Genomic DNA, 142,439 nt, shown 5'->3' on the forward strand with positions numbered 1-142,439 from the left:
TGAATGGTTCATCCGACCAACCCAATGTGCTGCCATATTGCTCTGCTGTCATTGTGTTTGGTTTTCAGTTCACCTTAGAGTTACCGGTTTCCTTGAAAAAAGGGAAGTAGATCTTCAGTTGTGTGTTCCTTCAGAAAAGAACTGAAGGTTGACATGTGTCCTTGAGAGTAGATGTGGAGGACATGGACAGATAATGTAATGCCTTGGAAGGGCAGATGATCTGGTGGGGAAAAAAAACACTATTTCAATGTATTGAGAAGAAAAATGAAATAAAAGGGGGTGGAAATATCGATGCCTCGAGTAGTTGTTCTCCCCACAATAATCACATTGATGAGAATTAAAAAACAGATTCCACTTTGATAAAACATGATTTAAACATTTGTCTCTTGAATAACTAGACCTGCCTTTTGTTTAATGCTGGCAGTCACTTAGTGCTCATTATATTGCAGAGGTCTGATATGTCCAAGGTTTTTCACTGAAGCATGTCTTCCAGAGCATGAATAGGGAAAATAAGAATGGTGCACTTTATTTACATTAGTCTACGATTTGAAAGGTTTGAAAAAAGCATCCCCCCCCCCCCCCACACACACACACACCCCTCCCCTCTGCTCCTCCGGGCTTGTATCGTTCTCCCCTCGCAGCCTCCCACCTCCCTCTTATTTCACGAAAATAGTTCACCTGTTTCTGAAAACATTTTAGGTGAGAAATAAGCTATGCAGTTGCTGAATCTGTCTTTATTTTAGATCGACGGTCAGTTTAAAAGATTATCGAGAGCTTGCAGCGGCGCCGTCTCTCGAAACTCACCGGGCTGCGACGGCATGCACGGCTTCTTACATAGACAATGAATGGGAACATCCCCTCCAGGTATGAACTCAGGCAGCACGCCGTTTAGCCCTGCTCCATACCTGAACTGCTCAGGGCAACAAGCGTCTTGTCCGCTCCTAGTTTCAAACGCGGAAGTGAGTCGGGACTAGACGTGAGCAGGAGAGCGAAGATTGGATCGGAACATTTAGCCAATAGTAGCCATGCGGACCGGATGGCTACTATTGGCTAAAGATTGGCTCAAGTGAAAAATCGTAGACTAGAGCTTTAAGTAGTAGGAGTACACATATGGTGTCCGACCACTTTGCATTGACTGCTTTATAACTTCCACTGGATTTAGATTAATTCACTTTCACAACATGTTCAACTAATCAAAAATGAATTGGAACAACACTAAGAACCGGGCACAACTTTTAGATGCAATATGTGATGACACGCTGCAGACACGCGCGCTACAGAGGGTGTGTGCGTGCGTGCGTGTGTGGGAGAGAGAGAGAGAGAGAGAGAGAGAGAGAGAGAGAGAGAGAGAGAGAGAGAGAGAGAGAGAGAGATGGGGGGCTGAGAGAGAGAGAGAGCTCCAATTTTCTTCAGATTCAAAATGTCCACCTCCGTCCTCCGTACGTGTCGAATTACAGAGCTGATGGAGAAACACGCGGGTTTAACAGCATCTTCACATTAAAACGGAAAGGCTTTTCTTCTTCTTCTACTTCTCCTTCTTCTACTTCTCCTTCTTCGTCTTCTTCTTCTTCTTCTCTACTTTTCTCTGCGGATCAGACACGTCCGTCCTCCCGCTGCAGCATGAGCGCTGAGTGCAGCGGCTACTACAGCGGAGACGGCGCGTTTGTGGACGGATTCTCGTGCCCCAGACCGGGCAACGCCGTGGCTGCCGTCTACTGCTGCGGATTTAATGATGTCAAGTATTGCTGTGATGATCCCAACAGTTTTTTCCCCTATGAGTACGGATACATGTGGTGGCTGAGGTGAGGAAGTTGACAGAAAAGTGTTTCTTATTCTTCTCATCCTGTTGTACAGAATTTGTTCTTAAATGTTTTACTTTAAAAAAAAAAAAAATTTAATATTCGAAATCCTTAAATATTCTAAAGACGTTGTTGTCTATACTGTTATATCCTGTCATTATCAACAGATGAGTTTATCACTGTGTGTGTTAGGGTTCCAGAGCGTCCTCAGTTTGTCTTTATGCCTGTGTGTGTGTGTGTGTGTGTGTGTGTGTGTGTGTGTGTGTGTGTGTGTGTGTGTGTGTGTGTGTGTGTGTGTGTGCGCGTGTGCGTGTGTGTGCGTGTCGCGCGTGTGTCCTGCCAGGGCGTCGCAGAGCTACTTCCTTCCCTGCCATTGCACTTTCCACTAATTGCCATCATCCACCTCTCCTGTATTTAAACCTGCTCCTGCTCTCCACTTAGTTCCACTTCTCCATTTTGTGTCTTCTCGACTGCCAGATTCTCCGCCTTTTCCCATGTTTGCTACATCCACCCACACTGCTCTCCACTCACCTGCATCACTCCCTCCTGTCTCCGTTCCTGTTCCACTGTCCTGGTCTTGAGCCTCCCCCATTCACTTGGATTTCCCCCCCATGCCCTCCTGCAGGGAATGAGATCAGTGTTTTGGACCCTTGGTAGCAGACCAAAGTCGGTGGAACGAGGAGGCATTACACAGTTTTTGTTAAGGGCTTTAATGAACATTTGAAGGATGATTTGGCTCAACCTATTAACCTTAAATCTAATTTTCCGAGCTACCCGTTTGGATAACGAGCTCCATACTTGTTCCTGTCAGGCCCTGTCCTAAGTCTTTCACTCTGCCGCTCCGAGCTCTGTGATCCAGGAGCCGAGGACAACTTTACGGATGGGGAGCTCGGGGGTCCAGTCATTCATGGTTGTACCATGCCTTCCACCATGTCCTTATACATGAGTGAGATGAGTGGAAGACAGCCTTTAACACTGCTCTCAGGCATTTTGAATACCTTTGGGCCCCCGCTGTCTTCCAGACACGTAAATCGTAAATGCGCTTCCTGAATCTTGTGTGTGTTTATCTTGACGATATTCTGATTTTTGTCCAGGAACAAGCAGAAACATGTCTTCCACATGAGACAGGTCCTGGAGCCTGCTGGAAAACAAATTGTTCGCCATCTCTCCTGTATTTAAACCTGGTCCTACTCTCCACTCGTCGCAACTTTGTTCCGCTTCTTCATGTCGTACACGCTGCAGCCAAATCATCCTGTCCAGTCTCCATCCGCCTTTACTTGTTTTCCACACTGCTCTCCATGATTTCCCTGTCACTGCTAGCCCCGGACCTCCACCGCTTTTAAGCTGATGCTTAACAGCACGCACGTTTGTGTGTGTGTGTGTGTGTGTGTGAACATTGTTAAGTACCCATAAATGTGGGTGGCTGCTAAACCCTGACTCTCTTCTCTCTTTGACACAAAATCTTTTCCCAAAGCTAATTACATCAGCTCCTGAAGTGCTTTGTACTTGTATCGATCCCTCTTGTATATATTTCTATTTCATATACTACATTTTTTATTAAATGATCTCCCTGTGCTGCTGCAGCACCTGCATTTCTCTTCCAAGGATCAATAAAGGCCTATCTTAAACCAGTTAGGGCTTACATATTTCAATTAAGTTATTTATTTGTGGATTAAAACCCTTTCCCGTTGTCCTCTCTCCTCATCTTCTCCTCCTCTCTTCTTTCCTCATCTTCACCTCCTCTCCTCTCTCCTCATCTTCACCTCCTCTCCACCTCCTCTCCTCTCATCATCTTCTCCTCCTCTCTTCTTTCCTCATCTTCACCTCCTCTCCTCTCTCCTCATCTTCACCTCCTCTCCACCTCCTCTCCTCTCTCATCATCTTCTCCTCCTCTCCTCTTTCCTCATCTTCACCTCCTCTCCTCTCTCCTCATCTTCACCTCCTCTCCTCTCTCCTCATCTTCACCTCCTCTCCTCTCTCCTCATCTTCACCTCCTCTCCTCTCTCCTGGTCCCCTACTCTCTTCTCCTCAGTATTGGCGCTCTGGTTGGTCTATCCATTGCAGCTGTGGTCCTCCTTGCCTTCCTCATCACCGTATGTGTCCTCTGCTACCTCTTCATTTCCACCAAACCCAGTCGTCTTGACAACGGCCTACCCCTCAGAGCACCAGGTTAGTGTGTAGGTTCTTTTACAATGAATATCACAGGGATAATATTGCCAGGGAGTTGAGTAATAATGCCATTTTAAATGTTCTTTCTGAATGAGTTTGACTCCGAGAAAATTGCAAATGTAAATGTCAGATTTTAAATTACCTGTCTGGCTCAACAACTGTCTTTGGTACGTGCACATAGGTGGTGTGTGCGATTTTGAACTTTGTGCAATTTCCATTGTGCTTTAGGAGATTCCATTGAGGGTTCCGGTCAGGTGAGAGCAAGCTGTGTCTCTGGCCCGCAGGGATTCAGAAAGCACTTCATGAGCAGGAAGCTGGACTGCGATAACCAGCCACCAGACCCCGAGCTCCTGTTTCAGAGGTGTTTCACAGCTACAGCCACTGGCCTTAAAGTGGAAAATCCTTCTTAGGTCGCAGCAAGGTTTTTTGTTAAAGACTAAACCAGGGATCAAGAGAGTCATCAAATCCGAAGGCAGGCTGCACTGCCTGGGGGACAGATAGGGCGCTGGGAGGAGCAGTAACTGACATAATGAGGTCCAACTTAAGTTGTAACCTTTTGTTGAATTTCTTCACACACTAAATTTCTATCCTCCTTGTGGCTGCGTAAGTAAACGTACTGTGCTGCAGTAATCAAAAGTGTATGGACAATAATTAATCATCAACCATCTTCTTGGAAGGGACTGTTTATAAGTGGACATAAGAAAGCCAAATATTTGCTGAATCACCTAGTGCTACTGGGCATTTTTATGATCGAGTTTACACTCAGGGCTTACAGTTACGTGGGTGTCTAAAGATGCAACATATTGCAGGAAAAAGAGCCTGGACACCGACAGAGTCTGGTGTAGTATGGTGCTGTAGACTTGTAGCTGTGACATTTTGCTCAGGGACTGAAGGATTTGTGGGACAGATGTGTGATGAGACCAGAAACATAACAGTGCTGGTTATTCTTCCACATGTCTAAAACTCACGACCCATATTTACATCCATCTACAACAGTCAGAGCTGATTACCTTAATAATGGCCAGTTACAGTCAGACATGTGAAAGATGAACTTTTGGGGCACATTTGCTTTTAATTGGGGCAAACAGGAAATTAGCAGAGGCACAAATGTCCCCGGCTGGGATCAAACTGGGGATGTTGCAGTTTTGTGGTATGCGTCTTTGCCATTCGGCCATCAGGTCGTCAGTTATAGCAAATGGTTCTACACTGAGATTCTCTCTGTAATGGTGCTTTTAAGATCATCTGAGTCCCTACAAGGAATTCGGTTGGGAGAATAATAAACAACACATGAACTGAATCTTATTTAAATTGGCATTACACCTGCATGAATATGACTGGACGTCACTAGTCAGCTGCTAGTAGGGCCGGGAGATATGAAGAAACAGACAATATCTATCACAATATTAATATATTGGCCAGCCCTAGCTGATAGTCACTCATGACATTTTAATTACTCATTGATTGTGAAGCATGAATCAATCAGCTGATACCAATGGACTAATGCAATCATTACAGGGTAGAAAGTGGCTTTTTCACTGGTGGCCAATAGAGCTGTCAATGTTCCTCCATAAAACTATTCAAATTTCATTCCAGATTTTTTTTCAATATTGTTGTTGTTTTACTTATTGTCCACTAGAGGGCGTTCCAAAAACATTACCAATAAATAATGTCTTGAGTAGCTAGTAAGCTAGAAAAGTGCTATATACATTTAAAAAAAAAAATCAATATTAATTTCAGCATTCGACCAATACAGATTTTTTTTTACTATTCGAATCATATTCGATTCCCGAAGTTCATCCCAACAGCCCTAGTGGTGAAAGATAATATATCTGCTATTTAGCGTGATGTTTAAATTTCTATGTAGCTAAAAAAAAGAAGCACAACAGACCCACCAGTACATACTGGTATACTTTACAAATGTATGAAGCTAGAAGGACAAACATGAAGCTTTGTGACCACAGTGTAACTGAACTGGGATTCCAAACTGACCAATTTAAAGGAAACTTTTGATTACTAGTTCACATCCAAACGCATCTCGTAGTAAATGGCAGTATGGCGCTGCAAAAGTGTCATCAAATGTTACACTTTCAGCTTCTGTCTGACTTTTGACTGCTTTACAGTGTCAATGTATATGAAAAGGCATACATAAAAGATCTCAAGGCTGCACTTCTGTGGACACCATGCTCTGTATACTGGATTATCGGTTTGTTGTCAAAATCTTCAAGTGCCCTTGTAAGATGGTAGCTTACGTATTTATGAATCCATGCACGTGTCATGTCTTGTGTTCGTGAATACATCTTTCACGCTTGTGTAATTGTCGCGGAAAAATCGGAAACCGACACATTTTTGAATGTCAACACGTCTTGTTCTTTTTATTCTGTTATTTATTATTATTATTTTTTTTTACAAAATGTCAAATGCCAAATGGAGGAATTGAATTGAGTTTTGATCAAACTAAAGGTTGTAATTCATGCAGTAAATGTCAGCAGGAAGCTGTGCACATGAATAACTGTAGCATACATGTAGATTCTAATGAATGTAAGAAGAAAACAACACCGCAGGTTTCTGTTTATTTTCATAGGATACGGAACGTTTGATGGCATTGTTTATCAAACGCATTCCATGAATGTATATAGCGCTTTATTCCCACAGTGCTTGAAAGAGCATAAATACATCCTAAAGACACAACCTGATTATTATGCAGTGATGCTGCCATTTCACTGATTTACTTAACATACTGTCCACATTGAACATGCTAATGGCTATTAAATCGTAAAACATGTGATAATCGTGCCTTTTTTATTCATTTATCTGAAGGTTTTCTGCTGAGCAAGTCTGGTAATGAATGCCTTCTCTGCCTCGCTTTCCCTTTATTCTAAAGCCACTTTGTTGGTTGAAATGGAAGAGATGTGAAAGATCTGTGAGACTTGACTGAGTAGCTTTTGGCAGAGTGTCAAAGCCTGAAACTGCAGAATGAAGAGAAGATTCAGTGAAAAGGATGACGGTGACAACAAAACTGCTCCCTGTGATGATTACACAATGGTGTGAGCCATTACTGGGGATCATGGAAACCAAACATCTGGGTATCCAGTCACTTTTTTGTGGCGTGCCTGGATCAGATATTATGTCATTCAACAAGCTATTCACATTCCCTTTTATATGTTTCACTCTGGCTTGAAAGAATACACCTACAGCTTGGAACCACTTTGTAGTGTGGGCAGGAGCTAAACGTGTGAGGGATTAAACAGATGGTGAATGCAGATATATTCAGACAGAGTACGGGAACCTTAAAGTATGTTGTTTTAACAGCAAAAATCAGCATATTCACCTTTAATACAGACACGTCGCGTAGCCCACCCCCTTAATTACGAGTTCTAGTCATGTTAGCGCCCAAGGCATGTTATTCAGCTCCAGGTTTGAAAATTAGCAAAGTGGTCCTCATTGCACACTAATCTGGCCATCATGTGTGAGTTGTATTCTTCAAATAGACACATAGAATCTCAATAAGCAAATTGCGTCAAGCTAGGTGGAGGTGTTTAATGTTAATGTGTGCGAGGCGTTGTTGAGAACCAACGCATTAACCCTGTGAGACCCAGATATAGAAAAACCTTAAAAAAAAAAAGTTATTTTACCTTTCAGATGTTGTTGTAGGAGGCCTTTGATGCAGAAATTAAAGAGTTTAAAAAAAAATGTTTATGTATGATTTTAGAGAATAATAATAATAAATATTATTGCAAAATTGGGATTAGATGGGAGCAGAATTCCTGTATTTGTGCTCACGTTGTCTGAACAACAATTCAGAACAACTAACGGTTCATTTGCAAGGTTGATTGCTTACTACACTAAAATATATTTTACTTACTTGAATCTGATGAATCCAGTCCAATGAAACAGAGAGATGTTGTTGAGAGGTGTGAGTTCATGGCCATAAAGCGGGACTTATAAACAAATGTATGATCCAATAGCATTGTGAGACTGAACAATAGAACCCAATGACTATGTATATGTGGTAAAAAACAAAATAAAATATACCAGATTGTTTTTTAGGATGGCTAAAGGTAACGTTGTAATTTTACAACAAGGGGTGTTACAGGGTTAAAGCTCATTATAGACGTACGTCATGATGACGGGGCTGGGAGAAGACCGCTTCACCGTCACCTGGTTTGGTTCTGCTTCATTTGCGATATGAAAACGCGAAAACAACATTTTATCGTTATGATTTCCTTCAGGATTGAAGGTTAAGATCAAATATCATGGATGAAATGCTGACATGCTGACAAAATAAACAGAAAAAAATGTCATTATAAAGTTCAAATTAGACTCTGTTAAGATATGATATAACAGGATCAAATGCACACACTGGCATATAATTATTTGTTTCAAGAAAAAGAAACAGATTCTGGCTAGAACACACTTAAAACCTCATTCAGCTGAGTGTTCAACGTATGCATCTCTAAAGTGAATGGTCTACTGCGAATCCATTCTGATTCAATGTGATGGGCTGAATGGGGTAATTATGCATGCATCATACACCATTTAAGAAATAATGACCTTGAAGGCTTCACTGCCATTCTTACGGCTGAATAACTAAATAGAAAACTGGGGACTTAAAATAAACTATTAGAAGTAAGATTTTTTTTTTTACAGGGGGCTCATAAACCATACAGAATATAACACCATCTTTCCTTAAACCCGTACTCCAGGGGAGGGGGTCCTGCATCCAGCTGATTTCTTTAGCTGTACCGATCGGAGTAGATCGAGGAGGTCAGACAGGTATGTCCATTTTACATTTTCATAGGTCATCAGAGGCACCTTAAATTCATACATTTAGCTACAGTATAAGTAAAAAAACAGCTACAGTATTGACTCTTGCCTTATGCTTTCAGCTCTTCTGAAGTCAATTTCCTTCCTCCAACGGGCAGAGATTTGATGACGGTTGAATGTGCTTTGATAATATATCCGAACAAGGCCACCTGGAATTATGTCAGTGCTTATCAACCTTCCCTCCTCTCAGCGGAGAGGTGCAGGTTGCTACGTGGTAAGAAAAAAAGACGAATCCAGTAAGCAATGAAAAGCCTGCGATTTTATCTGGGTGATCTTCTATCACTCCCCCCTCACATACACATACATTCATACAGCCTGTAGACTCTGGAGTGCTTATGGTTCTCATGTGACTACAGTGACACTATCTGGCCTCCGATCACTGATGCACCAATTAATCCGAGGGCTTTCTATGTCCTTATTGCTGAACTTTCAATTACTGGCAGTGATTTCAGAGTCAACTGTGAAAACCACAAGTGCCTTATGTTACACACAATAAAGGTAGGAAAATAAAAACAACATGTCTGCTTCAGCACCAGAAACAAGGAATGCAAAGGAGAGAATGGTTGACAAACCTAATAAAGTTACTCATTAACATCGCTGTCTTAAGGGAATGTTACAGGAAGGGTGGTATTATTGCCAGTCCAGCAACCTTTGCCCAGCAAGTCGCCTTTTATTTTCAGAAGGAGCTGAACAGCAGTTCAACGTGAGGTCTAGGTGACCAGGACACTGCTCTGTCAACTATCCTATTTATACAGGTAAGTCATTTATATTACATTTATGGCATTCAGCTTTTGTCCAAAGCGACTTACAATAAGTACATTTGTCAAAAGAAAGAAACTACAACATATCATTGACAATAAAGTAAGAGCTAAAAAATAGAGACAAGTGTTAGGTCGTCTGAGTAAAGTAGTAGCTGTTCAGCAAACATACCTTAAGAACAACAGTGATCAAAGTGCTATAGGTAAGAACATAGAAGTGTTTGATTTCAGCGATGGTGGTACCAGCCGGCCAGCTGAAGTAGAGGAGCGAAGTGCTCGCTTCAGGGCGTGAGGTTTGACCAGTGTTTGGAGGTAGATGGTGCCGTTCCATTAATGGCCTTGAAGGCCAGTGCCATCGTCTTGAATTGGATGCGTGCTGCAACAATTTTAGACTTTTTCTTTTTCTTGTGTGTGTGTGTGTGTGTGTGTGTGGTATGACATTAGTGTGCCTCTGTGTTGTAGGTTACACTGGGCCTGTTGTTGTCACATGACTAAGACACTTCTACTGTGTTCTGACGTCACCAGATACATTTTTATCTTTCCGCCTCAAATTCACTTCCTTAAGCCAAACTATACAGTGTGGATATGCTGTTTCTGCTCTCTGGATTAAGGCTTTTTATCTATATGTGTGTTGATGCTATGTCTTTTTTATGCCTCAAGGCAGGTGTTTATTGGATGCTTGAAGACCCCTGTTAGCTCATCCATTACAGCTTCATCAGCTTTTACACTTGTTGCTGATATTTCACGGTTATGACTAATCAAAACAGAGGCTAATAATCATTTATGATGATGACAGTGATGGTATATCACATGTGGGATGGCCAAACTGTGATATTTTGAAAAAAAAGGTAGAACTACACTGTATAAATATTATCCAGTTTGACACAGAAACCAATGTTTTGCCTTTTCTACTTTTTTCTGTTATCATCTAAATATCAGACTTGCAGTAGAAACCTATATAAGTATTCAGCAATTTTCTGCTGGTTTTAACTGTCCTGTTTTACTTATATTTGTATTGACCAATAACATCATAATATTTCAAGTGGGCACATATGTCATGCAGTGCATTGTGTTTAAAAGAAATGAATTCATTTCAATTAAATTGAAGAGCAGTATATAAGATATAAGATACAGAAATACTTTTTTGTAATATGTGGACAGACCAAGAAACTATCAAACTCTTTAAAAGAGTTGTGTAATTATTTTGGTGGAAAATCTATTTTATATGGCTCAAAGGGTTCTCTGGTTTTCTGGTTTTATAATCATTATTTTGGAATTAAATGGAACTGAACATTAAAAAAAGAAACGAAACAGGAAGAACAAGGAGAATAAAGAGCCGTTTGCATCTGTATCTACGTAACACATCTCCAATTTGTCTTGTCAGATCTGAGCGGCTGTTGAGCATTCAGATGAATTTAAGATTATTGATAGTCGGAGGACATTGGTTAACATTTTATTGGTTATGAAATATAAAACATAAATCTGCAGGCCTCAGAATGTTTCATCTTTAAAGAAGGGATTCCCATTATTACAATATCATATGTACAATGAAAGGGTTACTGGTCACTCTGATTGTTCGTCCTCCATGACTGCGTAAACCTTCCTAATGCAACATTGCCTCATTATTGTCTGTAAAAATGCATTTTATGTTTAAATCACGATGGAATCCAGTGACGGCTTCTTGGACTGTCTTGACCTTAAATGCTTAATTGGACCTCATGATCCTCACTTATCACTTTTTTTTGGATTATTCCTCAGGACGCAGAGATGGGCCAGTGGAGCTGCATCCTCTTTGGAGTGTATTTTCTTTGTGGAGCTTTTATCGGAGAGACGCTCCAGGCGTTTGTAGCTGATGTTGGGGGACACAACGGTGCCCAGAGACATCTTCTGATGGAAGAAGAAGATCCCATCGACAGTAACAATTCCACAATTGAAAGTAAGCAACACACTTTGCCTCCATATAACTATTTACAGCCAGGTGTGTTTGAGGGACTTTGAACTCTGTAACACTTCTTTTACAGGAAACAATTTGTCTCCATAGCTAGATGCAATAACCTTTTTTTTACTGCTTTGTTCCCAGGGGCAGTTGTTCCTGATGAGAGCCCCAAGTCACTAAACTGGTCCTATATGGCCGCAGGACTGGGCACAGTCCTCACCATTTCACTCCTAATCGTGATGACTGTCAAGTTTCGTCTCTTCCATCGCTTCCTGGCCAGCTACAGACACTCCCTGCTCCAAGAGGCCGACGGGGTCAGCCAGTACGGCCAGGACGAGCGGCCCTTCCCCAGCGAGGTGCTGGGTAGAATGGGAGGGAACGCAGGAGTGCTGGATGACGACGACGACGGCTTCATTGAGGATAACTACATCCAGGCCAGTGAGAAAGACAGGGCGGAGAGAGAGAGCGTCGACAAGGAGGAAGAGGAGGAGTTGGAGGAAGACAGCGACGATGATCTTCACTTCACTATAGCGTGATTAGATAGAGAGGGACTCCAAAAACGAACTCATAAAATGAATGTTAGAGGAGATTTTGATTGACAGTTGACAGTAAATCAATGATTCTGAGACTTTCTGGCTTGTGACTCCTTAAAATGAATCACTGTCTACTTGCAACCTCAACAGTTTAAAGACAGAGGCAACACATTTGTGAATCAGAATTTTGGATTTTCTTTTTTCCTGTTCCAATTAATTATCTTAAAAGCCTCTAATATCACCTTGAGAGTCACAGATTTTGAACTGCTGAAAGTGCACAATATAGATGAATGATAAATGTGAATACTGAATGAGCCACACACTTATCATGCAATAATGATCGGACTTGTGTCCAAAATCAGCAAATTGAAATAGAGTTTTTAAAACGTGTTACTGGTTGTGTTTGAGTTCATTTGAGTACTGTATAGTTGTTGTATCTCATGCTTAGGAAAACAAATTCATTGAATGAAAGAGTAGATCACAATGGATTACTTTATCTCCTGAAACTTTATTGGACTGAAGCAGGCAACCTTTTGACTGTACTGGATCATTAGACATCACATTTCACTCAAAATATATATTATATACATATTGTGTATATATCTTGGAAGTTACTATTTGTGCCCTGATGATACATGTTGACACCCTTGACTAAGTTAAGTATTCACATTCAAGTTAAATGGTTGGTTGATTATATTTTGTGGAAATAAACAGAACAGTGATGTTTTGATTTGAGGTGAAAATTACTTGAAACGTCCTTTGGAAGGCAGGAACCTGAGTGTATTCATGTACAAAGTGCATTTGTATGTAGTCATGTCAAAATAACTTGATTCGAAACATACTTTATGAAATAATTATTTACAATTCAAAATGTATTATTCATTCATTCTCACCTTGGTCTGTGAGTCCGTGGTAGAGAACAGTGATACAGAACAATGATACAGTTATCCAATACAATTATTCATATTTTATTTAAGGGAAATGTTGTTGGGAGTTCAAACAAGTGAAATGATGGTGCTCTTTGGTCGGGAATCCAAAATATAGAATAGGAAGAAACGTCCAAGGCACTCATTCTGGGAAAAAAAGTTCACAAACCATAAATCAAATTTCATAGAAAACAGAGCTGGTATGTGTTCGGATGACCTGCTTTATCTGATTGAAGGCTATTTAACTGTTGTAAGCCTTCCTTCTAAAAGTGATGTTTTGAGTCAATCTGGTTTTCAAACATAATTGCTCAGATGTAACCTTGTTCTTTTACAAACTACTGGGAAGTATTCTTTTTATGACGTCCAGTAGTCACTGAAACAGGAAAGATGCCTCAACAGCTGTGGAGTTCAAGACCACGGCTACTGGTGCTCTCCTAAATTCATCTCTTTGTTTGACTTTTTGTACATCTGCTAGAAAAATCCATACCAATCTCTCCTTTGACATGCTCTTTGATCCTTTTTCCACGTCGGGATTTTGCTCATTTAGTCATTTCAGATAAGGCTGGTCCTGCTGGACGATGTCTCTCTCCTGGTCTGGCTCATCTGTCCCCCTGAGACACTGAACACCCTGACAGGTCGACCCCCCAACCTCCTCGCCCTGCTCATTCTCATCATCCTCCTCCTCCTCAGTTCCCTCCTCCGTCTAAGGTAGATGACCACGCTGTAGCCCACTACCGCCAGAGCCATGCCGGCCCCGGCAGCCATCAGCACCAGGCTACACACCAACATCTCCTTGCTGTCGTGACCCTCGCTGCCCATCGTGGCCACGCAGAGAAGGACCGTCCCACAGAGCATCACTGCCAGCCCCACAGCCAACATCAGTGCCGGGTCGGCCCTCCCGCCACTCTTTAGCTGGTCGATCCGACGCCAGCTGCGCACACAGTTCATGTCCTGTACGGCGGAGCTGAGAAGCTGCTTGAGCAGAACGGCCAGGGCTAAGAGGCAGAGGGTGGTGCCCACGGCGAGGCGCCACTCCCCAGACAGGCTGGTGGTGGTGGAGAGGAGGCCCACGCCGGCGAGGCCCAGCCCCAGGATGAGGCCCACGGAGGCGCAGTAGCACAACAGGGAGCGGCGTGGCTCTCTGAACCACCACAGTTCCACTTGATCTTCCAGGACATGCCGCTGCATTGCGGTGGGGTCCAGGTAGAGACCCGGAGGGTCGCGGACGGCGCGGTGGGGCTGGTGGAAGGTCTGCATGTCAGGTCACGGCTCAGTCAGCCCACAACCAGACTGACAACGAGAAAGAGTGCAAACACCCTTCGCCTCATCTCAGCTTCTGTAAAAATAGTTACTCACTTGGTGGTAGATGAGTGTCATCGATCTGCATCCTGTCACACGGAGTCAAAGCATTGCAATAGTCCTAAAGATACTAGTTGTTTGGACTTAAATAATCCAGCTTCAAGGAGTGTTTTCTGAGATTCAGGTTGCTCACGCTGCTCCCTCCGCTTCTTCTCGGAGTAAATGGATGAAGTATCCTGACTCCACGCTGGAGACCTCAGCCACGGTGTCACACTCACTGTAAGTGGAGAAGTGATGGTGTTGACATCCTGGCCGAGGCGTCGTGTATGTAGCCTGTCCACATGTCTACTCACGAACACCACAGTGACTGTACTAGTGTCACAGATTGCTAATCCGTGACCTCTTCACATTCTCCCAGTGCCAGGCAGAACAGAGGACCCCCACCCCCCATCACACGGGGTCACCATCTTGTCTGGTGAAGTGGAAGAAGACGGGGCACAATAGCCGTGTTGGATCATGGTTTGGAGCTTGGCGACATTGTCCTCCATTCCCTACACACAGACAATGGGCTGACCGGCAAACACAATAAGTGTGCTGCAGGAGGCGGGTGCTGGTGTGTGTGTGAGCCGGGGTGTTGCGTTGCTGCTGTGAGGGGGGCTGGATGATGTCAGCGTGTAGTGATAATGGCGTTTCTGTGATCCCAACGATAGCGTCATTCACACATTTTGCTGAGCCTGTTAAGATAGGCCACGGTGAATGAGATGCTCACTGACACGGGCCTCCTGATCTTCCACTAGAGAAGAATACACCTTCTGAAAGTACTTCAAAACATTTAGCCTTGAACTTAAAAAGCTACTTCTACATTTTGGGAAATACATTTTTGGGCTTTGTGAAGGAGAGTAAGGTGAGAATATTGATCCAGCATATTGTTGTGCTTTTAAAGGCAGTTATAATAATGGATTGGATTTGTATGGCGCTTTTTTCCAGGGGACTCAAAGCGCTCTGACAGGGTACCAGGTTCCATTCATTCACACACAGTCATACCGGTGGTGGTAAACTACCACAGTAGCCACAGCTGCCCTGGGGCAGACTGACGGAAGCGTGGCTGCCATTCAGCGCCTACGGCCCCTCCGACCACCACCTCACACACAGCAGTCATACACATTCACACGAGGCAAGCTGGGTGAAGTGTCTTGCCCAAGGACACAACGACCATGACACAGTGACAGGGCGGGGATCGAACCGCCGACCCTCCAAACATTGGCCAACCCGCTCTACCAACTGAGCCACAGTCGCCCCTTGCCAGTTATGTAACTCGCTTATTTCCTGGCAATCACCATAAACCTCCAGGAAGTCAGGAGCCATTTTGACTACAAAAATCTAGTAGGCCAATACATTACAGTCAAATCACAGATGATTGGCAGCACACCCCTACACTAATTACCACATGGTATTTCCCAGAACATTTAAATGGCTGCTCGATACACTGGGGATGTCTTTTAACTTGAACAAAGCACACAACAAGGGTGAGTGACCTGCATGAAAACACACAGTATGTTACCGCACAATCAGATCAGGCAACAATTAAAACTACATTCAGCCAATAAACTTTTTGTTTTATACACATCACATTATGTTGAGGTGAGCAGAGAGACAGCGTAGGAAGCCCTACTTTGAAAACCACACAGATCAGAGTGTAAAAAAATCGGTGGCACAATAACAAGTGGGCTGAAACACTTAACAACATGAGCTACTCGAATACATTTTAGTATGTCTACCAGGCATGCAGTTGATAACTTAACATGCTATGACAGGTAAGCTGTTGCTAAGCTACGGTAAGCTTCTGCAATTAGCTAAGGCGCTTGACATAATACCGCATAGCTTTCTGATTTATCCACATCATAAGAAGTTAAAGACTGTCCGTTCTTGAGCTTAAACTTTGATAAATGCAGTTGGCCTTAAGCTGACATTTTGTACAGAAAATCTTAGGCTTGAATGTCCCAGTTTCCCCATTCTTCTTCTTCTTTGTTTTTTTTGGTTTGGCAGCTTATAAAAAAAAATGTAATTCTGGGTTTTTTACCCTGTTTGTTCATTTTTCCGTCGTTTGCTTGCAGACCGAAGTTAAGGAGGAATCCATACACCATACAAAGAAAATGGAGAGCAATCCATTTGTCCCCCTCCAGTGTGAGCAGGACTTAAATGTGCGCCGTCTCTATACAGTTGTCTGAGATACAATATCCACAAGACACGCATCATAAATACAAATAATAAACATCAACTGTTCAAGTTTGTGCTTTATTTCTTTTGCTGAGAATACCTTCTGAGTGAGTGTGTGTTGCAACCGTCATTAAATGCCTCACGTGTGACTAGAAGATGTTTATCCAAATGTTTACATTATCGTGAGGAAAAGAGGGGGAAACAAAATAATTACAAATGAGGGAATGGAAGGATACACACTTCATTTGAATGTGCTTTTGTGCCCCTTTAGAAATATGATTTCTTATTTTTTTTTGACCAGAGTACTGAGAGATGGTTGGCTTGGTGGATGCTGCTAAAATCTATTTTTTTTTAAAGCACAGATTCCCTTTATATGACAGAAAATTCCAGTATGTGGATCCAAAGGAGTTGCCCATGTGACCCAATAGTCAAATTCAACCACAAGGTGGCTGCATAGGACATATTTTCGTAGCCATTAATACCATGCAGTCACTCCAATAGTCAGAAGCCAGAACATGTTTCTTTTAATTGCTCTTATTGATTATGGTTTGTCTACATAAGTGTTAATTTGCTCCACCATCAGTTCCTAGGCAATGTTAGCACAGAGCAGCTGGTAAGTTCAGCTGTTAGCCTCGTGGACGTGTGCTGCGTTCTGGGAGGGACTCCAGAATGGTTCTGGTAAAACTACATGTAGATAATTGAACAGATGTGTGAAATGTTTGAACAGTGAGATGTTTTTGCACTAATTGTTACTATAAAATAGTATATTGTCCAAACATTTGGACTATTTATTAAACAAAAAACAGAATATATCTGAATAGAGATATAATAGAAAAATATACTGAATAGAGCCACATCAACAGTCAAACATTTAAATGTTCTGTTGTTGACCATTTTAAATGGGACAGGCAAAATGTGCTTTTCTTCATAAATGCAACTTGTTCAATTGACTGTAATGCTACCTCAACAGTACATTTACATACAATCTGTATCCCTGTGTAAAATCTAAGATTGTTGCCAAAATGAACCTGTAGAGGGCAGCAGCATCTAAGTTTGGACTGAGATGCCTGTCCAATAATACTGTATAAGGTTGTAGTGGAAGTAGTACTCCAATCTAAAGATATATTTGATATAAAATGTTAACAAATACAGCTGTATTAACATCTAGTTGGCTAGGCTTGAAGCATAAATATGGAGATACCAAAGTGAACTACAAGTAACTATTTGCATTTCACCTACAACTGTGATGTCATAATGTCTTGTAATAATAATAATAATAATGTATGGTCAGATAGTTCCCAGCCCAGAGCATAAGTGGCTGTTTTTGGGCACCAAAGACCTTCAAAATCCTAAGGATAGTTCTCCTACATGCTTGGCACATGATTGTTTACAGTTGGTTGCCATCTGCAACCTCACCACTAGATCCTGCCAGATCTCACACAATGGAGCTTTTTAAAGGACAATTCCCCCATAGCATCCATTCAAGTTTTTACACATTTCGTTTAGAACTGTGTGTGAAGGAAGGACATACTTGTAGACTCAAAAAAAGTGATTGTGGATTATGGTTGGGATTAAAAAAGGGGGGGGGGGCTGTAGTGTTGAAGTGAAACGGCCGACTCCACAAACCTGCAGGCGTACGCTCTTCGCTGTCTGATAAATCAGTGGCGAAGAATGTGCCAGAGAGAGATTTGTGTGAACAGTTTCTCATTCTGGCCCGACACCGCAGCAGCTGATTTCACCGACGGGGGCAACATCAACCACAGAGGGTGAACTAATTTCACGCTTGCAGACTGCTGGGTTAGACAAACAGGTCTTGTGTCCAGAGCGTCGCCCTCAACCAGCTGGTGAACGGTGGGAGGCACGAAACGTGGCTCTCATCTCTCAAAAGCAGCTGTTGAGGTGTTCTTGGGCAAGGCACAAAAGCCTAATTGCTTCAGTGCTCGGAGGCCATCGGTGGATATCTAACTGAACCATAAAAGCTGCATGCTGCCAGCTTCCGCAGCTGTATGTATGCAGGGAACAGCTGGGGGAACAGTATGCACGCTCAGCAAATGTTCCCTAAAGATGAATTAAATAAGAAATGTGGCCCAGAGTAGAAGTCACACTATTAGCTGAAAGGCGGCCTGCATGTGAGAGGAACTGCTGGTTTCCAGGATTGATGTGACTGTATATGAGGATGGTGGAGGCATCGCTTGTTTCCTTGGGGGGAAATGTGGTTCATCATCTGCACTTGCTGCCGTGACAAATGGAAAGAATCCACTGACAATCTTTGAAGGCCCACATGGATAGATGGACCCACCAAGCAAGGACAAATCTTGAATCTTGAGTTTTAGTACTAATTAGTACTATAAATGCAGGTTGACTCACAGTATTGAGGGTTATCTCAACAATTGGACGCCATGAAAACTGATACATTCATGTTCCCCTTGAGTCCCTTTGACTGTCACCTGAGTGACATCAAGTCAAAAATGTAATTTGTTAAAACATAACATCCTTATGCTTAAAAGCAAATGTTACATGATAAGCTAAGATGAACAACGTGTTTCCTGCTAAGTTGTCACCGCGAGCACGTTAGCATGCACAGAGGCCAGAGCAGGCAAAGCACCACGGCCGATGTCGAGCATGCAAAAATCTGCTCTGAAGTATTTTCTTTAGCATTTGCATATTTCAGTTGATCGATGGTCTCTTTCGCTCCGATACACCCCGCCTCCTGCTTAATCCTCGGTGTGCTAAAAGCATTTTCATGACTCACTCCTCACAGCAAATTGACTGTAAATTCAATTAAGTCCACGTTATCTCTGATGGGTGAAACTCAGATCTGCAACTAAAACCAAAAAAACACCTCTTTTGCTGGATCAATGATCCGTCGCTTTCATTTTTCACTTGAGCAAGGCAGATGGGGTATGATTGATAACACGTACTGTAATTTACAAGCGCTAATTGTGTTTTACAGTGCAAAACCTATATGTGAGCTATTACTTTGAGCAGCTGGGTCTGTGCATGTTCAGTAATGAGCGTTGATGTGTCGCATGATGGGGGATCATCAACCCTATGGAGATAGACATTTCGACTAAAAACTCATTATATTGTGATTTTGTTTGTCTGACAACTTGCAGTACTGAGGGTTTTATCTCAGAGAGATGTGGGGATTTTCAGAATATTAAGCAGCTGTGTGTACGTTGGGATATTTTCCTCTATAGCTTAACACCCCGGTCACAGCTCAGAATCAGACACGTTGGCTTATATTTCTAACACACTGATTTTCAGACAATAATTCCTGATTTGAACACCTGTTCGACATCCACTGTTTTCTTTTTTTTCATTCACTCTGCACCTTCTGCCTCGTTCTTGCTGGATGGTTGCAACCATGACAACAGGCCCCCAACTATCTATTCTCCTCTCAGTGACATGACGTTGGCAGTGAATAGGATACAATGTGCAAATATGTGCACACGTGTGTCTGCTTGTCTATTTACTATATGTCGGGGTTAGGAGGAGGATTATGTCATCCTTCAGTTTATCTCCATTAAAATGACTGATTTTGCCGTCAGCAATGGTCGTGGCCTAGATTTGAAAGACAGCCTCGTTTGCTCTGGCTGAGAGCCAGTGGACCTTGTAAATACTACTGATGCACTTTTATCTGCAGACGAGTATTACCTCATTGTGTTTAGTAAGAGCAATACCGCTGCAGTTTGGTTCAACAGTTCCAGGGGGCCTTTTTCCTGTTGCTGCTGCAACTGAGAAACCGTGTAGCCTGCGGTTCACCTTTGTATAATTTGCATATAGATGAGAATCGCGTGGCATTATTGCAGTTGGGGTACATTAATAACGTGGTTGTTGAACAGGATATGGTACTGTACAAGAGACTTGCATGCTGGACTGGATGCTGAAACAGGTGGAGCCCAGAGCGCCGGTTTCTGCTTCACTGAAGCCATATTGTTCTGTGGATTTCACCCTCTGCTCTCCATCAGCCATACATTCTTTTTTTATCCCTGTTTACATTCATGAAGGCGTAAAGAATTGTTTGTCTGTGGATCCACTGCCACATCCCTCAGTGGACTTCTAGCTAGCTCTTCAAAATTGCTCCCAAAGTGAACACAAAAACACCGCAGGGACACCAAATTGGTTGACCTCCCCTGATCCTTCTCTCCTCCTGCGAGTCCCCGCTGTACCACTATTACCTGTCTGCCACGATTCAAAATTGATTTCACCTGCTCAGTGGGTGTGACATGGACGACCCAAAGACCCCACTTTGTCCACAATCACAGACTCGCAGACTTTGATGTGCGTTCCGGTCCCTCAGGGTTTAGGGCTGTCCCACTGTCAAATTGTCAGGTCCATGAGAGCTCGTGGACTTTTTGAGCCCTTTTTAAGACCACTTTCCGTAAGTCGGAATCGATGCAGACTTTGCCAGAGGGAATTACCAGTTCACAGCATTGCCACGTGAAACACGGGGTCACCAGGGGAAGCCCGGAGGAATTGTAAAAAAAGTAAACAAAGAGGACGGCACATGTGTGGAATATTAGATTTACGCAGAAAATTTAAGATTTAGGATTTAAAATGGAACAGAAACACTTTTAAGCTACACACCTGGTTTATACATCAACCATTAATTTAAACCTAGCTTATTGAAGCCGTTTTAAATAAAACAAGTGAATAAATTATTTGACAATTACGTCTCGTCTGGGATGATAAAAGCCTGGAAGAAGTTCAGATCAGGCTGTAAAAAATGTTAAATAAAAACCCACGCTTTTAGATAACATGCTGCTGTCCCGTTTGTATTGTACTCACTCCCATATGAGCCTAGCCTACAGATTCCCACACAGTTGTACTTTATTGATTAGTATTGGTAGCCTAGCACAATGATTGTTTTGGATAACGTCTTACTTATTTCTCTCGACCCAGCTCCCAGCAGTCAATTGCGTTGCCTGTGATTTCTCCTGCTGTTAGCCATGTGTCTCTGTACCGGCGGCTGCACAAGAGAACAGCTAGCACTACTTGTTGTTTCCTTGCTGTTCAAAAGGGACTAAATGCCTGACAATATTACCTTTTGTAGTGGTAAGTTGAGTGTTTGTCAGGTCGTGACCTTTCTTTAGGTCCTGAGTCGAGTAGTGGTGCTCTTTGACTTACTCCGATGTTATGTATTGATAGTCCCTTTCTCCTCTTTTCTGTTTCTGCATGCAGGGAAAGTTCAGCACCTGAACGATAACATAGCATGCACATTCCTAGCCTTGTTGGAGGAATAACACTCTCCTCTCTCGGTAGATGGAGCGGAGCCTTGGGCCCCATACATCTCCATGGCTACTGACTTGCTGATTGACTGTTCGGCCTGTGACCTGGATTATTATGTGCAACGTGACCGCTGATTGGCTATGCCCATGTATGCAGTTAGCAGATATCATATCTGTACATTCAGCAACTATACTCCTCGAAAAGCTGCTACTCCAGAACTGATTACTGTGTAATCACTTGTTATTGCTGCTACTCGGTTCTCCTTGAATTCAAGGTTTACCTTCAACCTTTGGTTCTTCAGTCTCTGGTTGATCTACTCACTATTGTTATATCCATACCTGTGGTCAAGGAAAACCTGCCTGTGTGGCTTGGATAGGGATAGGAGGATGGCTAGCTTAATAATGAATGTTTTCATCATCTGAGTGTTATTAATAACAGCTGATTCAGGTCTGAAAGGCACTCTTTGGTGGGTGCACGACAATGATCTATAGGCTACATAATCCTTGGTTTCTCTTTGATGGTATTTTGTATGCTGCTTCACTGTCACAGAGCTGAGCCATTGTCAATGTCATTAGAAACACCTGTGATAATGACATCGGAATATTGCCCACCTCTCTCGGCTACATTCCCCCCCCTATGGCCCTAATACGCCGTTTTATACTTGTATATTGTATATACTTATACATATACTTTAACTTCATGTGTGAGTCCCATTCCCAGTATTTCATATGCAATGTGTTAATTGTAGTTTGCATAATTTAATTTCTTTGTTTGTTTTGTTGTCTTCTTATTTGGAGCTTGAAATCAACAGAAAAAATAGCTGTTGTCGTAGCACTGTGAAAAACTTCAGACCACCTCAAAAACACTGTAAATATGAATACTACGACTAATACTATTCTATGCTCTCCTCCTGTCCGCCCCGCCCCACGCGCTGTCGTCACGCTCCGGGCAGCCAATGAGGCGGAGGGACGGAGGGAGGCGGAGGGGAAGGGGTTGGGGGAGCGTCTCACGGCGGAGAGAGAGGCAGGCGGTAGCGACGCAGCGTTACAACAAGAGCGGCTCTCGGGCTTTGTTTTGTGGATGTGAATGAGCTCCGTCACCTCCTTCAGAAATGTGGACGGATATAAGGACGTTGGTGCTTTTTCATTCGTTAGTCCTGGGGCTTAATTTCTCAGAAGGTCAGTGTTTCCCCCCCGTGTTATTGTCACATATAAACCGTGGTGTGTGTGTGTGAGTGATGGGGATGGAGGTGAGGGATGAGAAGCGCTGCCGGTACGTCTGCGTTTAATACGAGCTGGAAAACACACACAAAAAAACCTCCGCAAATCATTGTTGTTTTTTTCTTTTGTTTAATGAAAGCATGAAAACCCTTTGATGTGAATGTGTGAGAGCTCGAGCGCTGAATGGGTCGCCGCGTGCATGTGTCCCCCGTCTGCGAGCGTCCATACTGCATCAGAGGTAGTATCTAGTTGGAGTAGCCCACACTGAATCTTTGTCTTTACGTTGTGGGGAATGACGTCCGGCTGCAGACACGGGGGGGGGGGGGCTCTTCCCCCCCTCCTCTTCTGCTGTTACCGTCTTTCCCCCCAAAACAGCCTTTAATTATCTCGCTAAAGTAGACCAATAACTGAAAGAACAAGACGCTCCCAGCGCCTCGTTGACCCGAATGAATGCTGAATATTAATTAGGCATTCATTCGCGATTGACAGTTGAACTACACACACAAGCGGTTTACTACTCGCTCTTATATCTCCCCCCTTGTTTTGTTTTCCTCCTTTCCAGCGACGGACGAGTGTGAGGACGGACAGTTTCAGTGCCACAACAAAAGGTGTATCCCGACCATTTGGAGGTGCGACGACGATGACGACTGCTCAGACAACAGTGACGAAGAAAACTGTCGTAAGTGTTCAAATCCGTTGACCCAGACTTGTGTTGATCGGGGCTAAACGCCTCTTACAATAATATAAAAATAGAACCAGAATAATTAAAAACAAAATGCAACTCCTCTCTTCCCAACGCCACCCACCCAGAACATTTAACTGTGTGGAAATATCCAGTAAAACATCCTTTTCTATTCTTATGGTCTTATAGTCTGTTGAATATATGTTTTTTCCCCCTCCTCCATGAAAATGTTCTAATAAAACTTATTTGATTAATATCATTAATCTCATTAAGAGACAATTCCTGGAACTGCTCCCATCGGCTATCCATTAGAGCTCGCCTTAATGGTCTCTTCATGACTGGAATGTGTATCGAAGCTGAAGCTCATAATGTTAACCGCCATGAACCAGAAAATGCACACACATCTCCCCTGGGTCTCTGCCCTCTCATAATTTTGTATTATTTTTATGGTAGATTTGCTATCCTATTAGCTTTTTACGATCGTCATTGTGCTGGACTGTGTCTTATTTGTGGAGAGATGTGAAAGATTTCCGAGTTACCAAACGGGCACGTTTGTGTGTGTGTGTGTGTGTGTGTGTGTGTGTGCCTCAGGCCCAGAGTATGTACAGGTGATTTCATCCTTGCTGCTGCTATATATAGAAACCACTACAACAAGCATGTTTTTTTTTTAATGAGGGTTGATTTGGTGAAAAAAAAAAAAAAATTCCAATTATCTTCAAATAGGAAGCTGTCCATCTGAGAGACAGCTTGCGTGGTGCGTCGGTCTGCACGGCACAAATGCTCCGACGGGTATCTTGGATGTGTTGTTCTGTGCGGAAATAATAGAATTCCAGTTTCCTTTTCTCCTTGCGAGCCAGTGGCCTATATTTCCGGAGGAACGCTTGGGCTGAAACCAGTGAAGTTGTGCCAAAGCTGAATCCAAGCCCCGCAATGTTTCGCCATGAAACAATGTTCGGTTGCGTCGAGGTTAATTGTGGCTCAGGAGGAATTCCTGCACCTCCCTTCAACACGATGCATACATGCCCTGTATTTCAGCCCATAGCCCTCTCTCTCTGTCTTCTGTCTCTTTCTCCCACATACTCCCCCACACACAGACCTGTTGTATACAGGCACCTCGTGTTCCTCTGCACGTCAGTCTGGAGGTGTTGCCATTGTTACCGTCTCTGAGGCCAGCAGGACGAGTCCTCGGGCATGCCAAAGAAAGCTTCTCAAACATTCATGGGTTACTGCCTCACACACACACACTGATGTTTGGAGGAAAACAGCTTTACTGTATTTCCTTTATGAATAGGAAATTATCAGCGGTTTCATTACCCCCTGTGTGTTTTCCCATCAGAGACACTTCTGTCACATTTATGGTCTGAGTGAAATCACTTCTCCTGAAAGGCTTTTAAGCTTTTATCAACCCAACATTTGCTTATAATGACAGTCAGGCGTTACTTGCCATTATGTTGTAGAGTGGCCTTCACTCCTTCCTCCCTTCCTTGTGTGATGTGCTGTGTCGGCGCAGCCTCATCGGCCTGTCCACTCAGAGTCAGATTTGTCTCTGCACTGGGTTCCTTTTGTAACGTCCGACCTGATTGGCTAAGCTTAGTAGTTGTGTGACTTTTACGGTGTTTGATTTGGAGAAGCGGTTCTCCGGCACATTGTGCAGCTCTGGCAATATTGAATGTAATACTATTGAAGACACTCTCAGGGGTTCCTTCGTTTTCTAATTCCACATCTGAGGTGGCTAAAAGACGGGGACAGTCAACATATGCTGCACAGGGGGAGAGCGTGGTAAGGATTTAGGGTAAGGATTTAGCTGGGAAGCAAATCCTGTGCAGGAATAATAGTTCCTTGTTGATGATGACGTTTAATGTAATTATTGAAAAAATATTAAGTTTCTAAATGGTTGAATGGATGTTCTCACTTTTTATTCCACTTGCATTCACAATATGTCATTTCATTTGACAACACAACGCCGAGCCCAGGAATCTCAGTGACTGAATGTGCGCAACAGACCGTGGTTATGAAATATGCAGGAAGAAACCTTTGCCGCAGCTCCTTATTTGTCATGCCGGTGTCACATCATTTCCAACCTAACTGGTGCTTGTAGTTGAACCTTGCAGAACAGGTGTACTATCTTAAAACGCTGTTACCGCCTGTACCCTTTTATGCATCACGATCCTCCTCCACCCTGTTCCTGTTAACCCCATCCCCCACCAGTCCCCACCAGTCCCATACTGCAACCCATCACCATCCCCCACCATCCAAACTCTATTCCCCACTGACCAAGTCACCCGCTGCGTGCACCCATACATTCATACATGCATAATTGCACTCATTAGTATATGCATGTGTAAAAGTATGGATCACACATGAGTGTTGATGCCTACATAAACACAAATGAATACATACCAATGCACCTTTTCTGACAAAGAATTGAAAAGTTCAATATACACAAGCCGCAGTAGAAACTGTATGTTTTGTTTACTGGTTGCATAACATTTCTGAGGAGGATGAGATGCGAAGCCACCCTGCGTCTCGCCTCGTCTGGAGTCGACAACGGTGGCTGCAAAAAAAAAGAAAAAGAATTGTGCCTTGAATTCTCCAAGTCAGATTTGTGCCAACTCTGACACGGAGCCGCCGTCTAATCCTCGCCCTGATTATAGCAGCATATCAGCTGGTTTCCATCTTTCTCTGTTGCCTTCAAAGTCCAGCGCATCCGCTTGACTTTCTTCTTATCCTTGAATGTGATAACGATCCATTTCATCCGTGTTCATGAATTTAACATCGATACCTGCAGGGAGGCATTTTCTCATCGCCACGGAGAGCTCAAAGTATTCTTTTATTTTCCTCCGAGATGCAGAGTCAGCAACAAACCGCGTGCCCCCCCCACCCCCACCTTTTGTGTTCTTTTTCCTAATAAATCCACACAACTCCTTCAGAGGGAACAATTCATTTTTGAAACTGCTGGTGCTCCTCCACACCTCCTGTAAGCATTGTTAATGTCTTTATTCCAAAGCCTTTCAATGGATGCATCCGCCAACACTCCCAAGTTAAGTTTTAGCAATGCAAAAAGTGTCCCTGCAGCCTTGCTTAATGCTTTATTCAACACTGTTTAACTCTCAGCTGCGTTCTGCTCAGCTTACGTCCGACACCAGTTGAGGACAAATTAAAACCATGAGTATGAATCTGGTGTGCAGGTATCTTTTATTTATATAGTCTTAAGAACATGGTCTGTTATTCAGATGTCTCTCTACTATGTCTGTAAATATATCCTATTATCTAAAATGGGTTTTGGATTCCAGCCATCTGGATGGAGCTCATGTCAGGCCCACTGAAAGGCACCACAGCTCTTTTGCGTGCTTTTCCCATCTCTTTACAAGAGTCACAATTGCTCAGTGGCTTTAACTTTTGAAATCCAAGCGTTTTCTTTAAAAAGGTTCAGGTATTGCTTTGGATACAATGGCGGATCACTGAGAAACTAGTTATTCAACAGTGACTGAAAGCAAGTGTGCCGCACATTATGGGATTTGCTTTTGTGTAGCTTATCCTCTGCGTTTGATTTTTTTTTTCCCATCTCCTTTTTCAAAAAGAAAAAAGGGCTTGCTCGTCTTGTAATATCTTCATTTCTGTTTAAAATATTTGGAAGCAATTTGGCCCCATTACCATCTAATATAACAACCAGCTCTCTATCCGACCTCCCCTGCAACTGCAGTAGAATCCAACAGAAATCAGAGTGAAATATGCTGCATTCAACACCCACCAGCTCTACTTTTTACATCCTGGCTCTGTTTCTCCTTGCTGTTTATTGGATGCTTCCCAGCCAGGCTAGTTGACCACAATATTTTATAAAATGTGATTTGGCCAACTTCTGAGATCTACTTGTCAATGCAGAATAATAATACAGTAACCCGGGAGGTGTTGTGTTCTTGACTTATCAGTGTTGAAAACATGTCTTGGTTAGGGCGCACGTGTCTCCCCCCCCTACAGCCGTTGCCTCTGCTTGTCTGTGTTTGACAGCGTAGAAGTGAGGCGTTGTTGACGATCTGGAAAAACAAAGACAGTGGGATAAAAACAAGTGAAGTTGCAGTGATGGAAAGTGGGCAAAGAAATCATTCTGCCCTGCAGGGCGAGTCGGAGAGGTTGTTTGTGTTCCTATCAGATTCTCTCTATAATCTCCACAGCTGTTGACAGCCGTACACAGCGTGGAAAGGATTATGCCTTTATCTCTCTATGCAGCGAGGCAGGTTTTCTATTTGGTCTATGGTCAATTTATGCTCCGTAAACTCCCTAGCAGTTAACAGAAACGTGATGGAGTAATTAGTGTGACACATTTGAATACTCTGGATAAAGCAAAAATAGTTTAAATTACCAAATGGGTGAGTAATTCACCTTTAACCTATTATCTGTTGTTTTAAAAATGTTTTCATTCAAGCAAGAAACTCAGAAAGTCTCTTCATGGATATCAAAGAGTCATTAAATATAAACTACAGGGGTGAGAGGAATCCCGAATACTGCAAACATTGCTTCAGACGAGATTTAAAAACATTGCAGTATATATTTTGTATTGCGATATAACGTAAAAATATTGCAGAACATTGCCTGCTGTCAACTTTTAAGATGCTACTGACTGGAACACATCGTTCCCCCTTTTTTAACAAGTCTGTATGGTTCTAAGAAATTTAAGACATCTGTCTAAACTGACTAAACAAGCCAAAATTCACATCCACTAGGAAATCCATTCAGGGTGTGCTATCACTTAAAAAACATACTGTATATGCCCAGATACCCCCTCCCAATTAAGCAGTAGATGCTTGTCCAATAGTTTTAAATCAGCTCCCATTCTCATTGCCAGACGGTGACAACATGATCTCCTTGGAGGTGCTGAGTGCATTTGTTGGCATCAGGTGTCTTAAGACTCTTTGGGCTCTGCTCTGATACGGCCCACGTCTTGTCCCATTCCACATGTAACTGTAATGTGTGTTTGTTTGCTTGGTCGCCCTACTGGCCCACTGCCCCGTGCATGTGTCTCTCAAAGCCAGCTTGCCCAAAGTGATCATTAAGAAGTCTGCAATTGAGCTATTATCTCAGATTAGAGCAAAGATGCTGAGAGCGAGAGGATGAGCCAGAGAGAGGGAGAGAGGCTGGGAGGGGGAGGGTGGATTAATGTGGGGATATAAAACATCACTCAGCCTCAACCTCTTGCCCTTACTCACCATGTATTTATCCCCCATTCCATTTGGTTTTTAGTGCTCAACACCTAAAATAAAGTTTTATTTGCATCGTTTTTAAAAATGCAGATTTTTCTCTTGGGACAGTCTTTGCAATGTGAGTTGCTCCTTGAAAAATGCTGTTTCAGCTCAGCTGATTCATTGAAATATTGCCATATTAAAACATCAGCATAAACTGTAAATCTGTGCAACACTAGTTTTTAAACGGAATAATCTTGCATGCGGATCCTGGTCTTAAAATCTTATTTTATTATTATTTTTTTTCCTCGACTGACCGTTGTGCTTGTTTTATTTGAATCATATTGTTTAATAGCTACCGTGAACCCAAGAGGTTTCAAAGGAAGATTTTGTGTCACATGAATGGATCACTTGTATTTCCTGTTTATGTTCTTTCCTTGCATATTTATTTTCTGTCAATTAACGCTGCAAAATGTGTCCACTCAAGAAAAACAACGGTGCTTAAAACACTTGAAAATGTCAAGTAAAAAAATACAATGTGGACGGCAGGCAGATAATTCATTCAGATATTCACAGCACCTGGCAGTTGTTGTAAATTGTCCAAGCACCTGGTAAAATGTGCTTTTTAATGGGTCGAGGATTTGAAAAACTGCCAATTAATTTGCATGAAAATGTCTCAGATGAAGTGATGCTGTGGCACATGGCTGTAGTTTTTTTTTATTATAACGGTTACTCCGAGTGGCAGCGAGACGAACCCAGGTGAGCTTGAAAATCGATAACACACATGCTGGATGTTTGAGGGAAGCTGCCTGCTCTGTGAACCCAGGCCTTGGGGCCACAGGCACACACACCTTTCATCCAGAATCACTGTCAGAATAAAAAAAAAATAGACCCTCAAGGAAGGATGCTGGCACGCATTGCAGGAACTGTGGCCCTTTTGCAACGTGTGATTCATTTTTGTGAAAAATGTCACGTGACTCAGCAGGCATGCTTGTGAATCTTCTCTGATGCCTCTGGGGAGCGTTGGAGTTGGCTGTGTGTGGCTGTGGGTCTCAGTTTATTTAGATTTATCTGTTTATGGATGAGTACACACACTCATCACAGACCTACAGAGGACATTATGCCACTCTGAAGTCAAGCCAGAGTAACGGTAGTGGATTGGAATGATGAGCAAATGGCTGTGACACAGCAACCGAAGCCCTCGCTCTCTCTCTTTATTGATGATTCAGTGTAGCTGGATGAGTTATGACCGTCACTTCCACTCGTAGAAGTAGCAACGATCGCCTCCTCACACTCACCCCATTACATCAGCACCATCGCAATGTTTAAGCTCTGCACGCAGGCTGTCACTGCCTTGAATTCATTCCACCTGTCTGCATGTCTCCGCCATCATTGCAGCCCCTCGGACTAATTGTGAGTGGCAGGAAATTCACTTGCATTCCGGTGCCAGACGGGAATAAATTACTACTAAACTACTGATGCAGTTGCAGCAAAATAATAGATAATGAAATTATTTTAATTACACAAAGGAGTAAATGCTAGAATGATTGCTTATTTTAGTCAGTATAATGTCCAGAAATTGTAAGAAAAATAAATAATCATCCAAATGTTACAAGTTCTGCTCACATGTGTAATTATTGTGGTTTACAGTTCTTAAAGTGAAAATATGTTGAATACCAAAACCTGTCATGGTGTGAAAATACTGAAAAACAAAGTAAATATCTTGCTGTACCAGAGATAATAGTGTGATAATCATGGCAGTATTCATTTTCACCATGTGACCAAGCCCTAGTTATGGTCTATTTAAGTCGGGTCAGAATAGCTCCCCGTTAGACATGACCTCTGCGTCATTTCATTGTAACCCCAATTAAATCTAATATCCTTGCAATGTGTCATAACCGGAGTGATGACCGTGGCTTTCCCTGATGCGGCCCATTGCTGCGTGACGGGACATGAAGTTAATAGGGATTTAATTTGGTCAAACATTATCTGAACAATGATAACAAATAGGAATCAGTCATTTACTCAGAGGTAGATTTTCAAGTATGAGAAGCCTTGAAGCCTATCTCTACAAAACGAGTCACCCAATTAGTGGAAGAGATTTTTTTCAATGGATGATCAAACATGTCGTTGTGTATATACTAAAGGGAGTGATTTATATCGGTCTTTGTGTGTGCAAAAACCTGAACTGCCAAAATCTCCCTGAATCCCGTCTCCAGGACTTAAAAATTATGTGAAAAGTCATTTCACATTTAAACTTTATTCACACTATAACATGGAACTTTTAATAGACTTCCGCTGTACCTTCAAGAAAAAAGCAGATGTCATGTCAGCTGTGCCTGTTTTTTTAATTTAGAAAGCTTATATTTAAATCAAAGATTATATAAGAGTTTAATGCTTTTAAGATTCAGTCCGACTGTGTGTACGTCAAGGTTGCAGCTCAGTTATTGGGCAGAAGTTTGTTTGAAAGTGGTAGGAAATACAATGCTGATAGAAAGGCAGAGTGAAATGTTGGCAGATGGTTTCTCTGGGTCGTCCCTGACCTCGTGTGCTGTGGGAAGGCATATTGTGATCAAAGCTCAGCGGCTAAGCTCTGCCTGGAGATAGATATGCTTTAAATGCATAGCCATCGGCCACTCGCATGCACACGCACAAATATGTATGCACACAGTCACTCACACACACACACACACACACACACACACACACACACACACACACACACACACAGGGTCCACACTGAAACACACTCATGGGATAGCTTGATGTAGACACACACACAACAGAGTGTTATTGGTTTGTGTGCACCTATGAAAGTGAAAGTGATCTAATCTTTCGTGACAAGGATCACCAGACAAAGAAGAATAAGAGCGATGAAGGGTGGAGAAAAACAAATATGGAGGAAGAGGAGGCGTTGTAAAGGCGAGAAGGTGGTGTTGTGAGGGGGGCAGGGATGAAGAGTGCTGCAGTGTCATTGATTTTTGAGTTGGTTGTTGTGATGCAGATCAGATGGAAGGCTAGTAAATAAGAAGTTGAGGATGTGTTTTCCATCTTATGCCGCATCCAGATGCTATCACGTACTGGGGGAGGGTTTCATTTGTCTACAGCAAGACAAATGAAACTCTTACTCCAGAGGACAGAAGTGAAATCAATGTCTTTGAATGAAGACGGAGACAGCATCTTCATGGGAGGCACCAAGTCGCTGCAGAACATCTGCTCGTCCAATCAGACGTCTGCTGGGAACACCTGGAATACGTGCAGCGCTCCTGCTGTACTTACAATGCTGTTTAACTATCAATTAAAAAGGTAGCAACCAGGCTGTCCTTTAATACGCTGTATACGCTATGTTCTACCTCCCCCAATATTAAGACTCCCGAACCTGCTCTAAAATCGAATGGGTTTTTCTCTCCTATTGACCTTCCATGATCTATTACTTCTATTTCTACTCCTGCATACAGAAACGTACCGCGGCCTACTTTGGATCACGACACCACATGTATTATTACACGGTAGAAATGGCAGCGAAATTGCCCCAGAAAAAGCTTAATTAAATGTAGCAGGAAGCTGATATTGCAACCGAAAGCTGCAACAAATTTCACACTGCATTTTGTAAAAAAAAAGAGAAAGCCATGATCTGGACATTAATGTGCAAGTTTGCATTCGTTTTATTCCAAGGGCTTGTAAAATTGGCTTTGTCAACAAATTCCAGTGGTTTATCTGAAATCTTTATCCTCTGGTAATGTTATTCTGCCTAATCTCACTTTCCTCTAACTTTTAAAGTCAAGGATTGCTTTGCCAGTCTAACCAGTACGGTGTTAAATCTGATTTGTGCTATTTTGGACTTCAGGAATGTAGATAAATGCTGCTGTTATATCCATCATCCTATTAAGGTTCAAGTAAGATTTTATGAAACAGTCGATGGATCGCTTCACTTTCACCTAATTTGTTCAAGTGAGGCCAACTGAAATGCTGCATCTCCAATGTGTAACGAATGGACCGTGCTTTTAACGGGGCCATCCGAGCTGTACATGCATGAGAGAAACCCAGTAAAGAGTGCAGTCGGTGTCACAAAGAGTGCATTTGTTCACACTGATGTATGCAGCACAAATGTACAGATCTGTGTGTTTTGACATTAATGTGTGGTGGTTGGATTTCCCTCATGGAGTATTTACAACTGACCTCACACACCCGTCTGACCCTCGGGGCTACAAGGTGCATCCACAGTCCACTGATGAAGTATTCATCTAAGGCATTACTAGCAGCAGCTTTTGGGATGTACCCGCCCTGTGAAGTAGCTCCGCTTTGTGCTACTTTGCTAACATTCAGCAGCTCTGGCGGTAAGAAGGAAGCCTTTAGTCACGGTCTGAGTAATCTGTTTCTGTCGTGGGTGGCCGCCAGACTCTTTCATTGGACAGCGGGCCCACACTCGAGGATTTCAGCCCTCACAGAGTCCATCAATAGTTGTCTGTGACTATTGTGGGAGAGAAGAAGAAAAAAACATATAACAGAGAAACAGAAGGTCTGCTCGCACATGTGCAGAAGTGCGTGAACGTGAGTGTGATGTGTTTGCATGTAACTCGGTTCTGTTTTTAAAAGGCAGGCAGCAGTTGGGACTCAAATCTGTCTTAATTACGCTGCCGCCTCGCTATAGGGGCAGATTTTCTCAAACAAGAAATTTGACCTCAGGCAGTATTACAGTTATGATAATTTCCGTCTGCAGTGGGAAATGTAAAATCCAGCTCTTGAGTGCCTCCTTGCAGTAATTTGAATGCTGTAGTCTTGAGGCCAGTTTGCGTCTTTCTGAAGAGTCAGTCTGCAGCTGAGGCGTTGTGTTCCATGTTCTTGGAGTCAAGTCTTTGCTACTCAAAGACGGAGAGGGAACACAGGAGAGAAGCAAGGGATGTGGCTCATTATTGCAGGGTAAAAGGCTAATCTCCCATTTCCCATTACAGTCCCACAGTTAGTAGACGGACACTATTATCCAGTGTGGCACATAGACAGGAGTGACTGTGCTGGAGGCTCTCCTAAATGCATTCGAATGCCTGTGACTTAGAGTGGCAAGGGATCTTTAAGCATTTGCTCTCAATTCCAGACCTATTGTAAACTCCAGATGGGTAATGGAAGAGTGCTCGAAGGCAATGAGAATACATGTCAATATTTCTGCAGGCTTTTAAAAAGTATTCTGTTTTCCTGGTTGTGCTCCCGCTTTTTCAATGATGCATCGATTTCCACAGATCCATTACTGGCCCAGTAACACTTGGGAGATATAGGATTATATATGTGTTGAACATCTGGCTAGAATGTGTCTCATTTTCACCTTCACTTTTTTTTTTAGCCATGCTAGAGGTGTGGCTCGAGGGATTACAACCACTGGAATGTGATTAAGTAATTAGCAAATGATGGCTTGCTCACCCAAGATGGTGATCATTATGGCTGTGCGATCATTAGCATGTAAGCAGGGTCATTGTGAGCATGTTGGCATGCTGATGAGTGTATTCAGCACAAAGCAACACTCAATTCTCCACAATAAAAGGCTCTGCCCAGACCGGAGATCGGGAACAGCACCTTTCTCGCTGCGCTTTGAACAAAATGATTTGTAATGGGTAACATTTTCGCTATATCATCTTAAAATAACAGACCCACCGGCTCGTTCATTGTTGCAGGCTTTATGGATTGTGTCAGTCAGGTCTGATAATGTGTGATGACATTTGGTCCCGCAGTCGTAATTACTTTTGACCGATGGATAATAAGAGTGCCTCCTGTGTGCAGCTATATTGAAATTGAGAAGAGGGGGGACGTCACTTTGGGATTCTCCTCATTAACTTCCATTCATCTGATCGCTAAGCGGCGCCGACTCATTTCTGAGTCATACTCATTTTCAAATTGCGGTAAAAGAAGATTAAAGACCTTTTTTTTTTTGCATAGATACACGTCACAATGTATTTTGTTAACCCTAGAAAGGAAGAAGTCAAGATGCTTTATAGTCCATCTTTTATAGTGCCTGTTCATATTGCACTTAATTGATCAGTGAACTTGTGTTGTAATGTTTAAACTCGCATGTCCTCCCTTGAGATTGTCGATGAAGCTTTGAAAGTTCTCTTCTTCTATTCTGTGAACCGTCAGATTTTAGTTTAAAGTTGGATGTTCGTAACTTCAAAACGAATGAAGTGTACAGCCGCCGATAGCCTTCATGTTAAAGATGTGGTTCAGATTGGAGATTTGAGCTTTGGGTGGAAGTCTCTTCCCAAATGTTTTTCTTCCTTCCTCTGAACCTCCAGCTGTGCCAGCGGAGCTGCTTAGCAGCTGACATATAAAAGTATGAAAGTACTTTTGCTGAATTACTGTAGGTTTAAAGTGGTGAGAACAATTTGAACAAAACAAGGCATTGAGGAGCTGTCAAACTTCCCGAATCATTAAAGGTAAAAAAAAAAAACGGGGAGTTTGATCAATGCGTCTCTGGGGAAAAGGACTACCGCTGTGAATGTGATGGTAAAGGCAAGACCACGAGACTCAGAAGGGTGCCACCTCTGCAGAGGGTGAAAGTGACCGTTCCCCAGGACCTCGGTTTGAGCTCTGCAGCGTTGACAGCAGACTGTGGTGTTTCAGGCCAGGCAGAAGGAGCATCTGGCTGCTGTGTGGATTTTGAGTCATTTCCACTGGAGCGTGCAGGAGAGGCTCTGGAGGGAAGAGCAGCAGTGAAAGTGTCAGCTGTTTGGCTGAGAGACCTGTCCTCCGAACTGTGTCTCCTTGTTTTCCACACCACTGTATTAACAAAACTGTGGGGCAGGTGACAGATTGCACCATCTGCTTTTTTTTTCAATTGGGAGGCTAACAATATGGCACTTCATTACATTTATTTGAGAAATCGTCATTATCTAGAAACTTCGATAATGCTTTTCATTCCTTTTCCAATGGCTTTTGTCATAATCGTGCCTTTATCAAAATTAAGCTTTCAACTTTATCTTACCACAAGACGTCCGTCCATCTGTCTGTCTGACATTTCCCATTTTTCTGCTCATTTTCTGATCGAAGTAGTTTTTAGGGTTGCACTTCCTCCAACAGGGAAATAGGGCACATAATCTGACCTCTGCCACTGATTTAGAACAGCAGTAGCGGCTGGTTCCTGCAAACGCCCACTGTTAAATCTGTGCCCGCTTCTGCAACTTCCCGCCATAATTAGATTCCTTTGCCAAAATGTTTTTTTTTCTCAGTGAAATGCTCAGAATTTGCTTGGTTCTTTTGTCATAGCTGCTGTTCCTACAGAACAATTACAGAAACATTGCCTTTGTTTAGGCAGGACATACACGTCACTGGTGCAACATCAGGTGATTCTCGGCTGAAAAACAAATCCCTGTCACCGTGTGAAACAAGGCGGTTGATAGAAGGTGTATCCCTGCGGTTCCTACTTCCTACCTGCTGTTCTCCTGCCGACTGGTTGGTTGTGCCGTTTACTCCCCCCCCCTCCTCTGAGGATCCTGTCACCCGTTTCTGGAGGCGTTTCTTTTTAAGCTCTTCCTCAGTGATATGTGTCTGCTTGACTCTGTTTTGACACACCTGAAGTTTGATTGTGCTCCCCGCTGAATCATTAGCAGGCTGCTGGAATTCATGCAGGGAAACACCCCAGAGAACGGGACCCGCACCGCCAAATATTACTGCATGTAACCACTTGTACAACAATTGTTTTAACCTCACAATGAGATGTAAAATTCCTGGCTGAATCTAGGTTAGACTTTCCAGCAGAACTGATAATTACATAGAATTGGGTGACATTACAGCAGGGTTGCATCACTGATGCTGCTTCAGTTGAACCACATAGCAGCTGTAAAGGAGGTACAGTCAGAGGTGTAAAGAGTACTGAAATACCATACTCAAGTATTGGTAGGAGTACTTCAATAAAAATGGCTCAAGTACAAAGTAGCTCAATTAAAAACCCACATTGATTTTTACAATAAATCTTGACATGGTTCCCTTGCATACAGTATACATCTCATGTAATGAACTGAAAAAGGCAGAGAGCTACATAGAAGAACATATACAGATACTTGAATGAGAAGCATTTAGTAGTACATTTTAGTTCCTGACACATTATTCCTGGCAAATACCTTCATTTTAGCAGTAGAATACTGTTGTTGGAGTACCGCTGCCTCAGTGGGTCCATGGCTTGTCTCAATTCTTACATACCGATCGTAATTGTTCATAAAAATGCTATAAATTGTTCTCAAGGGCACTATGGAAACTATATGGATGTGCACATTTTGCTGATGATGCCTCCTTGTTCATACGGAAACCATTCTACAGCATGATAGAAGTGGAAACATCCAAGTTACAGCAGGCTAATGTGTGTCATATAGCATTTCTCCATGGTGGCTATTAAAAATGATAAGCTGTGAAGTTATGCAAGTTTTTTTTTTTTTCCTAGCCAATGTGGGTCAGTTTATTATCTGACTGCACTCCTCTCATGCAGCAGCCTATCATGAGTCACAGCGACCTACAAGATGTCCAGAGTGTTTCAACATCAACCAAACACGTCATTGAGCTAAACGGGGTTTGACTGCTCTCTCCTCGAGCAGTGAATAACTGCTCGAACTTAAAACGGGTCCAACTTCAGTCATCTCCAAGCACTGTAACTGTATAATCCTTCACATTTCAGTAACGTAAAGCTAGAGTGTTGTACTTTTACAGTATAAGTGAACGTCCATTACGTTGAAGGCCTCTCCAAACGAGTTCCCACGATGCTGATTTAAGCCTACTGATGCCAGGGAAAGGTCTGTATTTATCACTATAGTGGAGTTCTGCTGTCTGTGGTGACATTTGCCGTGCTGAGAACAGTAGAAGATGATTGTTCTCAGAACGAATAGTTTATTAACGTATCCACAAAAAATGGCATAACACAAGCGGTACAACCTTGGCTTGTGCAATCACTTACACTTCTACAAATCGGTAACACGGTATGTTATGTCATGTTAGTCTACCTGTATTTCCCATTACCTTGACAGGGAGGGTGGAGGGCCCATAGCAGCAGCAGTCAGGAGTATGGCAGAAGCTAAAGTGTCATAAGCAAGTTGAACGTGTTTGTGTGATTCAAATTTAAATTAAAATAGGGAAATTTTGAATTACTCTCACTGCCAGTACACAGTATTCTGTTGTCATCATTTTCGATCTACACTTGTAGAAATCCCGTTCCTGCTGAAACTGGAACCCAGCGTAGGCAAAAAATGTTGCTGCGTACACAATCCTGAGGTTTCACCAGCCATACATTCTCTTTCACCCTCCACCAAACTTACTTGAACTGCTGTGTTCAGCTTGTTTATGTAGAGTCTTCTGTAGTTTTGTATAATGGAGCAGTGTGTCCAAGTGAAGATGCCAGGCTGCTGTAGGGTGAAAAAACGTTGACATATGGCTGTACATCAACATTATTTTGCTTCTCTAAACAGCAAACGCAGAGGGAAAAAAAGTAGCAGAAGGTCAGACATGGATATGTCTGCATATTTGCTAGAACAGTCGATAGAACAGTTGGATGCTTTTTTTTTGCTCTGTGTGAGCGCACAGAGCAAAGAATAAAAAATAAGTTTGATACATTTTCTGATATGAATGCCGATGTGGCTCGGCTGTGTTTTCACGGATGCCGGTGTACAAAAACCTGTACCGCTGTCTGATATTGCTCTGTCATACTTCAGGCATCAGGTAAATCTCTTGGGGTTCAGCCAAGCTGAACCAAACCGTCTTCAGTACAAATCACTGTGGCTGAGGCTGCCTTGAAAGACCTAAGGAGCTCTGCTAGCTTACGCTGTCCAGTCTCCTCCGTGGTCAGTGGCTGTTTGTGCCAATGTGACCTCACACAGGGTGAGAAAATATGTCTTTTAGTAGACTGAGAGCTATAATTAGCAGAGTGTGTGTCTTGGGTCAGCACACAAGGTCAGAAGAAATGCTGGCCAGTGAACAGCACTAAGAAGCCTGAATGCACACCTGATGGCAGGCTTTCTGCGTCACGTTTGTTGCATATTCCAGACAGGGTTGCTGATTTAACGCTGTTTGATATGAAACCAGGTAATGACAGTTGATAAGATTAATTCGAAGATCAAGGGCCAATAACGAAAGTCATGATCCAGCCACATTCGCAAAACACCTTTTGGAGAAGAAAAAACACAAGAATTTGCTTCGTTATAAAAAAAAATTACAGCCCAAATTGGATTTGCCCTAGAAGGACAAAGCAGTCCGATACCACATCTACCTAACTTCACCGAAAGAGACAGGCAGATTTTCTTTAACAACAACTGTCGCTCTGTGTTGCTAGATCAATACTCTATCAACCAGTGCCGCGTTACAGCTCAGTCCCCATTGCCTTTTTGTCTTCCTGTTAGTTTCAGAGGATCACCGCTCTCCACACAGGCCTGAATGACAGGAGACGATACTTTGTGGTTTCCAGATAAAGTGATGGAATCAATCATTCACCTACTCCTCCTGTAGGTATAATATTCCATGCATGCATCTGCCACTTCCAGCAAAAGCAATTTCCAGACCCCGGTTGTCCCAAGTCGTGTTGATGCCATGCTGCATTTTCTATGCTACCATGCTATCCCATTAATTATGGAAGTCTTTAGTCATTTGCATGCCAGTTTAAGCCAACAGGATACATTATGTTTTCCTGCTTCAACAACACTCCCTACTTCACTCCGAGCTAATGAGGCCATTTGTCTTCTAATGCCCAAGAGAATGTGCTTATCACTGCATTACCTATTAAGCTTCTCATGGCATCCAAATGGAAAGAGCTATTGTAAATATCCTCCATGGTAACAGAAGAGGAAAGCTACTTGAAGGGTTTGGGGATTGTGTGTGTGTCGATGTCTGCTGCACTTGTGTGAGTGAGCTCAGTTCAGCAAAATATAGATCCAGGAGACTGACCTTTCCATATCAGATAATCATAATGTAAACCCATAATGTAGCCTATGTACGTCTACCATGCGCTTCAGAATGAATTGCGTTTAAGAAAGATGAAAAGGATTAGAAGCGGTGACGCGTCGACGGCATCTTCCCCAGAGGAGAAAGCTCCAGGTGGGCTTGCCGGAGCGTGGAGGCTCCTTCCCTCTGCACCTCCTCCAGGAGACATAACATGGCTGGGTGAACTCCCCGTGTGCAGGGCCATCTTTCTGTCTGTGTCGCATCCCGTTTGCAATGCTCACGTTAGGTGACTGTCGCAACGCTGAATGGCTGTGTTTTCTTTGATATTTCTCAGAAGCTCCAGAGCCGTGCGTAAAAGCCGGCTGCAGATTTGACACAGTCTGTGTGTGTGTGTGGGTGTGTGTGGGTGTGAGTGTGTTGGTTTACATCTGCAGTGCACGTCATGGAGATTAACGTTGAGTAAGTGCTATCCCTGCCATCTACAGTAATATTGCCTGTTTTTATTCAGCGTCACACTTTCCATTAGGATTCCATGAAGCAATTATTACCGCGTGTGTCACCGTCCATCCTCGCTGCTATTACTCACTTCTGCTATTTCCTGGCTTTCTATCCAAAGGCTTGCCTTCTTCTCATTCTCCTGTCACTTCCCTCTTCATTGTCCTGTCACCCCCCCACCCCCCCCACGGGCCGAACATTTTTAAAACCTCTCCTAATTAAAACAGAAAGTCATTCCAAGCAGATGGCACAAGCTGGCCTGGGTAATTATTGTCAAGTGAACCATGGCCCCTGTAGACCTCGACTGAAATGAGTAGCAGGCTCCGTTGGATTGGGGTAAGAAGATTCTGAGAGAGATGTGGGCACTCTGACCTTCAGGGGCCACGTACCGGAAGGACATTGGGTTTTCAAGGTGTTCGTACAGAAGACTTTATTTGATCACATGGTGGTTTTTAAGCAGCATATACTGCATCACTTTAGAGTCTCAATTCTGCCTTCATCTTTCTTTTTAAGAAGAATATTAATGTGTTATATATTCCAGGATTTGTAGAATAATTTGAATCAAATTACTCCGTTTCATTTCAACATGGTTTTAAGCCTCGGGGTTGTGTGTGTTTTTGTCTTATAGTGCCACGCCTACTTGCATGAGTGCCAACTCGCTTTTGAAGATATGCATTCCTTAAAAGCGAATGGATGATTGTTGGTGTGTGTGTTTTCTTTTCTTTTTTTCTTTTTTTTTTAAATGTGAGCGCACCACTAATGAGTTTATACGCTTGAGGGAGGTGTTTGTTAAAAGGTTGTCACAATCCTCTCTGGCCCATAATCATCCGTCTTCACCTTTTTAACAGACGCTCCCATTCCCGTTCTCTAATGAGGACACAAGTGGCACTTAAGCTGCACTCCGGAAAAAACCTTTTTATGCCATCTCAGAAAAACAACAATCTAAAATGTGTTTATGTTCTTCGGTGACAAACTTTCGAGGCTCTGGGTTTAGAGAAGGGAGAGGCCTGAAGGAACAAAGGGGGTGTTTGTCTCAGTAGCTTAATGGGGTCAGGTCATTACATTTAGCAGAAACGGCGAGGGAGGGATGTTAATTTAAATCTTTTTGAAGTGAAATGAAACGAGGGTCACCGATTTGCGCTCACAGACTCAAACGATATTTACGGCGTAAACACACGTCCTATTAGAGCGACTCTATTAGACGTTTCATCATTTCTCTTCATAGTGTCAACAAGCGGAGGACGAGCCGTTATCGGTTTGACTTTGGCACTCTGACACGGGAGATTATTAAGAACGGGGCAATTAAACAAGATTTAGACTTTTGAGACGAGCAGTTTCTAATATGAGTGCTTTTCAGTGGCAGGCTTTGCTGAAATGAATAAAAAAGAATTACAACCGCATCGTAACGCATAAGTGGCCCATACTGTAAATGTGAGAGTTAAATTTCAGCTGGGTTTTATGTGCGTTGAACGACGACCAGAGGAAAGACGGAAGGGAGATACGAGGCCTTCACCACTCAAAATCCCACTTTCCTTCCTGACTATTTTTTACAGGTTTACTCTTTGATTGACTCGCTGAAATGAGCCGTCATAACTTGAGATGAGTGATGAGTTTCTATGTGTCGATAGAAATATCACATGCTCATAGAGGTAGTACAGGTAAGACAATCAAGTTGCAATCATGTGCAATTGATTGCAGAATTGAGAGACATATTTTTAAAACTATGGTTTTAGCAGCCTGTTGTAACAGCTGAACCCAAGTCTCTTTCTGTCAAAGTTATAACGTCTTGCTCTTCTATCATTAGTACTTACTATTAGTTTATACGGAATGACTTGCATGCACTTTTAAGGTTCTGTCGTTGTATACAGCTTGCATTTGTAATTCAAACGGACTCTTTGTTGCCGTTTGATACCGAGGTCGAGCAAGAGTTGGAAAAGTGAGGGAAGGGTTGGATTAGTGTGAACACGGCAAAGACAGACTTGAAAAATCACCGCCTGCTCTTTTTTTTCTTACAGCCCCTCAGCTGGGCTTAAGCTCCCTGCACATCTTTAAACGCTGTATCTAATTTACAGCGTCGGAGCTGAGATGGGGCGAGTTTAGGAACTTTTGTGGCTGCGTTGCAAACACCAGCCCACAGAGCTGAGCTCAGGGCCTTTTAGCCAATCAGTTATTAGACCGTACCGCAGACACACATGAGGAAATTGAGTGGCTCTGACCTCTGTCTGCTTCTGGCTCACTGGCCGAGCTGACAGCCGAGTTCCTGCAGAGTTAATTTGTGTGTGTGTGTGTGTGTGTGTGTTTCTCTTTGAACACGGTGGGTTAGCATGATTCCAGTAGCAGCCGTGATGAGCTCTGGGCTGCGACGTGAAAGTTTTCAACACTCTCGGTTTCCGTCTTACTGCTTAAACCGGCTCTTTTTCCGGGCGTGTGTTTTTTCTTCATTTCCAATTCTCTGCACTCATGACATGTTGATCAGCCCGTGGCTTTGCTGGCGTGTAGCTTTCTGTAGTAAACAGGTTTGGGAGGTAAAAAGGCTTTTAACCTCCTTGAGCTTGCGGTGCTCATCAACTGGCATCCATTTTGCTGCTCTGTGATGGAAAAACCTGAAGGAGAGATTAGACTTTTGGAGCAGATGAAGGGAAGGGAAGGGGGAGGGGGGGGGGGGGGGCAGCAATGAATAAGAGTCAAGAAAATGGGGAAAGTGGAGATAATTAATGAGAATGCTGCTGAGGAGTAATGTGAGGCGATGAGCCTGATCTCCTCCTGATGAGAGGGATGATTGCTGGGATTCGGATGATGTGAGCAGAATGGCCGCGCTCGCACACTGTTATATTGTCTCCGCTCTTCCTACTCTAACTGTTGTTCCCCGTCTGTGTTTCTCTCTTTCTCTGAGCAGCCAGGAAGACGTGTGCCCCCGCAGAGTTCGCCTGCTTGAATGGCCAGTGCGTCCCGGGACGGTGGCGATGCGACGGGGAGCCGGAGTGTCCCGACGGCTCCGATGAGGCCGAGGAGACCTGCAGTAAGTGGAACCATTCGGCTGCTCATGTCAAGGACGTCTTTTAAAGGATGCTTCCAGTCTGCTTCAAGTTTTGCAGTTGTGTTATGCTCTCTGCAAAGTAGCTACTACAACGACGTCTATTGGGGCAAGAAACACGAGCAGTTGTAAACAAGCCAAAGGGTTTTTTCCTACATTATTCAAAGTGGCGGTTCCTAAAATGAGGGGCATGGCTGGCACCAGAGCTTGTGAGGTGTCAGTAAGGGGTTGTTACATGTTAGGAAAAGCATGATTCTCCAACGTAAGATCATTTTTATTGTTTCAGTCTTTTGTCTATACTGCATAGGTCTATTTCCTCATCTCCTCATGTTAGAATGTCACAAGTAAAGCACTAGATAGTTTTATTTGGAGGTTAAAATGAAAAGGAGCTGTAAATTCAATAAGTAACTGCACAGTTAGTAGTGAGGTTCAAGATGCACTGGTATACATTGGGAAAGATATTTAAAACAGATGGTTTAGATAATAATCATACTTCTCCCCTTCACTTTTTCTTTCTAATACATCTGGCTGAATCCTGCATGATTGCCAGTCTTGTCTTGTGTGTCGTCTTTCCCATCTGGCGTCTTTTTAGCTATGTCACTGTTACCAAAGGCGTTGCAACCAACTTCATGTTCTCATTTATGGAAATCATGCACAAAACTATAAAAAATATGAACCACGTTGTATGAAACTGGAATCTCTCTGTCTCTGAATCGGTGTTTTCATCCCAACGGGAGCATCTGAGCGGCACAGTGGGATGTACAGTCGATCACGTTTGTTTTGTGTCAGTTTGCGTGTTTCATCTGGAGTACGTTTAATTGAATGCAACTCTAGAACCTGTATTCAGGTTGCTACTGTCCTCCCTGTTATATCAGCTCCAGGAGCCGTTCAGCCGCCTCGTCTTCTTCCTCTCGCCCACACACTTCAATACTCAATGCTGTCTGGTGGAGAGTGCATAGAAAGGCCTCGATTACGTCTCTGCCAAGCTGTAAGAGCCGAGGAGCGCTGGCTGGCTCACTTATTGTCCGTGCCAGTCTACCCGCCCCCACGCAGGCCGTGATGGGGGTTAGTGGGGGTGAGCTGACGTCCAAGTGTGGGTGGCTCCAACCAATTATTAATTATTTTCTTGCTTTTTTATATATATATATATATATATATATATATATATATATATACTATGTTCATTTTCTTTTCTGCCATGCTGCTTGCTTCTCTTTCGAGGGGTTTCAGATATAAGGTGGAGCTAAAAGTACTGCACTGATAAATAAAATGTCTTGCTCTCGAAATGTGTTGAACAGACATTACAGCCAGATCTTCATCAGGAAAATGTTATCCTCCCTGCTGATGCACATTATGTCCAATAAATCAATACAATGCTGGCTCTATTTGTTTTTAGGTGTGGTGAGATCTGCAGATACAGTATGAAGAACCAGAAGTACAAAAAAAAGCAGCACTTTAACATTTACACATTAAATGCCAATTAAACAAAAGAATTGTGACTTGCCAAAGCCTGGCAGCAATAAATATTTTTGATTTTGTTCTGAGACCTCGAGAAACACATCTTTGAAATATTGCTAAATACTATTAATATTTAATACTACTAATAATCTTTATTTATACAGCACTTATCCAGCAAAAAAGTCACAAAATGAGGAGGAGGAGGAATAATAACAAAAAGTATGATAAAACGGATCAGAAGACGTTTTTGGCAAAATGCATGCTGGGATACAGGACTTGTCTGCCCACACAGGTTCACACAGTCAACTCCGAAAGCTGATTCATTCAACTGTTACAACCAGGAGACCTTAAGAGGAGAACTCTCCAAGAATGACTTAAACACAGGATGGTGGACGTTGGTGAACGATATCGGTGATGTTGTGTAACCTGTTTGAGATGAGATTTTTCTTCTACCCACAATTAACATGCTTTGATCTTTAAACTCTTTTTTTTTCCAAACGTTATAGTGGGAGGGGATTTAATTGCGCGAAACGGTATGGGAAACGAATCAAGGAAAAAACTGAACAAATCAATCTTTCCTTCTTGTTTTGGTCCATTTTTATTGGCTGTGGATGTGTGGGTCTGTCGGATGAATAATGTAGCAGACGAGCAAAGCTTCTGATGTCACCCCCAGAAAGTTGAGTGCGAGGAGGCAGACATAAAGGGACCTCTGAAGGATAACAAGTTTATATTGGAAATCCAATTAAAGATAAATGAAGGAAAGATTCATCTCTTGGCTGCAGAATAAAGAGCTGTAGATCTGGGCCGAGAAGAAAGCCATTTATATGGAAATCCCTTATGTATTAACTTGATGTAAAACTTCTGAACACTGAGAATCTGTTTTTTCTGTAAAACAAATAAATAATAATAATATTAGGGATATATTTTTATGATGATGCAGCTTTAAAGTATATTTTTAGTCGTAGAGGGATATATATTCTCTTTTACTGTGCTGTTGGCAAAATGGAAACATTCATGTCCTCCTCCTCCTTCCTCCCAAAAGTCAAACGATACCAGTTCTCCTCACCGCGGTGCAGCCCTCCTCATTATGTGTTCCAGACGAGGAGCGTCAGATCCAGGCTGTATCCCGATGAGAGGGACTGCTAGTGAGATCCACTTCAGCACAGCGATCCTTCTGTTCGAGTGGATCCAACTGTGCCATAATGACACTTAAGACAAAAGAGACTTGAGGATGGACTTTGTGCAAATATGTATGCAGTAGCAACCAACGTACTCGTGGAGGGCTCTCTTATTGACTTGCTTCACCTGCTTGTGCCAGCCTCTTAGTGAGATTACAAAGCCGTAATGAGAACTGTACATCTGTCAGGGAAAACCTCTGGATCCGCTATATTTTTCTGATTAGACTGAAGAAGCAGAAAACGGACATTTAGCGTATCCAGTCTAAAATGCCATCAGCATTTTGCTTAACACCCAAATCCCATGCAACACTTCAAAGTTTCATATCAATTAAACTTTGCCAGAGTGGGGATAGTTTTACTGTCTTAACAGTGGAGGGAAAAGGCAGAATTTCACATGGTCTTTAACGTGATAGAGATATAGAAATGTGCCATTATGTAAAGAGCGGGGGCCAGGGACTGCACGAGTGGGTTTACAGTACACGGGTTAATTGCGTATAGCACAGCATGCACCTTAATGCATCATGCTCCAGTTATGCTATAGCCTGATAACGCTGCGCTCTCACATGCAGACAAGCGCTCATCTTGATTTTTCATACAATTCGCCCCCCAACTCCTCTGTACTTTCTGTCTGCTTCGGTTCCACATGTGCACAAGCACCCACACATACACACAGGTACTGCACAAACCGTCTCTGCTAAGGCGTCGTGGACTCGCTGCTGCAGACATCTGTGCCACGATCGTTCTGGCTCACTGAGTGGATTCCCAATTACACGCTGGAGTAGCGTTACACTGCTTTATTAAGAATTCAAATTCGGGCCACACTGAGCGAACCCTGAAAAATGAATGACTCTTTGGAGAAGCATGTGAAGCTCCAGAGCTCATGGTTTTTGCATTAGATTAATGTGTAATCATGGAAGTGGGCCACTGCAGACAGCTGTGCAGCAGCTTCTCCGCTCCCTAGCCATCGCGGGGGACATTTTTGTGTGCTCTTCGTCCCCCTTTTTAAGGATTTAACAATAGAGTGCAGGGGTGGACTAAATTGCTCAAGTTCAGCTCCGTTCTGCGCATCAGTCTGCTTTTCAATTCATTTCTAGAAGTTGACAGGCATGAGGGAACTTCAGTGTTTTCCATCTTTCTCAAGGAGCCTTTCATTATGTGAGGACAGAACCCTGAACTGGTGCACAAAATGTGGGAAAAATATAGATTTCTTTTACTTTCGCGCTTTAAATGTTTTAGCGGTATGTGTAGTGTATTATAGATATTTTTTCTCAAAGGGGTTTTGTTAAATTTCCTCCAATGAACCTCTTTGTTGATCTTTTTCTGGGGGAGCTTTTTATTGACTCTGTAATGGAGAAGTCTTTTTCTTTCACTCTTCTGTCTCCTCCGTGTGGATCGTTGAAATTGTTTACAAAAGTAGGTTTGCCTTCAAAATCTGGATCTTTTGCAAGTTACTATGTTGGTAAAACTCACTCTATTATTGATAAATCTTTCGTCCAGCGTGGTTCTGACAGTTAGAGTTATTTTCTTTTTCACACAAATCTTAATTTAATAATTATTAAGAGGAAACTGTTGCCCTTCACCTGCACCCGAGGTTCAGTTTGGTGTTCTGCCTCAGAAAAAATAGTTGTCTATTAAGTTGAAAATAAAATTTCAGCATTTGATGATTCTTTTTCTCTGTGTGCCGATTTCCAATGTGTTTTGGAGAAGCTAGCATTTAAAATGTTTTGCAATAATCCCAAAAGTTGAATCCTCACATTTGAGAGCGAGAACAAAATAATGTTGTCATAGTTGATGATGTATTGTCTACTAATAGTTGATTGGTCGATATCGATCGCAGCATGTGACCTCATGAAAATGAAATCCTAAATAATAAATATGAATTAAAAAGAAGAAAAGCTCAGTGCTTAATTCTGTCTATTAACAGCAAGAGAGGTGGGTTAAAATCCACTAACTTGGCTATACTATGTGAATGATGGTGAGCGCTGTGATAAACTGGCAACCGGTCCAGCCTGTACCCATTGCCCAGAGTCCGCTGGTGTGTGAAACCAAAAGAAACCTGCCAATATTAGTCTGGCTTTATTCAGCTGTCACATCCGGAGGAGCTCAGGTGCAGGACACGATATTAAGTGGAGATGCATGCCACACTGCATTACTTGCTCAAGCACTTGGCTGAAAATAACAATTTCCCATCTTGTGGCTTGCAAGCAGCTAGTGTTCTCCGTTGTAGCAGATCTATAATTTAGAAGAGAGGACATGACCATGTTAACTCTGTTTAATGAAGCAGGGAATCGGAGTATGACTCATGTTATTGGAGCGCTTTGTGCCTTTTTTTCGCCATGAAGCAGAGAAGCAGATTTATCTCATTCAACGCTAGAACCGGGACGTTGGCGTCCACCGAGCACACAGACCCAAATAGCTGAGCACATGGCCTGTATTCATTCATTGTTCCAGTTGCTATAGAAGGTGAAGATTACTAAAAAAAAATAGGTTGGTGAGTCATCAGGATACAGATAACTAATAATGTATGAACAGGCTGTAAGATGCATCACAATCAAATGAGTACTTCAGGAAACTTGTGTCGTTACATTCGTCATGAAGCCGCAGTTCATTTCATCCGTTTCTCAGCTGCAGAGCACTTATTAGGCTTTCCTTTATCACCGTATTATATCACATGCCTGGTGACAACTGACAAATTAGACTTTTTACACGTCTTCGCTAAAAAGCCGAGCGGAGGTAAGGCTGTCGGCAATAACGAGGTCAATCGCGATGATCAAATGGAAAAGTAACGCTATTAAACACACTCCGCCGTAGGTCTCGTAAAAAAAAAAAAAGGTGGTGAATTCTAAACGGATCTTTCTGCCAAAACGCCACGGTGGAGATGAATCCTCGTTTTTCACTTCGGCGGTAAACAACAGCCTGGCAGTCAGTTTGTCTGTGAGTAATTGGCTGTTATTATGTCGCCCCTTTCTCAAGCAAAGAAAAAAAAACCTCCATTACCTACATCTTTCTTAAAATCTGAGGTGTCACTAATCAATAGCTGTCGTGAGGGTCTGATAGCGCTGCTTTGTCGTCGTTTTGTTTGGATTTAGGAGGAACGGAGCTCATGGCTCATTAAAGAGTCTTCATTTAAAGGACGGGGATTCAGATTCTGCGTGAGTCTTCACTCTGGCTGCCTCTTCTCCTTCTTCTCTGTTCGCTTGGCTTTGATTTGGCTTCAGGATAAGAACCTGAAAGGTCAAGCAGCAGTTTCTCTCTTCATCCTCCCCCCTCATTCAAACAGCATCTCGCTCCCGACGTGTCTCCGAAGCCGTCCTCTGCATTTCTCTTCTCTCTCTCTGCCGTCCTTTCATTCATTTCCTCAGTGAGATTCGTGTTTTTTCCGTCAGGTCCTCTTTAGACCTGTTAGTTTGAATTCGTTCAGGCACCGTGTTATCGCTCTCAGAGATTCCACCTCCTCGCCTCTTTCATCTCGCACATTTCTAAGAAGTGTTTCCTGCTTTGCCTCCCTGACCAGCCAGCCTGTCTTTGTGTTGTTTTTTGAGACTCAGCTGTGATCATTCACGTTAGGTAATCGTTCCTTCATGATTTTGTTTCTTCAGTCTTCATTAGGCTCGTTTGCTCACTCGACACCCGACAGCTGTGTTTGGAAAGAAAAAACATATCGTTGTTTCTGTTGGATGCATGAAGAATGGAATGTACCACTGACAACATCAAAGACTCTCACACATCTTAACTCGCTTTGGTTATATTCTTTCCAAACTTCCGTACGCATGAAATCGGATGAAAAAAACTATCGCATGACTCATTGTCATATGCCATGGGTAAAATGAAAGCCAGAGCCAGCAAGAGGAAGAAGTTGTCTGCTTGATCAGGCCACTTATTTCTTACTAGCTGGCTGTTCTGCTCACTTTAGGGCATTTTGACACAGAGTGTTGTAGTTTGATGCAGCTGTCAAGAACGTGAAGTGTCAATGTGTGGATTACAGTAAGCTTTCGTTCACCGACGTAATACTGAAACATGATTGTAGGTAAAAGTCACTCCTGGACAAACAAAGTAATACAATGTTCTCTGAGCCCGAGTGTTCTCTACTGCAACACACACACACACACACACACACACACACACACACACACACACACACACACACACACACACACACACACACACACACACACATATTATATATATATATGTAATTTACTGCATCAGCCAGTGTGAGCATACTGTCATTGTTTACCAGGGGGAACTTAAATGCACATTCATGTTAAAGGGGCCCTATTATGAAAAATCGACTTTTCCATGTTTTTCAACCCTAAAAAGGGTCCCTGGGGTGTCAATAAGTCCCCACAGTATCAGAAAAGACCACCATCTCCCTGTTTCACTTTCTCAGTTTGAAAGAAATCCTCCCGATAAAAGAACGGTATGCAGAATGTCCACTAAATGACGTCAGCACCGAATTTTCCTGTGCCTTATATGGGTCATCTCGGCTCATTAGAATCGCTCCACCTGTGTGGTCCCGCCCACATAATCCCCATACCTGTTGGCTGTCAGTGTGATGTACATACAAACCAGTGAACCAAAATGCCAAAATCAACGGAAAGCGAGTTGGCAGTCCAACTGCTGATATTTACTGGCATCGTCGGAGCATCTACGATGGAAATGTGCGCACACGCGTCCGTAAATGTGTGTTTGTGTGTGCGACGCACTTCACCGACAGGAGCTCTGACAACATGGGTCGCTACAGCTCAGGATATACCTCTAACCTGAGGCTAAAGTTTGGATCAGTACCGACAGTCCGAGAGCCAACCACAGACACAGAAGCGGTAAGTTTATAAATATTATGTAATATGCCGTGTTACAGTTTACCGTTGCTTTCTTAGCATTGGTGTGTTAGCATTGGCGTGTTGCGCTAAAGTTAGCATTGGCGTGTTGCGTTAAAAGCTTCCATTGTATTGATATTGAGGACCGTTAACGATACGTAGTACTGCGGGGGCCCAAACCTGTAAAATAACGCTAGACATCAGCTGCTTGGGAACGTGTTGTAGCTCGAATGCGGCAGCAAGAGCAGCTGATCTGTGTTTGTTTATACACGCCGATGCAAAGACGACGTCACCAAACGTTTGTTTTTGCACCGCTAACGAAGGGATTTTACGAGCTATTGGTGCGTCACCACATCAGTTATAGTGAAATAGTAACGTGTTCCACATTTCAGATGTAGTGGTAAACTCTGACTGTCTGTCTGACTGTCTGTCTGCTTACAGAGCAGCAGCTCACATCAGCGTCCCACACCGACCCACCACAGCTACTGTTGGCAGTCACCTGTCTAGGAGGACTACAGGCTCCTTACCCAAGTAAAGGTGTGTAGCCCGACATGTAGCCTACTTGAGATCAGGTTTAACAGCAACTACTAGTAGTCGTGCAGATGTGTATTTCTATTATGTGATATCATGGGTTTCATTCCTCCATACAACTCTGTTACAGCTACTGTGTCCTGCAAGGACTTTGGTGTTGGCACAGCGATGGTTCCAGACCTGTTTCACAACCACTCCAATAAGGAGACCATCAAAGAGAGCTCGCCTGGACCCGGTAGAGGAGGAGGATACTTTGGAGGGCAGCTCTTCCTTGACTTCAGAAGAGCTTGATATGACCCTGCAGAGTCGGCCACAAACAGTTTGCGTTTGTGTTCTGAGATAACTGTGAACTTCAACTGCTGATTAATTTGACAATAAAGTCTTTACAGTAATTGTAAAATGTGTCATGGTTAATATTACTGAAGTAATGGTCAGGAAGACTGCATAATATGTTGCATAGAGGGTTTTATTTTTTATAAAACACAATTGATAAACAAACAACTGACTGCTGTATTCCTCTTACGTGTAAAGCACCATAACCAGCTGTGTATATATATTTCATGCGTTTTGGAGAGAGAACATTCAGACAGACGGTTCCAACCAGGATGTTCCACCATGCAAGCCTCTTCCTTCTCCAGCTGCTGCATCCGTCTTCTTACCTAGTGTGAATCATGATAGTCGTCATGTTTTGTGAATAATAATCTCAACAGACAACTTGGTGTAACAGACAGTAACATTACCCGTGGTGTCTCCATGCAGTAGACATGTTCTGTGTCTGAAGGCCCACTTAGTCACCTAGATGAATATAGTACAGAATTTGAGCATTTCAACAACAAATCTTGTTAATATGGTAACCTGACTGACTTTGCTGACAAGCTGAGGTGTAAACCTCATGTTTGAATTTTGTAACAGTAAGTTTGGCACGTAATGTTGAGATGGAGCACAATCACGTTATAAAACACAGCACACAGCCTATGATTCAAAATCCGACACATAATTCTGGAGGACGACATGATACTGACCAAATCCCGTTCCTTGTATATCTTTATGTGTAGAGGATCAGGTTTTTAATCCCGTTAATGTGATGTAAACAAACTGCCCGCATACAGGACGCCGTTTTCATCCGTTTAAATATAATGTTGCGTCCCCATTTGGAAAACATGCAACTGTGAACTGTCAACAACACGGCACTACTAACGATATTAATTGTTGCCGAAATAGCTCACAGATACGTTACTTATAGAGCGAAGAACGCAGCATGAGCGTCATTGTGCTTAGCGCTAGCTACGCTAACACACATTGAGTTACCGTCCAAAACGTTACACAGACATGTTAACTAACCATCCAGGTTCGTCCTGCTGCATCCGCGGCATAGAACTTCTACAGGAGCTGGTCCTGGTTCTGGGTCGGAGTCCGGTTCGAAGCGGTACGGCTGCACCGCTGTTAGTTTGTAGCGTAGAACCATAACCATGGCAACAAGCTGGACGCGGACAGCACGGGGCGGAGAGACACAACCACTTCCTCAGTAGGAGCGGGGTCGGGGGTCATCTCATTAGCATAAGGCTACACCCCGACAGAATCACCCGTTTGAAAAAGTGGGGTAAAAAAGCTGAAAATGAGGAGTGTGATCCACTCCGAAATACATGTTCCGAATGTTTTTTTCCAGTTGAGGAATTCAAAGACCAGGTTTGGAGACATCAATAACTTATATTAACTTGTGGAAAAATAGCATAATAGGGCCCCTTTAAAACCATTTAGACTCCGTATAGAAAGCATCACAAATGCAGATGTAGATCCCTCTCTTAACATATACAGTTGTTCATTTAATAATTAATACGAACTGCATATTTTATTCAGATAAAAAGGAATTCAATTTCTGAGTGCAATGTTCCAACAAATGTATATCCATATGAACAGATGTGCTTTGTTTGGAAAGGCCTGGTCTGTCTGGTTAAATTACTCACTATTCGGCTCACACCTAACATCGCATGTGACATCATCATCATCAGAGATCCTTCTAACCTCATAAGTGATATTTTTTTAAAAAGAAGAAGAAAATAGAATTTGATGAAAATATAAATCCTCATAGTCAGTCATACCCTTGGAGACTGTATAGTGATTAAGAATGCAAGAAAGAGTTATCAAGGGGAAAAGCTAAAGTTAAAATGCATGCAGTTCAAATCATTTGCTATAATTATTGTAATATTAGTTATAGCAATGTAGCAAAAGTAATGGTAAACAGTTGAAACATAAATTATTAAAATTAATGGATAATAAATGGTTGAAAAAGCTAAAAAAAATAAGATAAATGCTGGAAATAGTTCAAAATTAAAAATTAAAGTTATGGATAAATAATTGAAATTGCAGCTCCTGACAGTCCTAGTGGTATTTGTGCAAACATTAACTTGACCAAAACAACCCAAATATTGAACATATTATTGTAACAATACCCACATGTGTATATATCTAAAAAAAAGTGATCAAAAAGTTACATTAAATTTGTTATAGTCTTGATGTTATACAGGGAGGCTTAAGGCTGCACTGTAAGCAAAGATGTATAATTAACAACACGCTTCATATGACTGTAATCTGGATCAAACATACCTTGTGCCAACTAGAGCAGATTGGCAGGAGGGGGAGGGGCTGCTTTGTTGTTTTGCTTTACAGCCGACTGTGCATCACTGTATTTCATGATCTTTCGGCATGCCTCTTTAGAGACAGCCCAGACAGTAAAATCAATTGGCCAGTGTGGTGGAGTTTTGGATGAGTTTTAACCGCATCGTGGGGGTGATAGAAATGTCTTGCAGTTGTTTTTTTGTTTTTTTTTGTTTCCCTGCCTTTATGGGATCATAAAACCACTGCTGTAATCTCCCTATCTCTTTCATCTCTGCCTACAGGCAAGCAGACGTGCCCTCCAGAGAAATTTGACTGTGGGGGATCAACCAACAAGTGTGTCTCGTTGTCATGGAGATGTGATGGGGAGAAGGATTGTGAGAATGGGGCGGACGAAGAGGACTGTGCATCTGGTGAGTTTTGTTAAAGTATCGGGTTGTTCGCTGTAATGGAAGTAACCTCACAGAAACACATGGAAGAACATGGTCTCTGCTGGTTTCGCTTAAATATTCTGTGACACTTCAAGAGGGTATTTTAATACAAAAAGGTGGCAATGAGTGAATGGCTCAACGAGGCTCACAGTAGTATAAGGAGAACTCTGATTCCTCCCTTTTTTTTGTATTTTCTGGGGTTTCATCCTTTCTGATCTCACTTATCATCCAGAGGCTTTAGACATTAAAGCGCAGTAGGGAGCACCCTATATAATTAGAAGGATTTGACGTGAGGTTTGAGTTTTAAGCCAGCTGAACAACAAAGTCCTCTTTGATGTGGAATGATCTTTAGTGTGGAGGATCAGATATGTACAGCGTTCTGGTGATATCTGGAGCTTTCTGTCATCACGTTTTGAACCTTCGGTCTTTAGCCTTTCCACTGCAGGGCCCTCATAGCCACCAAATGTGACATCATCTTTAACCCAGCCAATCAGACAACTCAACCGTGTGCTACCCCCCCACCCCCCGCCCCCTGCAGGGACTATCCTTGCCCTACTTCCAAGGCGCCGTGAAGAATTGGCTTCTTCTTCTCCCTCTCACTCTCTCCCCTCCCTTTCTTTCTCACGTCAGGAAGAATTGATTGAGGCAACAGAGCTGTGGGGTGTGTGGTGTTTGAAGATGCAAAATGGCACATGGCGGCATGTAGGGAGAAACAAAAGCCACCTCCTTATTGTCCTATATAAACGATGTTCAGGCATCTGCTTCCTGTCAGGAATGTCATGTTTATTTGTTAAGAATAAGGACGAGTTTGAGTGTTTATCTGGACAGGAAGCCAAATCAATTTGGTTCACTTGAATAGGTTCCAACCCTGTCCGCCTTGAAGAATACCTGTTACACTGCTTTTAATTGTTGTGATAAAAGATGTTCTGTTGTCAGATCAGCCTGCCAAGTGGCCTGTCGATGACTCCCTGTCTGAAAGTGCCCCCCCCCCCCCACACACACTCCCGCTAAAGCAAGCGGCAGTGATTCCATTGACTTAAGATCTAATGCCCTCTTAGCTTAGATGGCTTTTCACTGCACTGCCCATTGAGGCCCAGTCTAGCCTGCGCTAATCCTTTTTTCATTCTAATGTCTGTATTGATGCCGCGGTCTTAAGCTTCTCAGCAGCGACACGAGGGAGGGCAGCAGGCAGCCGCCCACCCACACAACGGCCAAAATCCCTCCAGAGGTAAACGCTGCGCAGCGTGACCAGGAGAGAGAAGTCGACTCCAACACTAACACAGCACGGCGCTAGATAACATCACCAATTAGTCCTATTAAGGACTGCTCAGATCATGTTATCTGAGGACTGATGAGGCCCAATGCCAGCCTGAAAGATGACGGCTATATCAAGTGCAAGATGCTTTTATCTGGTACCTCGCTGCATATGAATCTGAAGGGTGCCAAGCATCCAAAGCAGCCTCCGATGATGCAGAATTACGATATTTGTGTCATCGGAGGCTCTTTTTCAGAATAGAAATAATGAGATCTCCCGTCTCTGGGGAAAATGAGGGAATGATGCATGACCAATCAAAAATACTACCAGATTTCTAACGAAACAAAGCTTTATGCAAAAAGTACCCCTGCACTGCCTGTATGACTAAAAAGTGTTGCAAGAATTATAACGTGCACACCGATGATAATTGCTTCTATATCAAACACACTGCTTGCTGTATTGCTCTTAAGTACTGCAGACAGAGGGCTTTTGATCTTCCACATTTACAGTCATGAAGTGAGGCGAGTGGTTGAAATTACAAATTGGTTAGAGTACGTCGCTGTTGGCACGTGGGCAGCTGGAGAATCACTTCAAAGCAACATTAACTCTGCTGTGTGTTTGGGTTTAGAGGCTAGACGATTAATGAATGAAGATATGTTGCATGATGCAGCAGCGCTCGTACAAATGGCAGAATAAAGCAATTTTACGAAACAGTGTATGTATCAATTGCATTTTTATTCCCGCCAGCGAGCGGAAGCTTCAGCTGCAAATCACAGTGAGTTAGGCTGCAAACGTAGTGACAAATCATCTTTGGGTGCAGTTAATTTAAAATATTGAAGCATACATGGAAAGTGTCGACACCGTTGAGCATCAAATGTTGAAGGGAATTCCCACGTCTAAGGAAACGAAAATGTCTGTTCCTTGCACAACGGGATCCACGTTTAAACAGTCGCGTTGTACCGCGGAGGCTTCCATGTGAATGTGGTTACACCTTGACATGTAAATCTTTTGGATGGGTTTCGGTGACTTGGCCTCCTGTGGAGCCACTGAAGTGACACATCAAGTCATGCTCCACTTCATGGCACCTTGTGACGACTCATCCTCTCGGGTGGTCAAAGAAGTTCACAAGATGATAGTTGGCTATGGTGATAAATTATGATGGGCAACTACTGAGCACTCAATCATTGAGTGACCAAAATAGCAAAAGCATTACTCACACTCTGGCTTTGTGAGCATGTTCAAGCTTCAAACTACTTGCAGTGAGCAAAAAAAAATCAAATTCACTGAGGCTGCCCTCCCAAAACGGACTTAAGTTGGAGCGAAGTTAGCCACAGCGCGCTCTGCTATTAGTAGAACATTTACAGAGTGCATAGCCCTGCGCACATTCGTAAAAGTAAATCCTGCTGAGGCATCCTGCTAATTGAGTCGTCCACATGTTGAATTATGTATTATGTAGAATCTAGCTCTCACCAGAGCAAGCTCGCCTTGATCAACATTACATTAAGCAGCAGTTCTAGAGAGGCTCCGCGAAGAAAGTAGAGCTGTCCTCAACCCTCAGCGATGTGGAGATTAATGTGCACTTACCCCTTCCGGCTTCTCTCTTGAGCATGCCTGTCTGCTGGGATCTACTGCCGAGCTCGGGAGCCGGTCTGGATCTCTTCATGTGTGTTTGCATTTGCACTCGGTGTAAGGTTGAGCTGACGGTCTGGCGTGCGCATGTCATATTTCTGTGCGGTTGTGGTTTTGCATGTTTTCCTTATTCATATTTAACGGCGCTTAGATAGTATGAGGCGAACTATTACTTCTGCCGCACCTCACAGCTGTCTCCCCCGCTCCGTAGTGAAAGTGAGCCGGCAGGTACCGTGCATCCTCAGTGATGAAGCTTTCACACAGGACAGTACTACAGAACTAATGCGCATCCACCGACAACAAAACCCTTTTGTGGCATCGCAGGAAAGGTCAGCCTATTAGCTATTTCCCTGGTGAGGCACTGTGAACCGTCTGAACTGGCAGGCAGTGTGTGGGTGGTGTGAGTGTGTGAGTGTTTCTACCTTTCTAGACTTCTTGTCTTCAGTTGATGGTGTGTGTCCCAGTGACCTTGCTGCTGTGGCTGTATTGGTCCTCAGCTCGATGAGCAGAGTGGACAGGTCTGAATTTTCCCTTCAGTTTAAGTCGGTGAACGTCTGTGAGAAAGATGGGAGGACGTTAAGCTGCAGAGACGGTGGCTGATATGCTCAGAAGGAATTGTCTGTGTGCAGATAAAGGGTACATGATTCATTCTACACACAAGATGTCTTTCTTTTCATAAATACACAAAGAATGTTGTGTATTTACCTTTCTGTCTTTCCTTTGTGCATCCTGACTGTTCTCTCTCTCTCTCTCTCTCTCTCTCTCTCTCTCTCTCTCTCTCGCACACACACACACACACACACACACTCACACACACACACACACACACACACTCACACACACACACACACACACACACACACACACACACACACACACACACACGCAGCACCACTCATCATAAGATGTAAATGCTAATATGAGTAGAACGGCCAGTCATCTCTCGCCTCTTCATCTGAGCCACTGGTTGCTGCTGGCAACAATCTCCATCATCAAAGCCGCCAGTAAAAGCAAAGTGTGTTACGCTGCCAGCTACTGACTAATGTGACGGTAGTCATGGAAAAGGTTTTCCCACCCAGATTATTAAGGAAAGGGCAATATATAAGACTGTGCTATCAGCGTAAATCTTTCAGTAGTTTTTGGCCATTTAAAGTAATTGTGTACTTTCTGTTCAATTATGCATATTCATTATAGCTAGCAAACAAAGTCGTATTTGCCTCATAAAAAAAACTATTAAAGTTTCCACCCCATCTGGAGATCGTTTAAAATCGAAATGAACTTAACTGAGAAATAAACATTTAAGGAGCAGAAAAGTTTGCTAGTCTATCATCAACTTATCAGCTTATTTGAACAGAACGGTCATGAATTGTGTTTGCGATGCCAGTGAGATGTCTGCTCTGCCTCATGATTGGTGAATCATTTGGTTTACTTGTGTGGAATGTCATCTAGATGCTAAAGGAGAGATCCCTCTTGCTGGCTATCGCAAGAACAAGATTAAGAGTCTGAAGGCACGCCGGCGGCTCGGCTCGGCTGTACTTGGGCGCAGCAGTGCTTTCACATAAATGCTAACATCAGCATGCTAACGTGCTCACAATAACGATGTGGATAATGGTTGGCTCGAGCTTTGTTTAGCGGCACACAGAAACATTCCAACACATACAGTATGTCTGGTTTCTGTGTGTGTACATTAATATATAATAAGGTGTACAGTATATATGCAAGCATGCGGCCCATATTCACATATCCATTTCGATGTTTGGTACGTAGTGTTTTCCTGCTTTTGTTCAAGCAACCATATCAAATTATGTAAATGGATGGAGAAAAAATACATGTCCCATCCCACAGAGTGGTCTCTCCAGTGTAACCAGGCCACTCATGTACAGTACTAATGGTCGGACCGCTGTCTTATAATGTATGTCTGTTGAATCTCCTTAATTATTTAGTGCCAGATTAGCATGTAGTTGGAGTAGATGCATAACAGGGACAGTAGTGATAAAACGCATCAGAATCAGATGGCGCCTGTTTAATATTAATGAATGTGAGCTCTTTCACTGACGTAAATCTTGACACTTGTTTTTCATATCAGCTACTTCCTCGTGCTTCTATGGCGACCATGTCAGCGCCCTTAGATCAATTAAGGACACTATCTTGCACCTGCTGTTTGATTCCCCAGTTAAAGTCTGCACATGAAATGCATATTTCCAGGCTTGTGAGATTGAATGTGTCTAATTTTTATCTGAAGCTGTTTCAGCTTTAAACAGCCACCCGAGCACTCGGAGACAACCACTCGGTTTATCATTATTCAACTAATGGTGAAATGTTGATGCCTTTAGTTTCTGTTTTCAACTAATGTCGCCTAATTTGTAGACCTTAAAAAGCTGATCCTTTTTTGATCTTAATATCGGAATCAGATTCACACATGAGATCTCGACTGTAGCACTAAAACTACGCTTTCTTCTGCAGGTCACTGACGATATGCTCCCGCCTTACAACGGGTGTATTCAGTGTTTTTAAAACAGCGATCCTTTCCTGTAAAAAGCCTGAACAGCTAAAGGCAGCCTTTGAAGTTGAACTCTGTGGTTTGTATAGAATCACATTCTGCTTCTCCTGGTGCTGGCCTCTGTGCCGCTATGGGCTCACAGTGGGAACGCCGACTCGTTTCACAGCCTGAATGCTTTCGGCCAGACTTGAGTAGAGACAGAGGAAGCGATACAAAGTTAAGAGAGTGTGTGTGTGAGAGAGAAATAGAGAAAAGGATTTACAGAAGCCTTGAGGTTGGCGTTGTGAAGGGCAGAGGTAAAGTTACAAAATGATTTTTTCTGAAGAGAAACATTTTCGTGCAGTCATGACAACTCTAACCTGTAGTGTATAGGCCTGTGTGCTAACAGTGTATGGACAACAAGCGTGTCCTTGTTGGTCATAGACGAGAGAAAGATGAGCAAAGATGAAAAAAACACACTAGAAAGAGATCTTTTAAAAGAGGAAGAAGTACCAAGACAGAGATCTGTCACAGAGAGAGGAGGAGCTACTATGATAGAGATCTATCACAGAGAGGGGAGGAGCTACTATGATAGAGATCCATCACACAGAGAGGAGGAGCTTCTATGATAGAGATCCATCACATAGAGAGGAGGAGCTACTATGATAGAGATCCATCACAGAGAGGGGAGGAGCTACTATGATAGAGATCCATCACAGAGAGAGGAGGAGCTACTGTGATAGAGATCTATCACAGAGAGAGGAGGAGCTACTATGATAGAGATCTACCACAGAGAGAGGAGCTACTATGATCGAGATCCATCACAGAGAGGGGAGGAGCTACTATGATCGAGATCCATCACAGAGGGGGGAGGAGCTACTATGATAGAGATCCATCACAGAGAGAGGAGGAGCTACTATGTGGGAGATCCATCACAGAGAGAGGAGGAGCTACTATGATAGACATCCATCACATAGAGAGGAGGAGCTACTATGATAGAGATCCATCACAGAGAGAGGAGGAGCTACTATGATAGAGATCCATCACAGAGAGGGGAGGAGCTACTATGATAGAGATCCATCACAGAGAGGGGAGGAGCTACTATGATAGAGATCCATCACAGAGAGGGGAGGAGCTACTATGATAGAGATCCATCACAGAGAGAGGAGGAGCTACTATGATAGAGATCCATCACAGAGAGGGGAGGAGCTACTATGATAGAGATCCATCACAGAGAGAGGAGGAGCTACTATGATAGAGATCCATCACAGAGAGGGGAGGAGCTACTGTGATAGAGATCTATCACAGAGAGAGGAGGAGCTACTATGATAGAGATCTACCACAGAGAGAGGAGCTACTATGATCGAGATCCATCACAGAGAGGGGAGGAGCTACTATGATAGAGATCCATCACAAAGAGGGGAGGAGCTACTATGATAGAGATCCATCACAAAGAGGGGAGGAGCTACTATGATAGAGATCCATCACAGAGAGGGGAGGAGCTACTATGATAGACATCCATCACACAGAGAGGAGGAGCTACTATGATAGAGATCTATCACAGAGAGGGGAGGAGCTACTATGATAGAGATCCATCACAGAGAGGGGAGGAGCTACTATGATAGAGATCCATCACAGAGAGAGGAGGAGATACTATGATAGATATCCATCACACAGAGAGGAGGAGCTACTATGATAGAGATCTATCACAGAGAGGGGAGGAGCTACTATGATAGAGATCCATCACAGAGAGGGGAGGAGCTACTATGATAGAGATCTATCACAGAGAGGGGAGGAGCTACTATGATAGAGATCCATCACATAGAGAGGAGGAGCTACTATGGTAGAGATCTATCACAGAGAGGGGAGGAGCTACTATGATAGACATCCATCACATAGAGAGGAGGAGATACTATGATAGAGATCCATCACAGAGAGAGGAGGAGCTACTATGATAGAGATCCATCACAGAGAGATCTGTCACACAGAGAGGAGAAGGACTAGCTGATAGCAGAGGAAGCTCTTTCATCTTTTGCTCCACAGGAGAGAGAGTTTCTCATCATCTTCTTGTAATAACCACCACTATCATTTTTTTCTGTCCAGCGCTCTTTCCATCTCTTACCCAGTTTGATTCCCATATTCACTTTTCGCCTACCCCCGAAGATTCCTAATATTTGAAGAAAAGAAAATGTAATTTCACATTTCAGGAATAAACTAATTTAGTATAGGTCAGGTATAAGAGACTGTAAAACTTCCCTCCAACATTGCTACACTAAGACAGACAATGACGGCCCACGTTTGCCCTTCAGCCCGAACTCCTTTCTGAGTTTTGTTCTGTCCTGCTTGTCCTCTAGATGCCAAAGCCTGCCCCAGCGGCGAGTTCATGTGTTCCAACCGCAAGTGCTTGGCCACCGTCTACGTGTGTGACGGCGACGACGACTGCGGGGACGGCAGCGACGAGCTCAAGTGTGCCAGCCCTCTGACCTGCGGGCCCAACCATCTCCGCTGTAACACCTCGGAGTGTGTGCCGCTCATGTGGAGCTGCGACGGAGACCCCGACTGCTCCGACAGTTCGGACGAGGGGCCGGAGCGCTGCGGGGGCGACGGCGTCCCGTACCTGCCCAACCGCCGGACTAACTGCACCGCCGAGGAGTTCCGCTGTGCCAACGGGGAGTGTGTGCGGCTGACCTGGAAGTGTGACGGAGATCCAGACTGCAAGGACAAGTCTGATGAGTCTGAATGCCGTGAGTTCCTATCTTTGTCACTTTCCTCACCTTATGTACTCCATGCACCTTGTGATTTTCTACCTTGCCCTATTGTGTTAAGGCTATCCATTCGTATTTGAAAGGCTGTCCTCTCTGTATTTAAGAGTTTGTGGAATATGTAACTGGGTTTAGGTATAGTTTCAGTCCAATAGAGACCTTGAAGAGGCTGTGTTCCACTTCCACACTGCATTTCTTATTGTAGGCAGGTTTGAGTCAGTAGTCTCACTGGAAATACACTCAAAAAGGTCAGCGTGTGTCCTATGAAAGTGATACACAGCACATCTCTCCAGCGAGCGTCTGCTCTGTGTAACTGTGGTGATATACACAACCATCTGTTCATGTTTGCAACAGGCAGTTTTTTTTTTTTTGTCTTCACATTTCTATCATCTTATTTAAATCAGTTGTTTGTGATGGTTTCAGACCAGACAACTTCCAACAACAGAAGTAGTTAAACAGAATATCCGTTTTATTTGACCTTATCTTTGCGTAGACAGTATGTTGCGTTGGATAGAATCTCAACAAACAATATTTCCTTCCTCTTCTGGGGTGTTACTTAGTCTTTTAGCACATTTCCACTCTGCTGGGAGTTAGGAGGGTTTCTTTTTTTTTTTCTAAACGTGTGTGGTAAAGAATGTGTTTCTGTTGATAAACGCAGTGTGAAGATGGGGCCTAGTGATAAAACAGGTTTTCCTATTAAGCTGGTCATGGATGGCGGAGCCCCGAAGCTCCTGTCTCTCTAAGCTAGAGTGCGAAGCCCAGATAGTCCCACGATTCATTATCAAGATGTGTGCTGCACATATCAAACCCGCCTCTCACTCTCTTTGGTGTCATACAAGAAGCACTTGGAGAGATTGATGTTTTGTTAGCCAACCGGATCCCTGGATGCACTAACTTACTTACCTTACTATTTACATTCTCTACCTCTGCTATATTCAAATCTCTGGATCATTCTCTCAGATATAGAGGAACCCTGTTTAAAGAGTATACTCCCAGTGTCACGCAATCTGTGTGTTCTCATGTGTTTCCAGGCCACAGTGTCTCCATTTCATTCCGTCCGTTCTGCTCATCTTGTGATAACACTAAGTCATATCCTCCTCTGTCATATATATTGCTTTTTAGTGTGGTTTAGAAAGGAGTTATATGAGCACACTGGGCCCCGTTGATGAAAAGCTCGTCTGTGCTTGGGATATTAATGAAATGTGGTGTGGCTTCATGCAGACTCCATCTTTGTGTTACTATATTGAAAATCATTCATCACACGCCCTTCAGGTCGACTGTCTCTGATCCAGGCTGCACCTATAAGGCTGCGAATGGAGAGAAGTAATATATGTTGTTGCACAACCAAATAGAAAATATGTAGGAAAGTAGAGAGATAAAAGTGAAATGCAACCAAAGGTCTCGGGTTCAACCCCGGGATGTTGTGTTTTTCTCTTGAAGGGATTAAAGGGGATTTACAAGTCCAATTTGAAGTGTGTATTTATGTGTGCGCCTCTTACAGCTCTGTTGACGTGTCGTCCCGATGAGTTCCAGTGCGGCGACGGTTCGTGCATTCACGGCACCAAGCAGTGCAACAAGGTCCATGACTGCCCTGACCACAGCGACGAATCTGGCTGCGTCAACGGTGGGTACACCTGTCGGATCGCTGTCGCCCGGCATGCTTGACATGGCGACTGTATTATTCTTTTATGCTGTGGCGTCTATATGCAACTCTCTTCCTGTTTGCTGTTCTGTCTGCTAGTGTAAATGTGTATCTATATATAGATATAGAGATGGATGATTCAGCATGTCTTTCTGGGGAGTTTGTGATGACTCTGCGGCTACAGCACCGGTGGTTGACGGAAGCCTGATTCACGAGTGATAACTTCCTTTTAAATAAACGCATGTGGGATTTCTCCGGGCGTAAACGATCGTGAGATCAATTACTGTAATGACCATCGACGTGATGTTGTGTGAATGCAGCCTGGTGCTTTTCGTAAGCTGATTTCATTACTTCTGACATTGATGCATAATTTACCAATGTAATCCAGAAAGACTTAAGCACTAGGACTGAGAAACTGGACCAAATAAAAGTTCAGCTTTTATTACGCTGGGCTCTTTCTGTGGGATAACATGAATATCTGAGTGCGAAGCATTTGTTGAGATATTTAAAACGACTTCACAAACTTTTTGATGCATGATGACTCAATTTGCAATAGCTATCAAGCTATACATCAGTGACGCTGCTGATCTATCGTCCGCTTTTGTGCCGCAGCCACCAGATGTGAAGGGCCCTTGAAGTTTCTGTGTAAGAACGGAGAGTGCATCGACAGCTCCAAGGTGTGCGACTCTGTCAAGGACTGCAAAGACCGATCGGATGAGCCCAAGAAGGAATGCGGTAAGAGGACCTTTTTCTCTTTTTTTTCTGCACACAGGTGCTTTGGTTGTAATCTCTGCTGTTTACAAAACGCTCTTTTACCCAGGGTGCAGTGGTACGAAATAAAGGAGATCGTGTGCGTCACCGGAGCTTTTGGCTTCTAAGCCCCCCCCGTTCAATGAGCACATTACGTACACACTATGCAAATGGATTCAAGCAGTTAATGTAGCAGCGTAATCGTGTTTGCCACAACAAAACGCCGACTACCTCCCTCCTATTACCTTGCATTTCAAAGGCTTCGGCGGCGCCTTCAAATTAGCGGAGATTCTGCGTGTACTAATTACCATCAAACGGTAGCAAAAGGCTTCTTCTACTCTGCGATCTCTCCTCTACATCTCACTTCCTGTCTCCTTTATAACTCACCGTATACTCTTCATCTCCTATTTCGCTGGCATGAGTAAATGATGGGGGGTTCCTTAATTAAAGAAAGAAATCATCATGTGTTGAAGACTCGGTCGGCTGAGAGTAAGAAGCAGGCGGACACCGTCATGACCTCAGATGAACATAAAGTTGTGATGGGAAAAGTGACAGATGGCAGAGTAGACTGACCTCTGCCAGGGATGGAAATTACAAGACTGAAACGGGTATTCCAGAGAGTAATCCTCCTATTTTTTGTCTTTCATGTCCCTCCCTCTCTCTCCTCACGTTTCTCTCCCTCTCTCCTTCAACCCGGGCCTTGTTCTCCGCTCATTAAAAGCGTGTCCACACACACCTAGCTCATCGCTCTGCTCACTCAACCATTTACTAGCAAGATGTTCCCCAACTAAAACACACAAGAAACTACACAGCGAGACAATAATAATCCCCAACTGCACCGAAACACCCATTTATACGCCGTCGCTCAGTGTGATTGCGTTCGCGGCCTCCGCCTTACATCAGAGGGAAATAAAAGGGGGACGCGTTCCTCTCTGAGCCCAAGTAAATGTTTTTCTGTGTCTCCCATCTCATTAGAAATAATGGCATATTACCACAGTACCGACTCATTACTGGGCGCGCCATTCATTTTCAACACTGCACCATCACTTCCAGCTTTTCACTGAGAAGAATGGCTGGAAATAGCATGATGGGTTTCCATGGTGAGGGAGAGAGAGGTGGAGTTGTGAAGGATAGACGTCATGTCTGTTTGCCCAAGGGAGAGTGACCTCTCAATCAAGGCTGTCCTTGGGAGTGGAAAACGCTGTCCGTGTTATCACGCAGCTTCTCCCGAGGCATCCGTTACCCACCGAGCTCCTCTCAAGGAAACAGGGATGAGGGAGTCCTCAAATAGAGACACGTCTTGGTGTTTCTTCCCGTTTGCAGTTAATTCTGAACGGACATGAAGGGAGTAAGCAGGAGCTACTTTGAGTGGCAGGTCGCTTTCACCCATCCAGCTGAATTAGAAATGGGGAATTTAACGTCGGCGGTTGAAGCAAACAAAATAAAGATGAAAATGTTCTCACAAAAAAAACACCTCAGTCAATCTTTGGAGAGTCAAATTGCTCTTTCTTTTTGGGACAATGAATAAAGAATAATGTTGGTGTGGGTGTGCAAAATCAAGATTTTTCCTGAATAGTTCATCTTGGATCCCTGCAGTCAGCGTATTTATGGTTCTGAGCCTCGTGGGGTTTAATTGTGTAGTAAATGGGGACCACACTTATCAGGACGGACTTTGAGCATTTCATTGCAAGGCAAAAGAAATGGCATCAGCAAAACCTCCTTGTGCTACAGGCATTCCTGCTATTTGTCTGACAAACGTCTCTTCTCGTTTTCAGGTTAATGCAGTTAAGTTGAAATTAGACAAAAAATAGAAAGCTCTCTTAAATAAGCTTGTACCGACCGATTTCAACCATCATGACATCCATTCATCCATCAACTCGCAAATGCTCTGCGTTTTCTCCAGGCCAACAGTTTGCTCACACACATACTGTACAGCAGCTCTGCTTTAAATGACGGATGATAAAAAGCTCCCCGGCTATCGACAAATGTGTTACACTAGATTGGGCAGGATGCTGGTGACAGAATTAAGTCTCGTATTGAGGAGGGAGGTTTCTCTTGTAGTTTATTGTCTCTTTATCACCCCGATCCAGTTGTCACTTCATTGTGCAGACGTCCTTAATTGTTTGTGTAAAATTAATTGTTTGTGCTGCTGAATTAAGTGTTGAAGAGATTTTTTTTTAGATTTAATTTTATCTCATTCATCCAGTGTGTTTTGGTTTATTTTCCCAGAGAGGTTCATGATTCATGTACCCCCCCTGATATTCTGTACTGAACAAACTGGTGGAGATTTTACCAAAATGACCTTAAAATTCCAGCCAGTGACTCTTGAGCTCTTCTTGCTATCAAGTAACTCATAAAGCCATTGTGTGCAGCTTAATCAAATCTAACAGCCTCTGCCTTCTTTACTGTTTGCCAACCTTGTGCCAGCTGCTTTGACCTAGTTTAAAATGAGAGTGGTTGTGTTTTCATACGTTGTTTTTTTGGCTTCTTTCATTCTGTTAAAATAATTACCCGTTGGTATAGAACTGGAGGAAGGAGATCGGAGTCAGCTCAAGGTCCAAACAGGGATTTAATCTTGATCAAGAGGAGAATTCACAGAACAACATGCTGGTCTGTTGCAAAGTGTAGACTCAACGTATTGTGAGACAAACATGATATTTATCCATCTTCTTGTGGGTGTGTTTTCACTCAGTTCACAGGGATGGAAGTCGTAAACTCCGATGTTTATCCAAACCTTGCATGGGTCGCAAACCCCACCTGGGTCATAAACCACACCTATGTCGCAAAACACCCATGGGTTGCAAAACGCACACAAATGGCCACAGGCCACACGTCACAGGTCACAGGACACATTTACATTCACCAAACCTTCTCATGTGTAAGTCTTCAGTTCAGATGCCTCTCATCAAGAAGTACAAAATTTCCATATCACATTCTCTGGATGCTTTTCCGTCTCTGCCTCTTTTTAAGCAGCGTGCCTGTTAAAATGTAGATGTCCTCTCTCACCGCTGCGATAGATCTGTATGGGGCATCTCAGAATCCCACACAGAATCTCCTCCACATACAAATTCCATATCTCTGCAGATGGAGCCGATTCTTGGATGTTAAGAGTTTACCGCGTGGGATGTCGCGTGCCTTTTGATCTTCCCCTTTTCACTTTTGAGCGCATCTGATATGAGGATTCAGAAAAAGGATGAAGAAGGGCTCAATAAAAGGGCTGAGATAAAATGAAGATGATGAATGCTATACATTTCCCCCACCTTTGTGGCACACGTATTAAACACTTACATACATTTTGGGCAGCTGTAGCTTAGAAGATAAAGTGGGTCCTCCTTGAATCACGTCCCATCTCCCGGCTGTCTGCATTGGAAGTGGTTTCAAGTGAGACACTCATCCCCAAGTTGTATGTGTGTATATATTATTGAAATACAGTTTAGTTTAAATTTACAGTTTAATGAGATTTTCAGAAAATGTCCCTATGATTGGCTGCATTTGACCACAGAGTTCTTTTTTTCTTCTCCCCTCCCAGGGCTGAATGAGTGTATGATCAACAACGGCGGCTGCTCCCATGTCTGCATGGACCGACCAATCGGCTTTGAGTGCCAGTGCCCGACTGGCTACCAGCTACTGGACAAGAAGACTTGTGGGGGTAAATAAAGAAAACGTCAGACTGACAGACAGACAAATAAATGAGTGGCAGGTTGGCTGCTGAGGAAGCTCGGCTCTCAGTTCTCTGGCTGTCTGGCTCTGTTTAATGGGCCTAACTAACACAGTCATAAACTACTCACTCACTCACTCACTCACTCACTCACTCACTCACTCACTCACTCACTCACTCACTCACTCACACACCCCATAACGCCCAACAAAAACAGGCGTGGGATCTGCTGGAAGGAAACAGAACGGAGAAGTCGACAGGGACGCGCCGTGTCTCCCTGTCGGCTTCTTTCTTCCCATTAACTGAATGACAACATGCCTTTGTGTGTCTCCAGCACTCAAGTTATAAATGTGCATATTTATTCATCAGTTACAGCTGTTAGTCTTAGAAATTCATTGCTATATTTGCATTTTAGGGTTTTGTTTCCGCTCTGATTTAGTGCAGCAGTGAATTGGTCGCTGTCTGTCCCCGTCTGGCCGGGTACGTCTCTCTCTGTCTTTCAGCTGATTGAAGCTCTCGTCCTCTCTTCTTCCCGCAGACATTGACGAGTGTGAGAACCCCGATGCTTGTAGCCAGATCTGCATCAACTACAAGGGGGATTTTAAATGTGAATGCTATGAAGGCTATGAGATGGACCCTGTTACAAAGACCTGCAAGGCGGAAGGTGAGTCGCAATGCAACAATGCAAGGTTTTCGGTGATGACATGATAGGATTAAAATAAGAATTATCAACGAGTCAAAATTATGCCAGATATTCTGAATTTGTAATTCATGTTCCTGCATTATAGGGCAAATCAAATAATTAGTTTTTCTATATTTTCGTGTAGTTTATAACCTACATAGTTGCTGGTGTAAAGATACATTTTCCTCCACTGAAAGTAAAAAAAAAAAAAGCTTTTTGTAACAAAACATTCTCTCAGATATTTCACTGCCTCGTTAGTGCAACCTTTCACGCTCAGCTTTTGTGCCGCGGTGTCAAAACCCCTCTTCATCTCATAATCACAAACATCTTTTTGCTGTTAGGTTCTCACCATCGCTCTGCACCTGCTTGTGTGCATCATTTAAAATCATAAAGAAAGTGAGCCGTACCGAGACAACCACTCACTTTCTCCCAGACTAAATCTGTCCTCCAGTCACATTAAACAGTTTGATGAGTGACAGACTGATGTGTTCCATCATACTGAACCACATAATTAGGTAAAGCACCTCTTCAGGGGTACCTGGCTGAGTCACGCTGGATGCTAATTGAGTCTGGTATCCCATTAGCCTTGTTGACAACAGTTGGGCGAGTGAAAAACAAAGTGAACTTCAAAGAGGCCAATTCATTTCTTTGACCTCCAACCATGGCCATAAGCTGTAAGCAAGAGGCTTACAGGAAGAGGCCAGTTTATATATTTACACTTCGGTTCCCCCAAAATGTTCATGATTTAATTGGCAGGGAACAGTGAGTCAAATGAAATGTGGTGATTTAGTCCCTGTGGCTGTCAAACGCTGCGCTTTCATTTCCCTCAATTAGGCTGAACAGATATATCAAAGCTCAGCACTTGTGTGTGTGTTTGCATTTGTACACACTGTGTGTGTGTTTGGATTGTATCTGCCCCTCGCCTCTGTTTGCGTTGGTGTATTTCTCCGTGCACGACTGCCTGGCGTGTTTGCTATCAGTTCATCAGGGCCAGGAGGGAACTGTGTGTCTGGCTGTGTCAAAGGCAGCAGTCTTTAGGGAATGCAGCAGTTCCACCGCTGCCGTGACAGTCCATAAAACCAGCAGGGCTATTTTTCCTCTTAAGGGGTTGGAAATGTTGTCATGGTAATGGGTAGATTTTGAGATCTCTTTAGTCCTGACCAGCACTGTCATCAGTCCAACTTGGGGATGGGAGAGGGAAGACAGAAGGAAACGTGCAGGGGTACGACGCTACAACGAGGCTACGACACAGACTGTCAAAAGGGAAACCGGGGCGAGAGAGCCATTAATGAGAGAGTATCATATCTGCCTCAGGAGATAACTGGCTGCAGCTGCCGTCCTATTACCATGCAGTGTCAGAAAGAGAGAGGCTCAGTATAGATGTTACAAGACAAAGGTGGGCCAAAAGTGATATAACCGTCCCTGCAGGCATCAAACCCACTTGGAATTTTCCCGCCTGCATTATACGTTAGTAAACATAAAGGCATGAGAATATAAAATGTTCCCGGGCTAATTAAAATACATCCTGGGTGACCTTATCACACACGGACAGCTCTAAAAATAGGTAGTGCCCCCAAAATGTAACAAGGACACACTGTGATGTAGATGCTCAGTGCTAATGTGTTCTAGATGTAATACTGTAGCATAACGAACCTACCAAACCCAGTCCATACCTGATGTGACGGCAAGAAACTGCCTTTTGTGTCAATTGGACATTGAAAACATGTTAATTTTCTATTATAAGGCTATTTGTCTTTTAGTTTATATGAAGGTTATTCAAGGTTAAAATGTGGAAGTTTAGTAGATGTCTTATCTGTACTACTGTGGGGGAAGTTGTTGATGGTCAGGATAGTCATTTATCTACAATAACTTGCACAAAGGCCAGTGCTTTAAAGGGTAGAGTGGAAAGCACAACACAAGGAACAAAAAAGCCCTTCTACAAATTATGTAAATTGCTGCTAGATACCATGCTAATTTAAAACTACAATTATGCATTTAAATACTCTTGAATCCCTTGAAATGAAAAAAAAAGCAAAAATGAACCAATTAAAAGATTAAAATACAAACGTATCGGCTAATCAACATCAGGGGGAAGTTAAACAACATCTTGTGTACACTTTAATTTAGTTACATATTTTGGCTATCAATTTGAAAATATAATGATCTGAGGAGGGGTTTACCATTTAAATGTATGTTTTACTTAATTTCTATTTATCACTTTCATAAGAAACCAAATTTCATGAAAATAAATTGAGATACAGTTGATTTTGTATTTTGAGTCTCCATCTCCTGATACACATTCTATGTGTTTCTGGTAGAATGACCACATTGCAATTGAATGCTTGGTCAATATATATTCATAGGTGGCGAGAAGAATCCCTTTAGCACCCTACCTAAGACGGTCAGTGCAGGAAAACCAGTGCATGCCAACTACAGGATTTCTCCATTGGTGCATTCCTAAACAGCCAAAAGAGCAAATATGCAACTTGATAATTGTCACTTTTGCAATTCTATTTCAATGAACATTGTACAACAAAGTACAATAAAATATACAGACTTACTTGCATTTGAGATGCATTCAACTACCAGGTAGACTTCCAGTCCATATTGCCCCTATCATTGACATAGTGCAGGTATTAAAAGACACTATTGACATTATACTGTCACAACTTTGAGGGAACTCATTAACTGATCCGTATTTTGTGTTATGTTGCGAAGACAAACCGAATGTTAAGGTGCTCCTGATCTATATTTACAAGGAGAACCCAATAAGCTGCGTACAACTTAATTATGTATCAAGACACACGGATCCATACAGAAACTATTCAGCGGTTCTTAATGAAGGACTATTGTTCCGGCACTCTTGTTAGAGGAGGATATCGAGCTGTATCACACAAGCTTCATGTTATTTGTCTTTGTTAAAAGTTGACATTTAGAGTATTGACTTAAGTGCCACAAATATGCAGCAGGACATTAAGCCTTTTGAGACTGTGGTGACGGCTCTGTTGTTACTGTATAGGAATGTCTGTTATCCCCTGACAAATAGCATTTCCCATCCTAGTCATCAGTCTTATCCGACACACGAACATGTCGATGCGGTGCTAAAAACAATCTCTCAGGCTTATCAGCATCTCACTTCTTTAAGTCCTGCCTGCACAGCAGTATTATGCTGCATGTTTAATTATTGACACATACGTGGGTACAGCCAATATTTCTTATTTCCAATCTAAATCCAGACCTCAGAATGCTTTCTATCACAAGTGTTGATTTGTGAAGATGATCTTGCTGAACAAAATGTGTAAGTATCATAAATATGTGTTTGATACAGCGCTTTCTTTCTGCAATGATCAAATAATCCAAATTGTTATGTAGGGAATCAATGCCATGCTAACATCTAGGGCCATTCCTGCAGCACTCTATAGTTACATGCAGTGCTGTGCATAGAGGATCTCAGAGCAGTTTTTTAATAGGAGATTTAACAGGAGAGATGTCGATGACCCTTCTCCGGGCTCTTTATGAAATTGTCAAAGCTGATTGGCCCTTATTGAAGTACATCCCAAGTCTACCTGCCCTTAATGTATTCCTCTTCCTAATGTATTCATGCTGCCTCTGGATCTCTTTGCACTATGACTCTTCTGTGATTGTAAAGCTGAATAAACTGTCCCATACTTAGGCTGCAAGTTCACACCGTTTTCCCGGGTGTTACATGTTCTTGATGCTGTTTGCAGGGAAGAGCCCTTACCTGCTGTTCACCAACCGGCATGAGATCCGACGCATCGACCTGGTGAAGAGGGACTACAGCCAGGTGGTGTCCACCCAGAAGAATGCCGTAGCTCTGGACCTGGACGTGGCCAACAACCGCGTCTTCTGGTGCGATCGCTTTCACCGGAAAATCTACAGGTAAACCCGAGTTAGGATTACAAACCCAATTTCATTTCAGGGCCAAAAATCAAACCTCATTTTACATTTTTAGAGTTCAGATTGGAACACTTATCCTAGATCTGCTTCATCCACACACTGGTCGCAGTGAAGGAAAGCACATTGCTTTTGCCAGATGAGTGACAACTTTGTCTGGTTCATTTTCTGTAACCAATGTAGCATTAAAGCATGGTGGAATTTGCCAGCTAGCTAAGTAGCGGACATCTGGCTTGTTATCTTGCTAATTGTGGCCAAAGGCAGGGCTTCCGTCACTCTCTGTCACTGATCAGTGGAACAGTGTGTGTGCACAAGATACTATCATAATGGAGCCCACTCTGAAAAACATTGCTCTGTGGTCAAAAGGGTTCCAAATGTTACCTTTAATTTAGATCACTAACACAACAGACTAGAGCTACTTATAGAAATTTAGGCCTAAGTATATCTTATTTTACTGTAACACTAGTTGAGTTTGGGAACACACCTTACTCTCCATTGGACTCCTGAGGAATGCATGATTTGTTTCAATACTGTTGCATTCTGATTTAAGTCCCCCCCACACAGAATATGATATAATTAAACTGTGAAAATTGCAAAGTATACATAGCATTTATTGTTCATGCTGGATTGTATACTTTGCAATTGTCATGGTTTAATTGTATAAAAATGTCCACATTTTAAAGATAAGATAATCCTTTATTAATCCTGCAGCAGGGAAATGTATAGTATTACAGCAGCAGAGAGGATGGTGGAGCAACAGAGGCAAAACAGAACAAATGTAACTGTTACTGGCTCAGATCAGTACTAATCAGTAGACGGGCAGTTGGATCCCCGGCTCCTCCTGTCTGCCTGCTGAAGTGTCCTCGGGCAACATACTGAACCCCAAATTACTCCCATGGCCATCGGTGTGTGAGTGTGTTAGTTTGGATCCTGATGGGCAGATGACACACTTGCATGGCAGCCACTGTGTACACTCAGTGTATGAATGTGTGAATGGGTGAATGTTGACTTGTAGTGTAAAGTAAGACTAGAAAAGCACTTACTAAATGCATTTACATTCAACATGTATCTACAACTAGGAGGGACACTCAACATTGTATACCTCTGGTTTCCAAACATGAAGATTTCAGCTATTATCTATATATCTACTATATATCAGATGTTTAAGATAATCTGGGACTTGACTGACACCTGATAAACCAATCCTTGCTTGTTGCTCCCTGGCATGAGTTGATTTGCTGTGCATCTTCTTGTTCAGTTTTTTTTATTTAAGCCAATGAGTTGATGGCTCAGGTCGCCAATTATTTTTAGATTAATTTCACCCTTCCTATTGTATTCCAGCTACAATTTCTCCTCAGTGTGAGTGTGTTCTTATTGGACCACTTAGTTTTCTTTAGATGTTAAGAGAAAAGCTCTCTAGGGAAACTAAAATTGAAATTCCCGTTCTGGTGCACAGCTGCCTGGCCCTCACCTCACACCTCTGCTGGGGCCAAATGCTCAGCAGACAGGGCAACTCCTGATTTAGGCCTTGTCTATTCTGATAAGTGGTCCACCTAAGAAGGAAGATAACCCCTGGATAACCTTGCATATGGCTCAAGGCTCAATCTCACATACCAGTCCCATTCTCCACTGTTGCAGCTCAGGAAATGTTAATGTATACATCAGACATGATGATACATAATCTTCACAGTCCACTTTATACCCACTCACCGTTTATCATATTCATTACAAGTCACATCATTTAGTCACGCAGGGTTTTTGCTAGATTTGTTTTCAGAGCTATGATTGCAGTTGCTTTGCTTTAGTTACAGTCTAGCTACGGTTTTTAAAATGATTAAGCTTGTAATAAAACTGAATATTTGACAAGGATAAGTATTTTTTAATGGGGACCATGTTATATGTATAGTGTAAACAGATTCATCATATGGCAAAATAGAGCCCCAGCAGGCAGTTGACATCCCTCCATCGACTTTGCACTAATGGCTGGCTCGCCGTACACTTTGACTTGCATGTTCTCCTCGACTGAAAATACTCCCCGTTACTGCCCTCCCTCCCCCCCCCCCCCCCCCTGCAGTGCCTTCATCCATGAGGCCAGTGACCCCTCCCAGCAGGTACCATTGCTGGATTCTCTCCTGCAGACCCCCGTGGGTCTGGCCCTGGACTGGCTCCAACACAACCTGTACTGGGCTGACTCCGGAGATAAATCCATCTCCGTGGCCTCAGTGGATGCCACCAAGAGACGGGTCCTCATCAACACCGACCTGAGTGAACCCCGGGCCATAGCGCTGGATCCCCATCATGGGTAAGGAGGAGATGTACTTTGTCCAGGAACACATTACCGAATGCCTCGACCTGCATAATGACTTCATAATGTATGCTAATAACTAAACTAAATGCTATTAATTTGCATAAAAAACACAGTACATCAGCATAAAATAGTGTGAATTTATTTATATGGCTTATGCTCCCCTATATGTCTTTTATGAAAGATGATGGTGAGTGACCCCAGATAAAGATTTGTTAAGTGATTTCAGCCAAGGTCCCAGGAAATGAAAAAACATAATCTTCTTCTGGGACCATGTCTAATAATAAACATAAGAACATTAGTTTTTTTTTTTTAAATGTGGGAATCCAGCGGAACAAGCCTATGACCCACTTAGCATTCTGAATGAATAGTTTTTTAGAAATTCTGTCCCAGATGATCGCTTCTAATCTGGGAAGCTTTGTGAGTTTTTGCCAGCATTTTGCTTCTGCATCGTTTGTGTTCTGGTGATCCAAACCCTGATGACAAAAAACAGACACAAAATGAACAGGCATAGCCTAAAATGAGGTACACATTGATGACGTCGCTGATGATGTACATTAGCACAGCTGCAGAGTTTGCATTGATTGGCTGCATCTGATCATGGCTGATGATGTTGTGTGTGACTGAACTGCTGGTCTTTTTCACTGGTGTTGTGATGTGATGGTGCTGAACGGACAGCACCCATAGACGGCACTTTACACAGATCTTTTGTTCCAGTTCTGTTTATTTCTGTCTCTAATGTGATTTTGTAACATGCCAGCTGTTTTTCATTTTTCCTGTTCCTATGTCAAAACCACAGTTCCGCAAATTCATTCCTAGACGTCAAATCAGAGACAATATTGCCTCTGCTGTATGTTCAGTCTGTAGGGGGAAAAATGTGTTTTCAGCTGCCTTTTGAAAGGAATGTCGTTGCCCTATATTTTGCAGCCTGTTTTAAAATAGGCTGCATATCACATAGGCATTTTTTAGCGCTGTCATTGTGTGTTGTCATCTTGCCTGTGCAAAAATAGTGTCAGTGCAGTCCTCCATAATAAATCTAAAAGAGCATTATCTGACTCATAAAAAATGTGAGACTAAGTTAGTAAATCAACGCCTTGCGTCTAGGCGACATCTCTCTGTTCTTATTCCAGACAAACGAATTGATGAGGACATGTCTCAAACCAGGAAAACAGGGACTGTTAGTACGTCACCAGACTATCAATTGCATTATAAATCTAAACAGTTATAAACAGTATAATACGCAGTATGAGTTGAATTCACATGTCTTGCTGAGCGCAGCAGCACTACAAGAACACTCCCATTATAACACAGTACGTGTGCTCCCTTTGTTCATTGCAGCTTCATGTACTGGTCAGACTGGGGCACGCGAGCCAAGATAGAGAAGGCCGGGATGAATGGAGTGGACCGACAGGTGCTGGTGGCTGATAACATTGAATGGCCCAATGGCATCACTCTAGGTGAGAGGAGAGCAGCTCTTATCCTTATGTTACATATTACACAGTGCTTAATTCTTTTCTTTTGTTGCAATTGTTATGCATCACTGAATGTGCCTGAAGTGTATTCCTTTAAAAAGAGCTAATCAACACATTGCAGGTCAAATGTAATTGAAATCAAAAGTCTAAATGTTTAATGATAATGGGTATAATAGATGAATAAAGTTGCTTTTTGAATATGATTTGAAGTGTTTGAGAAGTTATAGATCGACACAGTAAAACTTGCTGTTGTGCAACTGTGAGAATCTGACATTTTAAAACGTAATCAATAGAGTGCAAGAGTTCTTACCACCAAGACAATCAATTTCTACTCAGCTTGAGAAAGTCTTATCCACCTGTGTGTGTGTGTGTGTGTGTGTGTGTGTGTGTGTGTGTGTGTGTGTGTGTGTGTGTGTGTGTGTGTGTGTGTGTGTGTGTGTGTGTGTGTGTGTGTGTGTGTGTGTGTGTGTGTGTGTGTGTGTGTGTCTCTCAGATGTCGCCAACAGGCGTCTCTACTGGGTGGATTCAAAGCTGCACCTTATAGCCAGCGTGGACCTGAACGGCGCTCACCGCAGAACGCACGTGTCATCGGTGGAGCGACTGGGACACCCCTACGCTCTGGCTGTTTTTGAGGTTTGCGTGCAACACATTTGTAATGATTTGTCCGTGGTGTTATCCAGTCTCCCACATCGCATCATATCTACATCTCGCTCATTAGCCTCGCAGGGGCCTCAAGTGTGACTGGGAGTCTGAATGTAATGACTGTTAAATTCAATTGTGTGTGTGTGTGTGTGTGTGTGTGTGTGTGTGTGTGTGTGTGTGTGTGTGTGTGTGTGTGTGTGTGTGTGTGTGTGTGTGTGTGTGTGTGTGTGTGTGTGTGTGTGTGTGTGTGTGTGTGTGTGTGTGTGTGTGTGTGTGTGTGTGTGTGTGTGTGTGTGGGATTGACTGGTTGAGCATACTAAACAGAAGATGGCTATAGAGAATAGAGAGCAGCCTAAAGCAGCCCACACTCACTCATGCTTTTGGTCATCAGCCAGCTGTGTGTCTTTTGTCTTATCAATCATGTAAAAAGTACAATATTCCTTTCTGAAAAGTAGCGGAGCAGATGTATATAAATTTTAAAATTTCCACTGAAGTAATAGATTATAATTATTTTCCACCGCTGCTAAAAGGTTCTCTTGAAAATACAGCTGTCCAAAGCATAACCTTGAGAGCTCATCTCATTGTCCTCCACCCTGCAGTCAGTCCTGTAGAGTAACTCACAGACATGATGATGACTCCCCTCTGGTCCGATACCTCATCGATCCGGGGCGTCTCCGCTCGCTCCCCACCTTGTGACAACAAGGCGACCTTCTTGTCAGGATGTTGAACATTTACCAACCTCGTGTTATTGACTGAAGCTTGTCGTCGTGCGCATCGCATTACCATCTCTGTCTGACTCAGTGACTGACTCAACACAAACGCTACACACTGGTGTGGTTAAGGCGAATGGTCCCGCTGGGGATGAGCCTGTAGTTTCTAAGGCAACCGCAGAAAATGTCAGAATGTCTCCTTAAACGGTTGAGGGAGTGAACTGGGGAAACGGATCAATTAATAAACAACAAGTATGGTTAAATTTTGCCTTTGAGCTAATATATTTTGATGTAAATAGGATGTGATTTAATCATTTAAGACCCGACTCTGTAATGAACCAGAACGGATGTGCCAGACGAAAGCTCTAAAAATAAAGATCAAGCAATAGATTGAATGTTCTTCCAGGATGCATCGCCTTGTTTATTGCACGTCTGCTGCTTACCGTTGCGCTCCAATTGAATTAAACATGTCTTAGTTGCCATTAAATCTCTGCATTTGCATTTTCCTTGAAGGATTCATCGCCTCATATTATTTGCAGCAAAAGCCACATTAACACATTCTCTCTACTGCAAAGAGATAATAAGACTGTGTGGGGAAAACAAATATTAATCAGCGCACATTTCACTTGCCCTAATTTTTCTCTCTATTATTTCCCCTAAAATAAATTAAACTTGTACTCTGAGGCAAGCACTTACAGCTGTGTGTTCTCCCAAAGCATGCATCTGATGTGAGGCTGTGAACTAAACGCTACCATCAGCAGCACACTGTTGCTGAGCAGATGTGACGATATAATGCTCTCCGATCCGATTCCCGCTGCAGGATCGCATCTACTGGACGGACAGAGACAGGGCGGCGGTCTTCATGGCCAACCGGCTGACGGGTCAAGACATCCACACGCTGGCTGAAAACCTCAACGACCCCCATGACATCGTGGTCTTCCACCAGCTCCGCCAGCCCCAAGGTGTGTGAGCGACTCCGCAATGTGTGTCCGCACCGTCTTATTGCTTTGTGAGCATCAATGTCGACCCCCACATGAATAAATGATGGCGAGACTAGTGACTGTGGCGGAGTGATTAAAGCACCCGGGAGGGACGGCGCATTTACACATCTGTTAAAAGCTTGTCCTCCCTCCAGCCTGCTTTCCTCAAACAGCACAATCCAGGTTTGAGTTGAACTGAACCAAGCCTTTTCTTATGTCTTTCCACTTTATAACCTAATACCTTCCCTGGTTTGTATCTAAAGCTTTCCGGATGAACACAATGGTGTTATCCCTGGCACAGTAGCGCAGAGTCTAATTAATATTTACAGCAAGTTGTCTGTATGATGCCAGACTCCTTCCCTTTGTATTCTTTTTAGAGTTTGTTGACGCATTGTGATGGGCTTTCGCAAAAGGGAATTCAACAGCGTTCACAGCGGGGGAACAATAAATTGCAGCAACTTCTTCTGTCTTTCACCGACTCCTCCATCTCCCCCATGTTGAATAAGTGATCGTGTTATTTATATAACCGTAGCTGTGTAACTCTCCATGTGACTCTCTTCCCCTCTGTCACTGTCTGCAGGCCCAGACAGCTGTAATCTGGGCAGTGTGGCCAATGGAGGCTGTGAATACTTGTGTCTTAAGGCTCCGCAGATTACCGAACACTCGCCCAAATACACCTGCGCCTGCCCTGACGGACAGGACTTGGGGCCTGATATGAGAGGCTGTGTGCCAGGTGAGCATGCTTACAAGTGTTCATTCAGAGTATTAAGTGATCAATAGCACCTAAAGGGATTTATTGGGCAGAGAGCCAAGGTGCTTACTGTGCAGATAATCAGATTCTGCTTCGCTAAAGGAAGCTCTTGGTTTTTTTTGTGAGGAATTGTGGGCAGTTGCCTCCTAATTAAGTGCCAACAAGCGTTACATTTAAAACAAATTTAATTACATGCATTTGAAGCACCTTTCAAGGGACCCGTGGATGCTTTAAACATGTGTGTGCAGAACATATCCTATAACATAACAGAAAGTCATTCATTGCTTAATTATTTCACATTGTATTCAAGTGGACACTTTACTGCCTGAAACTTACTGCTGTTTGGAAATGATTATTCATAACTGGCTGAATGCATCTCATCACAGTGCTAATACAGTAAACACAATGTAATAAATCAGTTAATATTTTATTCGTAAAAAACAAACATTTACTGAACCTGTAAATAGAAGCAACATATACAGATGGTGTATACTTAATGTTGCATTGATGTTGAGATTATTTTATGGATTTTAGAGCAACAACAATGTCCGTTTCTGTGGTTCTCTTCCTTCCTTTGCAGCAGCACCAAGAGACGACTTGCCACCTACATCCTCACCTCCGTCTGGATTTACACCTGGCACCGGAGCAACCGTGGCGGAAGACTTCCCACCGCCCTCAGGGAGAGTGTCGCAGGCGGACGCCACCCCCCACGTGACCACGGCCCCCTCTGGTGCCCTCGAGCTCCTCACACCCCTCTCCACTCTGAAGCCTTTGTCGTCGCAAGAGTCCAAGGCGCTGGGCTCGCACTCCACCGCCACCGTCGTGGTCATCTCCACCACAGCTGCAGGGGACAGCAGCGTCTCTCAACACTGTAAGTGAAATAACCATCAATCAATACTGACGCTGTGTGAAGATAGAAACAGATGTCCGAGCATTTATTCCTTCACATTCCTACATTAACTTCAAGAAATCCATTGAAAAATGTTCCTGTGGAATCTGTATGATTTAAGTTAACAAGTCAGGAGTTAACAAGCGTTTGGCCCAAATCTATGGTAAAGGGCACTTTGACCTGAGCGTCCTCTGCTCTTGTTAAGCACCACATTCTACAGTCCTATTCACACTCATAATGTAGCTAACAACCTCACCCTCAATGTAACGACGACATTAAAGTGAGGTATCCACTCCCCCCCAACAACCACGCTCGGCCGTCTCTAATCGGACCGATGGATGGTCGCCTTGAAAATGTCTCCTTTCCCCCCCAATAAATTGTGCTGCGTGTGGCCTGTGGGGTGTTTGCAGGTCTGCGAGGGCGCGGGTGCACTCGTGTAACCGTCGTTAGATGAGTGCGTTAGTATGCATGTGATATGTAAATGAGAGTGAGGTGACATTGGAGCCCGATGGCGCCTGGACGGACGGTCAGGGGTAGTGTCAAGGTCGCACTCCCTGCAAATGCCAAGCGACTCATCATTTTCCGCTTCCTCTTTCATTTTTCATTATCTGTAAAACACTCACAGTCGTGCACGCACGATCAGCCGCTCCCCGCCACTCTGTTTAATCTCCCTTCTCCTCCACCGGCTCTCCCGTCCTGCCTCTCCTGCTAATCTCTCACTCTGTTTCACACACATTTTGTTTCATCCTGGACGCTCTCGTCCTCTCCCGCTCCGCCGTCCTCTCTGACCGTCGCTCTGACTACTCTTTCTCTCTCGTTCCATCTCTCTTTTCAGCCGGGAGCGAGCACTTCCTGCTGGGTGAGAACCTGACGGTGGCTGTTTTGGGAGTGGTCATCCCCATCGGTAAGTCATCAGAAGCTGTCTTGTCTGTGTAAAAGCGCTGTCTACCTGCTGCCGATGGCCACTCGTGTTTGTAGTCCATCCACCCTGACCCTGCCGTGGCAGGATGAGAGAAGCCGGGCCTACAGGTCTTCCTCGCTGAGGTTTCTCGGGAGTCATTTTGTCTGACATTACTGCCATGCTGCATTATTCACTTCACACTGTGTTGTTGTGTTGGGTTCTGCTACAGCCAGGTCTGTCAGTAGACCTTTTGTCTATGTGTGGCCAGCATATAAGCAGGAAAGCATTAAGGATTTGTACACCTTCATTGAAAAACATAATCTGTTACACTAATGTTATCTAGCTATCCACATTGTTTGGGTTTTATGTTCCCAGTTTTTAGAACCAGGTGCATGGAACTGAGACTCCCAGATACAGTCCTTTCTACACCTACAGCTCTCTGTTATCAAAAGGCACATATGCCTTTCACAGTGATAACTGTTGCAGATTTACCACTCAAAATTCTTAGTTATTCTTTAGACAGTGGGTCCTTGATTTCAGACAAAAGTAGACGAAAGCAAGGTTTTCATTTATTTTGGGCAGGTGTCAATTTTGAAGGCTAGAACCACAAATTCAGCTATTGATTTTATCAGCTGTAAGTCTGTGAGTTCATTTAAAATGCTTCTTTAAATATATAAAACATGATGACTTCATAAATGTGTTCAAATAAAGTGGATTAAGCTTCATCATATTCCAGGAAAAAGGTCAGAATCCTCAACCAGTTGATGATGTACATACAAGACCGTATAGAAGAAGTTGGTCCAAGTATCATCAGTATATTAAGGAATATTTGTTTTAACAACTGTTTGGCCCCATAGCTTACTTAATTATTTGTATTTTCAAACAGTATGTTCTCACTGTTTGTGTTTGGCACACGTAAATCGGTCACATTGGCAGAGATGATGATTGGACAATCTGTCAATTTTGTTTGCAGAACTCAGAAATTATATAAAAATAATTCAATAGCAACATATTTTCCCCAAAAACATTAAAAAATGTAATTAAAAATACTTAATCTGGACAATGGAACTGTCCTTTAAAAGATGAATATTTGATAATAATAATGTTGTATTTTAATAATTTTGAGTAAAGCTCGTCCTTCTTTGACACATACTGAAAATAATAAATTAAAAAAAGAAGAACAAGTCTAAAGCCCATACAACACCAAAGTGAAACATGCCAGCCGACTGTTTAAAAAAAAAAAAAAAAAAAACATGAAAGCGTTTTGGTGTTATTGGTGTAATTTAATAAAGCAATATTGAATTACATTTGCTAGTTGTCAAGAGATTATGATATAATGTAATGGTACCAATTTGTGCTCCCCAAGGATAGTTTAGAAGTAATTTCCTCCAAAGCCAGACCACTAATGATGCTCCACACAGCCGACTGCATTGAAAGTCTGTTGGTGGGTGTTGGTGGCTTTGACCCGAGGATGAGCCGAGCCTCACACACACACAACCTCTCTATCGCTGCCCCCCCGTCCTCTCTGTCCCCCGCATGCCTGTCCTGCTCCTCTCCCTGCCTCTCATTTCACACCATGGACTCGTTCTGCCTCGTTAACGCTCCCCCTTCCCGTGTCCCTGCCGCTGTGTGTTAAACGCATGCAGTTCCTATCGTTGCCACAGTGGTGTTCGGCCTGGTGTGCGCCGGAGTCTACCTGGTTTGGCGCAACTGGCGGCGCAACTCCACCAAGAGCATGAACTTCGACAACCCCGTCTACCGCAAGACCACCGGCGAGGGCGAGGAGGACGAGATCCACATCGGGCGGACCGACGGTATGGGGCACCACCCGCACCACCACCCGTACCCGCAGGGCGTCAACATGGGAGTCGTGGGCGCTGGGGGCGGCACCTGCCCGCAGTTCATCGCCCTGCCGCTAGGGGGCAGCATGCCCGATCCGGGGACTCACTGGTACACGGAGCAGCCCATGCTCTCCACCGCAAAGTGACCCACAAGAGCGGATCCAGGGGGACGACGGCCACTCGAGCACGTGCACACACAGTGAGGTCAGGGCTGACGTGGACTGAGTTTGCAGAAGGAACGAACATGTCATCAGTGTAACACGCAGCCATCCGCAGCCATGCGCGTCGCAATTTAAATTGGGAAAAAAAGCAGAATTAATGAGATTAACACGATTCTTTAAAAAAAAAATGGTTTCATACCTTTTTTTTGTGTGCTGGAGCTGGATCTACTTTTCTCCAGAGGTGCTGAGAGATAATTACAGAATTTTGAAAGTGATGTAATGTGTTCCCAACATTGACCTAAACGGGAATATGGAGTCAGACTGGTTCCTCTTTTGCATTGATCAGTGAGTGAGGTGTGTGCTGTGCATCTTCTATTTTGTGACAGGACTGGTGAGACGTTCTGTTTTGTCCTTGATGTATTAATTTGGGCTCCGTGTTATTCCTGGTGGGCCACGGAGCTCTGGGAACACAGTTTAGGGAGGAGGAGCTCCGAAAACTGGGACAGCAACTGCGTTGGTGGGACAATCTGTACAGATTCATGTTCAAATCACAAATGTCATAAATGTCATTACCGGAGCTGTCGTTTGTTTTGTTCCAGGTTGTTTTATTTTTATTTTTTTTTAATCTGATAGATTTGAAGGACAGGTTTCCACCCTCGTATGCTTTTTCTCTGATAAAGAGGCAAGACTCTACGGGTGCAGACAGTTGATTTGAGGGTCAATGTTTTATTTGACCTCCAACGCCTGAGTTTTGGTATAGAGCAGGAGATTTGTGAATTGGGGAGGAGAAAATGGAGACATACACTATTTAGACTAACTGGAAGACAAGACGATGTGAGGTTAGAGGGAAGCGGATTTTATGCAGGAGTTCTTTCTTACTGTGACTTTTTTAGATGTTAAAGGGTTTTGAGAAAAGCAATAGACTCCAGCTTTTAGTCGGGCTGCAGTGTTACGTGGTTGACGAAAATCCTAGAGTGTTAAGAATTTTATTTGATCACCCGCTGTTGACTGTGACAAACAAGCACCTATACACACTGTAGGGGTGCACTGCTGGCAAATCCATGCTGTTCTCCAGATACAATGTGCACTTGCCCTCCCAAAACACAAACAGCATGCATAATTGCTCACCAGCTGACAATGCAGCCATTCATTGTTCCAGGCAAGACACATACACACACACACATGAATACACGCACACACACACACACATGAATACACGCACACACACACACACATCCACACAAGCAAGCTGGAGCCCACAGCCCGCTCCCCTCCTCCTCCTGAGATGGCCGATATCTGAGCAGACAGTTTTGGATAGTGCCATGTGGGAGGGCCCAGCTGGTAGCTGCATGATGAAAAAAGACCTGTCATGTGATGTAACCACAGCAAACAAAAGTGACTCTGATGTAATGAGGTTGAGACCAGATTTTCCCATCAGTGAACATGCTCCATGCTGGTAAAGACACTGTTACGCCATTCATAAACCTTAAAAGTCTGTGAGTGCTTGTGTGTGCGTGCGTGTGTGTGTGTGTATATATGTATGTGTATGTATGTATGTATGTATGTGTGTGCTCTTGTGTGTGAGTGTGTTCATTATTATGCATGAGAGTGCTAACGTTCATCCCACAGCCATATTTGAACCGTTTTGTATGCTATTTGTTGCACAACCCTCTTAGAATGCCTTCTGCATTGTGTATTGCATGGAACAAAACCGTGTGTGAAGGTGTGTGGATACACAGGTGTGTAAGTGCGTGTGCGTGCGTGTGTGCGTGTGTGTGTGTGTGTGTGTGTGTGTGTGTGTGACACTGGAGAAGCTTTGAGGGTGCTTTTTGATTCATTGATTTGTAAATATGTTTTCATAAGGTTTTTGATAATGTATTATACAGTTATGTAAAAGAAAGATGTACATAAGATTTTAGATAAAGTGTTGACAGGTATATTGTTTTATTTGTATAAAAGCAGAGCACTGCATTCCCTGATTGTATGAAATCTGAATTATCCACCAAAGTGGTTTGTGTTGTTTTCTTGCTGTGCACCGTTTAGCATCCTTTTTGTGTGCAACCCTTTTTCCTCCGTTAGCCCAGGTATTACATGGTGTCCCCTCCCCCCCGAAAACCTCCCATATCTTTGCAACGCATCCCGACCTCTGTGTTAATGAGATGACTGTGAATCTTTCATGAAAAGGACCGGGATCAGCCAACTATTATACATGCAAAGATAAACTGTACGAAGACCAAACTGGTTCCATTTTTGATTTTCTGTAATGGATTACTTTTGAATATCTCTATATATTGATATATAAAATCTGACTGAAAATTTCCTTTATGTGTGCCGTTTCATTTTTCTTCTACAGAATATCAGATATCACACAAACGTATGACTTGCTGCTCAGAGTGAAATACATTGATGATCTAAAATATCGAGTTTCCACTTCTCTTAAAGTTGTACTCCGTTAGATTTGAGATACGTTGCTTCTAGCGGCCTCTTTGGCGGTAGATGTAACTGCAGGCGAGCCTCTGGGACCTCATCTCCCAGAGTTCCTTTAGAAACTGAATAGTGTCGACTTTGCTTCTTGATTACTTGCCCTTCTTCATGATTAGTTTTTTGTTTCTCTTTCTTTGGATGGATGTTGAATGTTCTTCTTCTCTTCCTGTTGATCCTCCATGGACTCAGAAGTTACAGATTTACGATTACAATGAAGCGCAGCATACGCTTCTGTGAGTAGTTCCACCTGGGCAGACCAACCGCTGCTGACTGACGGAAAAAGCGTCACTAATAGAGCGCCGCTATTGAATTCGGCGTGGGAATGTTGCCACAGACACGGAGATCCTATTTCTGGGAAAAGCAGAAACTCCAAGCTTTTTACTAGTGGGTCATATGACCAATCACCATTGTTCACTCTTTGATAGATCTAAAGCAGCGCTTGTCATTTTAATGCCTCTGCAACGACAGAAGCATTCTGTTTTGTTGTCCATCCAAACCATTCTTGTGAACGGGATATCTCAGCGCCTGGAGGCAATATCTTCAGATTGGGCACAAACGTCCACCTGGACTCAGGGATGGACGGATTAGATTTTGGTGGTCAAGGTCACTGTGACCTCACAAAACTTATATAAGTAATAATTCATATGCTGATTATGACAATTTCACATAAATGTCTAATAGCATAGAATATGAGACGGACAAATATGTTTGCAAGTTGTTTTACGTCAAATCTGTCTGATTTTCAGCTTATTGTGTGCCCCGATATGGTACAGTCACTTTCCTTCTTGTTTAACTTTTATGTGACTCGAAGTGAGAGCCAGCAACGTGACTTTGTTTTGTTTTTTTGACAGCATTTTCTGTTTGATAACTGATAACACTTTGAATGTATTGAAATGAGCAACGTCTGTCTTTATTACTAAATGGTTCAGCGTTTGCTCCTCACGTTAAAGCGGATGAGAATCTCCTCTCACAGTATGTTTGGAGTCCATTCTGACTGAGCTGCTTTCCACATTCATCCACTTACAAAGTAATTCATCAGCAGGCAGAAAAACAGATAAATCCAGTCCATTATCATTATTAAACTATAGCAGGGTAAAAGCCTTCGAACACTTTTTGTTGTACCAATCCCGTTAGGATGTTGTGTAATACATATATATATGTGTTTTATTAGTCTAGCGGTTCCTGCAGCAGACAAATAGGTGTCATAGATGTTCTTGCGGCACAAAGGGAAAGATGAACCCGTCTGCTCACTGTGGCGTGAAGGCCGTTTGGTTGGGGGATGGCGTATTTACACTTATACATCTGAGGATTATGCACATGGCCTATACATATACATGAATACAGATTTTCCAAAAGCTTTAATTCTATAGTTAATCTATGAACATTGTCTGTTCAAATCAATACTGATTTCCATAGTTGCGTCACTTTATTGTAGCATTCGTCTTCTTATACTGCCTTTAGAAAAAAGCAGCTGATTCATCCCTCTCTTTCTAAGTATATATATATTTGATCAGGGTCATTACGGCACCAGGGCAGTCAGTCAGCCAGGCTGGAACAAAAATCCTCAGGGGAAATGAGGTGGCTATGCTCTGTCAGACAGAAATCCAGCCTCCTTCCTTTTAACACGCTCAATCCTTTTCTGTTTTTATCTCACCAACATAATCTCAAGTCCTTGCAGCAAAACTAAACCCCTGTCCCTTACTGTTTCCCAGAGGGTTAGAAGAACAAAGGCCACTCAAACACATCTGCTTACATGCTTGACTTGCCATAACCAGCTGCCGGTCGGTCGGATTGCAGGTGAATCTTGTTGTGTCCTCACTCTGAGTGGAATTAGTGCAATTCTGTGGGTGCCATGTTTATAATTGTCTGTCACACTTGAAAAGGGATAAGATCTAATCCCTTGGATATGCTCGTTTTAGAATTCCCAGGTTTATGTATACTGTTGCTTTCTCCATGTGTGTCATTGTGTTTGATTTTGTTGGCTAAAGCGATGGCGAAATGGAGGAGCTCTGCCCCCTGCTGCTCAGGTTCGTCACTGCAGCAACAAAGCTGATGACTGCGTTCCTAATGCAGCCTGACAGCTCAACCATATTATTTAAGAGCACGTTTGTGAGGCGACACACAATATCTTTAATTTTCTGTCTTTTTTTATTAAAAACAGGCAGTCTATACATCAGCAAATCAATTGTTAGTCAGTGAGTTGTTGCAGCATGGATATGCTTTGCATGCAGCGTGGATATTTTTGCTTTGCTTTTTATATTTTTCACACGTTTTATTTTAAAAGTGCTGCAAGAATGAAAAATTGCAAGCTTATTTTGTAAAAACATAAAGCACAGACCTTTGGATAATTGTCCAACATGTCCACGTGACCAATGCACCTCCATAATAAATATATGCTTAACTGTATGCAAAGCTCAGCACTTGGATGTTCCAAGATCCGACATGACTCTGACGTCTTTGCATGAAACAATAGAAAACAGCACATTTATAGTGCACCACATCAGCGATCGTGACCTGCTTGCCTTTGCAACAACCATCCGAAAACTCAGGCCAATGCAGTGCAAATTGTCAGAGTTCAGAACCAATATGACAGCAGGGGCTCAGCCCAAGCACACAGCATCAGCATTAAACTGGGTTTCAAAGTGCATCAGACAGAAAAAGAGCAAATGGGAGAGGATCATATGTCTGCAGGTTCTTTTCCAGTTTTCCAGTGAGCTCGAGCCTTAAGATGAGCCTTCAGGAGAGCGACTGTGTCAGTGTGGGAGCCTTGCACGGCGATGGAGAGTGCCGTTTGACCACGCTGGGGGCGAAAAAGAGAGGACAAACAGGAAAGTATTCATTCCTCAATCCATAAATTAGACACACAGACTAACTTAAAAACAACCCTCATTTTATGTTATCACGAAAATGCTAACATGCTTAAAGTCTAGCTTAAAAGTGTTGTACATGGCAAACACCTGCTGTAATCAGCTTGGCTGTAATCTTATTTCCATGTGAGTTTTTTCATCACGGTGCAGAATTAAGGCTCCCAGAAGTACAGATTAAATAACCAAACTATGTGCAAGGTTGCATTTTTCTGTCCTGAAGATAAATTTAAATTTAATTTCATCAGAATTTAGTTAGTCTAGTTCATCTGGGTTTGTGTCGAGGTGAAACGCGGCGTGAAGTCGTGATGGAACACCTGTGGTTGATGATCTTTTTTTCCTCTCTCTCTCGTCTAAACTCCACTTTAAATGCAGACCGTGTTAAAAGTAGAAGATACATTTGCATCCTCCCGGCCTCCGCTCGCTCCAGACTGGCAGATAAGGTACTGTTAGCGGATTAGCTCATCTCAGCCCAGGGAGATTTGTTTTACTGTAGCCCTGATTAATCCTGGGAAAGCTCTATTCTGCTGCACACTGTCAGTCCACCCACGTCCACACAGTGTGAGTCAAAACATTCAAGCTTCCACACGTCTAAGCTCCTTTTTTGTGTTCAGTTATGTGAATAGAAAAGCAGATATGCCGTCGTTAACGAATAGAACGAGAGAAATTGAGCTGAAATTATCATACGAACTTTATATTTCGTAAACTTAATTTAATGGTGCTGCTGCCTGTCAAACGTTTCTTAGGATTTTACCGTGATTCCTTTGGTATAATGACCATAAACAACAAATATCACAGAGACGACAACCTGCCTCTCCTGCTGGCAGTTAAAATGTAGAAAAATCTTCTGCGCTCAAAGGGTTAGATGAGTATATGGGGAGTGAATTGGTCGGTGAGTTTTCTGCAGCTTCACCTTGTCAGTCAGAGTGAGGTCACACTGGCTCCTCTCCAGCAGGAGCCTTGCGATGTGGGTGTGGCCCCTCTCAGATGCGAACATCAGGGCCGTGGTCCCCTGGTTGTCCTGGATGTTGGCGTCTGCTCCGCAGCTCAGCAACAGGCGAACCATCACAACTCGCCCGTGTCTCACCGCCAAGTGCAGAGCTGTCTGGCCCGTCTGTGGAGAGGGAAAGAAAGAACATTTAAATGTAGAGATCTGCTAAAAAAAACACTATATTTACTACTAATTTTACTACTTTGCCCCTTCTGTTCATCTACATATTTTGCCTTTTGAGGTTCTCTCCGAGGATGCTTTTAGAGAGACTCTAGCAATTAAGTCTTGCACTTTTATCAAGTTTGAGAAGCCACAAGACAGAGTTTTAAAGAATGGTTTAAAATTAAAGCAGCAGAGGTCCAGATATCCTGAATTTTAATTCCCAGTGTGGTCGAGCTTCAAAAACACTGCATCCTGCATTTCCCATAATGCCTCTCAGATGTGTCTTTCATTGTTCATTTTGTAATTTATGGTCCAATTTAGAATAAAATGGACCATAAAGCTGTGTATGCTTTAGTCATTTTGTCGTGTCTACCACTTCTTATAGACATGCGGTTCCAACAGCAATTTGTTGCAAGCCCAATTTGTCATGTGTAAAATCAGTGGGATTACCCTTTAATAATGTGTGTGATTGTTTGATTAAATACAATCTTCCAACGGAACAGTCTGCTCTTCACCTCAAAAAAGCTCAAGAAAAAACAAACAAATAATTCAGAAATGACCCACGCTACATTGGAGCGGTCTAAGCATTGGCTGCATCATACCTGGCTGGAGTGCACGTTAATGTTGCTCAGCTCCATTAGCTTGCGGACCACCTCCATGCCACCTGGACCATCAGGTGCCGTCAGTGAGGCCAGCATCACTGCTGTGTAGCCGGCGTTGTTCTGAAGGCTCACATCACTCACGCCTGTAAAGCAGAGACAAAAGTGACCATTAAGGCAGTTCCAAGCCAACGGTTTATTTATACTCTAGATCTAGCAACACGCTACTAATACCTGTGTCCAGTATCAGGCTGACGATGCTGTAGCTGCAGTGGGACACGCTGTAATGCAGCGCCGTGTTGCCGTTGTCATCCGCCAGGTTGATCAAGAAGGCCAGCAGTGCAGGCGTGGCCTTCTTCACTTCTCCCAGGTACACAGCCACCCTGCTGGCCACCGAGGACTCCTCTGCTGCTGCACTGAACCAGTGCTGAAACAACACGACCAAGGCCTTCCTCTGGGGAAAAGGGCCGAAAGGAAGGGTACGCATTTTTGATTTTTGAGTTTCTGTCCACCAATCAAATGTAAGTCAAATATTCACTCTCCTTCAAGCTCTGCTGTGGTCTCCACCAGCAAATATCTGGCTCTTTAGCTGATGTCCACTGCGTTCACCAGCTAGCCACTCACTGTCTGCTGTGTGGTCTGTGCAGGTTGCATATGCCATATGGATTTATTAGATTTTTCACTGACAAATTGAGAATAGTGAGACTGAATAAAACCAAAACAATGAGCTGAAAGACGTTAACATGCTCTATTAAACTGAGGGGAACTCCAACGTTATATCTGAGGCTTTGTCACTATATGATGCGTGCTTACATCAGCTATAACCAATTTCAACCAATTATGTCATGACATCCATCAATCAATCTTCAACGTCGGTACAGCACAGAGCTGGAGAAGGTCATGAGCGAACCTTTTGAACAATCAATCAAACTCCTCCCAACATTATGTTCCGCCTGCCTGTCATGTTTTCACTGGGAAATACAACACTGTGATTTAGTTTTCTTATGGTTTGATTGAATGGTTTCGTGAAGGAATTGAGGCTGCTTACCATGTCATCATTTGGGTTTTCCATGTTGTCCATGTGATCTTTGAGGAACTGGCAGGCGGCCAGAAATTCTGCACTCACTGTCTCTCTAGAAGAAAGAGCATGTGTGTGTGCATTCATAAGGAAAGAGACAATAGAAAGGCATTAAGTTTCATAGCGAGATTAAATAAAAAGCCCATTCCCCGAAGAGGCAGCATCACTGTTACATTTCCCTCACAAACACTGATGAGGCGTTGTGTTCCGGTCCTCTCACCTGCCCCCAGTGGTTGTTTCCGAGCCAGAGTTCCCCTCCATCTGTTCTCCTGAGGGCTGTGGTTTCGTCTTGGCTGTTTTCTCCGCTTTCAGAGTCTCTCCACCTCCATCTGTCTCCCTTGATCCTGCTCCTCCTGATAGCATCTGTCCATCTGGGCTGGTTTGCCATCTTCTCTCTGGGTCTCCATCCACCTGGACAGCAGCCATCTCCGTGGGGCTGATGCTGCTCTCCTTCTGCCCGCTCTGGTTCACACAGTCCCGTCCAAGCAGAGTTCCACTTTTATGCCTTTAAAAATTAGGAAAGAGAGCAGAGCAGGCAATTAGAAGTGTCCGCCATCCAGATCCTCGTAGACGTTGGCAACTGAATGGACACTGATCAGAACGTTAAGGGAACACATGCTGTTAAAATGCCTCAAAAACAATGATTTGTGATCAAATGTTATCTCCAAAGGTTACTGAAGTCAGACAGTTATTTACTTACCCTTCATGAACACCTCCAGAATGTAGGGTTTTTGACATCTGGGCACGTCCGTCTGTCAGGATTTAGAGGTTGCATGGAAGACAAACAAGAGGATGCAATGAAATATCACCTCAACAACAACGTTACATTGTTCCAAATGAAATGCATATTTATTATAACTTATAACGTACTTGGGACATTTCTTCCCCAAAAGCTACTCATAAATAATTTGTCAAAATTGCTCACATTGATCAAATAATTAGTTCTAGTTCTGAGGTATCGCTATCGGTATTGCGACTGTAGTTCTGTTTGAAAAAATGATGTCTAACTTAAGTGTTTTTTTGTTTTTTTTGCCTCGTACCGGACGGATTGACTTCTTTCCCATGTGTCAGTCAGTCCAAAGCTTGTATGAAGTGCAAATTTGCAGTCACTAATTTGTTTACGTAAGTTGCCATTGGTGATTCTTGTGGAATAGATAGACAACCATCATTATGTATCTTTAAATCATTACATGGACATAATTTCAAATCTGTGGACTACAATACCTCCATGTTGAATCCTCTCTCCATCACTGAGCCCGTTCTGGGTGTAGTAAGAGGTAAGAATTTCAACCAGTCCCATCATCTCCTGCTGCAGGGAGTGGACTTTGGGGTCTGGGTGCCGTAGAGGTTTACCCTCCTTTCCGGACTCATGGCCTTCACACAAACACTCCCACTGCTGATCCAGGAGCCTCTTGACGTTCTTTATGTGGTGGACGACTACCGCTGTTTCACCGGAAGCATCCCCGGGTTCCACAGACTCTAGCAGGTCTTGTTGACTTCTTCGTCCGTTAGTGGTAACAGTTCCTGCATCTGGACTTTTTGACTCTTTATCACGTGGTTCAATAGATCTCACCAAGGTCTCATCTCCGTCCTGGTCTACCACCACCCTCTCTGCCTGGACCCACTTCGTAGGATTCCACATGAGTTGCTCCATCTTTTGATCTTTCCTTCTGCTCTCCTCCTGTTGCTCCTTCAGCAGCCCTAAGGCCCTCTGCAGCTCCAGGCCAGTCTCGTGGAGCTTCTGCTCCAGTGCCGCTACTTTAGCCTGCAGGGACGTCACCGTCAGCAGCTCATCCAGATCTGTACTAGTCCTCCACTCGTGCGAGGGATTAGAGTCCTCTCGACTGAGACCGTGATTTCTAGGAAACATGATGTGACTTTCATGGCGAGGCCTTTTAACGTCTACCGTGCCGTAGGGGGAGGTGTAGGGGTCTGTGGTTCCGTTCGTTGAGGAGGGTGAGATATTTGGGTTCAGGCCCAGACGGAGCCTCTCCCTCTCCTCCTGGAGGATGCAGATATGCGCCCTGAGCTCCGGAATCACCCTCACCTCCATCTCCAGCTCCACCACACGTTCCAGGACCTCTTTCAGGTGCCTCAACAGACCCGAGCAGTCTTGTGTTCGGGGGCTGTCCTGGGAGAAGAAGACATCTTCACAGGAGGTGTTTCTCCCTCCGAGGTGATCCCTTGAACTCCAGAGGCTGCCGTAGTCGTCTGTGGACTCGGATCCCTGTCTCAGTAACACTGTGAGCGGCATACTCGAGGCACGCAGGAGATGAGGTCTGATGTGCTCACCTAGAGGTTGCTCATCAAACTCTTTGATCCTGGCCTCCATTTCTGCCAAGGATGTGAGCCCGGTGGGAGAAAGTTGCAACCTGTGATCGTTCGTCCAGGAAGTGTAGCCATGGTGATGGCCGTCTGACAGTCGGGACCTGGGGCCAAGAGCCCCAGTAGACGCCCAGGGGCTCGGGCGGTAGCCACACCCAGAAGGATTGAGGTGTCTGGGAAGGGTGCTGGCTCTGGGGCCTTTACTTCGGCGCTGGATGGGGACTCGCTTGATTGTGTTGCCTTTCTCTATGTCGTCGACGTATTTTAGGAAGTCGAGGTCAAGTTGAAAGCCATAAGGTGTTTCCACTGAATACGGGGGCTTCCCTTTGATTCCATTCTCTTTTGTTTTATGGGTCCGGATATTTCCTGCAATCAGTAAAACAAGTCATTTAGTATGCGTTGCACGTTCAGAACAATTTCGTCATATAAGGGACGTCAGTTCTTTACCGTTTTGTCCTTCCATCATGTTTTTGTCATCAGTTGTCCAATTTGTTGCCACATTATCTGGTGGGACCTTTGGTAGCTGACAAAACAAACAAAATAAAACGTAATAGGAGATTAAATCGAGCCAGCAACATACGGAAAACACATTTATTTTTTACAAGTGGCAGAAGTGGTTACTGCGTGGTTATCTAATAAAATGATTGGAATACCACACATTCATGAATTCTGAAGGGAAGGCAAAGCAGATTAATTTTGTCACTGACATTGACTCGAGGTTTAACCGTGGTATTTTGTGATGGGAGACTCCCTCGTCTTTATTTAGTGACCAGATGGAAGATCACTCTGAACAGCTACAACCTTCTTTTTTTTTCATACTCCATTCACAATCTGCCTACAATCTCCTATTTTTGCAACAACTTCTGTTTTTTTTGTTCACACTCTCACTGCTTCATTTCTTCCATGCACCAGCCTGATGTTCACTTGATTACAGCCTTGCCATCCAGGACGAGAGCTGAAAATAGCCTGGGACTGTTCAGCCCAGCAGCTATGGCCAGTGGAGCAAAATATACTCCTACAGACATAAATACAGACAACCATTGTTGTGACTCACTACTTTCCTCCCTTTCTGCCCTCTTTGCCCCCTCCTAGGTCTACAGCCTTCTGTCAGTTCTGTGGTTTGCTTTCACTGACTCTCTTTTTTACAGTACATGGTTCTTCTCTCTATATATTAGAAAGTATACTCTCTATTACTCGAGGCACCTCCTTCTCTCAGCGTCTATCACTTCCATCCTCACCTCTTCCCTCCTCCCATGTTCCCCCTCTCCTCTCCTGACAACCAGCCTCTGTGGTGGCTTGCTGTCCTCTTGAGGCCCTGCAACCAACGAACCGCAGCGCCAAACAATGTCAGCTATGCAGTAAACAGACAAACACCGCCAAATGGCCCCGCTGGGAATTTTGACCTCTGTCATTCACACCGTATTCGGTGACGAGCGATAAACAACAACAAACCTGCAATAAACAGATATGGATGCTCACATTTTCGCCAGTTAAGATAAAGAAAAAAACAGGATGCATACTGTCTATAGTGGCCTGTCTAGTTTCCAGATGGTGGCGTTAAATATATATCATGTGCAAATATTTTTTTAAAGAAATCTTGTGAACATTAAGCAAGAATGACATTGCTTAATGTCTGTATTGTTTGACATTTTCTCAAATTTTCACCACTTTGATCCCTGAGTTTTGGTGCTGATTTAGGATACTTGTTCAAAACTTTACATTGAGGAATCACAGCCACAAAATGCTGTTTTTCTCATTATATCTCCTACTCATCTCTATCTATCTGAGTAAGAGATATAATGAGAAAAACGCCTGCAGTTCTTAATCTCGTTGCCTCTGGGGCGCAGTTGGAAAAATCAGATCCGAATATGACATCCCAAAATATGGATATTCAGCTGTGTCCAACTGCAGCAGTGAGGATATGGCTGACGGGGACCCTGGAGATCCTGAGCTACTGAGAGCAAATGCAGAACGGTATTGCCTTTGCTCAAATTGCCCCCCGATGCCGACAGAGAGGGAATCATTCTGCTGTAATGAATGTCAGCGTGTGCTGGAAAACTCCTTCAGGATCCCGGAGATAAACTGGAAAAGATTTTGATCATTGGCATTTGCTAACTCGATGACCTGCCTCAATTAACTCTGGTACATGTAAGCACAGCCAGCATGGCTCGGCAGCAGGAGAGATCAATAAAGCAGCACAGATTGGACATCTGAGGCGGTGGAAACGAAAGTTATTGAATGTCGTACTTTGACTACTATTATGATATCTAAAATTGTAAACTGAAAACTACAGTAACATTTGAGGCCGGATTTTGGCACCTAACAGTTTTCAAAACTTTTCATTTCTATTGATACCAAAAAAGTAAAAAAAGTTAAAAGATATAATCAAAACAAAATTTTCTTGGCCTGGGAAAAGGATTTATCACAGTACTCAAGAAGTACTTCTCACTGTATGTTCTGTTCTTTTGCCCTTACAGAAACCTAATACACGTGTTATACTTAAAACTGATACGCTGGGCTTTTATGATTGCGTGGGATCTTTCAGCACTCGATCTGACAAGTCTAATTTTAGCCTATACACGTGGGTGCTACACTAAAGTGCATGTCAACAGAGGAGATCCAGACATGTGTCATTTAACAGAGCAATAGAAGCTCATTCAATGTCCTCCAGGTAGACGGGCAAACTGGGGGGACAACAGAATACATTCTTGAGCCAGCGAGGCATTTAGATGAACAAAAGAGCCGAATGTTGACAGCGATCAGAGGCTGTATTCACCATTGATTTGGTTAATCTATGGCATACAGCAGACACCTGTTACTGCTGACATCTCAATCAGCCTCCCAGCTGGCTCGGTCATCATGTTGAGAACGCTGGCTGCAGTTCAACGGACCAGAAACACGTTCAAGAAATTCTTTCACATTTGTGCTTTCAAGTTGGATATGACAAGGGCCATTTTAAGATGTAAGGCATACCTTGTAAAAGGTATGAATCCTTTTTCTTGCTGAGTGTTTTGATGAGAAGATCGATATCACTCTTTTATCCGCACTTTAAATATAAAGCTATGCCAGGAGGCGGTTAGCTAAGCTTAGCATCAAGACTGGAAACGGGGGAGAAACAGCTAGTCTGGGTCTAGCTCCAGAACAACCCCATGTCAAATCACTAAACTTCTTTTAAACAAAGAAGGTACCGCATCCGAAAACTTGGCCTAGACTGATTTGTGTACCTTGGTACTGAGACAGTTAGCGTAACTGTTTCCAACCACTTCCAGTCTTTATATGCTAAGCTAAGCTAGCCATCTCCTGCAGCCTCATATTTGCTGTATGGATATGAGAATGGTATCAATAGGCAGTATCAAAAGCTGTATATAGCATTCACTTTTTATAGAGTATTTATTCCCTGCTTTCAGACAAACAAAGCCAAATCCAACCTGCTGTGGCCCACGAGCTTCTTATTTAATACAGACTGCCAGAAGGTTACTTTTTCTGTGGTAACCTTCTGACCAGGTTACCACAGAAGAAACAATATAGTAGAGATAACCCTGAGAGTCATTTCCTAACTCCCTCCACATTTCCGTGGCACTGGTTTTAATTGTGTATGCAAGGATAAGTAGGCCCACCTCACAGGAAGCCCAAGAAAAGAAACGTGAAAAGAATTTGTCTTAACCCAAACAGGCCCCAGCCAATGCTGTGTCTCTGCACACATTGAACTCAATCCAAAGTCAAGCATCAGAGTTTTTCTTACGTTTTCAAAATCAAGGTTTCCTTTGTATCCAGCTAAAGCTCTTATTTTTTCGGTTTAGGAAATGCCACAGTGTCCCCTTTTACTTTATTTGGGTTCGTTTCGACTTTCTATTTCCACAACAGCTGCTCCCCTACTTTGGGTAAACGTGTCCCTTCTCACACAGACCTTTTAGACTTCCTGCATCAGCACAAAACTCATAATCACAACATCTCTATCCACAGCATTCTTTACCAAAGCCGCAAATTAAATATGAACTCATGACTCAGCAAGAGGGGCGACCTCCCACTGAAGGGATGATAATTACTTGAACTTCAGATCAGGACTAAAGGGTTATTATAAATTTGAGTCAGCAGCAGGTAACTTCTGGTTTAGTCACTGATTATAGTATGTAGTAAACCAGTTTAGCTCTAAGGCACCACCACAGACCTATATAATATAACTTAGTTGTTTAATGAATTGTGTTAAAAATTGTGTACACACATTTGTGGTCCCCAGAGGATGAATCCAAAAGACTTTGGTGAACCCCTGACCTATCATGCAGTGCCACCATGAGGTTGACGTTGGCTGTTTTGAGTGAAATATCTCCGAGGCCCACTTTGTGTTTGGTGCTAATTAGCAAACATTAGCATGTTGACGTAGTGAAATATGTCGGTGAACATGAACTTGCTAGCAATGTCAACGTTATCCTGTTAGCATGCTGATGTTAGCATCTAGCTCATCTTAGCATCTGCTGTGCTTTCTGTGCAGCTTCACTAAGCTGCTACACTCCTTTTTTTAAAACAAAGACATTCATTCTTTTTCATGTTTTTGTTTCCATGGGTTCACGTGGGGTGAACTTGCAGAGCTCTCAATTAGGATACTCCGTCACATTGTCCCAACCACCCACCCACTTGGACTTTGTGATTGGGAAAAATGTGAAACGTCAGACATTTTAGACAATTAAAATAACCCTGAACTTGGGACCTGACTAGCTATCCCAACATTATTTGCCCATCTCTCCTCATCAGTCTAGTATGTAAATCTACATGTTTTCCTGACTATGTTCTGTTCCCGGAAAAATCATTCCTCTCCTCCAATTTTTGGCTGTACAGACTGTGGTTTTCTCCAGTGCATAACTCTTAGCCTTGTCTTCTGTTCGGAGTTGATTTAGAAACCAAAACCAACTGTTTGGACTCAAGCTCCCCTTTCCCTCTTGCTCCATTCGTCTCTTCTTTTTTCTGTCAGACTCCCATTTTTTTCACTCACTGTCTCCATACAGACTTCTCTGAAATACTTGAAGTTATATGATCTTTTTCTTTTCAGCTTGTATGTTTTAGTCTTAGGATTTTGGACCACTGGAGCACTGGTCGTTGTCCAACAGCAACAGGGTCAGAGTTGTATTGTGGCATCTAAGCCTCATTGTGTGGTATGTGGAGCCAAAGCCCATAGAATGAACCAGTTGCCGGAGGCTTCACTCAAGGAAGAAAACTATGGTATGTTAACATGGTAAGGTTAAAATAGAAAGTCTGCTGCCTTGCCTTGCCGTGTGTGTGTGTGTGTGTGTGTGTGTGTGTGTGTGTGTGTGTGTGTGTTCACGTGGGCATGTTTGTATTGGTTCAAGTGTGTTTCTGTACACCAAGTGGAACTAATGTGTAAATCGAATTGAAGGCAAAGTTATTCTCAAAAAAGTCCGGTTAGCATTCAGCACAGGCCCAGAGGTGCACTCAGCGCAATTTGTTAAAATCACTTTACGGTCAAAAGCTTTTATGACCCTGAATTTAGATCAGCCTGTCCCGGATCGCAAGACTTTGAAGGTTAACATTTAGCATTCTGGGTCTGATAAACGATCCGCTACAATAATCCACCACTGGCTGAGCTATATGAGATTAATGAGCAGATCTTACCTGGTGACAGGTCTTCAGCAGTTTTCTCCACTTTCTCTTGGTGATGTGAGGGTGTGTCTGTCAGACAGTCCTCTCCAGTGTGCTTTCAGCCCCGTTCAGCCTGTCTGTCTGTCTCCTGAGAAGGCAGGGAGGTGCTGTCAGGGAGAGTGGCATGCCACGGCTGTTTGGTAAATGCCAGTGTGCAGCCCCTGCCATAACAGAAGCTGGGTTTGCTTGTGCGTAAAAGAGCATGGAGCAGGGAGGGGCTTAGGGGCAAGCCTTCCTACGGCACCTCCTGTCCGACGAGACTGACAAGTGGGAGGCTAGGCACACAGAACCGCACCCAGTCCTGCAGAGAGCAGCCAATAGGATTTCAGACATGCAGCGGGCCAGGAAAGACAGCAGCTCTCCTGGGACCCTGGTGACACCATGCCAAAATATGGAGCAACTGGCATGAAGTAAGAGAAAGTACCAGTGTCACTTTACTGTGTCTGCCCATAATCCTCTCAGATAACATCAGCGACTACGCAGTGCCTCATAGACCTCCCTCGTTCAGAATGTGTAACCCTACCCATGGCTATGTGGTCTCTGTCCTCTATAATCAAGCAAACAGGGGGTGGGAGCAGAGGGCTCTTGCCGCCATCTATGGGGGTTAATTCTTCTTAGTGCATACCTCTCATTCTTCATGATGGATCCTCTTTCAACCCGCACCCGGCATCTTCCTTTAGGCACGACCATGATGCCAGGAAAACCTTTCCTCTGCTCCTTGTAAGAACATCAACAAGTAACAACTGTCTCTTCTGAAGGCCTATCTTTTACCACCAAAGTAGAAATTGCTTTTGCAGCCATGCTAGCTGGCAGCACGGCTCTAGGGATTACAGTGTGCTGCGAAGTTTTCATGCAAACATTCATGGCCCCCAGAAGATCAAAGTTTTTATTTTCCCAACACCTTGATTTATGATCAAATACATACACAGGAACAGTCTCAGACATCTTTATTTTGTGTAAAGAGCTAATTAGCAAAGGCTGACAAGCGAACACACTAAACGAAGCTGTGAACTTGGTAATCATCACATTTGCCGAGCAGCAGCATGATAACATTGAGATAATGAGACATCACATAAACATGACTCTTCCTTCACTTCTCATTCTGTTTATTTTATACAATCAATATCTCTTTTTTATTCTCTCCATCTGTTTTTGTTGTGTCCGTGTTTGTGTCGGGGTTTTATTGGCTCAGTTTGCTCAAGCAAAGAGAAATGCATTTCCCATCACTTGTAGCCTACAGAAAACTGTTTAACAACAGGCAGCATCCAACATCAGCCGATCCTAAAATCATATTTTCCGAAATGAAAATAAACTGGGCGATGGTAATGAATGGTGTACGACAGGATGAGGCAGGAGAGCCACTCGAGGAGCTGCAACCGCCGCCCCAGTGCCCCACCATGGACGGAAAAGGAATTAGCAAGAATTAGCAACGAATATTTTCCTTTTCCATTACCCAGGCAGACAACTGACTCCGAGAGGGATTGTGGTTTAACTCGAGGCAGAGAGGGAGAGAGAAAAAACGTCTTATTGGACCAAAAGATTGCTGACAGACTGACCACATGCGGCAAGAAGAATTGGCCTCGAGGCAAAAAACTCTCAAAGGCAGTTTCAGAGAAAGATTAAGAGTTGCATCATATTCAAAGGGAAATATGAGGCGTAGATAAAAAAGCAAATTAAAATATTAGTTAAAATCCTTAATGCATCATTAATTAACTTGAAAAAAATAAATGTTCGGGCCCCACAAAGTGAAATGCATGTGACTCGCGGCTCGTTGGCTGCAGGGTGTTCATTTCACTGTTATTACTGTGGAAGCTGCCTCCTCTCCTCCTTTTAGTCAAAATCACTGTTTTATGTTGACAAAATGATCTTGAACATTTTATAATCTTGTTATTAATTCTAATTAGCCATATCCATATTTGCTTTTTTTTTTTTATTTTTTTTTTTTAAGTACTAATGCTCAATGACTTCTTCGAGGAGTTGGTCATTTAAAGAACAGCTGAAATAACAACACAAGACAGACAGAAACGTTTAAAGTAGTTCAGTCCACCTAAAGGTCTGTCAGTGGACATCTCCCCCTCATTTTATGCATGTTGTGTAACTGTGGGTTGTGGTCAGGGGAGTTACAGGTTGCGCCGTAGCTGCATTGGCCAACTGAAACAGTGTAAGTAGTCATGTAACTGTGAACCATGAATCAAGAACGTCCTTTTGCCCAGAAGGCCATAGACCCTTGACAACTGATGTTATTTGAAATTAAAGATGCTAAAATCTTATACCTAAAGCACTGAATTCATCCGAATCTAGAGGTCACCCCAACGGTTACGTAAGCTAAAGTACAATATGTTGGAAAAAATGGTATAGTTCAAGGAAAAATACTTTTTCTCAGTCAAATGTGTCAATTAAGTTCTTGTGAAACCCCCGTTAAATGTATATTATTCATAGCTCATTGTCTTCCAAAAGGTTGATATGTTGTATATATCCAAGGATTACCTTATTTTTCATGAAAACCAGAATTGGTTTACAATTTTAAAACAACATACCTCCTTTTGGAATTAAACTTTGGACAGTTTATCCAGTTCACTGACAATAAGCCAAGAAAATGTGGATTGGCCACAGAAAATCTATTTGACTTTGGGCATTTTATTAAACAAGTAGAAAAGTCTGTGTTTATAGTAGATAGAGATTATTATGAAATAACTCCGACTGCCAAAAAACAAAGAGTGAGTGATAACAGTTACTGAGAGAAAGCTAAACCTGGTCCTATTGCTGCATTTGTCAATTTAGGCTGAGAAAAACATCTGCAGAAATAGATGTCATCAAACCACATCAAATGTAATCCAATGTTCAGAAAGAGATGGAGAAGAAAAGATCATGCATACGCATTATCATCTCTTAGAAATGTCACTATCATTATGTTGTTTTTGGAAGGAAGAGGACAACTGCTTAGTGGAACATTTCCAGATTTAAATGAAATGACTTACAGATGAATTCAACGTGTACAATGTGCACGAAGCAATTCAGGAGACACCCTCCAGCTTCGTAAGCATTGTATAGCCTTTGGCATAAAAACAACTCCTCGGGTGCATAATGGAGAGGAAGAGAGCTTTGAAGATCAGACCACCAGGTTCGACTCACCGCGTCACAGTAAAACAGATACATTGATATTCTATATCATTTAAGCAGTGTTGTAGTCAAGACAACCTAAACCGAGACCAAGACCAAGACCAAGACAAACCCTTCAAAAAGTTGTCTCCGAACTGGTCTCGTACCCAAGACCTATCTCAAGTACTTCAACACTAATTTAGGACAAAATTTACAGAAATGAATAAGTAAATGGGGCTCCTTCTAGGCTCCTGAACATTGTATATCATAATGGCATTCACATGGTAACTTTAGAAGTTGGATTAATTAATCTACAATATATACATTACAATAGGCTAAGTGAATTTTTAATACAATATAATAGAATAATACAAGTTTAGGTATGGCTATAGTATGTAGTAAGTATGAACAAAGACATTTATGTATATAATCTAGTGTATGGTATAATATGTGCAGTATAAGTAATGCTTAATGTTCCATGTCCCCTTGTTGTTCGTCACTGACGCCCCCTAGCTCTCAACACGGCCCCTTTTAAAGTACGCCTCTTCCTGCTTGAAGTTAGACACCTGCTGCTGCGTCAGAGGTTTCATAAATGTGGGCCACTGTTCCCCCATACGTTTGACCATCCGTGAGAGCATGGGCCCCGTGCTGGAATCAGGGTTGTGGACAGTGTTTACTGTGTACACAATATGGGTAGTTAACATTTAACAGAGGAGACCGAGGGTCGTCCCCTTGTGTGGATAGGCGGATATAGCTCACCTCATACACCCACTTTATTGCAAGGGAGCGTGCACTATAATTCATTGTGTGCGTGTGTGTGTGTGTGTGTGTGTGTGTGTGTGTGTGTTATGCACACTGTATGGAGGTAGCAAGTATTATGTTTTTACATTATTATTGAATGAGGTGGCTTTACAGTGAAACGTGTCACGTGATTTGATGTTGAGCAACAGCTGCTTGTTCCCGAGTACTATTATATCCACTTATACTTGCACAGCACCTACTACTGGATCAAAACAGATGACACTAAACATTGCAAAACCATGAAGTTGTAAGTCATATTTCTCAATCGATCCTATATGTAAACCAGGTCATCTTGCTGTTTAAAAATAAACCAGCAAATAACAGAGACCATGAACTCAGCAGGGGTAACTTCAGGTCAGTTGAACACACTGACTGAGAGGGAAACACCTTTTATTTGGAGTCAGTGTAAATTAATGTGTCTTTGTTATTCATAAGTATTCTGTTTAATAGACAACATTCAGATCTGGGTTGAACATATACATTTCATATAAACTACATCATAATTCATGCCACATTTTACAACCTTTATGTATGTTGTCAAATCATCTTTCAGTTGTTGAAGTTTGACTGTTGACTAAACTCTCCAATTGGAGATGAATATCACTGAAATTGAGCTGAACTTCAGTGCATTCAGCAAGTGGAAACCACATATTCCATTCAGATATTGATCAGATGGACAGGTTAATAATTACCTGATTCCAGACAGTGATTATAAAGCCCGGGATTCTTACTCTTTTGTCACAGCAGAGGGAGAGGGCTGCCAGTTGTACCCCTAACATCGTCGCCACACAGCTGGAGTAGCAGCACGACAACAACATGAGAATTACACTTATTCCCTTCCTGTTAGCCGTGGCTGCTGCATGTGTCCCCGCCCTCTGCGGCACCGAGGAGCAGCCGGTCCTCCAGCCCGAGGCCCCGGTTGAGACCCGTTCCGCCTTCGCTGCCCTGGACGATGTGCGCCTCCTGGCCCACGGCCTCCTCCAGCTGGGTCAGAGCCTGCGGGAGTTTGTGCAGAAGACGAAGGGGCAGATGAGTGACATCCTCCAGAAGCTCAACATCTTCGACCGTTCGTTTTACCAGCTCTCGGTGCTCACGAGCGAAATCAAAGAGGAAGAAGAGGAGCTGAAGAAGACGACTGTGGTGCTGAAGGCCAACAACGAGGAGATCAAAGGCCTGTCGGTGGAGATCAACTCCAAAGTGGACAGCATCCTGCAGGAGAAGAGTCGCCTGCAGAACAAGGTGGAAGGGCTGGAGGAGAAGCTGAGCAGCCTGTCAAAAGGCCTGGTGACCAGCGGACAAGTGGCAGAGATCAACGGCCTCAGGGTGAGTCACCTGTTCCACGAAAGGCTTTTTTTTTTGTTCTGTTGCTGAGGTGGAAATACAAGTAGATACTATGCTACAACCTTGACATAAGAATTTCTTCTGGGTGCTATTGAGTATTATGTGTGCTATTGAATAAAACAATTGAATAAGGCGTCCCTTAACAGTTCCCATCATTCCAAGTTTCTTCTCTGATCAGGATGTGATCCACAGCCAGGAGCGGAGCATCACAGAGCTGCTGAGGGCCGTTAGGGAGCAGAGTGACTATCTCAACCACCAGAGGGTTAAGATCAAGATTCTGGAGGATAAGGTAATTATATGGGACTGCAGGGAAATGCTTAGGGGGGAGAGGGGGCTGAAGAAGAGGGTGGGTTATGTAACTTTTCTTTCTGCGCAGGAGGGGTGGCAGGATTTCTTTGGGAGTGCAGTGAAGGCCTTTTTCATCCATTCGTTTTTCCTTTCCTTCCTAAAGAAAAGCCAAGAAGTTTTATTGCACATTTGTATTTAAAGCTGCTCCCTTTAGATTGACGGTGAAGCATGTGATGTGATACATATTAGGCTATAGCTTTATCTGATTAATATTTTCATTTAGTGGAATTTGGGGGAAATGTTGCAGTGCCTGTTCCCAGTTCACTCAGTGATTGTAACAGCTGTTCACTTTAAAACAATTTATTGATCAAAATTATCCTAAAATTAAATTAAAAAAAAATATCACAAAAAAAACCCAAGTTATTTCTTAATGACATTTCGTTCTCTTTAGCCCCCCTCCCTACCCCAACCATTTCTCATACAGATAAAGGGGATGGCTTTAGCCTTTTACTGTGTTTCTTTATGTATGAATAAGTATGAATTTTTCAAAAATGTCCCGAGATTATTTTGCCATCTCTTTGAGGTATGAGCTGTCACCATCATGGCCTTACACTGAATGTGCTGGTAAGATGACACTTTTATGGAGCCATGGTAATTCACTATATAATTTAGACTTTAAATTGTTGAGAGAGGCATATTTCATAACCTCACCCTCAGTGTTATAATATTTTTCTCGGTCTTGACACAACAAAATTAATATTGATAATATCAAATATCTCAAAACATTTGGAAAATGTCATCTTTACCCAAAGTTTATTACATGAGGAATTGCCCATTCTACTCCACAACATTTCTCCATGATTAGTTTGAGGATAATGGCAGAAGTCTTTCCCTACTTTCTCCAGCTTACAGTCAACACATTGACACAAGACACCGTCGAGAGGATGCCGGAAATCTTCGACAGTGAACTGCCAACACTCACCCCTTATGTGACCTCACGCTCCACCAGCATGACGAGTAAGATGGATAATAAATCATGTGATTTGTGTACAGTATATCAGCAAGCGAGGTTATATAGTCAATCTCACTGCATCAGTGCTCATCATTCACAACTAGGACCCGACAATTTACAGCAATTTTCTAACTTTCCTTCAGTTTCAGCACTTCAAGAGCACTTCTAACGTCCCTGCTCCAGATTACCACTCTGAGGTTACTCTTTATGCAAATTTGACATTATGTCTACGTTCATTTTTAAATAGACCTGCCATCAGACTGCAGTGACCTGTTCAACAGAGGGGAGCGAGTCACCGGCGTCTACGCCATCAGACCCACCGGAACGGAGCCCTTCATGGCTTTTTGTGACATGAGCAGAGGTATGAAACATTTAACTTCACACAGCCCTACAGTTTTTAATTAAATATTACTTTTCAATCAGGTTTTGGTTTTTGTTAAGTCTAACTATCTGTCTTATATCGTATGTAAGTTGTAATCCTTTATATAAAGCAGCAGAAGCAAATGTTTTGTTTGCATGAGCAGTAATGTGAACAGGAAGTAGTGAGACTGATGTGAAAACGAATACATTCAAAGGATTTAAATATATTAAATAGCTGAGTTGATGTCCATTTTAAGGATTATAACTTTAAATGAAGTCATACATTTTTTTTTAATATTCTATTTCTTTCCATTTTAGATCACGGCGTAACAGTCATCCAGCGAAGGAGGGATGGTTCAGTGAATTTTGATCAAATCTGGGAGAAGTATGAAAATGGCTTTGGAGATTTTCAAGGCGAGACTTTAAGCACATTGATATCGGCGTATATATATGAATACAACATTTGTAGTTTTATAACATTTAATAACAGCATCACTTCTTCTCTCTAACAGGGGAGTTTTGGCTCGGTCTCAGAAAGATCCACTCTTTAGCCGCTCAGGGCAACTCTGTCCTCCATATCCAGATGAAAGACTGGAAACAGGAACGGCACTTCATCGACTACAGATTTGACCTTAAGGGTCCGGAGAGCAACTACACCATTCACCTCACACATCTGTCTGGATATGTGCCGGACCCCATGAGCAACCACACGGGCGTCATGTTCTCCACCAAGGACAGAGACAATGACGACCACCAGGACCCCGACTGTGCCCACGACTACACAGGTACAGCACGTGTAGGAGAAATGTGATGCAAACGGGGGGTTTAATGAATACCTATCATCCACTATCAGCTGCACAACCTGTCATTTCTGTCATCTTCCAGGTGGATGGTGGTTCAATGCCTGCGGAGACACCAACCTGAATGGGAGATATTTCCACATGAGACCGAAGTTGCGTTCAGAGCGTAGGAGAGGGATTCAATGGAGGCCGGGCCAAAGGGCTTCTTACTCCCTCAAGGTCACCCAGATCTCTGTACATCCCGTTGCTGTCCCCAACACCACCTCCTCCACTTCACCCTCCTCTGGGACGGGTGACTTTCTGTGATCCAGCAACATTCTCGAGTGAAAATACTGCATTTTACAGCGACCTTTTCGGGAGGAAATGGGACAATTCTTCATGTGGGCAGCCACGGCCTATGAAGGCTCTGGTCAAGTGTCAAATAGTTGTTGAGTTGTCTGAGTGCTGTTGTGTGCTAATCTGAGAAACTGCAGATGCCGGGATAGTCTGTAATATAATAGAAATCTGAAACATACTCAAACATAGTTAGCTGTTAGTATACAACATATCTTCTCTCATTGTATCCCAGAGGTCAAAGGTCATAGAGAAGAAATTACAACATACAGCACATGTGTGAGCAGTTTTTATATCGGGTCACATTGACTCTCAGTACAGATTTACCTCCTCTGTCGTCTTGAAATGATATGAATGTATATCAAGGGCTGCATTGAATGGTTATTTGATTAATAATTATTTGATTATCAGAACCGTTGCTCATACATTTTCTGTTTGAAGAACTAATTTGCTTAAATATAATGATCTGAATATCTGCAGTCACTGCTTCCAACACACACTGCTTCATTCTGAGGCAGGAAAAGGTTGAGAACCACTGCTAGATAACCCTCATCTTAACTTTACATACTCATTTTTTATACATTTGCTATATTATAATAATTTAAATAAATTAAAGCATGGTGGTGACTTCATAAAGTAATTATTTATGTGTTGATAGCCGTAACTGAAATCAGAATGAAAACCTTGTTGTTGTTCTTGTTATTATGGGCTGTAGACTGGTGGCGTGCTGACATTGGTCACGCACAAAATGGTCTTTCTATGTCAACAGAGCTCTGGCCCAGGGGTAAAGTCAACACTTTGTTCTGATGCCAACGTAAATGAAAGACTGATGCATGTGTGTCCTATTACTCAACACTAAAACTTCCAGTGCTGTATCGTTGGAGGCTTTCATGAACTCTAGAGGGCAGTGTTGTTCCGTCTACGCAGGTACTTTCTGCTTTGCTGATGCTCCAATGTATGAATACGACAAATTATTTTTGTTTTGTAAACTGATACATTCTTAAAACCACATTTATATTCGGCGTGACTCTCTAATTGCTCCTCTCACTCTCTGTTCACACGCTCAGCGTTAAGAAAGGGTAAACTGCCCCTCCTGAAATAGAGCTAAGCGCCTCTCTGATGAGAGATGTCATCCTTCTTTTTGCATATCATTACTCCGAGCACAGCTGCAGCCCTCCACAGAGTGACACCTCAGTACTTTCACGTAGACACACACACACACACACACACACACACACACACACACACACACACACACACACACACACAGAGGCCTGCAGCCTTGACAGTGATCTCCCCGCACATGTGTGAAGAAGCATCTTCGGTTACTCCCCCTGCCTCTGCACACACACATACACATTCATTTGAAAGGTTATTTTGGGCTTCGGAAGGACCACTGTAACCCTGTGCTTCCAGTGAAATAACAGGAGGAGTCAAGATTATACCCTGCCATTCTGCCCCTGTGTACAGTCCCCATGTCAACTGGCAGGGGGATTTCCCTATAAACAGCAGGTTCTGGCTCGCCACACGTTTGCATTAGACTGGACTCTCGTTTTGAAACCATGGACGACAGTCCTCTGCAGGTGTTGACTGTCCCTACCGCCCCCTACCCCGACCAGAGACCCGGCACCAACGGCCTGAGGAAAAAGGTGCATGTGTTCCAGTCCAGGCGGAACTACCTCCACAACTTCATCCAGAGTATCTTCTCCTCCATTGACCTACGTGACCGACAGGGATCAACAGTGGTGGTGGGGGGAGATGGTCGCTTCTTCAACCGAACCGCTATCGAGGTCATTGTGCAGATGGCAGCTGCCAACGGGGTCAGTGGCACGATGTGTGTGTTTGTTTATGTGTGCATGCTCGTAAATGTGTGTTTGTGTGTGGCGGGTGGGTGTGAGCACGTATCTGTCACCTTTTATTATTACCTTTGTTGACATTTGTTTACCAGCCTCATGTCTTTATTTCTTCAATCTGCAGCATTGGTTGGAGACGTGGTTGTATTTAGTGGGGAAAACATATAATTAATTGATTTATAATAATAATCATAAAATATTGTGTTATAGATCAGACATTTACCTATTCAAGGTATAATCTATTTATCTAGTTAACAAAATGAAAAAAGTTAAATGAATTAAAAGAAAAAAATCATGTAAGTTGCTTTTTATCATATTGTACATTTACATTCAGGGGACAAGGGTGTGTAAATTCGTATCTAATATTATATAATATTTGTTGTTTCTTTTGTTGACATTAATACGGCAAAACAAATTCCAACTCAAGTATAACCTATTGTGTTTTAGTGGAGCTTCCACATGAAAAAGTCCCCCTAACGTAGAAGTAGTAGATGTTCTATTGAATATATCATAACAGCTAGAACTATATGTTACCAGGTTATCTGCATGATAACTGGACGAGCTCCATCTGTTAAAGAAGTCAATGTGCAACAGAATAATACATATTTCATATATATATACATGTAATAGCCTACCCACTTGTCCAGCAGTCCTCTGATGTCTTCAAATAGAAAAGCATATAACCTGTTTTGTTTTCTACTCTCCTGCCAACACCAGCACAGCTCTCTGTGGTTCCAAGACTTTAAATATATAACCTTTGAGCCTCTGATACTTTCTTGGTAGGATGATTAGAGGGATTTATTATACACTTAAACACATAACACAACTTGCTTTTGATGTGCTGTTCATTAAATGAAAGTCTAGAACCAGTTACTTTAGAAAAAAGCATGACACACCAAACCTGATATTCAGCGGTACTCCCTCCCCTCCCCCACTTAGATAAATTAAGATACGCACTCATGCCAACCATCTCACTCTCACACACACACACACACCTGTGTGACATTTCCTCAGGTGGGTCGTATGATCATTGGACACCACGGGATAATGTCCACGCCGGCCGTCTCCTGTGTAATCAGGAAATACAAAGCCATCGGTGGCATCATCCTCACTGCCAGCCACAACCCCGGTGGACCTGATGGAGACTTTGGCATGAAGTTCAATACCGCAAATGGAGGTATGGTAACTGGAGAGGAGGAAGTGTGCATGGGGTTTCAACCAAATGAAAAATATTGTTACAAGAGACGTCAACGAGGCAATGGGAGGAAGTTTGAGACATAAAATCTGGGACAAAGTTCAAGTACATAAAAAAAGATCTGGTTTTATCAATAAATATCCCAAACTACTCCTGTATATGATCCCCCACTATACTGAATGTGTGTAATACATCAGTACAAGCAGATATCAGATGTAATATCATAGATTGTCTACTGCATTCAGGCCCAGCCAAGGAGGCTGTCACAAACAAGATCTTTCAGATCAGCAGGACCATTGAGGAGTTTGCCATCTGCCCCGGACTCCAAGTGGATCTGACAACCCTGGGCAAACAGATGTTTGATCTGGAGAACAAGTTCAAACCTTTCACAGGTGAAGCCTCAGTCTGTACCACATCACTTCAAATTAGGAGAACCGGAGGCAATGATAATAAATAAAAAGACTATAGTGAGAACTCTCCCTAAATACTTGCTATGAAAGCCTCACTTCACAAATTGGTCACGTTTAATTGTTTTGCCATTCTTCAGTGACCTTTCATTGTAATGTTGATGGCTTGTAAATGCATAAGATTACATCTATACATATTGTGTTTCTCATATGTGGTGTGTCCAGTGGAAATTGTGGACTCTGTGGAATCCTACGCTAACTTGTTGAGGAACGTCTTTGACTTTGCTGCTCTGAAGGAGCTTCTCTCTGGTGAAAAGCGCATCAAGATAAGACTAGACGCCATGCATGGAGGTGAGAAGAGTCTACCAAGAGCATGTCATCTCATCAATATACTCTCTGTAACTCTGTTGTGTGAGTGAGTGACCGCTCTGTGTCTGTCCAAGTAATTCTGCATAATATTTTGGGTAGTCAGTTGCATGCTTTGGAGATTGCATTGACTCACACTTTCTCATTCTACCATTGACTGCCTTCTGACTCCTCACTCACTTCTCTTTACCGGGATGGTGGGGGTTACTAGTGTCACTCAGCAAAGTCCAGACTCTTCTCTGTTCTGGCGCTTCAGTGGTGGAACGAACTCCCAACCGATGTCAGGACAGCAGAGTCACTTGCCATTTTCCGAAAAAAGGCTCAAGACTCACCTGTTCAGACTTCACCTCAACTGCATGACCCATTAACAACCCCCACTCCCCCCCCAAAACAAAAGCACTTATATGTTCTTACCTATAGCACTTTGATCATAGCACTGTTGTAAGGAATCCTTGCTGAACAGCTACTACTTTACTCAGACGAGGACCTAACACTTGTCTCTATTTTTTATCGGCAATGATATGTTGTGGTTTCTTTGTTTTGACAAATATACTAATTGTAAGTCGCTTTGGAAAAAAGCGTCTGCTAAATGCTCTAAATGTAAATGTGCTAGTGCTAACTTTGATTGTTTTGGACCATCTGTTCAGCGAGTTTAATTTTGTTTCTGTAAGATTATATGAAGTGTGTTACAGCCGATCGCTTGCATACATCACGTCTTGTTTTTGAGTTTGAATGAAGTGTGTTTTACGGCGCCATTGGTTGTTAGTTGACTCACTTTTACTGTCGTCTATGGCTCGCTTAGCTAACCACTAACAGCTAACAGAACTACTACAAGCATGGCCTCCACATAGCCGCGTGTGTTTGAGTTTGAATGAAGTGTGTTTTACAACGCCTTACAGTCCATTAGTGTTCCAGGACGGGAGTGAACCAATTATGGGGTGAATTCATTCAATCACACCAGCAGGTGGACGCTGCAGACCCACCTGGGGGAGATCTGCACTCTGGGCGCACCGTCCTAATTACTGATGTCATCATGAGATAATGAATTAAAGCAAACGTATTTGACTTCAGAAGTTGAGCATTGTCTTTATACCATCTTCTCTCATCCCACTTCTGCGTGCTCCCCAGTGGTGGGACCATATGTGAGGAGAATACTCTGTGAGGAGTTGGGCTGTCCTGCCAATTCTGCCATCAACTGTGTCCCACTGGAGGACTTTGGGGGTCAACACCCAGACCCTAACCTCACCTACGCTGCAGATCTGGTTGACAGCATGAGAGACGGGCCGTATGATTTTGGTGCAGCATTTGATGGTGATGGGGTGTGTGTTTTATTACTCTTTCTTTAGATTTTCGGAAATTAAATTAAATTGAGAATGACCTTCTAAACCCTGTCTGGCTTTCTAGGACCGTAACATGATCCTTGGTAAGAATGGCTTCTTCGTCACCCCACCTGACTCTGTGGCTGTGATTGCTGACAACATCTTCTGCATCCCATACTTCCAGCAAACAGGGGTGAGAGGATTCGCCCGCAGCATGCCCACAAGCACAGCCTTAGACAGGTAAAAAATACAGAATGGCTAGTTGCACATCACTGTCACAACCAATGCCACAGTGATTTTCAAGTCATTTCAAACTTATAATGCATTTGGCACAAATATATTTGAATAGATCTAATAATTCCATTGAAATATGCAAGTGGACACATGAATAATAACAATGGTCATAATTTTTTGCGTCAAAGATTCACTATTTTTCATTGTATTTCCTGCAGAGTAGCAAAGGCGACAAAAATAGAGTTATATGAGACTCCCACGGGGTGGAAATTCTTTGGGAACCTAATGGACGCAGGCAGGCTGTCTTTGTGTGGGGAAGAAAGCTTTGGTACAGGTACTGTCGCTCTCCAGTAAGTTATTAGATGAAGATATTTTAATTATAGGAAGACTGTGGTTTAATCATCATGCTTTTCTTTGCATGGTAAACCTCTTTCAGGCGGGGACCATATTCGTGAGAAGGATGGGCTTTGGGCCGTGCTGGCATGGCTCTCCATCCTGGCCAGCAGAAGGCGGAGTGTGGAGAATATCCTTAAGGATCATTGGCTAAAATATGGAAGGAACTACTTCACCAGGTGAGATGTGGACGCATTTGTGTTCTTTGACTCTACCAAAAGCCACCACAAAAAAATTAATAAAAATTAATCAGTATTTATTTCTAAGAAGAAATAGTGTAGATTTTTATTCTGATGATACAGATACATGTTAAGAATATATGTGCAGCACATGACTGACATCTTGTGGAACATATGTGCCATTACATATTATTTCTGAGGCCTACATGTCTATTTAGTAAATGAAAATGTAACATGATGATGTCACTATTTTCATTCATTCTTAATTTCCCTGTATGTGTGGACATGAATATGTAACCAGAAACATTATGAGCTTGACTTACAAATATTTTCTGCTGATTTAAATGGTATACATTTGTACTTAGAGGGGTCAAAAATAATCATACAAAGATGGCATTCACAAATGTATATTTGGTGGTTATTGCAGCTGCTCTATGATGACAAAAAGAAGTCCTGTTAAATTTAAATGTACAGTAAAATGTTGGACCGTTTTCACCACCTTCATCAAAATAATATAAAAACATGCAACAATAAAGCACTTCCTGTTATTAATAGCGGTTGTTTTTCTCTCCAGATATGACTACGATAACATAGACATAGATGCGGCCTGTGAGATGATGGAGGATTTGGAGATTATGATCGCTGACAAGTCCTTTGTGAAGCAGAGATTCGCTGTGGAAGACAAAATCTACCAAGTGGAAAAAGCAGACAACTTTGAGTACACAGACCCGGTAGACAGCACCATCTCCAGGAACCAGGTACATCATGACACGTAGCTAAATCCCTATAATGATAAAGGTTTAACCACGGGTCTATTGGACCCACTCAGTCGTGGCTGCTGATCTTTAAAGCTTCACATCGTCTGGATTGGGTTGTTTTTGCTGCAGGGTCTGCGGATAATCTTCTCTGATGGTTCTCGAATCATCTACAGACTCAGTGGGACAGGAAGCGATGTGGCGACGGTTCGAATCTACATAGACAGCTATGAGAAGGAGCAAATCTTTGAAGACACTCAGGTAAAATATCGAATTCCAAAATATTTCAGGATTAATAATCCACAATACTGAAAAACATGAAAGTCACGTTTTAACCTCACAAATCAGGCCCTGATTTTTACATTAAAATACTTTCCACGAAAATACTACAATATGTTAATTTCAACATACTAGCATAAAATATAGTATATATAATAGTATTGAACAATATATAGTGAATGAGCAGTAATATTGAATATTGCAATTACAAGTCAGATTTTTTGTATTACATTTTGTTAGAATTTTCTGTCAATTTGATGTTTTTTTCCCCTTTATTTCTAAATATATTTAGTGGAACAAACTAGATTTCTTCCTAGCTTTGCTGTAGTTCAACTTCTTCTTCTGTTAGGTACTTGGTAGCTTTCCGAACACTGGCGTACTTATAGATAAATATTGATGAGGAGATGCATTGGTGGCATCTGGTAGCCAGGTGCTTGGATCTCTAACCGTATCATCCTTGTTTGAGACAGGTGATGCTGGCACCCCTGGCAACCATCGCTCTGAAGATTTCCCAGCTCCATCACAGGACGGGTCGAAGTGGCCCGTCAGTCATCACATGATTTCTCCCACATGTAATTTGCCAAACTTATGCCCTCTTTGTTTTTCTTTCCACATTTTTGTATAAACCGAGTGTGAATTCCAAATTGAGCTGCACAACATGCAGTGGTTTGCATTTTATTTTAGGCTAAAATATATTCAGGTTTTTCCTCTGTTCCACATTAAACTGCTTTTTATTTTTTGGGGGGGTCATGTGTGGTATTTGTGTTTTTCACATATAGCAGCAAACAGTTTATACCTTCCGGTGTTATGAATATTTTTTAATATGTCGTTTTCACTTTGTTATCTGTAATTGTTGTAATTAAAACGAGTGAGACACTGGTAAGAAAAGCAGCAGGGTTTCAAAACCATCAGCACTCCCAGTGATCAAAACACCCAATCTTGTCATAATATTTTCCTATTTAACACAGCATGTGGTCCAAACGGCAGTTTCACTTCCTCTTTGAAACTGTTTTTATCACTACAGCTGTGCACACTAAGGCTGTCAGCTTCATGGTGTTGTGGAAAGGATTACTCAGGGCTGTTCAGAGGTTTGAATAAAACAACATACAGTTTCTTTCATGAATAAGATTTCCACATGCCAGTGCTTATTTGCAAAATACAGAACTGGGTGTTTCCTGCCATAAAGCTTCAAATTACTATTTGGATCATCCAAATTCCTTCTCAATTAAAGAAATTAAAACAACCTGAGTTTGCACTCAAGTGTGTGGTGATGGAGGATGAGGGACATAGGCTACACCTGCAACAGCAAAACATTACAATAATTGCCATATTAGGTATAAAGAAGATAATGTTTTAATGCTGTGTGGAGTATAGTTACCTTTACTATTCCTACTCCAGGAGACATTTAGGCTTTAAGGTAACATTTTAAGAGACTTATCCAGCCCTGCTGGCTACATGATATCCATCTGGAGAACAGCAGCATCTGTCTGCTAACATCTGGTTCAGCTCTGTGATCACACATGCCCTTTGAAGTACTGCACCTTCCCCCTCATTTCATCTCCACATTACACCGAACCTGAACAAGAGGGAGACACGCTGACTTTAGCTCTGGTTCATCTGAGGTCATTTTTTTTTTTAGTTTGCACCAATTTGTGCTCATTTATCAAATAGTTCCCCTTTTCTAAATACAGAAATATGCCGCATTTTAGAAAGTGAATAATGTGTTAATGGGAGAGGAAATAACACTTTTCATAAATGTCTACCACAAGTCTGCTAAATATGCAGCTGTTCAAATGTCATTAACGATGGCTAATGTTCTATCAGTGTCCCAGTGTGCCAGCATGCACGACACCAGGACGCTGGAACTGGAGCAGCAATCGTTGCTTTCATTATTTTCCAACGGTGACAGGAACATTAACGCCATTGATATCACGCGCGCGTTGCTGAAGTCCCCCCGGGAGCAGTGTGGCGTGGTCTCGTGCGCCTCGTCACGAGGAACTACAACAGCCATGGGAGCGAAATATATAATGAGAAGAACATTGGATCAATAGTGCCAGGGCACGCGGCTAATGGCGGGGATTCGGCATCACCTGGTAGTATTCCGGTGTGTGTGCGCACGTGCAGTCGACTGTTGGCAGTGACGTTTATACCTCAGCCTGACCACTGAGCTACTGTCGCTTTAAGACGGCCACCTGACGAATAAGGAAAAGCCACAGGAGGAAGCAGGAAGTTCGCCTAGCAAGAAAGCGAGCCTGAGCACATAAACAATACACAAAGAACAGAACAGAAAAGTCTATCAGAAACGTTCGCATTTATCACCATGGCCGGCATTAAAGGTATCGTTTTGTATTTCTTTTCAGTCGACAAGCTGAGAGTTACGTTTATTTAGATACGCGGAGTGCTTTAAATACGTTTAGTTTTACGTTCACGCTGGATTAAACGTTTTGGAAAGCTGTGCTCTGTCATAACGAAAGCTATCATTGCAACATTATCCAATGACATTACGGTTCGTTACCAGCTCTCACGTTAGTTTCGTTAAGTTATCTACCTTTTTTTATGAAGTTATTGCTAATTTTCACACGTATCTTATATGTTGAGTGAGCGTCGCCCATTTCTTATTGTAACTTTGGACGCAACTGTTAAGCAACCTCTGCCAGTGTAACGTTAATGTAATGAAATGTGATGTTTTTCTTCTTTCAGCACTGGTTGGTTTGTCCTTCAGTGGTGCCATTGGACTTACGTTTCTCCTTCTGGGCTGTGCACTGGAACAATACGGGTAGGAGCTTTGTTATAACCCAGTAGCCTGCAAGTAACATGCAATAGTGAGGCTTGAATCATATTTTCCTAAGAAGAGGGATTTGTAGAACAACTGTTAATAAAAAAAACAACACAAAACTGAAAAGTGAGAAGTTATCCAGCAATTGTTTTGTTGACTTGTAAGAGGCACATTTAAAATATAGGTCAGAATCTATACCACAGAAGTTTATGTATTTAGGCTCTGATGTGGTTCAACCTCCAGAAACGCTGAATCTAACAATTTCCATAATGCAACTCAATGGCATCATTCATTAGAGCTCTCTAAGCACCCACTCCCTTCAAACCCCATGCTCCCAGTTTGTACTGCAGGCTTTATGTCAAAAGCTTTTTTTAAACGTTGAGTCCGAGCTGAGATAATGCTGATGTCCATATGGCAATTTTTATGACATATGATGGCTCCCTCTTGGTCACATAAGACATTTGTTTTACAAGCAATGTTATACTTCTCACACAAGTAAACTCCACTTTATTTGCCCCTTGAATGCCCCTTTAAAGTCCATGAAAGCTTTGTTGTAGGACTTGCTATAGCTTTTCATAGAAGTGAAGAAGCCACTTGGATGAGAGGTGAAACATCTTCAAAAACCTAAAGCAAGTCCAGGTGAAGCTTTCAAGGATTCCCATGACCTGGATGACTGAGAACCTTCACAGACATACCCACTTTAAAATGTCTCATTCTGTGAATTCTCATGAATATTTTTGAGTGATTTGGCAGAATATTTTTTTCGTTGACTTTGCACCAGATCACTTCCATCTGACAAGCTTCATGTCTGTTTCTATATAGGGTATACTGGCCGCTGTTTGTCCTGATATTCTACATATTAAGCCCCATCCCGACCTTCATATCCAGACGCCTCAGTGATGACGCCGACTCCTCCAGCAATGCATGCAGAGAGCTGGCCTACTTCTTAACAACTGGCATTGTGGTATCATCTTTTGGGCTACCCATTGTGCTAGCCCGCACGAGCACAGTGAGTCCTCTCTCACAGTCGCCATCATTGGCTTGGCTTGTATTTGTTTGTGTAGATATGTCTAGGCTATATTTCTCTTGCACTGTATCTTTAGAGATCTACCAGTAGAAGATGGATTTCTTTTGGTCTGATTCAGTATGAATACTTTTTCCTCTTCAGATCCAGTGGGGTGCCTGTGGTCTGGTGATGACAGGAAACGCTGTCATCTTCCTCACCATCCTTGGTTTCTTTGTCGTGTTTGGAGGTGGGGACGACTTCAGCTGGGAGCAATGGTAGAGTGCTTTCAGAGAGTGGACTGCCAGAAGGACCGACTGATGGATGGATGGATGGATGGGTGGGTAGGTGGATAGTTGAATAGAGAGACTGCAGAATTATGGGCACATGTCCTGCGCTTAATAGGGGATTATGCTCATTTGCAATGTCCAATTTACTGGACATGTTTTCAGGCCGATTTTTGTGTTTAAAGAGTATTGTGGTTGAAGACAGCAATATATTCACTATTAATGTGCCTTATGTCTGGGACCAGAGAGACACTGATGCCTATCCACATTCACCCATGTATTTAGCTTGTCTCACCTTGGTTTCAAACCCCAAGTCACCCTGCTCAACTCAGCTGCGTGCTATTTCACTTTGCTTCAGTTAATCAGTATCGTAATGGGATCCTAAAGAGTAACTATTGTAATGTACACTGCAATGCTGACTGCGTTATCTATCCGTGTCTATTGTTCAAACGGGGAAGTGGCTGTACTGAATTATGGCTTGCTCATTATGAGCACTGCTTGCTGTTTAAAGTGTGATGGCAGGGCAAGTTATTTTAATCCAAGCAAAGTAGTTGTAGGACTCCTAATCAGGTAAAGATATATTTGTATGGAGATTATTTGAGTGTGTTTTTTTCATTTTTTTTTTTCATGTTGCTACGAGACTTTAAAGCCTTACTTTGAGTTCTGGTGCAATTGTTTACATTCTCACCAAAGATCATTTAGAGTGCAAAAATGGAGAATATTCACCTCTGAACTGTGGATTATGATCGTCAAAAGCAAGCTGAGGCATTTGGAGAAAGTGCTATTTAGTGAAAATTGCACATCTAATTGTCTAAATTCAATTCATGTGTGAACAGGCCAGAGAACGCTCCCATATCCAGATGACAAAGAAATTAATACTATTCATAAGTTGAATGGTAAATACGGGAGAAGTATGTTTTTAGGCCAAGTGTTTTTGTCCTAAAGGAAAATGCTTTACCTGCAAACTCATTCATAAGTGCCTGTCATCCACAGTGTGTATTTTTTATTTGATAGAGAAATCACTGTGAGATTTTTGTGTTTCATCATCAGGGGCTTTTGAAATTTGTAATTGTGAATCAATATAACATAACCGTCTAGTTCATCATATGTATGATTAGCCCACTTGATAGGGACTATAACAGAACATTAGCTGGTGTCCTATAAGATTTCTAATTTCCTAATTCCTTAAATGCTATTCAATGGAAATATGATAGCATCTCACACTGACATGTAAAGGAAGCTCGTTATTTCTAATGTGACTCCCACACACACACTTACGATTGTCTAAGAGTTCTCAAATGACTTTTTGTAAAGCTCCTAGCTGCATTTTGTTTTTCTAACTTTGATTAAAATTCCCTGTATAGTGACACAAACTCTGTCTGTTTATTGCTGGCGATGTGATGAGAAAAGTGAATCTGAAAGGTGGTGAATGTAAAGCTTGCCTCTGGAAAGTGGTGATAGATTATGCATTCAGACACCTTCACACTCTATATAGCAATGGTGACTGTAGCCTCTGTAATGGCCTCCCATGAGACACGGCCTGGTTTTTGGTGGTCAAGGTGGTTTTTGTCTGGCCAGAATCTACAAGCAAAACCAAGGCCTGTCTGACAGAAATCCAGGTGCCAGCAGCTGCTTAATCATTTAGATATTTTATAATCAATAAGCAGTGTGCAAAACAGCTCCATGTTTTGCCTAACTGCCAATATTTCCCACTGAAAGAATCTGTCGGCATCCCTGTCTGTTTTGCTCTTTCCAAAACACACACATTAATATTGAATACAGATTGGCAACAGTGCCCGTTGTGCGACTGGTGCACAACAAAAGCCAACATTATTTATTCAGAGTTAAATAGACTGTGATAGAAAGCAACCTTGCAGCTGCATGAAACTTGAGCGTCTTAATATCACCTCATTCTCTGTCGATGTTGAGCCAAATGCAATAGCCACACAAACTATCCTCTCTGCAAATGAATGATTATTTCTATGAAAACCATGTGTGATTCAGGGGAAGACGCAGCATGTATGAACTAACATCCCACAGAGAGATCAGCAGCTGCATCCGTGCCGTGTGAAAAGCAGAAGAAGATTTGCAAATGTGTGCATGTGCAATAAATAATGTATACTGCATGGAGATGCTTTGTTGAGTCAAGTTGAAGAAATGCATTGAAAAATCAAAGAGTGGAAGAAGACTGTCAGGTAAAAGTTGGTCTCTGAAGGTGACACCTGCTCCTGGACCAGTATAATAATGCCAGTGAAATCCACAGTCATTTCCTGTTTTCGTTCTTGTTTTGTTATAGTGCTGCATACTAAATCACATTCTTCACTGCAAAAAAAAAACTGTGATTGGGAATCATGAGTGTTGTGGGTAACATTGGACCAGCCCTGGCCCTTCAATAGTCTGTCAAAGCCCAGGATCACTGGAAATTATTGCCATGGCTGCAGGCTAACATGTCAAAGTAAAGCCAGCTGTTGAAGGGTTTATGTGTAGCGCCCTAAATCTCCACTCACGTCAGCCATGATTGGTATGGGTTGCTCTGGTTCCCACCAGACCTGGTCTATCGGGAGACTCAGCCCAGGATATGGTCGTCATGTAAGTCACTTTTGTTATTTTCCAGTTAGTTAGTAATATTATAACTATAACCAGAAATATACTACTTGGGGATTACTGTAAAAATATATATTGTTGTCGTGACAACTAGCCCTCAAGTCAAAAATAAACAAAGCGGACTTGAACATCTGTGTGATTCTTACCGATCACCTGCAGCGAGTTCTGCCTCAATCGTAATCAGCAGAAACAAGCAAGGAAGCTACAGATTCCTCACAGTTGTGTTACAGTTAAAAACACAAAAACTGTGATTTGCTGCCAGTTAAATACTGTGAATTTCACAGTGGGTTTCTTGAGGTCCATCAGAACCAGAAAGAGAGTGTATGATGGCTATGGATCAAGGAGAGCCATCTACGTAGGTAAAACTGATGATTGATCCACCTTGGCACAGTTACTAAAGGGAAAGTGTTGGCTGTTGAACTGTGTATGAGAGTGAGAAAAGACATTGAGAAGAAGAAGAAAGTCAGGGACACCCATTCATCGCTGTGCCAGGACAGCTGTTGCCTGGCAACAGCAAAGGCATCAAATTCATTCTGAAAGAATGCTTAATCTGGTCTTGAATGCTACACCGAGAAACACAGTGCAACACAGCATATTATGTTGTGTGATACTGAAGAATGTCTACATCCACGACACTACACCAAAGAACAGGTAGATGGACGAAATGGATGGACAGATACAAGTTATGGACACTGTAATACACCATGGCATTAACAATTTAAAACTTCTGATTGCTGTTATCTTAGTCTATTTTATTCCCATTTCACTAACAAATTATAACTACTGCTTTTTCTAATGGGCAGCATGAACACAGTTCAAATGTACACTTTGTCTCATTAAATCATAAGCAGACCCGCGATGTGGATAACTTTCATCCCAGCAGTGCTTTTAGAAGAGACAATCAACTAAAACACATCAGGGATCAATAAGAGAGAGAGGGAGAGAGTCGGGGAGGAAGCAGGAGGGGGAAGAGGGGGGGGTGTAGCTCCATTAAACCGGTGAAGCGGACGCATCCATATAGCGCTCTGCACTACGTGGGAATCAAATGGGCGCGGGGCAGTAGCCTGGTGGGAGGGCGGGCGTGCTGGCAGCCATTGGTAAACGGAAAGATTTGCGTAGTCGGTGTCAAAGCCAATCGATGCGCTCTCGGGTTCGGGAAGGGGAACGAGCGCGAATGGCACAAATGGAACCTGACAAAAAGGGTGCGCGTGCTCCAGAAGCCCGGCAGAGAAACCGGAATCCACGGTGCTCGACAACAGCCGCAGCGGCGCGTGGGACAGCGGGCACGCGAACGGTAAGCCTCCACACACACACCCGTCCCGTGAGAAACGCGGCCTTAAAAAAAAAACGTGTTTATTTAGCGTTTATCGACCACCGTGTGACAATTAACCGACAGCATAACACACTCGCTCGCGCGACATTTTAAAGTTTTGCACGTCACCCCACCTGAAGTTAATTATCCTACATCGAAAGGCGGTTACGTTACTCCAGAGGGTTGCAGGATAAAAACTAGTTTCGTGGTCCTCGGGTGGCATGTTTTTGTCATTCGAGCTGAACAGAAGCTATTTGCGAGGAAACACGAGGCACTCAAAAATATCTCGAGTTGCACTGAAAGCTCTTTTGATTCAGTCTCATCACGTAGGCTTCTCGTCTGTAGGCTGCGCTCTTCATCTCTCTCGGGACTTCGCATTGTGGGCATCACTTCCTTTTTTTTTTTGTCGGTCCATTTCTTCAGTTTTACCCGTTTGAAAAAACGATGCAACCTGCACAGATGTTAGGAGCACTTTCCGTGTTAGCGTGTGGATAACGAGGTCAGACGAGGCGAAAGCCTTTCCCCCACTTAACTGTTTTCATTCACTCCAGTGGGAGAGATCGTATTCAATGGGAAGCACATGAGCTTGAGCTTGGAATCTGTTTGACTTGGGACAACAACAAAAACACGAAGTGAATGTACGTCATTGGAGAAGATGGATGGTTTGCTGATGTGGTCAATAAACCAGGGTGCAGGTGTTTTTATATGCCATTAAAACAATCAATCGCTGTCCATTGAGCAATGGAGTGTGACTTAAATGAGGTTCACCATCGACTTCCATTAAATAAATGGCACTAGTTTACCCTTTATTTCACCCTAGAGGAGAAATCAACATCATATTTTTGCTGGCACCAAACGTGTGTAACTGTTATCAATATAGAGACTCAATAGTGACCTTTTGTATACTCTGTGATGGACTGGGGTGTTGAATTTTGTGTGAAGCAGAACCACAAGGCTTCTTCACTGCGGTTACAGGAATAAGGAATTGTGTGTGTATTGGACACACCACAGCGAAACATTTCTGCCCGGTCACATGGACATCGCCATCCGAGTGTCTCCACTACGATAATATTCCATGTCTGGTTGATGGTTTCTGTAGTGCAGCGGTCATGTGTGAACTCATCGGGCTACTGTCCTTTCATCCTCCGTCCGCACCGAAACAACATACATCCAGCTTCTTGTCAAAAGGGCTTTGGCTGCCAGACTGATGACTCACTTACTGGCTGCTTGGTGGTTTGCTGGTGAAGTTACTACACTGGCTTTTCTGTTGCTGATCACTGATGTTCAGCTTCCAGCTGATGAAAACGCACCATGTCTGCACCAGTCACTGTTGGTCATGGTGGGAATTGTGATTTTATTAATTATTTTGTTGTTGTTGGAACAGCTGAGTGTGTGTGTGTATGTGTCATGTGTGAGCACTTGATGGTAAACTGAACTGTTAACCATAAAAAACATGGCAATTAGGGGCTTGATTCCTAATTTGAAGAGGAGCGCAGCAGATTTTACACTTCGACTGTTATAGTTTCACTTTTTTTTTCTTCATCTGTGACTTATCATATGTTATTTTATAAATCTACTTCACACTGTTGTGATATCATATGTAAATATATCCATGTTCCCCTTCTACGCCTGCTGGAGGAACATTTGTTGTCCCTTAGATTGCGATATATAGTCAGGGGTCCTTGATGCTGATCAATCACTCTGAAATCTTTAATCCGTACATTGTTTGTCTTTCAGGCCGACAGTCTGCTGATGTGAATCCCTCCCGACATCCTCTCACAACTGGCTCAAAGCAAAGACGTTCAGCTGTGAGTACACTTTTCTAGTGTTTGGGTGGGAATATTGTGCTCAAAGTCTGTTTTTCACTGCGAGTCCTGTTGCCGACGAGTGGAGAAGATTTCCTCAGTGGTTTTAAAGCAGAAGAAGTATTTAAAGAAATCACAGCAAGTCTGCAGTACAGTATATTTGATTTCAGTGTTTGTAGCTCTTGTACCACTGTCCACACACGTTTTCAGTATTGTTGTTGACATCCACACTGACACCGAAAGACTCATGTCTCGGTTGTAGATCCTTTTTTTTCTCCAAAAGACTAACAATAGATATATGACAATAAACACAAGGATACTCATTCAGTGTTTCAGTGATATACGTTTTATTCATGGTTAGCGATTTATCCACCGTCTCAGGGTGATAAATGTAGGGGGGCGGGGCCAGGGATTAATATTACAGGGGCACTGGCCCTTCTTGTACCCCCTTTGAACCACCATTACTCTCAGTGAAATGTAATCTGCATAATCAACTGTTCAAATCGCAGAAATATGCTGCTGTATATGTATTTTTAACCTATTAAGTGTATCAACATTGCTTGATCAAGGCTCCCAGCCAGTGTGAGCTTGTCTGTTGCTCTACAGGCAGGGCCCCTTCCCCCCCCCTTGCAACGGTCGGCGCTGCTCACGCCCCGTTTATGTCTCGCTTACGTTTCACTTCCCATGGGGTATTCCCACTGTGATCCAATGTGGTGGTGCAGCAGCAAAAAGGGACTTTAGTTTCTGATTTGTTGAGTGAATATCTCGATGGCATCAGCTGGGGAGCACCATGCTGCAGCACATAAAAAAATGAACTTGCATGACATTATGTATGAATCTCCTATCATTTATTTAGAGAGCATGGCCTTGCAGCCCTAATAAAGATATTGATACAGTAAAGTAGTTAAGAGGAAGTGATAGGCGTTACTGTGGATATACTGTGGCCAACTTCAAGAGTATCTCCGAGGAACACAAATCAGATCTGCACACAGATTTGTTTCTCTCTCTGCTATCTTCTGAAGGATTTACAGCCATGTTGACATGGATGATTCCAACTGGTGACACTCACCAAAGGCCCCCCTCTGTCCCCCAAATCCTGCAGACTCTGCCAAGCCTTCTGTTACCTTCTTGCTCCCCGAGTCATTTGTTACAATTCACCCTAAAAGCTTTAATCAATCATTGCAGTTGGCAGGTTATGTGTTGTGAATGGATAACTGGTGAAGTGCTGACACAAACTGTACTTCACACAGTAGTTTGTGTTATTAGTATAAATGTGGGGGTGTTTGAATTTGTCATATAGTGACTCATGCAGAGTCACAGTTGCAATGTGTCCTTGTTTTGATAGGTGTCGGACGTATGTCTCATATGTGTAGATCACAGTAGCACAGCACTAATAGTTCATGATGGATTGAGCATTTATTCTCCTCTTTCCTGTAATCAAACGATAAGTAAATATGATTTGTGCTGCATGCTGACTCACACAAAAGGAGTACATTGTGGTTTGCAGTACAGTAGGGGAGGCTATGAACACTATTACAACGGATATGTAGATAATCTTCAGTTAAGGCAGGGATGCTATCCAAAAAAAATATTTGTCGTGCCAACATGGCAAACATGGTGTGACGGCACAACCATCTTAAACTGTGTTTGTGACACGTGGCCCAGTGGCAACACACTGAAAAGAGTCTGGCCCTCCCTGCCTCTCTCTGTCTCCGTCTGTCTGTACAGTGGGGCATTGAGTTCCCTGCATGTGGCCTCCACGTTGACGTCATGTTTCAGCTGCCACAAATTGGTGTGTTGTTTCTCTCCCTCCTCAACAAACTCCTCTCAGCCTCCGACCGCCTCAAAAGTTCCTTTCTGCTGGAATCTACTGTTTGCATTTGCATTCAGCGCAGCGAAGCAACGTTTCCATTGTGGCCGTTTTGATGCTTCAGCAACAAGTAAAGTTGACAAGTATCTGGAATATTCATAGAGCTAATATGGTTTTGGGGTGAGTGTTGAACGCAATGTAAAACTGTTCATTGATGTTTGATAGGTGTCTGCTTAAATTACATGATATAAGAGATTATGATGACGTTTACCTCCTGAGAGTTAAATGAACATTGATAGATTTGCTTGACACTTCATTTTAATTAAGGGAATTAATCTGCAACTATTTTGATAATAGGTTATTCTTCTGTTGATCAACTAATTGATTAGTCGCCTAAACATTTCAGCTCTACTTTCAGCTCATATTTATTTATTTATTTATTTTTAACATTTCAATAAGATAGAATGTATGCGTTATTCTGCAGCTGTTGTTAAAAGTCTGACACCTGAAAGCAGTGCATCAACTGCTTTGTGTGTTAGAAATGCCCACACAAAGCATGTGGGAAGCAGGGATAAGAGCTTTTTCCTCAACTTATATCAGCCTAAATATTGACTGGTATAATATTCTGTGGTGTATACATAACAATAGGATGGTTTTGTCCAAGAGAATACGTTTATGAAAACAAGTCTTTTTGCTGTTGTATATGGGAGTCTGTGAATGCCACCTGCTCATATAGTAAAGTAGCAGCCTCGCACTCTTTATAAGTAGTGGTTGTTTTATATCATATCAGTTGTCGTGCAGATATTCTAGAAATAACTCTTCTTCTTCTAATAATAATTCTATTAAATTCAGTTGGTAAAGACTACAATGCAACATACACTGTAATGCGATTGTGTAATTAAAAGGTCTTGAACTCACAGACTACTTCTTCTTTTGAACATTTGCATTGGGGGATCTTTCCGAGTGATTAGAAATGACAAAAACAGTAAGATGTTTAACTGTTTTCAAAATGCAAGCAATGCTATCAGTAAAAACATTCCACTGTAGATGCAATATCATATATAATAAATATAAAGTGGCGATGGCCTCATTGAACTGTATTTCAGCTCAGTGGCTCAGTGAGTGTGCTTCAGTCCTTTCAGTGAGAAACGGCATTTATTTTTTCAAGGTCGGAAGGAGAAACCATTACATCTGAGATTGATTTATGTGGTGATAAAACAAGATTGCACAATCTCTTTATTTGGTCACTAAAGTTTAGTTTAGTGTCTAATCCCAAGGCCTTCTTTTGACTTTAAAACTCTTTTCACAGCATCAGTGGCAGAGAAGCAACTTTTAAATTGAGGTGTGTGTCTGTCTGTCTCTCTCTCTCTCTCTCTCTCGCACGCACGCACGCACGCACAAACACGTTTATGACACTTGCCCGAAGTCCAAGTCCTAACGAGGTCTGAGTTTTGGGACTCATCCCTGCAGCACTCCCTAGAGCGGGTGTGGTGTTGATTGAATGTGGGCAGGCCCAGCAGACAAACAGGACCTGCTGAAGTTGTCAACAGCTGTCGTATCTTGTGACCAGTGATGCTTACTTCTCCATTTATATGAGCGAGTGATGACTGAGCATTGAAGGCTTGTATAAAAAACAGATTTGTTTCCCACTGAATGGATCAAAACTGGGTGAGTCACTTTGTTTCATCAGCGCATTCTATTAATGTGTTCTTAGAATATTTTTTTTTTCTTCGTGTTTCTTTCATTCAACACCAGCTCTGACTTCTCCGGGTGTTTAATGAGTGGCCACTTTAAAGTCAATTCATCATGGTTGTGGAACACAGATGGCTTTGAAAGCTCTCACTGTTGGACTCCAGAGCATGGAAATGTAGTATTAACACAGTTTTACGCATGGCTTCTTGAGTCTCCTTTTGTTTTGGCATCACAAAAGCTACCTTTGTGTGGGTTGTCCAGCAATTTTAAATGTACGGCAGTGACTGACGCGCTCCCTCCACAGCCCTCCATTGTGCACGGATACAGCATGACATAGATTGACTGGTCGTGTGGGCAAAGGTTCTCATCGCTGCCAGCAATGCAGCCCTGTTGACCTCTGTTGTAAAGTATGTGACAAAAATGCAAACATTAAGATTATGATGGATGATAGTAGAGGAGCGCAGTATATAACGGATGCCTTGATTATTGAATATCCATTTATCTCTTATACCTACTTATTCTTTTGGAGGTCCAATGGGGGGATTAATGTATCTTCCAGCATGCACAGGACAAAAAGCATCTTTTCACACATGTGGATGACGAAAGACGAAAACCCGCCTACTCACAAAACCACTTAACACACCAACCACTTACGCTATTTTAATTCATCATTATTATTTTTTTAATCCATCAACTAATTGTTTGTTCTATACAATTTTAGAACTGAGAGGAATAACGCCTAGAACAATTTCCCAGAGCCCGAGTGGGATCTTGAAATGGTTTTGTCAGACCAACAGTTCAAACCTCAAATGATACAGTTCAAAATCTTACAGCATTTCAAATTTTAGAATATTTACTGGAACCAGTAAATATTTGACTTCTATGTGTAGCGAATGATTAACTGATCAATTAGTCATTACCAATCGTTTCGAATCAATTCACTAGTTGATCGTTCCAGCAGTACCCCGAACCCACCATAGACTATTCTGAGAATATGATGCAATGAATCTGCTACAGGGCCAATTCTATCAAGTGTTTTCCATAGACTATATACTGTGCTCACACATCCAGTACTCATACATGTGTATCTCATACTTTAAGTAGCCATGTTTAATGGAAGGCATTTAAAAAAAAAAAAGCAAACTCCATCCATGGTTATTGCTTTGCCCTAGAGTTGTAAACCAAGCGGTCCCTGGAGTTCTCTGCAAGCCAAACAATTCTTCTTCTGCCTCGTTCCCATCAACAATAGATGATTTGTAGAGGTACAGGCAGCCACTGTGGAGATGACCTATTGCTGGGGTTACAGAGATGAGGTTACTTGCTTGTTTCTTTCAGAAGTGAAGTGCATTTTCAATCCAGTGTGTTTTGTCCAACGATCTTTGATTGAGAGGTCTCCCAGGGTTTAGGTTAAGGTGCACTTCAGAGTCTCCGGCTCGTGCCTTTCCTCGATGTATTCATGGAGCCGTGACCTTTTCACTGGAGTGCTGATCGCAGGTTTAATTGCATTTCTTTTTAATAGGCTTACTGGGCAGATGTGATATTCTTTGATGCAGGTGTTGTTTTGTGGTAGATAATGAGCTTTCAAAGTGATGACTTTTCCTTTCAAAGTGCTCAACTGTGTCTAAACATAGAAGATTATTCAAAACAAAGACACAAGTTCATAATGAAAACAAGCAGTTGGTAAGCCCAGTGCAATATAGGTATATGAAACCAGACACATGTAGAACTTGATATGATTTGGTGTTTATGATAAGTCAATTGAGAGAAAATACTGATCATCATTGAATCGTTTAAAAAGCATAAATGACAAAAAATGCTGGAACCAGCTACCTCAGATGTTTTGTTAAACATAAGTGTTATTCGTGATTTCTGTTAAGGAACTGCAGTTGTACGTATAAAGTTCTGTTGACTGGTGAGTGTATATCCTCATGTTGATGATTGGAAGATGTGAATACTCATAGTAGAAGGCTTTGTAGTACAGTTTATCTTGCATTTATGCATGGAGGCATATGATTCATGATCTTCTTATTATGCTGAAAAATAGTCATATTGGCTGGACTAGTCTTAGTTTTGTTTTTTCAGAAGAATTGGTGTCGGCACAGCTTAATGCTGTGTTAGCAGAAACATGTTTGTCTGTAGCTGTCAGCAGTATTTTCAGAAATTTGAACCGACTTAGAGAAATGCTCTACTCTACAACATTAGTCTTTAAATAGTAGACAATAGTAGAATAATAATAGACTGATTCTTACCATCTACTTGAAACCGCTTCCATGAAGAATTTGAGTGATGTTTTTGTGAACCTTATAATGGACACATCGATACAAGCTCATGCATTATTGAGAACTTTGCTCCCATGCTGAGATTTGAACCAGCTACTGAATCTTACACATGCGATGTGTGATCTGCTGTCATTTTACCTCTCATGGCACTTTTTTCATGTTAACTGAGGGCAACAGGGAGGTTGTTTGTGCACCACAGAAATGTTCTCTTTTCATGCCGCTTTAACTGTCGGCACCAAAAACAGCCTCGGCCCTCTAACACAAGGGCACGCTGCCTGCTTAATACGGGGTCAGGCAGGGGGAGGGGTTGAATCGATAATGACATGGAAAATATCAATTTCTGTCACTACGATTAGCAATTCATGACTGCCTTTTGGTGGTTTTCCAACAACTGTGGACTTTGCTGTTATTGAGTGTACAGTCACTGCATTCAAAACAGGCTGACAGACGGCACTGTGAGAACAGACCTTCGGGCACATACACCATGCAGTCAAATTATTCATTCTATCACAGAATCCTTCTCACACAGTGTGTTTTATGCTGTAATGCACACCAGGGTTAAACGAGCATTGTTTTAGCTGTTGGACGTTTTGGGGCATTTACTATAAATCACATATATTTGACTTTTCCACAAATCAATGGATGATGCTCGGAGTATAAAGTGGGCTACCGACAGCTGCTGAATATCTGTCAGATTTGTAACATTCATTCATTTATTATGTATTGCAATGCAGCATATAGTTGTCTAAAAGTACTGTACTGTGATATGTCTGACGTGTTGTGTCCACTGTGAGGGAGCCAGTATAACCAGTTGGATCTGTTTACTTTATCATTTCCCTCCCTATCTGCCTCTCATATGCAGGAGTACCATTGAGGTTGCCCAAAGCAGGAAGGAGCTGCGTTTCAGGGGGACGATCGGAGGCGGGGGAGAGCGAGAATCTGGCTGAACATCCCTCAGGATGAAGAAAAGCAGGAGCGCACAGGTGGTTACACCAGGTGATGTAAGTATCGCTTTTTCCAACCATCCATTCGTTCAACCAAAAAATCCACCATGCAGTCTTTACACAGGATGACGCAGCATCTCGCCTCTAAAGTTGACAGCCCTGCAGTTTGAGCAGCTCCTGTTCGTTGCACTTTAATGTTCGTTTTCCCTCCTGAAACGAGAGAAACATGGGAGCTCTAATGAGAATACACAAAGGCAGCAAGGTGCAGGATGTCGGTGACTCAGAAACAGATGACTGTACTGTACACAACAGACCGCTATCCAGCAGGAGTGAGTGTGCGTGCGTGCGTGTGTGTGTGTGTGTGTTCATAGACACAGTGAGTAAAGGAGTGATGCAGAGTTTAGAAGGAGGCCGACGTGGAAAAGGAGGAAAGGTGTTAAAAGACGGTTCACACCAGGAGACATTTAGGGCTGAGTGGAAACATGGATGAGAGGAGGGAGGAGAGATCTGACAGAGAGGCCCATCTGTTTCTCCTCTACGCCGCCGGTGTTTATGACTGGGCAGGCAGGCCCGATCATTTACGTTGACACGTCCAACAGGAGCTCCGATGCCAAGCTACACATCCTGGATGATGAAAGTTTTCCTGCTGTGACTGGTCACTATCAATCCAGCCCTTTAGAAGTCACGAATGGCTTACTTGCATTATCATAAATATAATTATAATAAAATGTCATCTAATGGTGGTGATTTCTCACTTTTAATAAAGTGAATGCACAGTTTAATCCAGCATAATGGCCATTAATTAAATGAATGATTTAATGGTGATTATGACTCTCAGACCAGCAGTGATTAAGTTAATGGCAGACGCGTTGTTCAAAAGGCTGACGTCTCATTTTGGAATGAAAAACCTTCCATTAAAAGCACCCAAAATGCTTATTCCGCTCTACTGGTGGGAATGTTTGTCCAGGCTTCTCTTTAATGTTTAAGTATTTCTGTATTTCAGTGTACCTGCTCGTCTTTTTGTTAATTTCACAGAAAAATCAAATGTGATTCTGTAAAAAATAATCTGCCGTGCTCTTCTTTGCTTCTTTGGCTCCGAGATTCAATACATGCCACCATGCTCTTAAGAGCTTCACTACTAAAGCCGTCTCATTTGTACCACCTTCTTCAAAAAGGCTTTCTGGAAATGTATCCCAGAGATCACTGGATTTGTTTGGACTCTCCTGCCAAAAGAGGCCTTTCATCTCGGAGAAATCGCCCACTGCACCTCTGTTTGACACTGGAGACGCACTCTTCCCGGCTCAGAATCATTGTTTTACCTTTCATCTCGGTTCCTCTCCTTTTATGACCAAGTACCGGTACGCCTGATAAAGCCAGTTGTTTTTAGTTCCAAACCTTCTTATCCTACTCTGTCTTATATATGTATATGGATACTACAGGCGTACAGTGATTGATTCAGCGTGAATAAGCAGTATTTCCTCTTCCGAGGGCCATTTAGACCACAGACATCGGATCAATGAAAAACTAGAATTACATGTCCAGATGTCAGAAGTGCAATCAATACACGATTGATAATTAATTTGGCAGTGAAAGTTGCAGCCGTCCACTGTGACCTATTGATGAGACTATTTAGAGCCTTGATTAAAACGTTTGTTTGACGAGAGTGATTTTGTAAGCGGAAACGATCCACCAACAGAGTAGCTGGAGGCCTGTTTTGCCAGATGTAATTTTCACCCTTTTTCTCTGGGCAAGGATACCTCTGTCTTTATAAAGACGGGCACAATAAATCAGACAAATTACATTTGGAAGAAGAAGCAGAGCCGTGATTATAGACTCCCGCCTCGGTCTCTACTGGTCTCTGGAAAGAGGAGGCGATGACTTCTTCTTTATATCTTAGATCATCTCTTTCACTTAACATTTGCATTTTAGTATTTTCCTTTTGACCTAAGAGGCACAGCACTATCATTTTCCAATCTTCTGTGTAGAGCCAATTTGGACATGAAGCCTTGTAATATCCTTGATGCAGTTAAGATGAAATTTTAATGGGAGCAGATGATGGTGCTTCCATTTTCTTCCCCTGAACCACCTTAAGAGCCCAGATGCCCAAGTGCTTTCACAGCGGTCACTTTGAACTATCACCATACTTGGGGAAAGTGCTGCTCATCTTTGTTTTGCATTTTTAGCAGCTGTTTGACTACTTGCTGGAGCTGAAATGATTAGTCTCTTAATTAGTCCGCAATTTTCTTTTTGATAGTTAAATAAAATGCACAGGTTGAGCCTCTGAAATTTAAAGGATTTGCTGGGTTTGGCTTCTATGATTGTAAATTCGATACTTTTTGGGTTTTGGACCGTTGGTCAGACAAAACCTGGCATCTGAAGACATCGCCCTTAAGTAAACCAGTTTATTTTAAAACTATTATTATTATTAATTATTAACCATGGAACCTACTAGAGGAAATAAATAAATACTAAAATGTCAGCAGATTATTAACGGATGCAGGACACTGGCCTCATCAGTATATTTCCACTCTAGAGAAAACTGTAAAATATCCTCCTACAACTGTTGTTGTTTAAAAGAGTTTACTTTTTTTTTTTTTTTTCCCAAATAAGTGTTCAGTATTGGCCTCCATGATGCATCTTTGGTCAGGCTAAAGTTCCTATTACCAACACATATCTATTTGGTTAGGTACCGTCAAACAAGAAAATTGGGTTTGTTTTATAATATAATTAGTAGTCAGATCTTGGCAATGTATGATGACCTGATATGACTGTTGCTTTACTTTTTCACCTTCTCACTCTAGACAAGGAGTGTGAAAGAGGGTGACTGCCAGCTAGTCACAGACACACATACATTAAATAGACATATGGTTCTAGGAATTCCTCGATCCTCCATTTCCCCCTCGGCGTCATCGTGCCGTCCCATCTCTTTCATTCATTTGAAGCGTGTCGGCTGGTTTCATTTACACTGGCGCGTGCTGAACATAAAGTTGAGGGTGATGTATGCAGAGTGAGCTCTGGCAGCCGGCGTCCGTTTCCTCAGTGCCGTGGCTTGTTTACAACTCGTCATTACGGCGAGGCACCCAGGGCTCCTTACCGGACCACTCGCATAAAACACACAATTTACATTCAGCGCCGCTTCGTAAAAATGTAAATTGGCAGCTCAGGTGTCAGCCTGGAATAGGCTTTGATCCAGTGGTTAATTTTTCTCTTTGTAGTGAAGAGCATAAAAACATAAATGTAGCTAATATAGAGCATGGCACTTTGTTAAATCAGGAATATCGGTGCTTTTGAAAACGTGTCTGTTCACAAGAGGCCGAAGGCTGCTCATACAAATTCACACTGCAAACCGCTCCTTTGACTCCTCAGCAACAAACATGGCCTTGATTAGCTGCGTCACGGCCACTCGAGGTCAGAAACATCAAGGCCACACTTTACCATAACGGCAACCTGGGGGCCACGAATAAAAGGCCTTTAGATTTAAATAATTGACAGAGGTCTCCCAAAGCACTGGAAGAATATGCAACTCAACTGTATACTACTTACTGTGCACTCTGTACTTGCCTTCAGAGGAAAACATTGTGGTACTACATTTTCTTGATGGAGAAATGTCACTGGTTAAGTTTACATTAGCTTGTGATTTTGAACACAACCAAGGGACTCACAGGCAGCTGGGCCCAGATTAGCAGCATTATGAGTAAATTTAGTAAAATTAGCTAAATCTTTGCACTTTAAAATTTGAGTTGCAGAGTGGTGCTGTTCCTGTAGGGTACTACTTGTGCTCCTCGTCTCCAGGGTCGAGAAGCAAAGTTTGGTTGTAACGTTATCCAGCATTCATTGGAATTCACAACGCCAGCGGCTTTACCCGGAGCAAAAAGTGAAGTGCAGTCAATGAGCCGCTGCAAACGACATCCATGCTGCTGCAAAGAATGTCGTCAGAGTGTATTAATACTGGATGTGTCCAAATTGCACTAAATTCAATACTGCACATCCATGAATCCCCAGTAGATCATGCGAGTGTTCTCCAGATGCAAAAAACATACAGGCAGATATGCATTGCTACCTTGCTTACAGTCCGGTAAATTGCTTGGATGGAATTTAAAATTTAATTTTTTTTGTTGGTCTTAATCTTATGCATTACTTAATTCTCATTTTCCTTTTCATTGCCTTTTGGCTCTTTCTCTATTGATGATATTATTTTTTGAAAACTATATCCTGTCATGAAAATCCTTTCACACATATTTTCTTCATGTTTATTCAGCACAAAGCCTATGTGGAGGTTAAATTATGAGCCAATTACACGGATGTCTAACTCCTGAAATTGTCTATTTTTTTTTCTTCTTTTTTCCCCCAATAAGGAGCTTCCTGTGGGACAATTTCCAACCAGCAGCACACTCGGCGTAGAGGTGTACAAAGTCCACAGGCGGTTTTCTGGCAACCTCCAACTGCCTCCGTTGTCATGGCGACAGGCAGAAAAGGAGCGGGACAGAGGCAGGTCGTTAACACCCGAAGAAGACCCGGTGACTCGGACCAGACCCACAAGTCTGCCCATCTCCTCAGTGCCCCGCATCGACATCACACAGGCTGACCCTGACAGGTAAGGATGTTTATGATGCAGGTTACATAAAGAAGTAATGCCACCATATTATATATCATTAAAATAATGCATTTGTTTAGATTAGTTGAGAATATTTCATGGTCATTTGCTATTTTGATGTAGTTCAACCCTTTTTTATTCTTTTTTTGAGGACGAGGTTGCATTTTTATTTTTGTCGGAGCAGAATGTTGAACAAGTTGTGTGTTGGACACAGTGGGAAGCTGATGTTTTCTCCCACCTACCTAGCTGTTACAGCAAAGTTGGCCTTGACATTTGTATTTTTTATTTTTGTCTCTTTACTTACATACAGTCATAACTGTAACATTAATTTCTGAAGCATCAGATGGTACAAAATATTAAGTTTCCATCATTTAATTGAATTCTGTTGTTGTTTTTCTACCTCTGAGCCAGAATACAATGGGCTGCTGTTCCATGGCAGCATTAATGCAAGCAATAGGGAGGTTTTTATGATGGGTGCTACTTTACGATATTGAATGGCAATTTGCCACATCCACCCTTTTTCTTTGAACCTCTATGACTCACCCCACTGAACTACAGATGATTATAGGCTCTCTCCAGAGATGTATTGCCGGTTTCTTTCATCTCTACCGCTGTCAAACTCTGCTCCACTGCTTTTCAGAAACACGGGTTGCATTTATCTGGTTTAAAAGTCAGCAGCTGGAAAACTTTTGCTCTTTTTTTTATTGCACGTCCCTGTGGTCTCTCCATGACACTTGATGTTATTTTCCAGCTGTTATTGATTATCCAATCAGCTTGTTGACGACGTTGTTTTGGATCTTGTTTTGCATCGTACGTATTGCCTGGGAGGGAGCGTCCAAAAGATATCTACCAATCAAGTTAATCACAAACCAGAGTCATGTCCTTAGACAGAGTAGACAAGTATTTGTAACGCAATTCCATGAATTACATTTCAGGGAAGGAGATCTTTAGGGCACCTGATTGCAATCTAAAACTCCGTATTCTTTACAAACGGAGCTTGTGAGAAAGGGCTCTGATTACAACGGCTTTATTTGGAAGGCATCGGTCTTGTAAAACTGCTGTGTTGATACTCTTAATCCAGTCCAGAAACTCTCAACAAACAGCTCGCCGAGATGCTTTCACAAGCAGGTGGTGAACGAGCATCTCCTTCAACACAGGCGCTTCACTGTAGTGACCTGGTGAGAACTGGTTGGTGTCTCTGTGTGGGAGTAGGATCCGGAGAGAAAGGGAGCTGTTGCTTCACTGCTTGTCTTTATTTGCCAGTTCTGTGTATTGATTGTATTTTTAGAGAGCTACAGCAGATGCATAGTCATTGGTTTTTATTTATTAAAGCAATTCTTACCTTTCTGGCATTTCACACAGCACTTAGAAAAAATTTGAACATGAACAATTCCGCCACCCTCCAAAGCCCCGCCCTCTTACCCCTGCCTGACCTCTGACGCCCCCTTCTCTGATGACGCCTGCGGTGAATGTGAGAAGTGCAAGTGAAACAGGGTCAATGTAGTCAGATACACAGCCAGGTTTGTTTACACTCCCAGTGAATTTAGCGCTGATGCTAACGCTAATCTTCCTTGCGCTGCCGCTCTGCTAGAGAGGCGCGCGACTCGCAAGCCGTGACCGCGGCAGGCGACGCTGCGACCGATGACAGGCAGGAAGTTAATCAGTTAATTCGGTCTGAATGAAATGATTGGTCAGACTTTTATCAGAAATATATGAGAATTAAATATTGATGAGTTTCAACACCTGATGGATTTATTTTACATTTTAGTGTGCTATACACTTATTGTAAAAATGCCAGAAAGGCAAGAATTGCTTTAACTCACACAGGCCCTTATTGAGTAGTTTATTTCAAGTTGTCAGAAATGTTCCAGGGTGAGTTAGAGTTCAGGACAGTCATTTATTAAAAAAGATTAATTGGTATGTAAAACACTGGAAACAGATGCTGCCAGCCAGTCAAGTCCAGTTTGTTTATAGAGCAGATTTACATTCAAGGCATTTAGCAGATGCTTTTGTCCAAAGCGCCTTACAATAAGTACATTTGTCAGAAGAAGAGGGGAGGGATATACAATAGATGCCATACAGAGTACACAGAAGTAGAAGCAGTAGATTTAAAATAGTTTGGAATTTAGAAAAATAAAATCTCCTCCAGAATCCTGTGCTGCTTCCTGCTCACATACCGTTACCTTTATGCTCCTCTTTCGTGTGTTGAAATGTGTGAAAGATGATGACATCATTTCATCATAGAATGTTCCTGTTGTTGAAATATTGAAAAGCACAGGCTGATCAGAGCAGACAAAGTCAAGGTGAAATGAAAAAAGCCTTTTATACAGGACGTCAAAAAATGAGTGTGCCTACATAAGCTAGTACTGACCAATTTCAACCAATAATATCATGACATCCATCTATAAATCGACTTTTAGTGAGGTGTGGACCCACAGCATTCTAAGCCCCGCCCATCAAATGTGAAGGATTTGATTAAAATCCCTCTTGTAGCTGTACATCCCTCAAGTATTCAGTGTCACTGTGAAATACTTCAAATGATGATAATCTTGTTTTTTTTCAGTCTTCTAAATAACCAGTCAGTCACACTATCTGGATTGGGAGGGTTACTTTCAGCCTATTCAGCTGCTTCCTGTTGATGAATGGACTCAACTGGTGTGGAAATAAAATATATAAAGCCAGACATGGTGTTGAATTAACACCTTTTATTTTTGCAGATTTTTGCAAATAAAACTCAACAAGAACATTGTTATTGTAGGTTATATTAGGTACTTTTTGTTGTCAATTAAGACATTTATGAGCCAAATCTTATGCTTTTCTTCACGTTTTTGTCAATCATGTAGGACTGTAATATTGCTGGACATCATCTTGGGAACCTTCCCACACAAATCCCCCTGCTAACAGTCTCTCCTCTGTTTGTTTGTTTCTACCAAAGGAGTTAATTGCAGTATTCACTGTATTCTCCTGTGTTCCTGACAGTGCTGAGACTTTCAAAGGTGAAAGGGTCAATTTGTTGCCTGACATGGTCTATTATTGTGGTGATTGTGATTTCATGTGATGTGAACTGAAAGCCACAGGCCGTGCAAACAGATTATTTTGTTCCTTCTAAATGTCACTATTACTCATTGTGTAAGTTTGACAAATACATTTGGATTTTCTACTATAATACCTCCCTTTCCACTGTAAATCTCGTGCATTATTGGTAGCCAAGCAAAGGGGGAGGGAGGATGATGAACGCACTGACTAATCTGCGGGTGTTTTTATATGGAGGGGAAGAGGACAGGCGGTCAGATAAACAGAGCAACTGCGAGTGTTCCAGTCCAGATCTGCCTGTTAGCGTCTGCCAAGCCTACGTTATTCCAGCACGTGGCCTGTTACTGCACAGATACAGTCAGTGTGTGTGTGTGTGTGTGTGTGCGTGTAAGAGTGAGCAGCCACACTGTCAGTGCTTTTTGCTGCCTGATGAGAAGGGAGTAAGTGAAAGAGGAAGAAGAATGCCGCGGCGGTCCCCTAGGTGCAGGGTTGGGCACTTTGACTTCAGCGAGGACGTGGTCAGTAAAGCACACCTCTCGGCTCCCAGGTGATTCTTTAGTAATTTTTAGTCTTTGAAATATGTATTATTCTTGAAAATATCTTATTGAGTACAACTGTTGACCTAGATTGCCTCTTAGAGTGTTTTCAGCCTTTCTGTCTTTCGTTTCTCTCTGCATGTGACGAGATGTTTGAGAATGGTTGCATCATTGGTAGATTGCAAAGAAGAATTCAAACTTTACAGTGCCTTGCCTGAAAGAAATTTCCTTCCAAATGGATAAAAATGTTTATATCATTATGATTCATTGTACCAGACCATTGCTGTGAGCTTTACGGTATCTAGGATCCGGATCTTCAGAAGTGATGTGGCGATGTGGCGTGCTCTGCTTTCATGCTTGTGTCAGATTAAGAGACCAGCTCGCTGTAGGAAAAGCATGTTGTTGTCGTTGTGCGAAGTTGGGATTTGGATGACGCAAAGCGCAACGCGGATGACGTTTATCGTCTGTCCGTGCGGACTCGGTGTTTGCACATTTCACATTAATCTGAGCTTTGCAGGCAGAGGTGTGGGACTCGGAGCATCTCAGTGGAATCTGAGCCTGGTTAATCCCACATGACGCATGGAATATAGGGCAAATGGTGAAGGGACCTTTGGGGCATTCAGTCTATTAAAGGATATATTTCAGATTTATTTATTTATTTATTGTAGATGCTTTTCTACTGCAAAAAAAAATATATAGATGTTCATGTGTATTAAATGATCCAAGCTGAACTCAGGACTTGATGAGAGTTTTTCATGACATGTGGCATCTGTTTTTGCTGCGGGGTATTGATACTTTGACCTTTCGCTCTAAACTCCATCCGACCTGATCAACTGGTTACACAATAGCTTGTCCTCTCCTCCTGCACCCACTCCATGAGGACAAGCATTACATCCCTGCTGCATCTGTGGTGCTTTCACTGTGGCGTCAGCAAACATGCTACCTGGATGGAGTGTACGTTTACATCAACTCTTTGTATTTCTTTTTTTTAAATTTTTATTCCAAATAATAATAATATAAGGAGAAAAACAATAAACCCTGTGTATTTCTTCTTGTCTTAATTAGTTCACTGCTAGGACTTCTTCCACTGTAATTCTATAATTGCATATTTTTTATTTATTTAATTTTTTCAAGGCCAGTGACGAGCATTGAAAATTAGCGTAGGATTTAAACTATTTGATTAAATGTTGCATTAGATTTGCTCATGTTTATTTCTGATTCTTATTTGATTAACTGAACCAAAACATTTATCTCTAAAGCAATAAGAGGAGATGCTTGTTTCAGATTAACCTAGTGTACTTGCTTACCATCTGCACTACCTGAGCAGGTAAATACAGACACTACAACATACACTTCATCCAAATATAAACAAAGCTGAATTTAAAAAAAAACACTAGGATATTGTTGCTTGATTGTTGCCCCTGAGTGGGGGATGAATGAGTGGGTCTGCTATGGACGGAAGGTATTCTAGTCGGACACGAACCAGAGCTGCTCTCGCCGTTACAATAAAACGACTCCTCCTCTCACTGACCAGCAAAGCATACTTATTTAATGAGCACAATATTTTGGCTTTTAGGTCGTGGCTGGATGGGTGAGTAATCATTTTAGGGTTTATGCAACCATCGCTTTCCTAGATGGGATTTGTGAACATGTTGCACAAGCCAGTACTTAGTGGCAGCTTATTGGAAGTACTTAGGACATGATGACGATGATGCTTTGTGATCTGATAGTCAATGTAAATGATAAGATCGTCTCCATAAAGGTAATGATTTGGGATGACATTATATTTGTACTCTAAATACAAAAAGGAACATATGTTTTTCCGCTCCTCTCTAATTGATTTTTCTTGTTTGTTTCTGACTTCTCTTAGTTTCGAAGGGGAAAATGGTTCATCGTTGTGCTGCAGTCCTTCGGACCTGCAGGCATCCCCGGGTTCGGGTCTGGTTCTCCATCCCAACCAGGCGGCCCACGGCCAGCGCCGGGAGTCCTTCCTGTACCGCTCTGACAGCGACTACGAACTGTCGCCGAAGTCTTTGTCACGAAACTCTTCCATTTTTGGAGAACTGTGAGTTGAAATCATTGAGAACGAATGCTGTTGAATCAAATGTTTTTAGGTCAGTCTTTTATAGTTTCACATCCCATTTCAGGCATGGAGAGGACTTGATAGTGACTCCATTTGCTCAGGTAAGAGCTGAATACGATTCATCTGCTGCAAAGAACATCCGACATTAATGACGTTTGCATTTTTTGGGGAACTACTTTTTTTTTAAGATATCAACCACCTCATGGATAGAAAAGTACTCACTCAGTCATGATTAACCTCTCTGCCCCCTGGTGGCCTTTAGTGGAATGGAACGGTCTTTTCTCTATTGGTTGCAGTTAGTTCCAAAAAAACATACTATAATGTGATTTGGAAGATACCGAGTGTTGCTGCATTCATAAGGTGCACTTTGTAAGATTGCAGCCTAATGAATGCAGCAGCTATAGTTTCCCACCTTGTTATGACGTATTTAAGAGAAAATCCAGGTTTATGAACATGCTGAGCATTATGCACCTCAGTAATTCCTAAAGGTTAATAACTGAGGGACAAGTACCAGAGAGGCAGTGGGATTGAGAGTCACTGCTAAGTAACACATTGAAACTCCCCAGATGCAATAACACAGACAAAGTCTGCACAATCTGCTGCGTGTCCAAGCAAACAAGAATAACTAAAAATCTAAACACAAAAAAACACTTTGGGGATTTTTGGGGTAGCCATCACATTATCACAATACCATGAATGTTTTATGTGAAGTTTACATTGTGGATATTCTCTCAAAGTTCATGCAAGTGTCAAATTGTAATCCTCTAATATTTCTATATAAATGTTGCTTTTTCATGCTGATATGTCTCATACTTCAACACAACCTTTGCCACTTTTTTCCTTCTTCTTACCCCTTT

General features: G+C 42.7%; 10 protein-coding genes across 15 annotated transcripts in view; 8 read left to right on the plus strand and 2 right to left on the minus strand.

Moving 5' to 3' along the window:
* Nucleotides 1-1,606: 1,606 nt before the first annotated feature.
* LOC311012530 (protein shisa-like-2B) lies at nucleotides 1,607-5,349 on the plus strand. Its single transcript, XM_084008005.1, has 3 exons — nucleotides 1,607-1,802; nucleotides 3,832-3,968; nucleotides 4,197-5,349. The coding sequence occupies exons 1-3, from the start codon at nucleotides 1,621-1,623 to the stop codon at nucleotides 4,376-4,378; spliced, it is 501 nt and encodes a 166-aa protein (XP_083864131.1). The 5' UTR covers nucleotides 1,607-1,620; the 3' UTR covers nucleotides 4,379-5,349.
* A 4,089-nt stretch (nucleotides 5,350-9,438) lies between these two features.
* Nucleotides 9,439-12,327, plus strand: LOC311012508 (leucine-rich repeat-containing protein 19-like). Its single transcript, XM_084007977.1, has 3 exons — nucleotides 9,439-9,547; nucleotides 11,309-11,486; nucleotides 11,631-12,327. Exons 2-3 carry the CDS (start codon nucleotides 11,318-11,320, stop codon nucleotides 12,020-12,022), a joined length of 561 nt encoding a protein of 186 aa, XP_083864103.1. The 5' UTR covers nucleotides 9,439-9,547; nucleotides 11,309-11,317; the 3' UTR covers nucleotides 12,023-12,327.
* Nucleotides 12,328-12,924: 597 nt separating this feature from the next.
* On the minus strand, nucleotides 12,925-14,489 carry tmem125b (transmembrane protein 125b). Its single transcript, XM_084008955.1, has one exon. It carries the CDS (start codon nucleotides 14,200-14,202, stop codon nucleotides 13,498-13,500), a length of 705 nt encoding a protein of 234 aa, XP_083865081.1. The 5' UTR covers nucleotides 14,203-14,489; the 3' UTR covers nucleotides 12,925-13,497.
* Nucleotides 14,490-22,715: 8,226 nt separating this feature from the next.
* Nucleotides 22,716-85,975, plus strand: LOC311012046 (low-density lipoprotein receptor-related protein 8-like). Of its 3 annotated transcripts, none has more exons than XM_084007333.1 (18): nucleotides 22,716-22,871; nucleotides 23,476-23,592; nucleotides 43,063-43,185; nucleotides 54,085-54,213; nucleotides 61,949-62,338; nucleotides 63,858-63,980; nucleotides 64,611-64,733; nucleotides 68,278-68,397; nucleotides 68,945-69,070; nucleotides 72,817-72,988; nucleotides 75,078-75,305; nucleotides 76,647-76,765; nucleotides 77,274-77,413; nucleotides 78,953-79,094; nucleotides 79,693-79,845; nucleotides 80,444-80,734; nucleotides 81,588-81,656; nucleotides 83,300-85,975. In XM_084007333.1, the coding sequence occupies exons 1-18, from the start codon at nucleotides 22,805-22,807 to the stop codon at nucleotides 83,638-83,640; spliced, it is 2,973 nt and encodes a 990-aa protein (XP_083863459.1). In that variant the 5' UTR covers nucleotides 22,716-22,804; the 3' UTR covers nucleotides 83,641-85,975. The 3 variants fall into 3 exon arrangements, with proteins under 3 accessions (XP_083863459.1, XP_083863461.1, XP_083863460.1); XM_084007335.1 differs by having other exon boundaries at nucleotides 83,318-85,975; XM_084007334.1 differs by having other exon boundaries at nucleotides 80,447-80,734.
* On the plus strand, nucleotides 50,169-51,644 carry LOC311012048 (uncharacterized protein). Of its 3 annotated transcripts, none has more exons than XM_084007338.1 (3): nucleotides 50,169-50,659; nucleotides 51,103-51,193; nucleotides 51,318-51,644. In XM_084007338.1, the coding sequence occupies exons 1-3, from the start codon at nucleotides 50,567-50,569 to the stop codon at nucleotides 51,476-51,478; spliced, it is 345 nt and encodes a 114-aa protein (XP_083863464.1). In that variant the 5' UTR covers nucleotides 50,169-50,566; the 3' UTR covers nucleotides 51,479-51,644. The 3 variants fall into 3 exon arrangements, 1 of the variants encoding a protein (XP_083863464.1); XR_014596976.1 differs by having other exon boundaries at nucleotides 50,200-50,659; nucleotides 51,098-51,209; nucleotides 51,335-51,644; XR_014596977.1 differs by having other exon boundaries at nucleotides 50,201-50,659; nucleotides 51,098-51,193.
* Nucleotides 85,976-88,289: 2,314 nt separating the features above from the next.
* On the minus strand, nucleotides 88,290-100,035 carry LOC311011987 (KN motif and ankyrin repeat domain-containing protein 2-like). The gene is made up of 10 exons (XM_084007244.1): nucleotides 99,784-100,035; nucleotides 94,606-94,681; nucleotides 93,058-94,524; nucleotides 92,534-92,585; nucleotides 92,054-92,338; nucleotides 91,804-91,888; nucleotides 90,990-91,209; nucleotides 90,759-90,901; nucleotides 89,917-90,117; nucleotides 88,290-88,939 (listed from the first exon to the last, which is right to left on the minus strand). The coding sequence occupies exons 2-10, from the start codon at nucleotides 94,622-94,624 to the stop codon at nucleotides 88,817-88,819; spliced, it is 2,595 nt and encodes an 864-aa protein (XP_083863370.1). The 5' UTR covers nucleotides 94,625-94,681; nucleotides 99,784-100,035; the 3' UTR covers nucleotides 88,290-88,816.
* A 4,153-nt stretch (nucleotides 100,036-104,188) lies between these two features.
* Nucleotides 104,189-107,949, plus strand: LOC311012944 (angiopoietin-related protein 3-like). The gene is made up of 7 exons (XM_084008781.1): nucleotides 104,189-105,033; nucleotides 105,230-105,340; nucleotides 106,245-106,356; nucleotides 106,599-106,712; nucleotides 107,030-107,125; nucleotides 107,224-107,496; nucleotides 107,597-107,949. The coding sequence occupies exons 1-7, from the start codon at nucleotides 104,527-104,529 to the stop codon at nucleotides 107,815-107,817; spliced, it is 1,434 nt and encodes a 477-aa protein (XP_083864907.1). The 5' UTR covers nucleotides 104,189-104,526; the 3' UTR covers nucleotides 107,818-107,949.
* Nucleotides 107,950-109,314: 1,365 nt separating this feature from the next.
* LOC311012141 (phosphoglucomutase-1-like) lies at nucleotides 109,315-115,563 on the plus strand. Its single transcript, XM_084007476.1, has 11 exons — nucleotides 109,315-109,664; nucleotides 110,712-110,874; nucleotides 111,138-111,284; nucleotides 111,525-111,650; nucleotides 112,794-112,984; nucleotides 113,070-113,224; nucleotides 113,437-113,552; nucleotides 113,655-113,790; nucleotides 114,365-114,548; nucleotides 114,678-114,806; nucleotides 115,295-115,563. The coding sequence occupies exons 1-11, from the start codon at nucleotides 109,407-109,409 to the stop codon at nucleotides 115,382-115,384; spliced, it is 1,695 nt and encodes a 564-aa protein (XP_083863602.1). The 5' UTR covers nucleotides 109,315-109,406; the 3' UTR covers nucleotides 115,385-115,563.
* A 1,457-nt stretch (nucleotides 115,564-117,020) lies between these two features.
* Nucleotides 117,021-120,263, plus strand: LOC311012945 (leptin receptor gene-related protein). The gene is made up of 4 exons (XM_084008782.1): nucleotides 117,021-117,160; nucleotides 117,525-117,600; nucleotides 118,423-118,609; nucleotides 118,769-120,263. Exons 1-4 carry the CDS (start codon nucleotides 117,145-117,147, stop codon nucleotides 118,883-118,885), a joined length of 396 nt encoding a protein of 131 aa, XP_083864908.1. The 5' UTR covers nucleotides 117,021-117,144; the 3' UTR covers nucleotides 118,886-120,263.
* Nucleotides 120,264-131,254: 10,991 nt separating this feature from the next.
* Nucleotides 131,255-142,439, plus strand: part of LOC311012047 (3',5'-cyclic-AMP phosphodiesterase 4B-like) — a 33,107-nt gene continuing 21,922 nt past the window's right edge. The window contains exons 1-4 of one of the 2 annotated variants that reach the window (XM_084007336.1): nucleotides 131,255-131,393; nucleotides 135,692-135,930; nucleotides 141,370-141,564; nucleotides 141,647-141,683. In XM_084007336.1, coding sequence (XP_083863462.1) covers nucleotides 131,352-131,393; nucleotides 135,692-135,930; nucleotides 141,370-141,564; nucleotides 141,647-141,683 — 513 coding nt within the window. In that variant the 5' untranslated portion in view covers nucleotides 131,255-131,351. Of the gene's footprint in view, nucleotides 131,394-135,691; nucleotides 135,931-139,409; nucleotides 139,511-141,369; nucleotides 141,565-141,646; nucleotides 141,684-142,439 lie in introns of those variants that run through there. The other variant, XM_084007337.1, reaches the window with a different exon arrangement.

The sequence above is a fragment of the Eutrigla gurnardus genome, assembly GCF_963514095.1.
Source record: "Eutrigla gurnardus genome assembly, chromosome: 4".
Classification (NCBI taxonomy): Eukaryota; Metazoa; Chordata; class Actinopteri; order Perciformes; family Triglidae; genus Eutrigla; species Eutrigla gurnardus.

Coding starts and splice junctions, on each gene's coding strand:
- LOC311011987 (XM_084007244.1), bottom strand. Junction 92,339..92,533: donor TCTGGAGGTGTTCATGAAGG/GTAAGTAAATAA, acceptor TAATTTTTAAAG/GCATAAAAGTGGAACTCTGC. Junction 91,889..92,053: donor GAAACAACCACTGGGGGCAG/GTGAGAGGACCG, acceptor TCTTTCTTCTAG/AGAGACAGTGAGTGCAGAAT.
- LOC311012046 (XM_084007333.1), top strand. CDS start 22,805: ATGTGGACGGATATAAGGACGTTGGTGCTTTTTCATTCGTTAGTCCTG. Junction 68,398..68,944: donor GGACAAGAAGACTTGTGGGG/GTAAATAAAGAA, acceptor TTCTTCCCGCAG/ACATTGACGAGTGTGAGAAC. Junction 77,414..78,952: donor ACGCTCTGGCTGTTTTTGAG/GTTTGCGTGCAA, acceptor TTCCCGCTGCAG/GATCGCATCTACTGGACGGA.
- LOC311012945 (XM_084008782.1), top strand. Junction 117,601..118,422: donor TGTGCACTGGAACAATACGG/GTAGGAGCTTTG, acceptor GTTTCTATATAG/GGTATACTGGCCGCTGTTTG. Junction 118,610..118,768: donor TGCTAGCCCGCACGAGCACA/GTGAGTCCTCTC, acceptor TTTCCTCTTCAG/ATCCAGTGGGGTGCCTGTGG.
- LOC311012508 (XM_084007977.1), top strand. CDS start 11,318: ATGGGCCAGTGGAGCTGCATCCTCTTTGGAGTGTATTTTCTTTGTGGA. Junction 11,487..11,630: donor TAACAATTCCACAATTGAAA/GTAAGCAACACA, acceptor CTTTGTTCCCAG/GGGCAGTTGTTCCTGATGAG.
- LOC311012530 (XM_084008005.1), top strand. CDS start 1,621: ATGAGCGCTGAGTGCAGCGGCTACTACAGCGGAGACGGCGCGTTTGTG. Junction 1,803..3,831: donor GGATACATGTGGTGGCTGAG/GTGAGGAAGTTG, acceptor TCTTCTCCTCAG/TATTGGCGCTCTGGTTGGTC. Junction 3,969..4,196: donor CCTACCCCTCAGAGCACCAG/GTTAGTGTGTAG, acceptor ATTGTGCTTTAG/GAGATTCCATTGAGGGTTCC.
- LOC311012141 (XM_084007476.1), top strand. CDS start 109,407: ATGGACGACAGTCCTCTGCAGGTGTTGACTGTCCCTACCGCCCCCTAC. Junction 110,875..111,137: donor GTTCAATACCGCAAATGGAG/GTATGGTAACTG, acceptor TACTGCATTCAG/GCCCAGCCAAGGAGGCTGTC. Junction 114,549..114,677: donor GCACCATCTCCAGGAACCAG/GTACATCATGAC, acceptor TTTTTGCTGCAG/GGTCTGCGGATAATCTTCTC.
- tmem125b (XM_084008955.1), bottom strand. CDS start 14,202: ATGCAGACCTTCCACCAGCCCCACCGCGCCGTCCGCGACCCTCCGGGT.
- LOC311012944 (XM_084008781.1), top strand. CDS start 104,527: ATGAGAATTACACTTATTCCCTTCCTGTTAGCCGTGGCTGCTGCATGT. Junction 105,341..106,244: donor TCAAGATTCTGGAGGATAAG/GTAATTATATGG, acceptor TACTTTCTCCAG/CTTACAGTCAACACATTGAC. Junction 107,497..107,596: donor CTGTGCCCACGACTACACAG/GTACAGCACGTG, acceptor GTCATCTTCCAG/GTGGATGGTGGTTCAATGCC.
- LOC311012048 (XM_084007338.1), top strand. CDS start 50,567: ATGGGTCGCTACAGCTCAGGATATACCTCTAACCTGAGGCTAAAGTTT. Junction 50,660..51,102: donor CAACCACAGACACAGAAGCG/GTAAGTTTATAA, acceptor CTTACAGAGCAG/CAGCTCACATCAGCGTCCCA. Junction 51,194..51,317: donor GGCTCCTTACCCAAGTAAAG/GTGTGTAGCCCG, acceptor ACTCTGTTACAG/CTACTGTGTCCTGCAAGGAC.